Source organism: Oryzias latipes, chromosome 22 (assembly GCF_053564925.1).
Source record: "Oryzias latipes strain Hd-rR chromosome 22, Olatipes_Hd-rR_3.1".
NCBI classification, from domain to species: Eukaryota; Metazoa; Chordata; class Actinopteri; order Beloniformes; family Adrianichthyidae; genus Oryzias; species Oryzias latipes.
Genome location: NC_136258.1, coordinates 3,541,485 through 3,685,663, shown reverse-complemented (window position 1 = coordinate 3,685,663; position 144,179 = coordinate 3,541,485). Strand labels below are relative to the sequence as shown.

The window sequence follows — 144,179 nt, the reverse complement described above, 5'->3', positions numbered from 1 at the left end:
GCCACCAACTGAAAATAATTATTACCAACTGACACTAACTGCCACCAACTGACAAAAAACTATTACCAACTGACAAAAACTGCCACCATATAAAAGCTGTCACCAACTGACAATAACTGTTACCAACTGATACTAAATGCCAAAAAAGGACAAAAAACGATTACCAACTGACACTAACTGCTACCAACTGTCATTTACTGATACCAACTGACAATAACTGCCATAAGCCAACAAAATCTGCCACAAACTGACAAAATATATTACCAACTGACAATAACTGCTACCAACTGACAATAACTGCCACAAACTGACAAAAGACTGATACCAACTGACAATAACTGCCACCAACTGACATTAACTGTTCCCAACTGACAATAACTGCCACCAATTAAAAACTGTTGTCAACTAATAACTGCCACAAACTGACAATAACTGCCACAAACTGAATAAAGACTAATACCAACTGACAATAACTGCCACCAACTGACATTAACTGTTCCCAACTGACAATGACTGTCACCAACTGACAATAACAGTTACCAACTGACAATAACTGCCACCAACTGACAATAATTATTACCAACTGACAATAACTGCCACCAACTGAAAATAACTGCTACCAACTGACAATAACTGCTATCAACTGACAATAACTGTTACCAAATGATAATAACTGTTACCAACTGTCACTAACTGCTACCAACTGAAAATAACTGCGACCAACTGACAATAACTGCTACCAACTGAAAATAACTGCTACCAACTGACAAAAACTGCCACCATCTAAAAGCTGTCACCAACTGACAATAACTGTTACCAACTGATACTAAATGCCAAAAAATGACAAAAAACGATTACCAACTGACACTAACTGCAACCAACTGTCATTTACTGATACCAATTCACAATAACTGCTACCAACTGACAAAAACTGCTACCAATTAACATCAACTGTTACAAACTGACAATAACTGCCACAAACTGACAATAACTGCCACCAACTGACAATAACTGCCACCAATTGTCAATAACTGCTACCAACTGACATTAACTTTTCCCAAATGAAAATGACTGTCACCAATTGACAATAACTGTTACCAACTGACAATAACTGCTACAAACTGACAATAACTGCCACCAACTGAGAATAACTGCCACCAACTGACAATAATTATTACCAACTGACAATAACTGCCACAAACTGACAAAAGACTAATACCAACTGACAATAACTGCCACCAACTGACATTAACTGTTCCCAACTGACAATAACTGCCACCAATTAAAAACTGTCGTCAACTAATAACTGCCACACACTGTCAATAACTGCCACAAACTGACAATAACTGCCACAAACTGACAAAAGACTAATACCAACTGACAATAACTGCCACCAACTGACATTAACTGTTCCCAACTGACAATGACTGTCACCAACTGACAATAACTGTTACCAACTGACAATAACTGCCACCAACTGACAATAATTATTACCAACTGACAATAACTGCCAACAATTGAAAACAACTGTTACAAACTGACAATAACTGCTACCAACTGAAAAAAAACTATTACTAACTGACAATAACTGCTACCAACTGACAAAAAACTATAACCAACTGACAATAACTTCCACAAATGGACATTATCTGTTACCAACAGAAAATAACTGCCTCCAACTGAGAATAACTGCTACCAACTGACAGTAACTGCAACCAACTAAAAACTGTCGACAACTAACAATAACTGCCACTAACTGACAATATCTGCCAAATGCTGTCAATAACTGCTACCAACTGACAAAAAACTATTACCAACTGACAATAACTGCTACCAACTGACAATCACTGCCACCAACTGACAAAAAACTATTACCAACTGACAATAACTGCTACCAACTGTCAATAACTGCTACCAACTGACAATAACTGCTACCAACTGACAATAACTGCCACCAACTTTCATTAACTGCTACAAACTGAAAATAACTGCTACCAACTGACAATAACTGCCACCAACTGTCAATAACTGCTACCAACTGACAATAACTGCTACCAACTGAAAATAACTGCTACCAACTGACAATAACTGCCACCAACTGAAAATAATTATTACCAACTGACACTAACTGCCACCAACTGACAAAAAACTATTACCAACTGACAAAAACTGCCACAAACTAAAAGCTGTCACCAACTGACAATAACTGTTACCAACTGATACTAAATGCCAAAAAATGACAAGAAACGATTACCAACTGACACTAACTGCAACCAACTGTCATTTACTGATACCAATTCACAATAACTGCTACCAACTGACAAAAACTGCTACCAATTAACATCAACTGTTACAAACTGACAATAACTGCCACAAACTGACAATAACTGCCACCAACTGACAATAACTGCCACCAACTGTCAATAACTGCTACCAACTGACATTAACTTTTCCCAAATGAAAATGACTGTCACCAATTGACAATAACTGTTACCAACTGACAATAACTGCTACAAACTGACAATAACTGCCACCAACTGACATTAACTGTTCCCAACTGACAATGACTGTCACCAACTGACAATAACTGTTACCAACTCACAATAACTGCCACCAACTGACAATAATTATTACCAACTGACAATAACTGCCAACAATTGAAAACAACTGTTACCAACTGACAATAACTGCTACCAACTGAAAAAAAACTATTACTAACTGACAATAACTGCTACCAACTGACAAAAAACTATAACCAACTGACAATAACTTCCACAAATGGACATTATCTGTTACCAACAGAAAATAACTGCCTCCAACTGAGAATAACTGCTACCAACTGACAGTAACTGCCACCAACTAAAAACTGTCGACAACTAACAATAACTGCCACTAACTGACAATATCTGCCAAATGCTGTCAATAACTGCTACCAACTGACAAAAAACTATTACCAACTGACAATAACTGCTACCAACTGACAATCACTGCCACCAACTGACAAAAAACTATTACCAACTGACAATAACTGCTACCAACTGTCAATAACTGCTACCAACTGACAATAACTGCTACCAACTGACAATAACTGCCACCAACTTTCATTAACTGCTACAAACTGAAAATAACTGCTACCAACTGACAATAACTGCCACCAACTGTCAATAACTGCTACCAACTGACAATAACTGCTACCAACTGAAAATAACTGCTACCAACTGACAATAACTGCCACCAACTGAAAATAATTATTACCAACTGACACTAACTGCCACCAAACTGACAAAAAACTATTACCAACTGACAAAAACTGCCACAAACTAAAAGCTGTCACCAACTGACAATAACTGTTACCAACTGATACTAAATGCCAAAAAATGACAAGAAACGATTACCAACTGACACTAACTGCAACCAACTGTCATTTACTGATACCAATTCACAATAACTGCTACCAACTGACAAAAACTGCTACCAATTAACATCAACTGTTACAAACTGACAATAACTGCCACAAACTGACAATAACTGCCACCAACTGACAATAACTGCCACCAACTGTCAATAACTGCTACCAACTGACATTAACTTTTCCCAAATGAAAATGACTGTCACCAATTGACAATAACTGTTACCAACTGAAAATAACTGCCACCAACTGACAATAACTGTTAACAACTGACAATAACTGCTACAAACTGACAATAACTGCCACCAACTGTCAATTACTGTCACCAACTGACAATAACTGCCACCAACTGACAAAAGACTATTGCCAACTGACAATAACTGCCACCAACTGACATTAACTGTTCCCAACTGACAATGACTGTCACCAACCGACAATAACTGTTACCAACTGAGAATAACTGCCACAAACTGACAAAATCTGCCACAAACTGACAAAATCTATTACCAACTGACAATAACTGCCACCAACTGACAATAATTATTACCAACTGACAATAACTGCCACCAACTGAAAATAACTGCTACCAACTGACAATAACTGCTATCAACTGACAATTACTGTTACCAAATGATAATAACTGTTACCGACTGTCACTAACTGCTACCAACTGAAAATAACTGCGACCAACTGACAATAACTGTTAACAACTGACAATAACTGCTACAAACTGACAATCACTGCCACCAACTGTCAATTATTGTCACCAACTGACAATAACTGCCACCAACTGACAAAAGACTATTGCCAACTGACAATAACTGCCACCAACTGACATTAATTGTTACCAACTGACAATAACTGCCACAAGCTGACAAAATCTGCCACAAACTGACAAAATCTATTACCAACTGACAATAACTGCTACCAACTGACAATCACTGCTACCAACTGACAATAACGGCTCCCAAATTGCAATAACTGTTTCCAACTGTCACTAACTGCTACCAACTGACAATAACTGCCACCAACTGAATATAATTATTAACAACTGACAATAACTGCCACCAACTGACAAAAACAATTATTACCAACTGACAATAACTGCCACCAACTGACATTAACTGTTACAAACTGATACTAACTGCCACCAACTGCCAAAAATTATTACCAACTGACAATAACTGCCACCAACTGACAATAACTGCCACCAACTTTCATTAACTGCTACAAACTGAAAATAATTTCTACCAACTGACAATAACTGCCACCAACTGAAAATAATTATTACCAACTGACACTAACTGCCACCAACTGACAAAAAACTATTACCAACTGACAAAAACTGCCACCATATAAAAGCTGTCACCAACTGACAATAACTGTTACCAACTGATACTAAATGCCAAAAAATGACAAAAAACGATTACCAACTGACACTAACTGCTACCAACTGTCATTTACTGATACCAACTGACAATAACTGCCATAAGCCAACAAAATCTGCCACAAACTGACAAAATATATTACCAACTGACAATAACTGCTACCAACTGACAATAACTGCCACAAACTGACAAAAGACTGATACCAACTGACAATAACTGCCACCAACTGACATTAACTGTTCCCAACTGACAATAACTGCCACCAATTAAAAACTGTTGTCAACTAATAACTGCCACCAACTGTCAATAACTGCCACAAACTGACAATAACTGCCACAAACTGACAAAAGACTAATACCAACTGACAATAACTGCCACCAACTGACATTAACTGTTCCCAACTGACAATGACTGTCACCAACTGACAATAACAGTTACCAACTGACAATAACTGCCACCAACTGACAATAATTATTACCAACTGACAATAACTGCCACCAACTGAAAATAACTGCTACCAACTGACAATAACTGCTATCAACTGACAATAACTGTTACCAAATGATAATAACTGTTACCAACTGTCACTAACTGCTACCAACTGAAAATAACTGCGACCAACTGACAATAACTGTTAACAACTGACAATAACTGCTACAAACTGACAATCACTGCCACCAACTGTCAATTATTGTCACCAACTGACAATAACTGCCACCAACTGACAAAAGACTATTGCCAACTGACAATAACTGCCACCAACTGACATTAATTGTTACCAACTGACAATAACTGCCACAAGCTGACAAAATCTGCCACAAACTGACAAAATCTATTACCAACTGACAATAACTGCTACCAACTGACAATCACTGCTACCAACTGACAATAACGGCTCCCAAATTGCAATAACTGTTTCCAACTGTCACTAACTGCTACCAACTGACAATAACTGCCACCAACTGAATATAATTATTAACAACTGACAATAACTGCCACCAACTGACAAAAACAATTATTACCAACTGACAATAACTGCCACCAACTGACATTAACTGTTACCAACTGATACTAACTGCCACCAACTGCCAAAAATTATTACCAACTGACAATAACTGCCACCAACTGACAATAACTGCCACCAACTTTCATTAACTGCTACAAACTGAAAATAATTTCTACCAACTGACAATAACTGCCACCAACTGAAAATAATTATTACCAACTGACACTAACTGCCACCAACTGACAAAAAACTATTACCAACTGACAAAAACTGCCACCATATAAAAGCTGTCACCAACTGACAATAACTGTTACCAACTGATACTAAATGCCAAAAAATGACAAAAAACGATTACCAACTGACACTAACTGCTACCAACTGTCATTTACTGATACCAACTGACAATAACTGCCATAAGCCAACAAAATCTGCCACAAACTGACAAAATATATTACCAACTGACAATAACTGCTACCAACTGACAATAACTGCCACAAACTGACAAAAGACTGATACCAACTGACAATAACTGTTACCAACTGATACTAAATGCCAAAAAATGACAAGAAACGATTACCAACTGACACTAACTGCAACCAACTGTCATTTACTGATACCAATTCACAATAACTGCTACCAACTGACAAAAACTGCTACCAATTAACATCAACTGTTACAAACTGACAATAACTGCCACAAACTGACAATAACTGCCACCAACTGACAATAACTGCCACCAACTGTCAATAACTGCTACCAACTGACATTAACTGTTCCCAACTGACAATAACTGCCACCAATTAAAAACTGTTGTCAACTAATAACTGCCACCAACTGTCAATAACTGCCACAAACTGACAATAACTGCCACAAACTGAATAAAGACTAATACCAACTGACAATAACTGCCACCAACTGACATTAACTGTTCCCAACTGACAATGACTGTCACCAACTGACAATAACAGTTACCAACTGACAATAACTGCCACCAACTGACAATAATTATTACCAACTGACAATAACTGCCACCAACTGAAAATAACTGCTACCAACTGACAATAACTGCTATCAACTGACAATAACTGTTACCAAATGATAATAACTGTTACCAACTGTCACTAACTGCTACCAACTGAAAATAACTGCGACCAACTGACAATAACTGTTAACAACTGACAATAACTGCTACCAACTGAAAATAACTGCTACCAACTGACAAAAACTGCCACCATCTAAAAGCTGTCACCAACTGACAATAACTGTTACCAACTGATACTAAATGCCAAAAAATGACAAAAAACGATTACCAACTGACACTAACTGCAACCAACTGTCATTTACTGATACCAATTCACAATAACTGCTACCAACTGACAAAAACTGCTACCAATTAACATCAACTGTTACAAACTGACAATAACTGCCACAAACTGACAATAACTGCCACCAACTGACAATAACTGCCACCAATTGTCAATAACTGCTACCAACTGACATTAACTTTTCCCAAATGAAAATGACTGTCACCAATTGACAATAACTGTTACCAACTGACAATAACTGCTACAAACTGACAATAACTGCCACCAACTGAGAATAACTGCCACCAACTGACAATAATTATTACCAACTGACAATAACTGCCACAAACTGACAAAAGACTAATACCAACTGACAATAACTGCCACCAACTGACATTAACTGTTCCCAACTGACAATAACTGCCACCAATTAAAAACTGTCGTCAACTAATAACTGCCACACACTGTCAATAACTGCCACAAACTGACAATAACTGCCACAAACTGACAAAAGACTAATACCAACTGACAATAACTGCCACCAACTGACATTAACTGTTCCCAACTGACAATGACTGTCACCAACTGACAATAACTGTTACCAACTGACAATAACTGCCACCAACTGACAATAATTATTACCAACTGACAATAACTGCCAACAATTGAAAACAACTGTTACAAACTGACAATAACTGCTACCAACTGAAAAAAAACTATTACTAACTGACAATAACTGCTACCAACTGACAAAAAACTATAACCAACTGACAATAACTTCCACAAATGGACATTATCTGTTACCAACAGAAAATAACTGCCTCCAACTGAGAATAACTGCTACCAACTGACAGTAACTGCAACCAACTAAAAACTGTCGACAACTAACAATAACTGCCACTAACTGACAATATCTGCCAAATGCTGTCAATAACTGCTACCAACTGACAAAAAACTATTACCAACTGACAATAACTGCTACCAACTGACAATCACTGCCACCAACTGACAAAAAACTATTACCAACTGACAATAACTGCTACCAACTGTCAATAACTGCTACCAACTGACAATAACTGCTACCAACTGACAATAACTGCCACCAACTTTCATTAACTGCTACAAACTGAAAATAACTGCTACCAACTGACAATAACTGCCACCAACTGTCAATAACTGCTACCAACTGACAATAACTGCTACCAACTGAAAATAACTGCTACCAACTGACAATAACTGCCACCAACTGAAAATAATTATTACCAACTGACACTAACTGCCACCAACTGACAAAAAACTATTACCAACTGACAAAAACTGCCACAAACTAAAAGCTGTCACCAACTGACAATAACTGTTACCAACTGATACTAAATGCCAAAAAATGACAAGAAACGATTACCAACTGACACTAACTGCAACCAACTGTCATTTACTGATACCAATTCACAATAACTGCTACCAACTGACAAAAACTGCTACCAATTAACATCAACTGTTACAAACTGACAATAACTGCCACAAACTGACAATAACTGCCACCAACTGACAATAACTGCCACCAACTGTCAATAACTGCTACCAACTGACATTAACTTTTCCCAAATGAAAATGACTGTCACCAATTGACAATAACTGTTACCAACTGACAATAACTGCTACAAACTGACAATAACTGCCACCAACTGACATTAACTGTTCCCAACTGACAATGACTGTCACCAACTGACAATAACTGTTACCAACTCACAATAACTGCCACCAACTGACAATAATTATTACCAACTGACAATAACTGCCAACAATTGAAAACAACTGTTACCAACTGACAATAACTGCTACCAACTGAAAAAAAACTATTACTAACTGACAATAACTGCTACCAACTGACAAAAAACTATAACCAACTGACAATAACTTCCACAAATGGACATTATCTGTTACCAACAGAAAATAACTGCCTCCAACTGAGAATAACTGCTACCAACTGACAGTAACTGCCACCAACTAAAAACTGTCGACAACTAACAATAACTGCCACTAACTGACAATATCTGCCAAATGCTGTCAATAACTGCTACCAACTGACAAAAAACTATTACCAACTGACAATAACTGCTACCAACTGACAATAACTGCCACCAACTGAAAATAATTATTACCAACTGACACTAACTGCCACCAACTGACAAAAAATTATTACCAACTGACAAAAACTGCCACAAACTAAAAGCTGTCACCAACTGACAATAACTGTTACCAACTGATACTAAATGCCAAAAAATGACAAAAAACGATTACCAACTGACACTAACTGCAACCAACTGTCATTTACTGATACCAATTCACAATAACTGCTACCAACTGACAATAACTGCCACCAACTGTCAATAACTGCTACCAACTGACAATAACTGCTACCAACTGAAAATAACTGCTACCAACTGACAATAACTGCCACCAACTGAAAATAATTATTACCAACTGACACTAACTGCCACCAAACTGACAAAAAACTATTACCAACTGACAAAAACTGCCACAAACTAAAAGCTGTCACCAACTGACAATAACTGTTACCAACTGATACTAAATGCCAAAAAATGACAAGAAACGATTACCAACTGACACTAACTGCAACCAACTGTCATTTACTGATACCAATTCACAATAACTGCTACCAACTGACAAAAACTGCTACCAATTAACATCAACTGTTACAAACTGACAATAACTGCCACAAACTGACAATAACTGCCACCAACTGACAATAACTGCCACCAACTGTCAATAACTGCTACCAACTGACATTAACTTTTCCCAAATGAAAATGACTGTCACCAATTGACAATAACTGTTACCAACTGACAATAACTGCTACAAACTGACAATAACTGCCACCAACTGACATTAACTGTTCCCAACTGACAATGACTGTCACCAACTGACAATAACTGTTACCAACTCACAATAACTGCCACCAACTGACAATAATTATTACCAACTGACAATAACTGCCAACAATTGAAAACAACTGTTACCAACTGACAATAACTGCTACCAACTGAAAAAAAACTATTACTAACTGACAATAACTGCTACCAACTGACAAAAAACTATAACCAACTGACAATAACTTCCACAAATGGACATTATCTGTTACCAACAGAAAATAACTGCCTCCAACTGAGAATAACTGTTACCAACTGACAGTAACTGCCACCAACTAAAAACTGTCGACAACTAACAATAACTGCCACTAACTGACAATATCTGCCAAATGCTGTCAATAACTGCTACCAACTGACAAAAAACTATTACCAACTGACAATAACTGCTACCAACTGACAATCACTGCCACCAACTGACAAAAAACTATTACCAACTGACAATAACTGCTACCAACTGTCAATAACTGCTACCAACTGACAATAACTGCTACCAACTGACAATAACTGCCACCAACTGTCAATAACTGCTACCAACTGACAATAACTGCCAAATGCTGTCAATAACTGCTACCAACTGACAAAAAACTATTACCAACTGACAATAACTGCTACCAACTGACAATCACTGCCACCAACTGACAATAACTGCTACCAACAGTCAATTACTGTCACCAACTGACAATAACTGCCACCAACTGACATTAACTGTTCCCAACTGACAATGACTGTCACCAACCGACAATAACTGTTACCAACTGACAATAACTGCCACAAACTGACAAAATCTGCCACAAACTGACAAAATCTATTACCAACTGACAATAACTGCTACCAAGTGACAATAACGGCTCCCAAATTACAATAACTGTTTCCAACTGTCACTAACTGCTACCAACTGACAATAACTGCCACCAACTGAATATAATTATTAACAACTCACAATAACTGCCACCAACTGACAAATACAATTATTACCAACTGACAATAACTGCAACCAACTGACCATATCTGTTACCAACTGAAACTAACTGCCACCAACTGCCAAAAATTATTACCAACTGACAATAACTGCTACCAACTGACAATAACTGCCACCAACTTTCATTAACTGCTACAAACTGAAAATAACTGCTACCAACTGACAATAACTGCCACCATCTGTCAATAACTGCTACCAACTGACAATAACTGCTACCAACTGAAAATAACTGCTACCAACTGACAATAACTGCCACCAACTGAAAATAATTATTACCAACTGACACTAACTGCCACCAACTGACAAAAAATTATTACCAACTGACAAAAACTGCCACAAACTAAAAGCTGTCACCAACTGACAATAACTGTTACCAACTGATACTAAATGCCAAAAAATGACAAAAAACGATTACCAACTGACACTAGCTGCAACCAACTGTCATTTACTGATACCAATTCACAATAACTGCTACCAACTGACAAAAACTGCTACCAATTAACATCAACTGTTACAAACTGACAATATCTGCCACAAACTGACAATAACTGCCACCAACTGACAATAACTGCCACCAACTGTCAATAACTGCTACCAACTGACATTAACTTTTCCCAAATGAAAATGACTATCACCAATTGACAATAACTGTTACCAACTGACAATAACTGCTACAAACTGACAATAACTGCCACCAACTGAGAATAACTGCCACCAACTGACAATAATTATTACCAACTGACAATAACTGCCACAAACTGACAAAAGACTAATACCAACTGACAATAACTGCCACCAACTGACATTAACTGTTCCCAACTGACAATAACTGCCACCAATTAAAAACTGTCGTCAACTAATAACTGCCACACACTGTGAATAACTGCCACAAACTGACAATAACTGCCACAAACTGACAAAAGACTAATACCAACTGACAATAACTGCCACCAACTGACATTAACTGTTCCCAACTGACAATGACTGTCACCAACTGACAATAACTGTTACTAACTGACAATAACTGCCACCAACTGACAATAATTATTACCAACTGACAATAACTGCCAACAATTGAAAACAACTGTTACAAACTGACAATAACTGCTACCAACTGAAAAAAAACTATTACTAACTGACAATAACTGCTACCAACTGACAAAAAACTATAACCAACTGACAATAACTTCCACAAATGGACATTATCTGTTACCAACAGAAAATAACTGCCTCCAACTGAGAATAACTGCTACCAACTGACAGTAACTGCCACCAACTAAAAACTGTCGACAACTAACAATAACTGCCACTAACTGACAATATCTGCCAAATGCTGTCAATAACTGCTACCAACTGACAAAAAACTATTACCAACTGACAATAACTGCTACCAACTGACAATCACTGCCACCAACTGACAAAAAACTATTACCAACTGACAATAACTGTTACCAACTGACAATAACTGCCACAAACTGACAAAATCTGCCACAAACTGACAAAATCTATTACCAACTGACAATAACTGCTACCAAGTGACAATAACGGCTCCCAAATTACAATAACTGTTTCCAACTGTCACTAACTGCTACCAACTGACAATAACTGCCACCAACTGAATATAATTATTAACAACTCACAATAACTGCCACCAACTGACAAATACAATTATTACCAACTGACAATAACTGCAACCAACTGACCATATCTGTTACCAACTGAAACTAACTGCCACCAACTGCCAAAAATTATTACCAACTGACAATAACTGCTACCAACTGACAATAACTGCCACCAACTTTCATTAACTGCTACAAACTGAAAATAACTGCTACCAACTGACAATAACTGCCACCATCTGTCAATAACTGCTACCAACTGACAATAACTGCTACCAACTGAAAATAACTGCTACCAACTGACAATAACTGCCACCAACTGAAAATAATTATTACCAACTGACACTAACTGCCACCAACTGACAAAAAATTATTACCAACTGACAAAAACTGCCACAAACTAAAAGCTGTCACCAACTGACAATAACTGTTACCAACTGATACTAAATGCCAAAAAATGACAAAAAACGATTACCAACTGACACTAGCTGCAACCAACTGTCATTTACTGATACCAATTCACAATAACTGCTACCAACTGACAAAAACTGCTACCAATTAACATCAACTGTTACAAACTGACAATATCTGCCACAAACTGACAATAACTGCCACCAACTGACAATAACTGCCACCAACTGTCAATAACTGCTACCAACTGACATTAACTTTTCCCAAATGAAAATGACTATCACCAATTGACAATAACTGTTACCAACTGACAATAACTGCTACAAACTGACAATAACTGCCACCAACTGAGAATAACTGCCACCAACTGACAATAATTATTACCAACTGACAATAACTGCCACAAACTGACAAAAGACTAATACCAACTGACAATAACTGCCACCAACTGACATTAACTGTTCCCAACTGACAATAACTGCCACCAATTAAAAACTGTCGTCAACTAATAACTGCCACACACTGTCAATAACTGCCACAAACTGACAATAACTGCCACAAACTGACAAAAGACTAATACCAACTGACAATAACTGCCACCAACTGACATTAACTGTTCCCAACTGACAATGACTGTCACCAACTGACAATAACTGTTACTAACTGACAATAACTGCCACCAACTGACAATAATTATTACCAACTGACAATAACTGCCAACAATTGAAAACAACTGTTACAAACTGACAATAACTGCTACCAACTGAAAAAAAACTATTACTAACTGACAATAACTGCTACCAACTGACAAAAAACTATAACCAACTGACAATAACTTCCACAAATGGACATTATCTGTTACCAACAGAAAATAACTGCCTCCAACTGAGAATAACTGCTACCAACTGACAGTAACTGCCACCAACTAAAAACTGTCGACAACTAACAATAACTGCCACTAACTGACAATATCTGCCAAATGCTGTCAATAACTGCTACCAACTGACAAAAAACTATTACCAACTGACAATAACTGCTACCAACTGACAATCACTGCCACCAACTGACAAAAAACTATTACCAACTGACAATAACTGCTACCAACTGTCAATAACTGCTACCAACTGACAATAACTGCTACCAACTGACAATAACTGCCACCAACTGTCAATAACTGCTACCAACTGACAATAACTGCCAAATGCTGTCAATAACTGCTACCAACTGACAAAAAACTATTACCAACTGACAATAACTGCTACCAACTGACAATCACTGCGACCAACTGACAAAAAACTATAACCAACTGACAATAACTGCTACCAACTGACAAGAAACTATACACATCTGACAATAACTGCCACCAACTGAAAATAACTGCTACCAACTGACAATAACTGCTATCAACTGACAATAACTGTTACCAAATGATAATAACTGTTACCAACTGTCACTAACTGCTACCAACTGAAAATAACTGTTAACAACTGACAATAACTGCTACAAACTGACAATCACTGCCACCAACTGTCAATTATTGTCACCAACTGACAATAACTGCCACCAACTGACAAAAGACTATTGCCAACTGACAATAACTGCCACCAACTGACATTAACTGTTACCAACTGACAATAACTGCCACAAACTGACAAAATCTGCCACAAACTGACAAAATATATTACCAACTGACAATAACTGCTACCAACTGACAATAACTGCCACAAACTGACAAAAGACTGATACCAACTGACAATAACTGCCACCAACTGACAATAACTGCCACCAACTGACAAAAGACTATTGCCAACTGACAATAACTGCCACCAACTGACATTAACTGTTCCCAACTGACAATGACTGTCACCAACCGACAATAACTGTTACCAACTGAGAATAACTGCCACAAACTGACAAAATCTGCCACAAACTGACAAAATCTATTACCAACTGACAATAACTGCTACCAACTGACAATAACGGCTCCCAAATTACAATAACTGTTTCCAACTGTCACTAACTGCTACCAACTGACAATAACTGCCACCAACTGAATATAATTATTAACAACTGACAATAACTGCCACCAACTGACAAAAACAATTATTACCAACTGACAATAACTGCCACCAACTGACAATAACTGCTACCAACTGACAATAACTGCCACCAACTTTCATTAACTGCTACAAACTGAAATTAACTGCTACCAACTGAAAATAACTGCTACCAACTGACAATAACTGCCACCAACTGAAAATAATTATTACCAACTGACACTAACTGCCACTAACTGACAAAAAACTATTACCAACTGACAAAAACTGCCACCATCTAAAAGCTGTCACCAACTGACAATAACTGTTACCAACTGACACTAACTGCTACCAACTGTCATTTACTGATACCAATTCACAATAACTGCTACCAACTGACAAAAACTGCTACCAATTAACATCAACTGTTACAAACTGACAATAACTGCCACAAACTGACAATAACTGCCACCAACTGACAATAACTGCCACCAACTGTCAATAACTGCTACCAACTGACATTAACTGTTCCCAACTGACAATGACTGTCACCAACCGACAATAACTGTTACCAACTGAGAATAACTGCCACAAACTGACAAAATCTGCCACAAACTGACAAAATCTATTACCAACTGACAATAACTGCTACCAACTGACAATAACGGCTCCCAAATTACAATAACTGTTTCCAACTGTCACTAACTGCTACCAACTGACAATAACTGCCACCAACTGAATATAATTATTAACAACTGACAATAACTGCCACCAACTGACAAAAACAATTATTACCAACTGACAATAACTGCCACAAACTGACAAAAGACTAATACCAACTGACAATAACTGCCACCAACTGACATTAACTGTTCCCAACTGAAAATAACTGCCACCAATTAAAAACTGTTGTCAACTAATAACTGCCACCAACTGTCAAAAACTGCCACAAACTGACAATAACTGCCACAAACTGACAAAAGACTAATACCAACTGACAATAACTGCCACCAACTGATATTAACTGTTCCCAACTGACAATGACTGTCACCAACTGACAATAACTGTTACCAACTGACAATAACTGCCACCAACTGACAATAATTATTACCAACTGACAATAACTGCCACCAACTGAAAATAACTGCTACCAACTGACAATAACTGCTATCAACTGACAATAACTGTTACCAAATGATAATAACTGTTACCAACTGTCACTAACTGCTACCAACTGAAAATAACTGCGACCAACTGACAATAACTGTTAACAACTGACAATAACTGCTACAAACTGACAATCACTGCCACCAACTGTCAATTATTGTCACCAACTGACAATAACTGCCACCAACTGACAAAAGACTATTGCCAACTGACAATAACTGCCACCAACTGACATTAACTGTTACCAACTGACAATAACTGCCACAAACTGACAAAATCTGCCACAAACTGACAAAATATATTACCAACTGACAATAACTGCTACCAACTGACAATAACTGCCACAAACTGACAAAAGACTGATACCAACTGACAATAACTGCCACCAACTGACAATAACTGCCACCAACTGACAAAAGACTATTGCCAACTGACAATAACTGCCACCAACTGACATTAACTGTTCCCAACTGACAATGACTGTCACCAACCGACAATAACTGTTACCAACTGAGAATAACTGCCACAAACTGACAAAATCTGCCACAAACTGACAAAATCTATTACCAACTGACAATAACTGCTACCAACTGACAATAACGGCTCCCAAATTACAATAACTGTTTCCAACTGTCACTAACTGCTACCAACTGACAATAACTGCCACCAACTGAATATAATTATTAACAACTGACAATAACTGCCACCAACTGACAAAAACAATTATTACCAACTGACAATAACTGCCACCAACTGACAATAACTGCTACCAACTGACAATAACTGCCACCAACTTTCATTAACTGCTACAAACTGAAATTAACTGCTACCAACTGAAAATAACTGCTACCAACTGACAATAACTGCCACCAACTGAAAATAATTATTACCAACTGACACTAACTGCCACTAACTGACAAAAAACTATTACCAACTGACAAAAACTGCCACCATCTAAAAGCTGTCACCAACTGACAATAACTGTTACCAACTGACACTAACTGCTACCAACTGTCATTTACTGATACCAATTCACAATAACTGCTACCAACTGACAAAAACTGCTACCAATTAACATCAACTGTTACAAACTGACAATAACTGCCACAAACTGACAATAACTGCCACCAACTGACAATAACTGCCACCAACTGTCAATAACTGCTACCAACTGACATTAACTGTTCCCAACTGACAATGACTGTCACCAACCGACAATAACTGTTACCAACTGAGAATAACTGCCACAAACTGACAAAATCTGCCACAAACTGACAAAATCTATTACCAACTGACAATAACTGCTACCAACTGACAATAACGGCTCCCAAATTACAATAACTGTTTCCAACTGTCACTAACTGCTACCAACTGACAATAACTGCCACCAACTGAATATAATTATTAACAACTGACAATAACTGCCACCAACTGACAAAAACAATTATTACCAACTGACAATAACTGCCACAAACTGACAAAAGACTAATACCAACTGACAATAACTGCCACCAACTGACATTAACTGTTCCCAACTGAAAATAACTGCCACCAATTAAAAACTGTTGTCAACTAATAACTGCCACCAACTGTCAAAAACTGCCACAAACTGACAATAACTGCCACAAACTGACAAAAGACTAATACCAACTGACAATAACTGCCACCAACTGATATTAACTGTTCCCAACTGACAATGACTGTCACCAACTGACAATAACTGTTACCAACTGACAATAACTGCCACCAACTGACAATAATTATTACCAACTGACAATAACTGCCACCAACTGAAAATAACTGCTACCAACTGACAATAACTGCTATCAACTGACAATAACTGTTACCAAATGATAATAACTGTTACCAACTGTCACTAACTGCTACCAACTGAAAATAACTGCGACCAACTGACAATAACTGTTAACAACTGACAATAACTGCTACAAACTGACAATCACTGCCACCAACTGTCAATTATTGTCACCAACTGACAATAACTGCCACCAACTGACAAAAGACTATTGCCAACTGACAATAACTGCCACCAACTGACATTAACTGTTACCAACTGACAATAACTGCCACAAACTGACAAAATCTGCCACAAACTGACAAAATATATTACCAACTGACAATAACTGCTACCAACTGACAATAACTGCCACAAACTGACAAAAGACTGATACCAACTGACAATAACTGCCACCAACTGACATTAACTGTTCCCAACTGACAATAACTGCCACCAATTAAAAACTGTTGTCAACTAATAACTGCCACCAACTGTCAATAACTGCCACAAACTGACAATAACTGCCACAAACTGACAAAAGACTAATACCAACTGACAATAACTGCCACCAACTGACATTAACTGTTCCCAACTGACAATGACTGTCACCAACTGACAATAACTGTTACCAACTGACAATAACTGCCACCAACTGACAATAATTATTACCAACTGACAATAACTGCCACCAACTGAAAATAACTGCTACCAACTGACAATAACTGCTATCAACTGACAATAACTGTTACCAAATGATAATAACTGTTACCAACTGTCACTAACTGCTACCAACTGAAAATAACTGCGACCAACTGACAATAACTGTTAACAACTGACAATAACTGCTACAAACTGACAATCACTGCCACCAACTGTCAATTATTGTCACCAACTGACAATAACTGCCACCAAATGACAAAAGACTATTGCCAACTGACAATAACTGCCACCAACTGACATTAATTGTTACCAACTGACAATAACTGCCACAAGCTGACAAAATCTGCCACAAACTGACAAAATCTATTACCAACTGACAATAACTGCTACCAACTGACAATCACTGCTACCAACTGACAATAACGGCTCCCAAATTGCAATAACTGTTTCCAACTGTCACTAACTGCTACCAACTGACAATAACTGCCACCAACTGAATATAATTATTAACAACTGACAATAACTGCCACCAACTGACAAAAACAATTATTACCAACTGACAATAACTGCCACCAACTGACATTAACTGTTACCAACTGATACTAACTGCCACCAACTGCCAAAAATTATTACCAACTGACAATAACTGCCACCAACTGACAATAACTGCCACCAACTTTCATTAACTGCTACAAACTGAAAATAATTTCTACCAACTGACAATAACTGCCACCAACTGAAAATAATTATTACCAACTGACACTAACTGCCACCAACTGACAAAAAACTATTACCAACTGACAAAAACTGCCACCATATAAAAGCTGTCACCAACTGACAATAACTGTTACCAACTGATACTAAATGCCAAAAAATGACAAAAAACGATTACCAACTGACACTAACTGCTACCAACTGTCATTTACTGATACCAACTGACAATAACTGCCATAAGCCAACAAAATCTGCCACAAACTGACAAAATATATTACCAACTGACAATAACTGCTACCAACTGACAATAACTGCCACAAACTGACAAAAGACTGATACCAACTGACAATAACTGCCACCAACTGACATTAACTGTTCCCAACTGACAATAACTGCCACCAATTAAAAACTGTTGTCAACTAATAACTGCCACCAACTGTCAATAACTGCCACAAACTGACAATAACTGCCACAAACTGAATAAAGACTAATACCAACTGACAATAACTGCCACCAACTGACATTAACTGTTCCCAACTGACAATGACTGTCACCAACTGACAATAACAGTTACCAACTGACAATAACTGCCACCAACTGACAATAATTATTACCAACTGACAATAACTGCCACCAACTGAAAATAACTGCTACCAACTGACAATAACTGCTATCAACTGACAATAACTGTTACCAAATGATAATAACTGTTACCAACTGTCACTAACTGCTACCAACTGAAAATAACTGCGACCAACTGACAATAACTGTTAACAACTGACAATAACTGCTACCAACTGAAAATAACTGCTACCAACTGACAAAAACTGCCACCATCTAAAAGCTGTCACCAACTGACAATAACTGTTACCAACTGATACTAAATGCCAAAAAATGACAAAAAACGATTACCAACTGACACTAACTGCAACCAACTGTCATTTACTGATACCAATTCACAATAACTGCTACCAACTGACAAAAACTGCTACCAATTAACATCAACTGTTACAAACTGACAATAACTGCCACAAACTGACAATAACTGCCACCAACTGACAATAACTGCCACCAATTGTCAATAACTGCTACCAACTGACATTAACTTTTCCCAAATGAAAATGACTGTCACCAATTGACAATAACTGTTACCAACTGACAATAACTGCTACAAACTGACAATAACTGCCACCAACTGAGAATAACTGCCACCAACTGACAATAATTATTACCAACTGACAATAACTGCCACAAACTGACAAAAGACTAATACCAACTGACAATAACTGCCACCAACTGACATTAACTGTTCCCAACTGACAATAACTGCCACCAATTAAAAACTGTCGTCAACTAATAACTGCCACACACTGTCAATAACTGCCACAAACTGACAATAACTGCCACAAACTGACAAAAGACTAATACCAACTGACAATAACTGCCACCAACTGACATTAACTGTTCCCAACTGACAATGACTGTCACCAACTGACAATAACTGTTACCAACTGACAATAACTGCCACCAACTGACAATAATTATTACCAACTGACAATAACTGCCAACAATTGAAAACAACTGTTACAAACTGACAATAACTGCTACCAACTGAAAAAAAACTATTACTAACTGACAATAACTGCTACCAACTGACAAAAAACTATAACCAACTGACAATAACTTCCACAAATGGACATTATCTGTTACCAACAGAAAATAACTGCCTCCAACTGAGAATAACTGCTACCAACTGACAGTAACTGCAACCAACTAAAAACTGTCGACAACTAACAATAACTGCCACTAACTGACAATATCTGCCAAATGCTGTCAATAACTGCTACCAACTGACAAAAAACTATTACCAACTGACAATAACTGCTACCAACTGACAATCACTGCCACCAACTGACAAAAAACTATTACCAACTGACAATAACTGCTACCAACTGTCAATAACTGCTACCAACTGACAATAACTGCTACCAACTGACAATAACTGCCACCAACTTTCATTAACTGCTACAAACTGAAAATAACTGCTACCAACTGACAATAACTGCCACCAACTGTCAATAACTGCTACCAACTGACAATAACTGCTACCAACTGAAAATAACTGCTACCAACTGACAATAACTGCCACCAACTGAAAATAATTATTACCAACTGACACTAACTGCCACCAACTGACAAAAAACTATTACCAACTGACAAAAACTGCCACAAACTAAAAGCTGTCACCAACTGACAATAACTGTTACCAACTGATACTAAATGCCAAAAAATGACAAGAAACGATTACCAACTGACACTAACTGCAACCAACTGTCATTTACTGATACCAATTCACAATAACTGCTACCAACTGACAAAAACTGCTACCAATTAACATCAACTGTTACAAACTGACAATAACTGCCACAAACTGACAATAACTGCCACCAACTGACAATAACTGCCACCAACTGTCAATAACTGCTACCAACTGACATTAACTTTTCCCAAATGAAAATGACTGTCACCAATTGACAATAACTGTTACCAACTGACAATAACTGCTACAAACTGACAATAACTGCCACCAACTGACATTAACTGTTCCCAACTGACAATGACTGTCACCAACTGACAATAACTGTTACCAACTCACAATAACTGCCACCAACTGACAATAATTATTACCAACTGACAATAACTGCCAACAATTGAAAACAACTGTTACCAACTGACAATAACTGCTACCAACTGAAAAAAAACTATTACTAACTGACAATAACTGCTACCAACTGACAAAAAACTATAACCAACTGACAATAACTTCCACAAATGGACATTATCTGTTACCAACAGAAAATAACTGCCTCCAACTGAGAATAACTGCTACCAACTGACAGTAACTGCCACCAACTAAAAACTGTCGACAACTAACAATAACTGCCACTAACTGACAATATCTGCCAAATGCTGTCAATAACTGCTACCAACTGACAAAAAACTATTACCAACTGACAATAACTGCTACCAACTGACAATCACTGCCACCAACTGACAAAAAACTATTACCAACTGACAATAACTGCTACCAACTGTCAATAACTGCTACCAACTGACAATAACTGCTACCAACTGACAATAACTGCCACCAACTTTCATTAACTGCTACAAACTGAAAATAACTGCTACCAACTGACAATAACTGCCACCAACTGTCAATAACTGCTACCAACTGACAATAACTGCTACCAACTGAAAATAACTGCTACCAACTGACAATAACTGCCACCAACTGAAAATAATTATTACCAACTGACACTAACTGCCACCAAACTGACAAAAAACTATTACCAACTGACAAAAACTGCCACAAACTAAAAGCTGTCACCAACTGACAATAACTGTTACCAACTGATACTAAATGCCAAAAAATGACAAGAAACGATTACCAACTGACACTAACTGCAACCAACTGTCATTTACTGATACCAATTCACAATAACTGCTACCAACTGACAAAAACTGCTACCAATTAACATCAACTGTTACAAACTGACAATAACTGCCACAAACTGACAATAACTGCCACCAACTGACAATAACTGCCACCAACTGTCAATAACTGCTACCAACTGACATTAACTTTTCCCAAATGAAAATGACTGTCACCAATTGACAATAACTGTTACCAACTGAAAATAACTGCCACCAACTGACAATAACTGTTAACAACTGACAATAACTGCTACAAACTGACAATAACTGCCACCAACTGTCAATTACTGTCACCAACTGACAATAACTGCCACCAACTGACAAAAGACTATTGCCAACTGACAATAACTGCCACCAACTGACATTAACTGTTCCCAACTGACAATGACTGTCACCAACCGACAATAACTGTTACCAACTGAGAATAACTGCCACAAACTGACAAAATCTGCCACAAACTGACAAAATCTATTACCAACTGACAATAACTGCTACCAACTGACAATAACGGCTCCCAAATTACAATAACTGTTTCCAACTGTCACTAACTGCTACCAACTGACAATAACTGCCACCAACTGAATATAATTATTAACAACTGACAATAACTGCCACCAACTGACAAAAACAATTATTACCAACTGACAATAACTGCCACCAACTGACAATAACTGCTACCAACTGACAATAACTGCCACCAACTTTCATTAACTGCTACAAAATGAAATTAACTGCTACCAACTGACAATAACTGCCACCAACTGTCAATAACTGCTACCAACTGACAATAACTTCTACCAACTGAAAATAACTGCTACCAACTGACAATAACTGCCACCAACTGAAAATAATTATTACCAACTGACACTAACTTCCACTAACTGACAAAAAACTATTACCAACTGACGAAAACTGCCACCATCTAAAAGCTGTCACCAACTGACAATAACTGTTACCAACTGATACTAAATGCCAAAAAACGACAAAAAACGATTACCAACTGACACTAACTGCTACCAACTGTCATTTACTGATACCAATTCACAATAACTGCTACCAACTGACAAAAACTGCTACCAATTAACATCAACTGTTACAAACTGACAATAACTGCCACAAACTGACAATAACTGCCACCAACTGACAATAACTGCCACCAACTGTCAATAACTGCTACCAACTGACATTAACTTTTCCCAAATGAAAATGACTGTCACCAATTGACAATAACTGTTACCAACTGACAATAACTGCTACAAACTGACAATAACTGCCACCAACTGAGAATAACTGCCACCAACTGACAATAATTATTACCAACTGACAATAACTGCCACTAACTGAAAATAATTATTAACAACTGACAATAACTACCACCAATTAAAAACTGTCGTCAACTAATAACTGCCACCAACTGTCAATAACTGCCACAAACTGACAATAACTGCCACAAACTGACAAAAGACTAATACCAACTGACAATAACTGCCACCAACTGACATTAACTGTTCCCAACTGACAATAACTGCCACCAATTAAAAACTGTTGTCAACTAATAACTGCCACCAACTGTCAATAACTGCCACAAACTGACAATAACTGCCACAAACTGACAAAAGACTAATACCAACTGACAATAACTGCCACCAACTGATATTAACTGTTCCCAACTGACAATGACTGTCACCAACTGACAATAACTGTTACCAACTGACAATAACTGCCACCAACTGACAATAATTATTACCAACTGACAATAACTGCCACCAACTGAAAATAACTGCTACCAACTGACAATAACTGCTATCAACTGACAATAACTGTTACCAAATGATAATAACTGTTACCAACTGTCACTAACTGCTACCAACTGAAAATAACTGCGACCAACTGACAATAACTGTTAACAACTGACAATAACTGCTACAAACTGACAATCACTGCCACCAACTGTCAATTATTGTCACCAACTGACAATAACTGCCACCAACTGACAAAAGACTATTGCCAACTGACAATAACTGCCACCAACTGACATTAACTGTTACCAACTGACAATAACTGCCACAAGCTGACAAAATCTGCCACAAACTGACAAAATATATTACCAACTGACAATAACTGCTACCAACTGACAATAACTGCCACAAACTGACAAAAGACTGATACCAACTGACAATAACTGCCACCAACTGACATTAACTGTTCCCAACTGACAATAACTGCCACCAATTAAAAACTGTTGTCAACTAATAACTGCCACCAACTGTCAATAACTGCCACAAACTGACAATAACTGCCACAAACTGACAAAAGACTAATACCAACTGACAATAACTGCCACCAACTGACATTAACTGTTCCCAACTGACAATGACTGTCACCAACTGACAATAACTGTTACCAACTGACAATAACTGCCACCAACTGACAATAATTATTACCAACTGACAATAACTGCCACCAACTGAAAATAACTGCTACCAACTGACAATAACTGCTATCAACTGACAATAACTGTTACCAAATGATAATAACTGTTACCAACTGTCACTAACTGCTACCAACTGAAAATAACTGCGACCAACTGACAATAACTGTTAACAACTGACAATAACTGCTACAAACTGACAATCACTGCCACCAACTGTCAATTATTGTCACCAACTGACAATAACTGCCACCAACTGACAAAAGACTATTGCCAACTGACAATAACTGCCACCAACTGACATTAATTGTTACCAACTGACAATAACTGCCACAAGCTGACAAAATCTGCCACAAACTGACAAAATCTATTACCAACTGACAATAACTGCTACCAACTGACAATCACTGCTACCAACTGACAATAACGGCTCCCAAATTGCAATAACTGTTTCCAACTGTCACTAACTGCTACCAACTGACAATAACTGCCACCAACTGAATATAATTATTAACAACTGACAATAACTGCCACCAACTGACAAAAACAATTATTACCAACTGACAATAACTGCCACCAACTGACATTAACTGTTACCAACTGATACTAACTGCCACCAACTGCCAAAAATTATTACCAACTGACAATAACTGCCACCAACTGACAATAACTGCCACCAACTTTCATTAACTGCTACAAACTGAAAATAATTTCTACCAACTGACAATAACTGCCACCAACTGAAAATAATTATTACCAACTGACACTAACTGCCACCAACTGACAAAAAACTATTACCAACTGACAAAAACTGCCACCATATAAAAGCTGTCACCAACTGACAATAACTGTTACCAACTGATACTAAATGCCAAAAAATGACAAAAAACGATTACCAACTGACACTAACTGCTACCAACTGTCATTTACTGATACCAACTGACAATAACTGCCATAAGCCAACAAAATCTGCCACAAACTGACAAAATATATTACCAACTGACAATAACTGCTACCAACTGACAATAACTGCCACAAACTGACAAAAGACTGATACCAACTGACAATAACTGCCACCAACTGACATTAACTGTTCCCAACTGACAATAACTGCCACCAATTAAAAACTGTTGTCAACTAATAACTGCCACCAACTGTCAATAACTGCCACAAACTGACAATAACTGCCACAAACTGACAAAAGACTAATACCAACTGACAATAACTGCCACCAACTGACATTAACTGTTCCCAACTGACAATGACTGTCACCAACTGACAATAACAGTTACCAACTGACAATAACTGCCACCAACTGACAATAATTATTACCAACTGACAATAACTGCCACCAACTGAAAATAACTGCTACCAACTGACAATAACTGCTATCAACTGACAATAACTGTTACCAAATGATAATAACTGTTACCAACTGTCACTAACTGCTACCAACTGAAAATAACTGCGACCAACTGACAATAACTGTTAACAACTGACAATAACTGCTACAAACTGACAATCACTGCCACCAACTGTCAATTATTGTCACCAACTGACAATAACTGCCACCAACTGACAAAAGACTATTGCCAACTGACAATAACTGCCACCAACTGACATTAATTGTTACCAACTGACAATAACTGCCACAAGCTGACAAAATCTGCCACAAACTGACAAAATCTATTACCAACTGACAATAACTGCTACCAACTGACAATCACTGCTACCAACTGACAATAACGGCTCCCAAATTGCAATAACTGTTTCCAACTGTCACTAACTGCTACCAACTGACAATAACTGCCACCAACTGAATATAATTATTAACAACTGACAATAACTGCCACCAACTGACAAAAACAATTATTACCAACTGACAATAACTGCCACCAACTGACATTAACTGTTACCAACTGATACTAACTGCCACCAACTGCCAAAAATTATTACCAACTGACAATAACTGCCACCAACTGACAATAACTGCCACCAACTTTCATTAACTGCTACAAACTGAAAATAATTTCTACCAACTGACAATAACTGCCACCAACTGAAAATAATTATTACCAACTGACACTAACTGCCACCAACTGACAAAAAAACTATTACCAACTGACAAAAACTGCCACCATATAAAAGCTGTCACCAACTGACAATAACTGTTACCAACTGATACTAAATGCCAAAAAATGACAAAAAACGATTACCAACTGACACTAACTGCTACCAACTGTCATTTACTGATACCAACGGACAATAACTGCTACCAACTGACAATAACTGCTACCAATTGACATTAACTGTTACCAACTGACAATAACTGCCACCAATTGAAAACAACTGCTACCAACTGACAATAACTGCTACCAACTGACAATAACTGCCACCAACTGAAATAATTAATAACAACTGACAATAACTGCCACCAACTGACAAAAAAAACTATTACCAACTGACAAAAACTGCCACAAACTAAAAGCTGTCACCAACTGACAATAACTGTTACCAACTGACACTAAATGCCACCAAATGACAAAAAACGATTACCAACTGACACTAACTGCTACCAACTGTCATTTACTGCTACCAACTGACAATAACTGCTACCAACTGACAATAACTGCTACCAACTGACAATAACTGTTACCAACTGACAATAACTGCCACCAATTGAAAAGAACTGTTACCAACTGACAATAACTGCTACCAACTGAAAAAAAACTATAACCAACTGACAATAACTGCCACCAACTGAAAATAACTGCTACCAACTGACAATAACTGCTATCATTTGACAATAACTGTTACCAAATGATAATAACTGTTACCAACTGTCACTAACTGCTACCAACTGAAAATAACCGCCACCAACTGACAATAACTGTTAACAACTGACAATAACTGCTACAAACTGACAATAACTGCCACCAACTGTCAATTACTGTCACCAACTGACAATAACTGCCACCAACTGACAAAAGACTATTGCCAACTGACAATAACTGCCACTAACTGACATTAACTGTTCCCAACTGACAATGACTGTCACCAACCGACAATTACTGTTACCAACTGACAATAACTGTCACAAACTGACAATAACTGCCACCAACTGACAAAAACTGCCACCAACTGTCAATAACTGCTTCCAACTGAAAATAACTGCTACCAACTGACAATAACTGCCACAAACTGTCAATAACTACTACCAACTGACAAAAACTGCTACCAATTGAAAATCACTTCTCCCAACTGACAATAACTGACACCAACTGACAATAACTGACACCAACTGAAAATAATTATTACCAAGTGACAATAACTGTCACCAACAGACAAAAAACTATTACCAACTGTCAATAATTGGTACCAACTGACAATAACTGCCACCAACTGAAAATAATTATTACCAAGTGACAATAACTGTCACCAACAGACAAAAAACTATTACCAACTGTCAATAATTAGTACCAACTGAAAATAACTGTTACAAACTGACAATAACTGCCACCAACTTTCATTAACTGCTACAAACTGAAAATAATTTCTACCAACTGACAATAACTGCCACCAACTGAAAATAATTATTACCAACTGACACTAACTGCCACCAACTGACAAAAAACTATTACCAACTGACAAAAACTGCCACCATATAAAAGCTGTCACCAACTGACAATAACTGTTACCAACTGATACTAAATGCCAAAAAATGACAAAAAACGATTACCAACTGACACTAACTGCTACCAACTGTCATTTACTGATACCAACTGACAATAACTGCTACCAACTGACAATAACTGCTACCAATTGACATTAACTGTTACCAACTGACAATAACTGCCACCAATTGAAAACAACTGCTACCAACTGACAATAACTGCTACCAACTGACAATAACTGCCACCAACTGAAATAATTAATAACAACTGACAATAACTGCCACCAACTGACAAAAAAAACTATTACCAACTGACAAAAACTGCCACAAACTAAAAGCTGTCACCAACTGACAATAACTGTTACCAACTGACACTAAATGCCACCAAATGACAAAAAACGATTACCAACTGACACTAACTGCTACCAACTGTCATTTACTGCTACCAACTGACAATAACTGCTACCAACTGACAATAACTGCTACCAACTGACAATAACTGTTACCAACTGACAATAACTGCCACCAATTGAAAAGAACTGTTACCAACTGACAATAACTGCTACCAACTGAAAAAAAAACTATAACCAACTGACAATAACTGCCACCAACTGAAAATAACTGCTACCAACTGACAATAACTGCCACAAACTGACAAAAGACTAATACCAACTGACATTAAGTGTTCCCAACTGACAATAACTGCCACCAATTAAAAACTGTCGTCAACTAATAACTGCCACCAACTGTCAATAACTTCCACAAACTGACAATAACTGCCACAAACTGACAAAAGACTGATACCAACTGACAATAACTGCCACCAACTGACATTAACTGTTCCCAACTGACAATAACTGCCACCAATTAAAAACTGTTGTCAACTAATAACTGCCACCAACTGTCAATAACTGCCACAAACTGACAATAACTGCCACAAACTGACAAAAGACTAATACCAACTGACAATAACTGCCACCAACTGACATTAACTGTTCCCAACTGACAATGACTGTCACCAACTGACAATAACTGTTACCAACTGACAATAACTGCCACCAACTGACAATAATTATTACCAACTGACAATAACTGCCACCAACTGAAAATAACTGCTACCAACTGACAATAACTGCTATCAACTGACAATAACTGTTACCAAATGATAATAACTGTTACCAACTGTCACTAACTGCTACTAACTGAAAATAACTGCGACCAACTGACAATAACTGTTAACAACTGACAATAACTGCCACCAACTGTCAATTATTGTCACCAACTGACAATAACTGCCACCAACTGACAAAAGACTATTGCCAACTGACAATAACTGCCACCAACTGACATTAATTGTTACCAACTGACAATAACTGCTAAAGCTGACAAAATCTGCCACAAACTGACAAAATCTATTACCAACTGACAATAACTGCTACCAACTGACAATCACTGCTACCAACTGACAATAACGGCTCCCAAATTGCAATAACTGTTTCCAACTGTCACTAACTGCTACCAACTGACAATAACTGCCACCAACTGAATATAATTATTAACAACTGACAATAACTGCCACCAACTGACAAAAACAATTATTACCAACTGACAATAACTGCCACCAACTGACATTAACTGTTACCAACTGATACTAACTGCCACCAACTGCAAAAAATTATTACCAACTGACAATAACTGCCACCAACTGACAATAACTGCCACCAACTTTCATTAACTGCTACAAACTGAAAATAATTTCTACCAACTGACAATAACTGCCACCAACTGAAAATAATTATTACCAACTGACACTAACTGCCACCAACTGACAAAAAACTATTACCAACTGACAAAAACTGCCACCATATAAAAGCTGTCACCAACTGACAATAACTGTTACCAACTGATACTAAATGCCAAAAAATGACAAAAAACGATTACCAACTGACACTAACTGCTACCAACTGTCATTTACTGATACCAACTGACAATAACTGCTACCAACTGACAATAACTGCTACCTATTGACATTAACTGTTACCAACTGACAATAACTGCCACCAATTGAAAACAACTGCTACCAACTGACAATAACTGCTACCAACTGACAATAACTGCCACCAACTGAAATAATTAATAACAACTGACAATAACTGCCACCAACTGACAAAAAAATTATTACCAACTGACAAAAACTGCCACAAACTAAAAGCTGTCACCAACTGACAATAACTGTTACCAACTGACACTAAATGCCACCAAATGACAAAAAACGATTACCAACTGACACTAACTGCTACCAACTGTCATTTACTGCTATTAACTGACAATAACTGCTACCAACTGACAATAACTGCTACCAACTGACAATAACTGTTACCAACTGACAATAACTGCCACCAATTGAAAAGAACTGTTACCAACTGACAATAACTGCTACCAACTGAAAAAAAACTATAACCAACTGACAATAACTGCCACCAACTGAAAATAACTGCTACCAACTGACAATAACTGCTATCAACTGACAATAACTGTTACCAACTGTCACTAACTGCTACCAACTGAAAATAACTGCCACCAACTGACAATAACTGTTAACAACTGACAATAACTGCTACAAACTGACAATAACTGCCACCAACTGTCAATTACTGTCACCAACTGACAATAACTGCCACCAACTGACAAAAGACTATTGCCAACTGACAATAACTGCCACTAACTGACATTAACTGTTCCCAACTGACAATGACTGTCACCAACCGACAATAACTGTTACCAACTGACAATAACTGTCACAAACTGACAATAACTGCCACCAACTGACAAAAACTGCCACCAACTGTCAATAACTGCTTCCAACTGAAAATAACTGCTACCAACTGACAATAACTGCCACAAACTGTCAATAACTGCTACCAACTGACAAAAACTGCTACCAATTGAAAATCACTGCTCCCAACTGACAATAACTGACACCAACTGACAATAACTGACACCAACTGAAAATAATTATTACCAAGTGACAATAACTGTCACCAACAGACAAAAAACTATTACCAACTGTCAATAATTGGTACCAACTGACAATAACTGCCACCAACTGAAAATAATTATTACCAAGTGACAATAACTGTCACCAACAGACAAAAAACTATTACCAACTGTCAATAATTGGTACCAACTGACAATAACTGCCACCAACTGAAAATAATTATTACCAAGTGACAATAACTGTCACCAACAGACAAAAAACTATTACCAACTGTCAATAATTAGTACCAACTGAAAATAACTGTTACCAACTGACAATAACTGCCACCAACTGAAAATAATTATTACCAAGTGACAATAACTGTCACCAACAGACAAAAAACTATTACCAACTGTCAATAATTAGTACCAACTGACAATAACTGCTACCAACTGACAATAACTGCCACCAACTGAGAATAACTGCCACCAACTGACAATAATTATTACCAACTGACAATAACTGCCACTAACTGAAATTTAATTATTAACAACTGACAATAACTGCCACCAATTAAAAACTGTCGTCAACTAATAACTGCCACCAACTGTCAATAACTGCCACAAACTGACAATAACTGCCACAAACTGACAAAAGACTAATACCAACTGACAATAACTGCCACCAACTGACATTAACTGTTCCCAACAGACAATAACTGCCACCAACTGATAATAACTGTTACCACCTGACACTCACTGCCACCACCTGATAAAAAACTATTACCAACTGACAAAAACTGCCACCAACTGTCAATAACTGTCACCAACTGACAATAACTGCCACCAACTGACAAAAGACTTTTACCAACTGACAATAACTGCCACAAATCGACATTATCTGTTACCAACTGACAATAACTGCCACCAACTGAAAATAACTGCCACCAACTGATAGTAACTGCTACCAAAGGACTATAACTGTTACCAACTGACATTAACTGTTCCAAACTGACAATAACTGCCACCAATTGACAAAAACTTCTACCAACTGACAAAAACTGCTACCAACTGACAATAACTGCTACCAACTGACAATAACTCCCACCAACTGAAATAATTAATAACAACTGACAATAACTGCCACCAACTGACGAAAAAAACTATTACCAACTGTCAATAATTGGTACCAACTGACAATAACTGCCACCAACTGACCAAGGACTTTTACCGACTGACAATAACTGCCACAAATGGACATTATCTGTTACCAACAGACAATAACTGCCTCCAACGGAAAATAACTGCTACCAACTGACAGTAACTGCCACCAACTAAAAACTGTCGACAACTAACAATAACTTCCACCAACTGACAATAACTGCCAACTGCTGTCAATAACTGCTACCAACTGACAAAAAACTATTACCAACTGACAATAACTGCTACCAACTGTCAATAACTGCCACCAACTGACTAAAAACTATTACCAACTGACAATAACTGCTACCAACTGTCAATAACTGCCACCAACTGACAATAACTGCCACCAACTAACAATAACTGCCACCAACTGACAATGCCTGTCACCAACTGAAAAAAACTATTACCGACTGTCAAAACCTGCCACCAACTGACAATAACTGCCACCAACTGTCAATAACTGCCACCAACTGACATTAACTGCCACCAACTAACAATAACTGACACCAACTGAAAATAATCCATTTCAGAATGTCTGTAGTTAATATTATGCAGCTCTGAGTTTACAAGTTTAAATGATGAATTTTGGATTGACTATAGTTTCGAAGATGCAGTTCGGAATATTCAACTTTTAATGATGCAGTTTTGAACTTCTGATTTTCAAATAATGCATTTCGGAATGTCTGTAGTTTCAATGATGCAGCTCGGAATTTCTGTTACCGACTGAAAATAATTTCCTACAACTGACAAAAAACTATTAAAAACTGACAATAACTGCCACTAACTGACAATAACTGCCACCAACTGACAATAACTGCCACCAACGGACAAAAAACTATTACCAACCTACGATAACTGCCACCAACTAACAATTACTGCCACCAACTGAAAATAATGCATTTCGGAATGTCTGTAGTTAAAATGATGCAGCTCTGAATTTAAAAGTTTAAATTATGCATTTTGGATTGACTGTAGTTTCAAAGATGCAGTTCAAAATATTCAACTTTTAATGATGCAGTTTGGAAATTCTGAGCTTCAAATAATGCATTTCGAAATGTGTGTAGTTTAAATGGTGCAGTTCGGAATTTCAGAACTTTAATTAATGCATTTCGGATTGACTGTAGTTTCAATGCTGCAGCTCGGAATTTTTTTTACCAACTGATAATAACTTCCTACAACTGACAAAAAGCTATTAACAACTGACAATAACTGCCACCAACGGTCAGTAACTGCCACCAAATGACAATAACTGTTACCAACTGACAAATACTGCCACCAACTGACAATAACTGCCACCAACTGTCAATAACTGCCACCAACTGACAATAACTGCCACCAACTGTCAATCACTGCCACCAACTGACAATAACTGCTACCAACTGGAAATAACTTTTACCAATTGTAACCAACCACCACCTGTTGACAATAACTGTTACCAACTGACAAACAATATTTAAAGTTTCTGGACTTTAAACAATGCATTTTAAAATGTTTGTAGTTTAGATGATGCAGCTTGGATTTTCTGATTTTCAAATAATCCTTTTCTGTCACAGTTTTAGGTTCTTTGCTTTTATGTTCTAGTTGTTCTATGTTCTGGCATGCTTTGGTCCAGAGTTTGTTATTATGCAGTTAGCTGTTTTGAGTGTTTCTAGTGTTTCGATTTTCCAGTTTTGGTTTGCCTGCTTAAGCAGTATTCTTGGTTTCTAGTTTTTGTTATTAAAGTCCTTGTCCACCTGGAACCTACTGCCACCTACTCTCCGCGCCTGGGTACCCCCAAACCTCCCCCTCGTAACATTATAGATCAGCCAATACAGTACCCAGCACTAGGGATGGGAATAGAAGCCCCATGAAGCCTCATTGTGGTTCATGTTATTGTGCCGGAAAAATGAACCACCCATTCAGGGCTTCGAAACCACACAGAACAGCGGCATCTGGTGGCGGACTGGATGTACATCGACATATGTTTCAACAAAGCTCCTTGTAACACTTCAATGTGGAAATAATAATGAAAAAACATAAAACAGAAAAATTTTGTTAATGATGATAAAAAAACTGTAAAACAACACAACATGTGACGCTATCTGTGAGAAGTGCTTGACACAGCAAAATACATATCACATTAAGAAAAAAATACACGCAAAAAGAACATGTATAGCGCCAGACTCAAACCTAGAACCTCTTGATGATTATGCCATTGACTATTCCACTGAGCTATCTCTAATCACAAGAAAATGGCGTGCCATCATAGATTCATTGGAGTGTTTTCTTTTTTTTAAACACAACGTTCATGATGTAGTGTTTTATTAGGAAAAACCGAGTTGAAATGATCCTGAGCCACAGAACGTTTTTAATAGGAGCCATGGTAAAGTGCAATGAATTGACGCTGATTCCAATACAGGGGACACAATGTAACTGGTCGGTAAAAACGTCCAGGATTCATTTCGCATTTCTAGAGAATAGCGCGCCCAACTGTTCAAAACACAAGTGACATCTGAACCGTGGTTCGACCAAACGAAGCATTTGGTGCGTCATACGTCATCCGCCACATGATCTGCACTAGTTGACACACATTGTGCCGAAATTCTCTGTTTCATGAAGGTGAACCGAGCGCTGAAGCGCCGTGTCAAACGGGCCATCCCTACCCAGCAGAGAGGACCTGTTTTCGGTGGACCCCTGACTGGTTCCAGATCCCCTATTCGGACTTCAAAGGGAGTCGCCTGGCCGTAAGAGGGGGCCGTCGTCAGCACCGCCGCCCTCCACCGTAAGCCTTCCCAGTAAGCCCTCCCCATAAGCCCTCCCCTGCCACAATTTTGGTTACCCTCTGTCCTGATTGTTTCCACCTGTGTCTCGTTGTCTTGCTTGTATTAAGTCTTGTCTTTCCCTTCCTCCTGTGCTGGTCCATAGTTTGTTATTATGCAGTTTGCTGATTTGAGTGTTTCTAGTGTTTAGAGTTTCGAGTTTTGGTTTCTAGTTTTTGTTATTAAAGTCCTTGTCCACCTGGAACCTACTTACTCCTCCTGTCCGCGCCTGGGTACTCCCACAACCCCAGTTGTAACAATTTCGGAATGACTGTAGCTTAAAAGATGCAGTTCGTAATGTTCAACTTTTAATAATGCTCTGATCCAAAGTTTAAATAAATAATCTGTAGTTTAAATTATGCAACTCTGAATTTCTGATGTTTAAATAATGCATTTCGGAATGTCTGTAGTTTAAATGATGCAGCTCGGAATTTCTGAAGTTAAAATCATTCTGGAGAGCGTGAAGGAGGTGTTTACATTGGGCATGAGCGGGCACATCCCCTCCTCCTTTGTGTTAGGATTTTGGTCTTCCCCCACACCTGCCAGGGAATCCCTATCACACCTGCCCCCCATCACTTCATCAGCCTGCAGCCTTCATATGGATTCCTCACCCTTCAGTCGACGTTAGTCCGTCTGCTTGATGCGATAGAGTTCAGTTCCATCTTACACCCTATGTCTACGTTTAGTTCTATGCCAAGTACCTCATGCTGCAAGCTCATCCTCTCTATGTCCCCCTCTCCAGGAATCACCACCAGCTACGCCTCCAGTCTTTTCACTTTTCTCTTTGTCACTCTTTTGGACTCCAAGCAAGGTTCAATTCTGACATCCTGTCAAAGCCACAAAACATCCAAGCCTGAACCCTCCACCACCCCTGGGCCTCAATAAATATCACTAAGTCAGCCACCTTCTGTTTCTGTCCTGTTTCTGTGTACAGCCACACACATCATAACACTTCGTGCACGTTCTCAAACAGCCTCTAACCCAGATGGTGCTGATGTCCACCTTATGCACCAGCTCTAAGTCCTTCCTGGTGCCCGTCCTGGCCGCCACCCTCCTGCTGGTGGGGGCCCGGCTGGGTATCGTCTACATGTTCAACAGGTACATCAAGGCCAGTCCAGGGACCTTCGGGACGTGACTACCAGCTACCTGAGGAGCCTGGACTCCTGCTTCTGGGTGGCTGAAAGCGAGGGCCAGGTGGTGGCCTGTCTGCCTGCAGAGAACGCGCCCGGCTACTTGGAGCTGAAAAGCATCTTGGTGCGGCGCAGTCATCAAGGATGGGGCATCGCTAAGGCTCTGTGTAGGACGGTGGAAGACTTCACCCGGGACAGGGGTTACGCCGCCGTGGTCCTCCACACCTCCATGGTGCAGACAGAAGCCCAGAAACTGTACGAGCACATGGGCTTCAAAAGGATCAGGGAGTTTGTTCTGCCTGAAGCTGCTGCCAAAATCCTGAACTTCATGCTGTACGAGTACAGACTGGATGTGTGTGAGGAGGGGGGGCAGAGATGGCCAAACTGATGAATGAAGAGAACAATTTTACGTCAGGACTGTCGAGGACCATACATGCTGCTTCGCTTTTCTCCTATAAATGTGGAAGACGGCATTCAACACACCTCTGGGACACTATGAATATCTGGTTATGCCCTTCGAGCTGACCAATGCCCCTGCTGTCTTCCAGAGACTGGTCAATGACGTTCTCAGAGACTTTTTGAACCGATTCGTCTTCATATGACATCCTCATCTACTCCAACAATCAAACCCAGCTTGAGCAACATGTACGTCAGGCAATCACTAGACTTCTTGAAAATGTCAATTCTGAGAAATGCGAATTTCATGTGAATACGGTGCAGTTTTTGGGATACATCATTGAGGCTGGGCGTATACGACCCGACCCCTCTAAAATCGAGGCTGGGACTAATTGGGAACCCCCGGATAACCGGAAAAAACTCCAACAATCCCTGGGTTTTGCCAATTTTGTACAGGCGGTTTATACCAAATTACAGCAGTATAGCTGCGCCTCTTACTCGCCTCACATCCACCAACCAAAGTTTTCTATGGACTCATGAAGCTCAACAGGCCTTCTACCGTCTCAAATAACTTTTCGTCACTGCACCCATATTGATTCAACCCGACCCTTCTCGTCAGTTCAATGTAGAGGTGGATGCCTCGGATTCTGGGGTCGGAGCCGTCTTATCCCAAAAAGAACAAGAATCAGGTCAAACTCAAACCATGTGCCTTCTTCTCCAAAAAGTTAACTCCAGCAGAGCAGAACTACGACGTTGGGAAACGGGAACTGCTGGCGATAAAACTGGCTCTAGAAGAGTGGTGGCACTGGCTGGAGGGGGCTGAACATCCTTTCATCGTTTGGACGGACCACAAGAATCTGGCTTACCTAAGGACAGCTAAGAGACTCAATTCTCGACAGGCTCGTTGGTGTTTATTCTTTGACAGATTTCAATTCACCATCACCTACAGACCCGGAAGTCCAAACGTCAAGCCCGACGCTCTCTCCCGCAAATACTGCTCCATGGATGACATCACTTCCACCATCCTCCCTTCAACCTGCATCGTGGGCGCCCTCTCCTGGGACATCAAAAATCGCATCCTCAAAGCCCAAGGTGAGGAACCCAATCATGCCCCCTGCCCTAACAGCACCCTGTTTGTCCCCACTTCTCTCAGGTCGGAAGTCATATCCTGGGGACACACCTTCCGGGTGTCCTGTCACGGCAGCAACCAGAGAACCCTCAATCTCATCCGTAGACGATCTTTCTAGCATTCTATGGAGAAGGATGTCCGAGAGTTTGTGGCTGCCTGTACCACCTGCGCCCACTCGAAGTCATCCAATCCGGCCCCCGCTGGATTACTCCAACCATTACCTACCCCCAGGCGTCCATGGTCACACATCGCCTTGGACTTTGTCGCTGGTTTGCCTCCTTCCCAGGGTAACTCCGTCATCCTCACCGTTATTGACCAATTTTCGAAAATGGCTCACTTCATCCCTCTAGCACAGTTGCCCTCAGCCACCGAAACCGCTGGTGGATCAGGTGTTACGGCATCACGGCATTCCCTTGGACATTGTTTCTGACCATGGCCCTCAGTTCATCTCCCAGGTGTGGAAGGCCTTCTGCTCCACCTTGGGGGCCACGGTCAGCCTCACTTCCGGATATCAACCCCAGTCCAACGGCCAAGCAGAGAGGGCCAACCAGGAACTGGAGGCAGCTCTGCGTTGCCTGGCGGCACAGAACAACGACTGGACCCAGTATTTAGTTTGGATCAAGTATGCCCACAATACTCATGCTTCATCCGCCACTGGAGTGTCACCGTTCGAAGCCGCCCTCGGGTACTCACCACCTCTGTTTCTGTCTCAGGAATTCGATTTGGCGGTGCCTTCTGTCCAGCAACATCTCCAGCGTTGCTAAAGCTTCTGGCGCCAACGCGTTTGATGCGCTCCTCTGCACCAATGAGAGCAATTGCTGCATCGCCAATCGACACAGGGTGGTGGGAACCACTTACCAGCCTGGTCAGAGGGTATGGCTCTCTGCTCGCAACATACCCCTTCAAGCCACCTCCTGGAAGCTGGCTCTGCGGTTCATCGGACCCTATACTATTGAGAGGATCATCAATCCCACTTGTGTCCGCCTCCGCCTTCCAAGAGCCCTCAAGGTACACCTCTCTTTTCATATCTCCCAAATTAAAACCGTTCAGGACAGACCTCTGTGCCCGCCGTCCGCTTCCCCGCCGCCCACCTGAATCATCGACGGCGCCCCTGCCTTCATGGTTAGCAGTGTTCTGGACATCCGGCGTCTGGGTCGTGGGCACCAGTTCCTGGTTGATTGGGTGGCTTATGGTCCCGAGGAGCGATCGTGGATCTCCCGCTCTCTCATCCTGGACTCATTGAGGATTTTTTCCGGGCCCATCCTGATCTCCGTCCTGGACCGCCGGGAGGCAGTCGTTGAGGGGGGGGGGTAATATCATGGTGCCTCTGTCAGCTCTCCTCCCCCTCCCCTCTCTGCTTGGCCACTGATTCTACCCAGCTGCGTCCACTCAACTCATCACACCACCAGACCTACTTAAGGCACTTCGTTGCCCCTGATGGTGCTTAGTCTGGTCGTCTCAAGCCTCTTGTCATGTACCTCATGCTCTCGCCTTAAGAACCTTTGCCTTATCTCCAGGACCTTCATACCCACAAGTGGACACCAGAATCTGTGACTACCCAAGCTGAACCACATCTGAAGCTACCTACCTCTCAACAGAGCTTCGCCGAACCCCCAGCCACGTCACAAGCCATCGCCGAACCTCCAGCCACGTCACGAGCCATCGCCGCACCTCCAGCCATGTCACGAGCCGTCGCCGAACCTCAAGTCTCGCTCCGGACCCCACACCGACTCTCCAGCCTCGCTGCCTCCTTGCTACATCATTACATCAACTACACCGGAGAAAATAAACTCACATGTACTCACCTCCTGTCTTCCTTCCGGGTTCCAGTATCTGGGTCTGCCTAGCTTAGCTAGCCATGACAAATTAAATATTCAGACTTAAAAAGTGATAACCTAAAAACAAGAACATCCCTGTCAGATAAAATTCGTTCCCCAACTTTATTAAGAAAGGGCCTGTACACCATGATTCAATTCAGTTTTTATTTATATAGCCCAATATTACAATAGTTGTCTCAATAGACTTCAAACCATTAGTTTGTGTAATAAACATACAATCATAAAGTCATAGAATTCAATAAGTAATGGCTAAACTAAACTAAAAAGATCATCCCTTGAAGTGTCTGTGGTACAAGGGTCCAGTCGGGTCAGGTCGTAGATGGGTTGAGATGTAGGCAGGATCTGGAGCAGCCCACTAACAACTAATTGTTAGTTGTTAGTGGGCTGCTACACAGGAGTGATGTGTTCTCGTCTGCTAGTTCCTGCTAACATTTTAGCTGCTGGATTCTGAACAAGCTGGAGACTTCTTAACCCTTGTGCAATCCTATGGGGTCTAGATGACCCGATCCTTGCATTGACGTGTTTTCCCTACCATGACAAAGGTGGGTAAAGGTGAAGAGGCTTTCATATAATCTATGGACACCAGTGAAGATCACAAATCGTTGAAGAAAAAAGGTTCAGCGCACTGTCTTGTGGGGTCTAGATGACCTTACTCCCAATGTTAAAGTGCCTAGAATAGCACAAGGGTTAAGGAACTCTTAGGAAACGCTAACAAAGGGTTACAGTAATCCAGTCTGGACGTAACAAATGCTTGGTTGAGTTCAGCATCACTTTAAGATAATATATTTCTGATCTTAGCTATATTGCGCAGGTGAAAAAATGTAGTTTTACATGCCTAAGATGTATGAGCCTTAAATGATAAATCCTGGTCAAATAAAACCCAAAGGTTTCTAACTGAGGAATTGGAGGCTATACTTACGCCATCCAGGGAGATTATTTGAGCAGACAGAGCATCTCTGAGGTTTTAAGATCAAGTTTTTCTATATCACTTACTTCATAAAATAAGAGGTCTATTTTAACATTATTAATGCAAATATTTTTTATGAATCTGATTAAACTTTCAAGATAATATAAAAAACAAATCCTTTTTATGATTGTATTTTGGTAAATATTTTGTGGCAGGATTAATATGATTGCCTTTTAACAATATTTATTCAGATTAATGTGTTTGAATTGTGGGAGGAAACTGAAGTTCCCGGAGAAAACCATTGACTGTATAAGAAATTTGGACTGAGTGACCCCTCCCTCCTCACGTTCCAAACAGGAATTACCCGTTGGTTCCAAGTAGTCAAAATCCCAGACTTCTATAGAGAAATAAACTATTGTTTCTTAGTCATTCTATTGGTCACAATAACCGTTCTTACTTTGAATTTTTTGAATATATTCTTGATTATCCTAAGTAAGGCTTTTTCTATAGGTGCTGTCACATTTGCTCAGTCCAGTTCTACTATACAGTCTATGGAGAAAACCCATGCATGCATAAAGAGAACATGCAAACTCCACAGAAAAAGAACCCAGCTAGGATTTGAAGCAGAGACTTCTCTTGGTGAGATAAGAGCACTAACCACTATTCCACCATACAGATGCAATAGTGTAATTGTCTATAATGGGTTCACATTAATGTTTCTGTTTTAGTGATTCCTTGTTGTAAACAGAAAGTCACCTGTTTACTAACATGTACATGTTAGTTATTGTAACAATGATAGAACCCCAGCAGCTTTTTGCCTCTTTTTGTTACTCTACCACCTCCCGTTTTGTTATCCGTCTACCAACTCCTCAACCCCTTTTCCCCCATCTCCAACATCCCACTCTCTTCTTTCTTCTCTTTTCCGTCTGGTCCAACAAGAAATGTATGCAAACATAGTTATAAAGTCTAGCTTCAAACACAAAAGGGGTTTATGTAAATGTACACCTCATGTGTCTGAATATTCATAACCCCCCATTGTAACAGTAAAACCGGTCCAACACAAGCGCCCGCCTTCAGTTCTCGTTTGTTTTCCTGTGAGAAACCATATTCCTGTCCATCTGTGTTTATTAGATTCTGATTTGCTGAACCTGAAGAGCCACAGGCTTTCCTTTCTGTATGATGCCAGGTTGCTTCTCCCTGTTATCTACTGTAGGTTTTGGGATCCTCTGCATTTCTGAAGCCTCCCTCCCCTCAATGTTTGCTGAACACAAAGTTTGCTGCTCTTTTTTTGTATCATGGAGCAAAAAGTATCCGTGTCGCCCAAGACTGAGTGACACCCCCCCCCCCCCCCCCCCCCCGGCATGAAACAGGAACCTGTTTGTTCCAAGAAGCCAAAATCCCACAGACGTCCATAGAGAAATAAACAGCTATGGGGGCCTGCTTCACCACTTTGCTGTGGTGGGGGCGGTCCCCACCTGTGATGCTGCATTTGGCTGGTTATGCAGCTGTTCACAGAGAGGGTGTTCCAATTATTATTAGTGTTTCCAATAACAAACATTCTGTTTTCATGCTCAGCCTCTTTTCTCATTGTCTTTCCCCATCATTTAGAGGGTGGGAGGTGTGAAATGGGGGGCGGGATTGTGTGTAGGTATGGGGAAGGGGCTCTTTTAATTTTCGTGCTTGTTTTTATATCATTTTGTTTTGTTTTAATATAAAGCATTTTGTGTTATGTTTTCATAGGAAAAGGCCTTTATACATAAAGTTTGATTTAATTTGATTGTTTTAGTCAGAATAACCATTCTTTCTCTTATACCTTTTTAACATATTTTTGCTAACCCCAATTTTTTTCATGATGTGTTTTCTGTGTTAAGTTAAAATCTGGCCAATAAAGATGCCTCAATAAAACTATGTGGTCTCACGGTAAACATTTGTAATGTTTGACTGACAGATTTTGTGTAGCCCACTTTCAAGTGTTAGGGGTGTGGACTTCCAGCAAGCTCACTCTTGATTGGTGGGAGTGGTTGCCATAGAAACAATAGAAACCATGGCTCAGATCACTTGGAGCAATCACTGGCTGTGTCCGAATTACCGCCCTAACCCCTAACTACTAAAACCCTATATAGTGCGGCACTATATAGTTCTCTATATAGTTCTCTGAATTTTCAAAGCAATTCGGACACCCGTGCTCACTAGTTTTCTCTTTCGGGTGTTTTCAAATGGCGCTTGGCACGAAAACAAAGTGGCGCATTACCGCCACCACCTGGTCTGGAGGGGTACTACTTCTATTTGACGCAGAGAATGACACCCATTTGTCAAAGTAAAAATATAATAAATATGAACATTTTATGCAGACTATTTATGAATCTTCTGTGTTCTGATCATGGAAAACGTGGCAGATTTATAAATAATAAGATTACAAACACATTGGTGTAGATTTTATGTATTTGTTGATAAATAAACCCTCAAGTCATTAGTCCATGGCAATATTTATTTTTGTGCCGCTGAACGATTTACGGGCTCTTGCGAGGAGGCATTTTTTTTTCCGTAGTTTTATCTTATACCTTACTGAAAATAGCTTAATATATGAATCTGTCCGTGTTCCTGGCAATAATTCAACCGTTTTTCGTGAGATCAAACCAAAAACGAGCAGATATGCAGCATCACAGGACAGCAAGGAGGAGGAACAGACGTCTAAGAAGATTTCCTCTGCCAGACATGAACAACCTGTGAGTTAAACTTAAAGTTTTTTTATTAGTTCAACTTAAGCATTTGTTACTAATTGTGCTCAAGGTTACACAGTCTGCTGGGTAAGAGTTTAACATTCTTTTTCAACACTGGATTATGAACTGTATAGTCTAACTACATGAAACACTTGTGAGATCAAAGTTTAGTATTTTTTATTCAGAGTCACACCATATCACTTGTTTTAAACAAAAATACTTTAATTTTTAAATATTTATATAAAAATCCAAAAACCCAGCCAAAAAAAACCCTCGAGATTTTCCAGCATTTATAAATACGTCACAAACTAAAATTTAAGACATCAGAATAAAATGAAACATTAAAAAAAAATCAGATTTTATTTTCTCAATGAAATAATTATTTTTCTATTTTACAGGGTATTCCATGTCTCTACTGCTTTGCCAACATAAAGGTGTCTGTCGTGGCCCTTCACGCTGACGGTCAGTCCCACGCAAGACCAGACCGGCAGACCCGCAGATCGGTTGACCCGCAGGACCATTGAGCATCTCGTGGAGCAGCTTCGGGTTCCTCACACTCTGGGGGCACAGGAGACTGAGGTCCTGGTGTTTTTTTTCTGGCTGGCGTGTGGCACATCTTACAGTGTGGTAACCAGAGCCTTTGACATGCCACGGTCCACTGTGAGCGACGTTGTCCACAGGACGGCAGACCGCATCCTCCAGCTGATGAGCAGGGTCACCCAGCTTCCCAGTGGGAATGAACTGCCATTAGTCACCTCTGGTTTTTCAGCAGCTCGCTTGTTCTTGCACCTTCCAAAAGGCTGTGGGGAACACTGATGGCTGCCACATAAGAATAAAGGCCCTAAAAGAAAATGCAGCTTGTTATTTTAACAGGAAGCTTTTTTATTCCATTCAACTGCAGGCCGTATGTGACTCTAATGCCAAATTTATAGATATTTTTGTTGGGAATCAAGGATCAGTCCACAGTTCACAGGTTCTACGTAAAAGCCCAATTTATGCAAATAAAACATTACCCACCTGAAGGATCCTTTTGGGCGATGGTGGGTATCCCTGCATTCTTCATCCCATCACGCTGCAGACACCCTACAGGGAACCCATGAGGAATGCGGTTCAGGCCCGTTACAACCAGCACCACGCCAAGACATGCTCTGTGGTGGAGAGAGCATTTGGCATTATGAAGATGAGGAGGAGAGCAATATTTCTGGGGGCACTGGAAGTAAAACCAACCTTTGCAATGAAAATCATTGCCTGCAGTTCAGTTCTGCACAATCTGTGCATCAGCGAAGGGCCCTGCTTGGAGCCACAGATGTTGAGCCACACCAGGAACCAGTAGGACGGGTAAAGTGGCGTCCGTCTGCAAGGACAAATCTCTGCTTTCCTTTCAGCTCCAACTGTGACACACATGACTCTAGAAGACCAGGATCATTGTTAAGATGTATAAAAATAAACATTAACATATAAAACGAAAATGTAAATATGTACATTTGATATATGAAAATTCTTTTGAGATTGTTAAAAATGGCTCAGATTTAAATAATACATGTAAATAATTCATTTTTGTTACTGCATTTATTAAACAAATTGCAAAAACAACAACGACGTTACATTTTGTGAACAATATTTTAAACTCAGGTAAGCTTAACAGACTCTCCTGTCACTCTTTGTCCCTTCGTGCTCTTTCCTCCCTCCTCTTTCAACAACAACCTTTACCCCAACATGACAACGATTACAGTTTAATGATAAATAAATACAAATCTGATCAAGTGTCTCTTACTCCCATCCGGCACAAGCTTGCCTGATAACAAACAGGCTCTTTTTCCATCCATAGATGGATCAGATTTTCCTTATCCTCGTCAGTCCCTACATATATAAACACATTTAAAAAATGTGTTAATAACTTATTACTACGGTTAGAACTCACTCATTTTTTGATGTACTATCAACACCGTTTGTTTTTAGCATTCGGCGCTAATTCGCGCTAGCGTTAGCTTTAGCATTACCGAAATTGATGAGCTTCCAAACAATGTAGATAGTCGATTGAGGAATATAACATATTAAACACATCATCTAACGTATTTACAAATATATTTTACAACAGATACTTGATACTTTTAAATATACTTACATTTTTAAGTCCTCTTTCTCGCGCAACCGTCCGCCATCTTCGAATAATTCAAGCGCAGTGTATTGTGGGTCACACGCAATGCATTCTGGTATGAATGCAGTGCATTCTGGGCAATATTCGCCGATCGAGTGAGCATCGATCCACACTGGTTTTTCGTAGAGAATTCTGGGAAATTTCTAGTGCACATGATTTTTGAACTGTAGATTCGGAGAGCACTACAAAATGGCGACCGCACTATATAGTGCACTATATAGAGGTTAGAGCGGTAATTCGGACACAGCCACTGCTTACAGATGATTTCTGGTTCCAATATGGCGATGTTTCATGTGGTTTGAGCCGTAAGTAAAGCACTTTTTATGGGTAACGTCACACTCACTCCAGTTCTCATATACAGACAATAATTCATAGTGGATGGGAATGTTCTGCATTCCTTTCTTACATGTTTGGTTGAATGCCTGTTTTACAAATGACCCCTTACTCCCCAGCGCTGAAAAAAGATGACTGTGCAGAAAAGGGGATGGGGGGTTTAAAAGCTCTATCTATTCATTTTGTCAATAAAGGACTAAATCCCAGCTCTGTGCCCCCCAGCCCGGCCACTCAGAGGGGCAGAACCAGACTAAACGATTTTAAATGAGCCTCTTCTCCTGGTGGTGCTAGATGACTGTCTGTGTTAGCATTAGCACGTCAGCCAGGAAGGAAGCAAATTCAATATGTTCCTCACCCGGTTCTGAAGGGAAGAAGGATTGTGGTAAAACCTGTGTTTTGTGTTGCAGGTTTTAGGACCCAGCACCCCCCCCCCCTCCCCCAGCAAAAAGCAGGTGCAGACAGAAGTAGGAGGCAGTGCTGCTGCTAGGCTCATGCACTCACAGCACACCCAGACTGGCTTTTTTTCTCAGCTGCTGAGAGGAGGGACAGGGGCTCAGAAAAGGGATGGTGCGAGCCTGTAAGGAGACAGCACATAGGAACAGTCCTTCTCTTCTCGCCCCTCTGCTGTCTCAGTGACGTTCTCGTTAACATACTTGGGATCGGCAGCGTGGGGGGGCTCGGCCACCAGCAATCATGTCCCTGTCCCGGAGGAGCCCCCACAGTCGGGTAAGTTCGCAGACATCAGGCTGAAGGAGCAGAGTGTGGGGATGAGCTGATACTGTAGGGGATCTTTTATTTCAGCCGGTTTCACTGAGTCATCTGAGACTGTCCCTGCTTTGTTGTAAGGGAGGGGGGCTTTGTTTGCTCCAGATGCTTCTCTGAGCTACACCTTAGTGCTGAGATGTTTGTATTTTGGACCTGCAGATGAAGTGGTGTCAGGTGGTCAACTAGGTCTCCGTACTTAGTGTTATGGTCCAGCACACTGGATTGTGGGCCAGAGGAGTTTTAGTCTGTCTGATCTCTGAGACCTTCTACTTTCCTGATGAGCCTTTATTTAGAAACATTTAGGCTTCCAAGTTATTGCCTTTTTTCTCCACATCCTACATTCACTTTAAGGCCAATACAGATGTTTGGAGCTTTTTAAAGGACAAACTGGTGAAGGTTTGGTTACGAGCGACACAGCGTCTGCCACCTTTGGATTTTGTTTCAGTTATGAAGTCTGACGGTGCTTTGTAAGAGCAGGGCGGCTCTGAATAATTCAGCGACTCATCAGGTCTGGCAGCACGTGGCACACAGGGAATAACCAGGACATAGACCGTTCCCTGACCATCTCATGACTCCAATGATGACTCTGCTGGAGGGACGTTTATGTTTGCTCCCAGGCTGTGAAGAGTGTTTCCTCTTTTCCATGTTTCTTCTTTGTTTGAATTTTCAAATCAAACTAATTCAAATGTTTCACACAGAGTACACAAGTGAATAGTAAGTGCAGTTTTTACATAAAGGGTATTGTTAAAGAAAAAAAAATCATGAACCAGTGACAGGTTTCCAGAAACTTTGTCCTTTGAGGATTTTCCTAAACTCTTGAGGTTCATTCAGACATTTCCTCTTAGCTCAGCAAAGGTTTGGGTCTTGAAAATGCTGGACATTTCTGTCCAGTCTGTTTCTGATGGTGGACCATTGACTATACAGTAATCCCTCACTATAACACGGTTTACTTTTCACGGTTTCGCTACTTCACGGATTTGCATCGTGCATTGTGTTCTGCATTCTGATTGGCTAAAAAGTCACTCATCTTCTTCTCCACCTGTGCGTCAATAACGTTGCAGTTTAATATGTACACGTACGTAAAACAGCTCGCCAAATTTACATTACGTCCGTGCAAATTCTCTTGATGGTGGCAGGTCGGTGTATAAGGATCTTTTTTGCAAAGCAGAAAAAAGAGCGACAACAACTGCCTATCTCTATGTTCTTCTACCGAACAAACACAGCTGCACCGCGGGCTTCAACAGAAGAAAACACTGCAGAGCGGAGTCAGGATGCAGCGACTCAGTCTGAAGAGCAGTGAAATACACCTGAGTTACTATTTGTCCCACTGTACTTTGTACTTAATTCATAATCATTTTAAATTTTCTCCCGTTTAATCCAATTACGCGGGTCGCGGTGGGTGGGGCTAATCTCCGCAATTTGAAGCCTTCTGTTCACATTCATTAAAATTATTATTTAACAGTACAGTACAGAAGTTATTTGTTGAAAAAACGTTTCTAAAGTACTTTAATTTGTGAAACTAATGCTTGAGCCTGTAAAATGGTTTGTTCTGTCTTTTCAATGTATAATAGAGTATTTAATAGTATAATAATGGTTAAAAAATAAAGGTTTCTACTTCACGGATTTTGTCTATCACAGGCTCTTTTTGGAACGTAACCCCTGCGAAAAACAAGGGTTTACTGTATCTGAGAACTGGACTGAGTGGCCCCTCCTTTCTAGCGTTCCAAACAGGAAGTAGCCGCTGGTTCCATGATGCTAAAATCCCATGGGCTTTTATAGAAAAATAAACAGCTGTTACTTAGTCATTCTATTGGTCAGAATAACCATTCTTATCATATCAGCTTGGAAAAAATGTCAGCCCAAAGTTCAAGTAACTTTGAAAGAACTCAGTCTCTCTGGTCTCCCATAGCCAATTCCGTGATTTAGGGGGCGATGGCGGCTCTGTTGGTCGGGGGGTCGGGTCCGGTGCCTAGGTGGGGCGGGCTGGGTCTTCTGTGCTTGGGTGTGGGGGTGTGTGGTGGGGGGGGGGGGTGGAGTGGTGGTCTGGCTTGGCTTGGGGGGGTGGACCCTTTGCCTGTGCTGGGGGGGGGTTGGCGGGGGGTCCTGCTCGGCGGGGGAGGCCCAGCGGCGCTGGATGGGCTGCCCATCTACTCCTGCCCATCTACTCCTAAATATCTAAGGAGCGGTTAAAATTGGCAGGTAGGGTGCCAGGAGGACATCTGCTGCTTGCTGGCAGTGAGGTCCAAGCACCCCCCCTACCAAGGCCCTACTTGTCTAAGGTGCAAATAAAACCAATAGGGGGGGCCTATTCCATACGGCAACCATGGGAGGGGGACCACTGCCAGGTAGCCCCCCCCCCAAAAAAAAAGTGCATCGCAGGCTGACACCACCATGCACCATGATCGGATCAACACCTCTGCGTAATGCACCTATCTCAATCAGGAAGAAATTTTGACCCGAATGGTTCTGATCGGTGCAGAGTATCCCGGACGTTGTGTTTACGTAACACATTTTATTCTGATCAGGCAGTTATTCCAATTACTTTTGACCATGTTACCGCAGCTACTGAGGATTATTACTTTTTAATCCACACCCTGCAGCCAATCAGAATCAGATATTCACCCGGACCATGGTATAATTGAAGGTAATGGACAGTTAATAGCCTTTTAGGCCGCATTTACACTGCAGGTCTTGATGCCCATATCCAATTTTCTGACTATGTCCAATTTTTTTGACGACCCGCTTACATCATCTTTTAAAAGTGACCCGTATCCGATTTTTGGATTTACACTATACAATGCTGAAACTATCAAACGTAGACATTCTGAGGACTACGTAGCAGCATTTCCGCCTTCCGCGGACCTCCTTCGGACTTGTGTCTGACTGCGGTTGTCATGGAGGCAATGCAGCGACGGAAGGAGGCCTTGCCTTGGGAGCTCCAGAATGAGGCAGGTGCAGTAGTGGATGCGCGGAAGAGTAAAAAGGAGGGCTGCTCGGCTCTCTCTGAATTTTGAATGAGGAAGTGTTTGCAGATGTGCTGTACTAACAGTTTGATCCAAGTGTTGAACCTTTCCTGCGCGATGACTTCTCTTTTTCCGACCGTGGTCAGAAACGCACGGGAGATTTTCTCCAGGGCCGAAGGCGGATTCTCCTTCGGGGTTCACTTTCCCGTTCTGAACCCTCAGCCTCCAGAGTGGGTTAAGAAAGACTCCAAAACTTTTGGGGGATACACCTTATTTTTACACCTTATTATCCGCGCTCACACCCCCTCTCACTCCTTGCACACACACACTTACACACACACACACACCCGCACACACACACACACACACACACACAGCACGCGCGGTCCCCATCATACACGCCCCCACTCTGCAACACAAGCAAATAAATAAACGGCTTCTAGCCTGTTCCAGAGCTACGGTGTCCCACTTGATTAGTTACCATTTGCGTCCCGACCGGGACCGGACCGGAAATAACAGCAGTTTCTGACTACGGTCTGAAGCCTGAGGCTGAAAGGTAACACTCTGACAGCAACATCAGCGCACAAAAGCACTTTAATAAGTCATGTGATCTCAGTTGGTGGTGTCCTGAGTTGACGTCACTGACGTACGACTCGCTTTTACTGGGGAATGTCCGATTTGTCTGCTTACATGGCACACGCAAATGCACGTATCCGATTTATTTCCACATATGAATGAGGCCTGAATCCGATCTGAGAAAATCGGAATCCATGCGCTTTTTTCCTGCTTACACGTTCACCGGTCATATCCGATCTGAGCCATATGAGAGCAAAAAATCGGATTTGGGTCACTTGAACCATGCAGTGGAAATGCGGCCTAATTGTAGTAGGGACTGGTTAGGGTCAGGTCTTCGTATTTTTTTTTTTTTTAGATTTTCTTTTTAGTTAAAACAAACACTGTACCTTTCATTAACTTTTCATCTATTGTTTTCCTTTTTCTATGGTGTGTCCAAACATTTAAACCCTGTTTTGTAACTTAATTCTGGTTAACTGTGGTTTATTGGTTCATGCATGCAGGGGTTTTAGTGAATGATATTCCATTAAAACCAAAATGGTCTGAGACTCCATGGCTTTTTGTGAAGCATTGTTGCCATGGAAACATTTTCAATGTCTCATGTTGCCTGCAGATCAGTGGATTCTGACAAAGCGTTGCTTATTTAGGTTTACTCATTTTTTTATTTTAAAAGAGTGCAAGCTATTCAAGTTATAAACTGGCCAATCAGATGCTTCAATAAAAGTATGTGGTCTAACATTGAATGGTTGAATGATTTCATGTACCCAGCTTTGAAGTGGTAGGGGTGTGTTCTTTCAAAAAGGTCACCCCTCATTTGTGAGAGTGATTACCATAGAAACGATGACTAAGACCGATTCTGACCAAACACTGCTTACTGACGACGTCTGACTTCAACATGGCAACGTCAACATAGAGAAAAAATAGTGACTCAATAGACTTCATTTGCACCATGGGGGGGCATTTACCATCTATTTGGTTGGAGCCGGAAGTAAGACAATTTTTATTAGTTATGTCTCACTCGATCCAGTTCTCATTTACAGTCAAGGATAAAAACCTAAAACCACGAAACTCAAGTCTTCTCAATGGCTTATTTGAACCCCGTTTAGTGTAGTTTAGCTCAACTTTAACCAAAAAGGGCAAGCAAGCAGAGCAGTGGTTGGAACGTGCAAACGGAGGCTGCTGTAGAGGTGAGGGTTCAATTACCGTGGTGCAATCTGCTCACAATTTCAGGGTTAAACCAGCTGTAAAGTAGTAATGAAGATGAAATCTACCCACACAGGCATTTATCCATCCATCCATTTTCTTAACCTGCTTTATCCCTTTTGGGGTCACAGTGCTGCTATAGCCTATCCCGGGATCTGTTGGGCAAAGGTGGGGTACACCCTGGACAGGTCACCTGTCTGTTGCAGGCCCAGAGATGTTTAACAGTTTTAAAATCACATTTTGCGTTGGTTTTGGTTTTAAAGTCTGCTTCTTTTACATTAGAGTAAATAGAAATTGATTTGATTCTTTTATGCGCCACCTGGTGAACTAGCATGATTCTGCTTCCTTTTATTTTTTGTGCACTTTAGCCCAGAAGATTGCTTGTAGAATCCAGTGACGATAAAGGCGAGTCTGCTGTTCTTAGGTGTCTCTTTTGCAGTAATGCCACAAGCTAAAGCTACATCTCTGCCTCAGCATTGTGATAAAATTATTTTATGTAACTCCTTCACTCCAAGGCTGCTGCAATTTCATTGTATCCACATGTACAATGACAATAAACGATTCTGATTCTGATTCTGAAATAAGAAGCTGATGATCACTGGCTGGACAGAGTCTGCTCACTGGCCTAATGGGTTTGATGTGGAAACATTTGCAGTCAGCTGAGAATCTTTATGGGACCATGAGGTGACTTTACAAAAGTTTGTACTTAAAAAGCAGGAATTATTGAACAATAATGGGGACTTTGACTAGAGACTTGACTCTCATGCGGAGACTAGACTTCAAACTTGAGGGTTGGGACTTGTCAATATTCTCTATTTTCAAGTATTTTATTTATTATCCAGAGAATTGGTGTTAGGTGTAAAATATATGTGCTTCAGCTCTGGAACTGAGAAAACAGAAACAGCTGTTTTTGTGTCCCCACAGTTACTTAAATTTGTTTTTTTTTATGGTGAGAAATGTTTATTTTTTCACTATATGTTTCAGACATGAGACTTGGATTTGTCACCATAGACTTCAGATTTTACTTGAACATAAATGTAAAGGCTTCTGATTTGATGGACTTGCAAAGATGGACTTATGTGCATCTCCGCTCTTGCATCACATTAGCTGTTCTTAGCAAAGATCTACCATGTTTGAGAAGTTTGTTCCTCAGACATGTTTACATTTGTAATGTTTTTATCTTTTCCTAAAAAGAATCATATTTTAATTGTCAATGTTGATGTTTTCTGCCTCTGTGCTGCTGCGGTCTTCAGAGGTTTATCTTTGAAAGCATCAAAGATAGCCCTTAGTGATGCCACTTTTCTCAGAGTATTTCTGCTGAGTCACTTCTAGGACACCATGCTCTAAATTAGGTTAAGCAGAATATTAGGCTACTAAATGCTGCATCAAGTTCAGAATGAATGAATATTTTAAACTGCAGTTTTACCTCAAGCATCACTCTGGCACCAGGAAGCCTCGCCAGGTTTCTGATGGCACACAGAAAGAAGGAGCAGCAATGTCTGAGCTCCCACAGTCTGAACCAGCTTCTGTGTGCATCACTTGGATCTAGTGTTCTTCTGAACAAACACTTCAGAAGGAATCATGTGTCATAAAAATAGCATTTCATGGCTCTCAGGTTGTGTTGTTCACAGAGGCAGAAGCCATAGAGAGTGGAAGACCCAGAGAAGCAGGACAGATACTGACATCAGAAATACGTCATTGTCTTATACTCCAACATAGCATAAGCATGACAGCACTTAAACAAGATCAAAACATAACATGCAGGGGTGGGTTTAAAATGACTTTCTACAAAAACAGCTTAGGTGACAACAAACTGAGAGCTAAGAAACCTCACAGTGTCTGCAGGGAAGATCAACGATTTCCACATATACAATGTATTGAGGTTGGTTGTTGTCATGGTTCAACAAAGTTTTCATATATTTTCAGACCACCAGCAGTGGCAGCAGCAGGATGAGCTCGGACGGGGGCGGGCGGCCCCTCAAGGTGGGCTCTCTGGTGGAGGTGATTGGAAAAAGCCAGCACGGGACGGTGGCCTACATCGGCACCACCCTATTCGCCTCTGGAAAATGGGTGGGGATCATCCTGGACGAGCCCAAAGGAAAGAACGACGGCACGGTGCAGGGCAAGCGCTATTTCACCTGCGAGGAGAATCATGGCATCTTTGTTCGACAGTCCCAGGTGACTACAGCTCGCCACGCCCTAAGAATCTATTTACTGTATGAGGGACAGACACTTACAACATGGATGCAGAGCAGCAAAGTATTTTTTTATTGCAGAACTTTTGATGTTTTGTCTGTTAGTATTTAAACCAAATCTGGTGTGAAAACTGAAAAGGCAATCAATCAATTTTAATTTTAAAGCGCATTAAAACAAATAAAATTGAACAAAGTGCTGTACATTAATAGCTAAACATAATAAAACTTGAGTTTAAGATTACAGAGCAAAATATCACATATGTCTAAAAGCTTGGCTAAAAAAATGAGTCATAAGTCAAGTTTTAAAAATGGACAGTGAAGATGCTTGTCTACTATTTAGCAGCAAAGTGTTCCAAAGCTTCGGAGCACTGATAGAAAAGGCTTGTTCCCCTCTACACTTCATTTTAGACCTTTGTATCTCAAAGAGAAGCTGATCCGCTGAACTGAGACACTGGGCTGGAGTGTATGGTGAGAGAAGCTCAGTGAGGTAAGGTAGGGCGAGACCAATCAATGATTTAAAAACCATTATACCATGGTCCGGTTGAATACTCGATTCTGATTGGCTGCTGGGTATGCGTTAAAACCTGATAACCGCACGGTGAAAAAAGAAGTTCCGGTCGGCTAGCTTAAATGATTTGTATCACTGCGCCGGCTTCTGTAAAACAACCTTTTGCTTCATCATCTGGGCAAAAACAAGCGGTAAGCGATTAACTTTCCCTCTGAATTGATGCTTTATTCAACCCATCGGGACGATCAGCATATATATATATCGCCGAATCTTGACTGCAGCGGTGGTGCTGCGCAACGCGGACTATATGTTATATATATGTACTATATGTTACGTGATGCGGCGCAATGCGCCGCATCACGTAACATATAGTACCTTGTTTATGAGAAAAGTGATCCAAATCGAAAAAAAAACAAGAATTAAGGACTAAAACCTGGTTAATATGTATTGCTTTTGTAAGTGACCATGGTATAAGCGGGTTAATGGCCTTCGAAGTGTGCGGTTACTACTTTTTAACGCACTTCGCGGAAGCAACCGTCCTCCGCTTCGCGTCGGACGGTTCAGGCTTCCACGGCGTGCGTTAAAAAGTAGTAACCGTACACTTCGTCGGCCATTAACCCTTACATAAGAGAACCTTAAAGTGAACTCTAAAAACAAAAGGTAGCTAGTGTAGGGAATCCAGAACTGGTGTGATGTGGTCTCTCTTTCGCGCTCCGACACGAGCAGCAGCGTTTTGAACAAGCTGCAGATGTGAGGGACAACTGGGTGACCCCCAATAAGGTGAATTAAATGTGGAGCCAAGGGACATAAATTCACCTTGGAGAGGTCACAGGAGCTGCTTCTGTTTTTTGGACATTAAAACTCAGAAAGCTTCGGGCCATCGTTCTTTATTGTCATGTGGACAGGAGTGGTGTTAAAGAGGAAACTTTCTTGTTAATGGGAACATATCTGACTATCATCAGCATAACAATGAAATACTCCATGTTTTCTCATGATGGAGCCCAGTGGAAGGAGGTGTAAGGAAAAGAGAAGAGGTCCTAAAATTGAGACCTGAGGAACCCCACAAGACAGAGGTGCTGGGACAGATGTATATCCAGATAAGATCACACTCACGGTTCTGTCTTCCAGATATGATCTGAACTAGTTAAGAGCAGTACCACAGAGCCCTACCACGTCACTAAGCCTGAACAGTAAAATTTTAGAGATCACATCTCCCCTATCCTCAAAGCTCTTCATTTGCTCCCGGTTGCTTACCGTTATCAATACAAAATCTTAGTTTTGACTTTTAGGGCCCTTCATTCTCAAGCTCCTCCATATGTTTCGGATTTGATCGCCCCCCCCTCAGACCATCTCGTGCACTGAGGTCTGCGGATCAGAACCTGTTGATGGTCCCTCGCACACGGTTCCGGACTAGAGGAGACAGATCCTTCCAGGCTGTTGCTCCCAAACTCTGGACTGAACTTCCATTGTCCCTACGTTCCCTGGACTCAGTGAATTCTTTTAAAAGTAAACTAAAAACCTTTTATTTTTGCAAAGCATTTTAACTGAAACTGCTTTTATTGGGCTGGGCTTGAGATGATTGTTTTACGTGGTTTATGCTTTATATCTTTTATGTTTTTATGTTTTTTACAAGTCTATATATACATATTTTAACCTGTGAAGCACCTTGTGACTTTTGTCTGTGAAAGGTGCTGTACAAATAAAATTTCCTTACTTACTTACTTACAGTAGGACAAGGACCACATGTTCTCCTACATCAGTTGTCCCGCATGCTGTCAGAGCAGTTTCTTTACTGTGAAGGCTTTTAAAGCCTGATTGGTAAACCTCCAGGACATTGTTTCTGACCAGAAAAGATTGGAACTGTGTGTAGACGACCCTCTCCAAAACATTTGATAAAAAATGAAGCTTAGAGATAGGCCTAAAATTAGCCAACACTGCATCGTCCTGGTTTCTTAACCCTTGTGCTATCCTAGGCACTTTAACGTTGGGAGTTGGGTCATCTAGACCCACTAGACAGTGCTCTGAACCTTTTTTCTTCAATGATTTGTGATCTTCACTGGTGTCCATGGATTACATGAAATCTTTCCACCTTTATCCACCTTTGTCATGGTAGGGAGAACACGTCAATGCAAGGGTGGGTCATCTAAGATCGCACAAGGGTTACGCAGGGCTTGAACAACGGAATGTTTAAAACTCAAAGGTACCACACCAGATGACAGACTTTGGTTATTGAAAGCCAGGACTGACCAATACTGGGAAAAATGTGTTTAAAGAAATGAAAGGGCACAATGTTTAGAGGAGAGCCTTAGGGCTTGGATTGGCTGACAATTTCTGCCAAAGAGGACAGACTCACAGACTCAAACCGCTCAAGTACAGCTGAGGGTGAAACAGACTCATTGGATTTGCAAGTGGGAGTTGAGATGTTTGCTTTTATGTTATTACCTTTATCAGTAAAAAATGTAAGAAATTGTTTAAAAATTCAGATGATGGTTCCTGACCAATAGACTGTGGGGTGCTGAGAACAGAGTCAATGGTTTTAAATAACAGACTTGGATGATGGCTATTTCTATCAATGACATTAGACAAATATTCAATTTTTGAGTCTTTAACAGGAATCTGGTAATGGTGCCAGCAGTCTTTGAGAATAAAAAAAAAAGTTGATTAATTGAAATAAAAAATTGAATAAACGTAGACAGTTTAGCTTTAAATACACTTTTGTGAAGCTTAATTGTATCTCACACATTAAATTTTTATGTCTTCTTTTTAAAATGTGCTAGTAATTAAACAGGCCAAAGAGGAAAGAAATCTCAAAAATCGTAACGTCTGTCAAGACAAAATAATTACAGTGGGGCAAAACAGTATTTAGCCAGCCAGATCTCCCTCTTAAAAAGATGAGAGACGCCTGCAATTTTCATCATAGGTATACCTACACTATAAGACAAAATGTGAAGAAATCCCAAAAATCACATTGTCTGATTTGTAAAGAATTTATTTGTAAATCATGGTGGAAAATAAGTATTTCAGTCAGAAAACTCATGCAGTAAAATTTATTTTCACATTCTTTTAGTTTTGGCATTCACATTCCCTTTGATGCGCAACATGGGTCAAAAGTGACCCGGCTGAGATTTTATTTTTGATTGTTACGCCCCCTTTGTGTCTAGGGGCACCGAGCACGCATAATATAAAAAAAGTAAAGTTTTGGCTAATAATTTAACTGTAAAAAAAGACACCAAACGAATGTCTCCATAACAATATGACAAATTTATTTACAAATAAACAACCAACAAGAACTAAAAGTGAAGCTAAAAGGCTTCAGGGTGAACCAAGGCCAAAATAACAAACAAAACCCCAACTAACTGAAACATGTAATCTTACCTGCAAAAGAAAGAAAGGGAAATCAAAGACAAAACACTAACCTCCCTAACCTAACAAAAACAGGAGAAAACATGTACTAAAGAAAATGGCGGTTCACCCCTACAGCTTCACTTAACATAACTATAAACCAAAAGACTAATCAGAGATGGCACAGACAATACAAATAAGAACTAATAATACAAAATACAAAATTGCAACACACAACTAAACAAGAGGTAAAATAAAAAACAAAATGGAGAAGAGGGCCAAGCTGCAGTGGAGGCTGTTGCAGCAAGGCTCCCTTCTCACCGGCTAGATGTCCAAATATGAGGTGCCGTGTAGGACATTATTCAGAATTAGCATTCACATACACATGTGAAATCTCTCACATACACATGTGAAATCTCTCACATACACATGTGAAATGCTCTCACACACACTACTGAAAATGCTCTCACTTACACATGTGAAATGCTCTCACACACACTACTGAAAATGCTCTCACATACACTAATGAAAATGCTCTCACACACACTACTGAAAATGCTCTCACATACACATGTGAAAATGCTCTCACACACACTATCCAAAATCCTCTCACATACACATGTGAAAATTTCAATAGAAACGGAAGGCATTTCAGTAGAAACGTTTTTTTTTTTACTTTATTGTTAGAAACGAAGTTGGTCGACTGAAGGCATTTCAGTGGAAATGAACCTGTGTCCGAATTCCTGCCCTGATCCCTAACTACTAAAACCCTATATAGTGCAGAACTATATAGTTCTATATAGTTCTCTGAATTAAAAAGCAATTCAGACACCCGTGCTCAGTACTTTTTTCTTTTGGGTGTTGTTCATAACGCGCTTGACACGGAAACAAAGTGGCGCATTACCGCCACCACCTGGTCTGGAGGCGAACTACTCCTATTTAACGCGGAGAATGACACTTATTTGTTAGAGTAAAAACATAATAAATATGAACATTTTACAAAGACTATTTATGAATTTGCTGTGTTCTGATCATGGAAAACGTGACTGATTTATAAATAATTAAATTACAAACACTTTGGTGTTGATTTAATGTATTTGTTCATAAATAAACCCCCAAGTTATTTTTTCATGCCAATATTTATTTTGTTTTTGTGCCGCTGAACGATTAACGGGCTCTTGCAAGGAGGCATTTTTTTCTGTATTTTTCTTACACCTTACTGAAAATGGCTTTGAAAATGAATCTGTCCGTGTTCCTGGCAATAATTCAACCGTTTTTCGTGAGATCAAACTGAAAACGAGCAGATATGCAGCATCACAGGACGGCAAGGACAAGCAGACATCTCAGAAGATTTCCTCTGGATGCCCTGACCAGACAGAATAACTTGTGAGTTAAACTTAAAGCTTTTTTTTTAGATAAACCTAAACTTTAACTTAAACTTTGTTACTAATCATGCTCAAGGTTACACAGTCTGCTGGGTAAGAGTTTAACATTCTTTTTCAAGTGAGTTGTGTAGTCCAATTACATGAAACACTTGTGAGTTCAAAGTTTAGAATTTTTTATTCAGAGTCAAACCATATCACTTGTTTTAAACAAAAACAAAACAAAAACTTTCATTTTTAAAAGTTTAAATGAAAATCCAAAAACCCAGCCAAATAAAAACCACGAGATTTTCCAGAATTAATAAATACTTCATAATCTAAAATGTAAGACATCAAAATAAATAGAAACATTAAAAAATGTGATTTAATTTCCTCAATGAAATAATTAATGTTGCATTTTCCAGGGTCTTCCACGTCTCTACTGCTTTACCAACACAAAGGTGTCTGTCCTGGCCCTTTACGCTGACGGTCAGTCCGACACAAGACTGGATTTTCGGTTGACCCGCAGGACCATCGAGCATCTGGGTCGATGGTCCTGAAGCATCAGCTTCGGGTTCCTCACACTCTGGGGGGTCACAGGAGACTGACGTCCTGGTGTTTCTTTTCTGGCTGGCGTGTGGAACATCTTACAGTGTGGTAGCCAGAGTCTTTGACATGCCACGGTCCACCGTGAGCGATGTTGTCCACAGGACGGCAGACCGCATCCTCCAGCTGATGAGCAGGGTCACCCAGCTTCCCAGTGGGAATGAACTACCATAAGTCGCCTCTGGATTTTAGCAGCTCGCTTGGTCTTTCTCCTTCCAAAGGGTCACAAGGAGCATTGATGGCTGCCACATAAGAATAAAGGCCCTAAAAGAAAATGCAGCTTGTTATTTTAACAGGAAGCTTTTTTATTCCATTAAAATGCATGCTGTATGTGACTCTAATGCCAAATTTATAGATATTTTTGTTGAGAATCCAGGATCAATCCATGATTCACGGGTTCTACGTAAAAGCCCAATTTATGTAAATCAAACAAACCCACCTGAAGGATCCTTTTGGGTGATGGTGGGTATCCCTGCATTGCACATCCCATCATGCTGCTGACACCCTACAGGGAACCCATGAGGAATGCCATTGAGGCAGTTACAACCAGAACCACTCCAGAACACGCTCTGTTGTGAAGAGAGCATTTGGCATGATAAAGATGAGGAGGAAAGCAATATTTCTGGGGGCACTGGAAGTAAAACCAACCTTTGCAATGAAAATCATTGCCTGCAGTTCAATTCTGCACATTCTGTGCATCAGCAAAGGCGACTGCTTAGCCACAGATGTTGAGCCACAGCAGGAAAACACCAGGAACATGCAGGACGAGCAGAGTCACGTCTGTCTGCAAGGACAAATCTTTGCTTTCCTTTCAGCTCCAACTGTGACACACATGACTCTAGAAGACCAGGATTATTGTTAACATGTATAAAAATAAATATTAACATATAAAACGAAATTCTAAATATGTACATCTGATATTTATATGAAAATCCTTTTAAGATTGTTAAAAATAGCTCAGATTTAAATAATACATGTAAATTATTCATTTTTGTTCATACATTTATTAAACAAATTGGAAAAACAATGGCTGCATTACATTTTAGAACAATAATTTCAACTCAAGTAAACTTAACAGACTGTCCTGTCGCTGTTCCTCCCTTCTAGCCCTTTCCTCCTCTCTCTTCTGGGTCTTTAACATAAACCTTTAACCCAGTACGACAACGATTAACCGTTTATTAAAATGAAGTCAAATCTGATCATGTGTCTCTACCCATCTGGCACGAGCTAGCTTGAAAACAAACAGGCTATCTTTCTCCATCCGCAAATGGATCGGATTTTCCTCATCCTCGTCTGTCCCTACATATATGAACACATTTAAAACATGTGTTAATAACTTGTGACTACGGTTAGAAGTCACTGCTTTTTGATGTAATATCTAGCGTTTGTTTTTAGCCTTCGGCGCTAATTCGCGTTAGCGTTAGCTTTAGCATTACTAAAATTGATGAGCTTCAAAACAATCTAGGTTGTTGATTGAGGAATATAACATATTAAACACATCATCTTAAGTATTTACAAATATATTTTACAACAGATACTGGATATTTTTTAATATACTTACACGTTTCGTTGGTTTTCCTTGCGCAACCGGCTGCCATTTTCGAATGATTCAGATGAATGATTATCTCGCGATAATCAGCCAACTTCCGTTTCTACTGAAATGCCTTCCGTTTCTGTCGAAAATTTCAGTAGTGTGTGTGAGAGGATTTCAGTAGTGTGTGTGAGAGGATTTCAGTAGTGTGTGTGAGAGGATTTCAGTAGTGTGTGTGAGAGGATTTCAGTAGTGTGTGTGAGAGGATTTCAGTAGTGTGTGTGAGAGGATTTCAGTAGTGTGTGTGAGAGGATTTCAGTAGTGTGTGTGAGAGGATTTCAGTAGTGTGTGTGAGAGCATTTCACATGTGTATGTGAGAGCATTTTCAGTAGTGTGTGTGAGAGCATTTCACATGTGTATGTGAGAGCATTTTCAGTAGTGTGTGTGAGAGCATTTCACATGTGTATGTGAGAGATTTCACATGTGTATGTGAGAGATTTCACATGTGTATGTGAATGAATACATTTTCAGTTGTATGTATACAAGCATTTCACTAGTGTGTGTAAGAGATTTCACATGTGTATGTGAATGCTAATTCTGAATAATGTCCTACACGGCACCTCATATCCAAATGGTGCTTTTAAGGCTGCCTCCACCAGCTCTGGACCAATTGGAGGCCACACCCTTCTCAGCACCACACCTGCAAATAATCATAGACATACAAACAAAGATCCACAAAACACAGAAGTCCCACTCTGATACAAAAATACACAAAACACAGAACAAACAAACAAAACAAAATCAAATACGGCCACAGCCGTAACACCCCCCTACCCAAGATAAAACTTCTTTCAAAAAGAAGTTGTTACCCTAAGTAAAGCGCACACACACACACACAGTGGTAGCTCTCACAGCACACCACACAAACTAATTGACCACATAAGACACATCACACAAACTCAGGTCGCGTACACCTCTGGGCACGCGACCGTCCACTCGGGACGCGTACCCCTCTAGGCATGCGACCGTCAAACTCGGGGTGGGTGCCCCTCTGAACACGCACCCGTCAACTCGGGGTGCGCGCCCCGCAGAACACGCACCCGTCAACTCGGGGTGCGCGCCCCGCAGAACACGCACCCGTCAACTCGGGGTGCGCGCCCCGCAGAACACGCACCCGTCAACTCGGGGTGCGCGCCCCGCAGAACACGCACCTGGCAAACTCGGGGTGCACGCCCCACAAGACACGCACCCGTCAACTCGGGGTGCGCGCCCCGCAGAACACGCACCCGGCAAACTCGGGGTGCACGCCCCACAAGACACGCACCCGTCAACTCGAGGTGCGCATCCCGCAAAACACGCACCCGTCAACTAGGGGTGCGCGCCCCGCAAGACACGCACCCGTCAAAACTAGTCTTTAACTAGTCACACAAAACAAACTAGTCAAAATTAACTACACAACTAATGTGGTGCACCAAACAAAATTCAACACAAGTTTGGTTAACAGTTTGTGTCCTACGAAATGTTGGCAATGTGCTTAAGCACTGACTTCAAAGGTTTTGGTCAGGACACACAGGCCTTAATGCACTCAAAAAGTGCCAATACAAATTCAAAGTGACTTAATCAAGAGCGCGGTGTTTACTCACACTGGATGGGCAGTAGAGCTCCTCCGTGGCAACCCCAGTCTGGAACACAAGAGTTGGGTCTGCTCCCCCCTTAACCAGCTATGGCAGCAGGAACCACAGTACCTGCCTCCGCCCGAGAGGGGTTAGTAGCATTGGCAACAGCTGCAGCAGCCTGCACTCCCACACCATCGCCTACACCACCTCCAACTGATGCCTCCAGCCAAAGTCTGCCTGAGGGTTGGAGCACTCCTGCTCAGACAACAACTGCCCTTTAAAAATGCTCTTGTTCCCAAAGCCAACAGAACACCAACTACAAAGGCCAATGTTATGGTCCACAAAGATAAACGGCCAACCAAGTCTAAAAAGTGAAGCAAAAACTGTTAACCAATGCCTCCAAATGGAATCAAAACTGAACAAAAACCCACATCCCGGAACCCGGGAAAATCTTTGCAATAAATTAATATTGTCATTCAGCAGTCAACGTATTCCTCAATTAACTTGTTTTAGACCATCACACATGATTATCTTATATTTTTCATTTATTAATTTTTTAATTAACCATTGTGCTATCCAAGGCACTTTACCATTGGGAGTTGGGTAATCTAGACCCACAGTGCTCTGACCCTTTATTCTTCAATGATCTGTGATCTTCACTGGTGTCCATGGATTACATGAAATCTTTCCACCTTTGTCATGGTAGGGAGAACACGTCAATGTGAGGGTGGGGTCACCTAAGATAGCACAAGGGTTAAAACTGTTTTTGTATCACTACCCCTCTAATGCGCAACATGGGTACAAAATGACCCACATTCATTTTCTATGTTATTTCTCATATGGGTCAGTATTTACACAACATAACTTTGAAATAAATTACATTTAATCATTTATTCCTCCATATATGTTCAAAATGTCTTGTTTTTTTGTGCCTCTTGAGCACCATGCATTATAACAAAGCGGTGGATGACAACAGTCAGAAGAAGAAACCAGAAGTGATCCAGTACTATAACAAATCAAAATGAGGTGTGGACACAATTGATCAAATGATCAGAAACTATTCATGCCAGTGGAGAACACAGAGGTGGCCCATGGTAGAGGGCTGTATTGGGATTGGGCCAACCCAAATCTCGCGGGATTGGGCGGTTTGAATTGTGCTGCGGGCAGGAGGCAAAAAAAAACCCTGCGGGATCAGTGCTGCCATGAATACCTCATGAATATATATTAGCGTACTACATTAGGCTGTGCGGCTGTTGGATTCTTATGTACTAAAGCTCCGTGAAGGCACCAGGTAGAGACGCCCAATGGCCTCTGTCATCTAACCTGTTGTTGGGGGTGTGCAACGCCCCGCCCCGCCTCTTACTAAGAGTGTGCTTCAGGCCGTCTGTCTGCGCGCGCACACACGCACAATTTTAACCGAAAAGGATTTGTGAAATATATTTAATAATTAAGTTGCAAATTACACAAAAGAGGAATGCATGAAAAGATGAGGCTTTAGTAAAATCAATACAAATACGTGTTGTTCCTGCGGGACGGGAGACGATACAAAATCAATGCATCTCTATTACTGTGCGGGACTAAATTCTATGAGTTTTGCGGGTGCGGGCGGGAGTGGACATACATATTGCGGGTGCGGGCGGGAGTGTAACGCATACGTTGCGGGAGCGGGCGGGATTGGTCAGAAATTCAGCGGATGCGGGTGGGAGCGGGATGAAGAAAATAGTCCCTCTTCAAATGCCACATTTGAAGAGGCACATTGAGGGCACACCCCAACTCCAAAAGCATGTTTGGGCAGCAGTGGCTCAGGTGGTTGAGCAAGTCAGCCAATGATCGGAGGATCGGTGGTTTAATCCCTGCTCTCCCCCAGTCAACTGTCGTGTCCTTGGGCAAGACACTTCACCCTCCTTGCCTCCATTGTAGCTCCACTGGTGTGTGAATGAGCATGAATGATCCCGGTGATGGTCAGAGGGACCATAGGTGCCAAATGGCCGCTACACCTATGTCAGTCTGCCCCAGGGCAGCTGTGGCTACAACAGTAGCTACATGAATGAAGAGTGAATCAATAATGGACATATTGTAAGAACTTTGAGCGCGTGTAAAAGTGCAGATTAATTCAATCCATTATTATTAGTATTTTCAAGCAATGGGAAAATGTGGGTTTAAAAAACAAACAGAGCCACCATCCAGCCTGAAGAGAGCATCAGACAGGAGGGTCAAAGGAAGAGGAAGATGTGTGCGATCTGCCAAGTTTCCTAAGACAGAAAAGTCAAAAAGCTGGTGTTCTCACTGCACCAGATCTTTGTGCAGAGAACAAATATCACATTATAATTTGTGAGCATGTAAAAACGAAGGTCGCAAATAGTTAAACAGATATTTGACAGCAGTTTAAAGTTGTTAAAATACTGATACCATTCAGATTATTAGACATGTTATGTTGTCAGAAGTATGCGTTACAAAATAAAAATAACCATGTTTCAATTAAAGAAATAAATGTTTGGCCCAACTCAGTGCAAAAATATTACCGTACTTCAAATCAAATGTTATTATAATAGTATTAAGTAATTTGATTAAAATCACACTTGAATGACTGGGTCGTTTTTGATCAGTGGATGTAAATTTGTTGTAAAAACCATTATTATCCATTAAGTATGAAAGGAACAATGTAAATAGTATTCTGGGTTAATAAAAAGCAAGATATGTAATGAATACTTGGAATATTCACCAGAAATAAATATGTATATTTTAAAAGATACTACAAAATAAAAACTCAGCCATCATAAACTTACATAGAAAATGAATGCGGGTCACTTTAGACCCATGTTGCGTATTAGAGGGGGTGTGGATGTGTTGCGCATCAAAGGGTTAAGTTGGCATTCACATTCTTTTCGTTTGGCATTCACATTCTTTTCGTCTGGCATAAGGCTCCGTACAATTCCATGAGACGAGATTTCCATAAAACTTTTGGGTAATAACTACCCCCAACACCAAAGATCATCAAGGATGAAGAAAATGTAAATGTATAATCAGTGTGTAATAAGATGAAGTATGCTTCGGCGGCATTCCATATTCAGACTTACAAGTATGACTGCTATGTGTGACCCGGCACCTTTGACCGTACGGCCGCTCCTGTTCGAGTATAGGGCCACGAAGGGAACACACTATCTAGTGGAACTGCTATGTGTGACCCGGCACCTTTGACGGTTGGGCCGCTCCCATTCGAGTACAGCGCTATGAAGGGAACATACTACCTAGATAAAAGAGAAAAGAGCCAAGAAAATTTAACATAGAGCCCATGTCCGCAAAACGCTGTAGGGAAGTAATATTTGAACCACCATGGACCAACCTGTAAGATAACACTAACTTAACATCCAATCCGATGCTTCCACTTGCATACAATGACATGCTTAAGTAACATCGATTAATTCAATGCTTCCATTGAACAAATGAGCTTACCGGCAATAAACCTTTTTCCATCGGGCATAATTATACGAGCTTAGTAACATCTATTAATTCGAAGTTTCTTTCTAAGAATTAAGAACGAGCTTAACAGCCATAATTTCGATGCTTCCATCTGGCATAGAATACAAGCTTAAGAAACCTCCAAATTTGAGCTCCCTTGCATACTATAATACAAACTTAAGAACATCCTAAATTTAAGGCTTCCACCTGGCAAATATAGTTTTCAAACATCTAAATCCAAGAATTTACATTCATTCTGCCGTGAACATATTGGTTGATTCAGATCAAAAGTCTCATTGGAACGCAGAGGGGGTCCACCTCCCCATCACTTTCAGTGCAAAAATAGGTACGTGGAGTGCAGTCGTCGTTGTGGCACCAGAACAAGGAGAGCAGGGGCAATGATATCATCCGCCGGAAACAGAAGTGCTGACCGGGGAGTTGGGGGTCGCAGGCTCAGGAAGCGATGCATAGATAAAGAAAAAGCAGTATTAGTCTTGGCAATGTATATATATATATATATATATATATATATATATATATATATATACATAACTTAGAAACTGATCAGTTTTTAGAATGCATGAGACAAAGGGAATAAGAGTGCTTTTAAAAAACAAATCGGAGAAAGTGAAATCAAGTAGTGAGTTTAAGGAGAAGGTCCTATTTTTGTATTCATCGCACTATAGAAAACCACCAGAACCATGGATTCTAACAGAGAATCGACAGTGAAATATGGCACCTGCAAGTAATCTTAACACCAAAAAAAACATTATATATGCACCAATGGTAAGAGAAGTAATCTTTGTCATTTCCGGAGGGACGCACCTTCAGAAAGCCATCAAGGAGCAGGGGAATGGAAGGGTATCCAAGGAGCAAGGAGATTCGTAGATGAGGAAGGTCGACATCTCACGTAGCAATGGACAGCAGCTCGGCTGGATTTGATGCTTTGTTCTTGATATCTGTGGTTCTCAAATAGATGGACAACAAGAGCACAGATAACTTAAATATTACTTAGCAAAGGGGTGTCTGGATACTGCGAAAGAAGAACAAATGAGATCGTTGAGGGATCGTAGGTTTTGATAATATTTTAGCTGGGCTGAACTTCATGCATTTCAGAGGCAGATGACAACAAGTCTCTAAATGGATAGGGTCATCTGCTTGAAAACAGGGCAGACTGAGGACTGGTTTGCGACACAAATTTTTACTCTTGGAACTGAAGCTAGAGAGTGTCAGTGATATAGTTTCTACAGCCAGGATAAAATTAGCTCGTAATGTAAAGTTATTTAACACTAGACCATGTCAAACGATGACGCATATAACTATTTATCATCGCACTTCTTAAAACACAATCTTTGAAATAATCCACGGCTAAATTCTCTCAGAACCACATGATCCATGAATGACCATCAGAGCTGTAGATTTGGGTTAACGACCTAAATTTCCGGCGGCCGGACATTCATAAACCAGTCTTCATAAAAAATGTCCCCAAAACCAATGGAGGCGCAGTCTCAGAAAACAAGTGGAGGGAGACCGAAGACCTGAAACAGTCATCGTCATAACAAAACCACTCCCAGCATCGAGAAGTAGAGAACAGAAAGCAAGACTGAAACATCCAGAACAGGAGGAACACGGAGGTCCAGGACTGAACTACCCAGAACAAAAAAACAAGATAACGGATGACCATGGGGAATAATGCACATAGCAAAATTCAGGTGGTCCAACGGCGACAAATTCTTATTTATACAACCAAAGATCAAATAAACGATGTGCTGCAAAAACGCGAGGGATGACATAGTGGCAGAGAGGCATGCATGCATCAATAAACCAGAGATCCACGGCAGAAATTAATCCAGATGGTCGGACGACCATACGTCTTACTTAAATAAAGCGGAAACCTAGATTCGAAAACAAGTCGCGACCACGGAGTCGCAAAAGACCGGTAACAAGGAGGAAAATAGAACACCGAGAAAACATCGAGAAGATGCAAAACAAAGGGGTGCCCATAGGATTACACCAAGTCCAGCGCAGGGCTTCCGAGAAATGAAGTAAAAAACATGACTGATACGACAGCCGAAAGGTAAACTGCTACATAACACTTTGAGCGCCACCTAAGCCAGAAGACGCCACTGGGAGGGATGGAGAGGCAGAACAGTAGGAACATCAACAAATCCGCCTCCCCAGCCATGCACTGCGTCCGGTGAAATAATCATGGAGATGGCAAGGTCAGCCGAAGTGCAAAAACAAAAACCGGAAGGATCACGAGGAATTAAGGCCCGTTCTCACTGGGACGAATTTCGCCGGCAATTTTCGCCGACGTTTAACGCCTCGCGACTAAACAAAGGGCACCAATGAGAGTGTGCACACCGACGCGAAAAAACGTTAGTTTTTTTTTTTTGACGCCTCGCGTCGAAATCTATTCGACCAATGAGAATGGCGCTTTTGCACACGTGTCTGGAGCTTCTGAAGTTACAGTTAAACACGACTTGGGGGCGCTCAAACACAAAACTGCCTTGCTGAGCACACATACCAGCGAAGAAGATAGACGCCAAGTAGCGTCTACACTGCCGCGAAGAAATAATGACGGACATTCTAAAATATCCCCGAACCAAGCACCAGTTGGAGCTACTGGTGCTTGAAATATTCATGTTTTCTTTGTATGATTCTGACAAGCGCGTAAATACTTGCTCTTTTCTTCTGATTGAAAAGCAACTTTAAGAAGCGTAAAGTTGCGCAGCGCCACCTTGTGTACAGGAGTATTTCTGTTTACATTAGGCGCCATCTAATGTCAGGGAATGAAATTGCATGTTCGCTCGGCTCATCGTCAGCGAAAATCGCCTGGGTGTGAACACAAAAAACGTGGCGAAAAACGCTGGCGAATAACGCCTGGCGAATATTCGTCCTGGTGTTTACGGGCCTTTAGGCTGCTGATGCCCAAAATGGATGAACCGAGGCGCCGACAGTTGTCACATAATCGCGTCAAACATTAAAACGTCCGAGTGGCCACCTTAGGGCTGACTCAAAAAACGGGAAAAAATGGGGCCCTGGAAAGAGTCCATCATAAAGCCCCCAACAAACCAGCCATAAATAAACCAACCAGAGAGAAAATAACAAAATATCTGTGAGGTTGAGAAGACAGGGCCACGTACAAAACTGACACATTCATAAGGGGGCTGAAGTTAGTTCCCTGAAGGCAAGGGCAGGACCCATGGGGAACACAGAACAGGGTGGCTGTCCACAACCAGCCGGCCCCAAGGGAGAAACGGTGGAGCAGAACCAGACATGTGAGCATGCAGTCGTGACGACACAAGGTTTCTGTCTCCGGACCGAATTAAAATGAGAAAAGCAGCCACAGATGCTGCATAAAGAGACCAACGATAAGTAAAATGTCCACAGATGGGACAGGTCCATAGATGACCAATCCAAAATGCAGGTTAACTATTAAATGTACACGGCTTTAACAGAAAAGAAACAAAAACATAGACCCACCACAACAAGGCCAGCACAGAATGAACCAGGTTTTTAAGAAAATGCACTAGGTACTTTTAACAAAAAGAACTGCAAATCCCAGGGTCCTTAGGGGCGTGACGTCACCGATGAGCGGGTCGAGCAGGAACCAGAAAGAGCCACAACTCGGAAAAACCTCAACACAGAAGCACGAAAGATGGCAGCACGCCGCTCACCAAGAGATTCCGGTGATCACGGCACTCAAGAAGGCCAATACATCTACCGATGGAACGCCACTGACAACCCGAATACTGCAGGATGCTCCCTCTGCAGATACTCGCTGGAGAACCGCGGCAGCGAAAGATGAGCCGGGGGCCGAGACACCACCTGTTGAACAGCTGAAAAAAGGAGGGACAGACGCGGGGAGACGGACGCTCCCACACCAGAAGAAGGGGGATCATCAATCCGAAAAGAACGGGGGGAAGACATCATGACGCTGAAAATGAGAAGGGAACAGCGAGCGTGGAGAACCGGCGACAAATGCAGCGCTTGCAGTAAAGGAAGAGAGTGAAAAACTGCCCACCTGGACTTAAATAGGATGCTAAACAGGTGAGTTGATTAACTGAACTGCCCTAGGGGAGTAAACGAGTAAAACACTTCTAGAGTAATCTGCCTGAAAGGTGACCAAGGTCGCTCATTTGGTCACCTACAAACAAGCAAGATTTCTGACTAACAGAACTGTGACTTCTTCTGTAAGAGAATCCTCTGTCCTCCACTCCTTACCTGCATTAATGGCACCTGTTTGAACTGTCCACTACCTCAAACAGTCACACTCCAAACTCCACTAAAATATAACTTTTTGGTAAGAACTCTATTCGTCGTGTTTGGAGGAGAAAGAATACTGAGTTGTATCCAAAGAACACCATACCTACTGTAAAGCATGGGGGTGGATTCATCATGCTTTGCGTCTGTTTTTCATCAAAGGGATCAGGACGACTGATCCATTTAAAGGAAAGAATGAATGGGGCCATGAATCCTCAGATTTTATGTGAAAACCTCCTTCCATCAGCCAGGGCACTGAAGGTGAAACGTGGCTAAGAAGCATTTCAATGTTCTGGAGTGGCCTAGTCAGTCTCTAGAACCCAACCCCACAGAAAATCTTTGTAGGGAGGCAAAAGTTTGTGTTGCCCAGCAACAGCCCCAAAACATCACTGCTCTAAAGGAGATCAGCATGGAGGAATGGGCCAAAATTCCAACAACAGTTTGTGAAAACCTTATGAAGACTAATACTGCATTCATACTGGACGTGACCCGCGTCGAGTGGTGTATATTTTTAATGTTGAGTCAATCTACAGAAGTGATCTGAGGTCCTGTGATGCGATTTGGGCATGGGTGGAGCACGGCGAAGTATAGGCGCGTCAACCAAACAAGGACTCAGCTTTAAGCATGTGACATTTTCAGTGACTTGATCAAAGGGTAGAAAAATAAATCCAATATGGCTGCTCAATGCGAGGATTTTTGTCCTGAACTTCCATCCATTTTCTGAACCCGCTGGGGCCACGGGGTTGCCCGAGATTGCCCCAGTTGGTTTGCTACAGTTTTTCATTTTGACTTTTCCCCTCTCGGATTAATGCTCAAACTGGGGCACAGACGGAAGTAACGTTTGAAACAGCCGTGACCCAGGAGCAGCTCCCACTGCAGGAGTGAAGTGCACTGGAAGAGACTGAAGGATCTGGTGAACCCAGACACGGCAACGTGCCTACTTGCACCTCAGTAGAGCTCTGGAAAACGTATAAACCCAAGCTCCTTCCTCAACATCATCCATGTTTTCCGTGATGTGGCAATGAATGAAGCCCAGAAAAAACACTATACCCAACTATTGTAAGCCACCAACTGGTGGCTGACTAAATACATTGTTGGACCGATGTATTTCCTGCAGCAGTCATGGACAGCAAGACCACATTGTTTTTACAGTTCGTCGTTCTTACTGAGCATTACGGCTAGCACTTTTAGCAATATTAGCATTGTTAGCTTAATTAACATCTTGAGCAATGTGTTTTTCTGAGATAGTTGATGGTGCACTTAGCACTTTAAGCAACATTAACATTCTTGGCATTAAAAAAAAGGATTAGCAAGAAAATGTTTTTAAAAAAAAGGTAACAGAGCAAGAATGGTAATCCTGCCAAGTACAATGACTAAGTGTTGGCTGTTTATTTCTCCATAGAAGTCTACAGGATTTTGGCTTCTTAGAACCAATGGGTACTTCCTGTTTGGAACTCAACGAGGGAGGAGTTTCTCAGTCCAGTTCCCTCATATAGTGAATAAGCTGAACCATCACTGAGTCTGTCTGCAAGTTTCAAGTGACTTTTTATCTGTACATATCAGATCCAGCTGGTGGATGACACTGCCGACACCACATCTCCAGATACTCCTGAACCAAGTTCCAGCAGGGTCCTCAAAAAAGGTGAGAGCCCTAATGTGATAATGTGACCCGTGATTCAAATGAGCAATCTGCCAAATTTTAAAGTTTACCAAACATATTTTACAGTCTTTAAGCCAATGTGCTGAAAACATTAGTCCAGACACGAGAGCTTAGAAAAAAGTAGCATATTCTTGAATCATTACACTAGAGCAGGGGTCGGCAACCCATGGCTCCGGAGCCTCATGTGGCTCTTTCATTCTTTTGTTGTGGCTCCCTGTGACTTTGGATAAAATAATGAGTATTTTATAATCATTAAATTTTATTTTAGTTTTTTCATCTGCTGGCTCCGTACGAAGCGCGTACCACGTCAAAACCAGCTTCCTAAATGAGCTCGTATTTATCGGGCGAGAACTGCAGAGCTGATAGCAGGAGGACACACGCGGTCCGGAGTGATCTTCTGCCGGGAACTTGACGAGCTGCGGGGCAGAGAGCAACAGATGACAGAGAGTTTGCGCCAGCGTTGCCAGATAGAGTCACAGTTTTCCAGCCCAAAAGTCATCTGAAAACCGCGAGACCCAGCCAAAAACCGCCCAACATAACTTTTGTTGATGGTTTTTTTCGCACTGGACTGATTTATCAAAATAAAAGATTTTTTCTAAATAAAAGATAGTTCAGACTAATAATAAAATGTGTACACTATTGAATATTTCTTCAGCAGGCCGCCTTCTTCCATTCATTGCTTAACCCGCTCTATCCCCGCTATAACCTGCATCCGGCTCTTTCATCCTTGTGCTGCTCTGGAGCGACTATCCCGACTACCGTATTTTGCGCTCTCTGTGTAGGACACACTGAGGAGCGCGGGGGGAAACAACTCTCAGCTGCAGAGGATGTGAACAGGTGAACAGGTAGAGAGGAAAAGCAGGTAAAGAGGCGGAGGAGGGGCTTTGGCTTCAAACTCTGTCAGAGAGATGCAAACACGGGCGTCAGATTGAAACGCAGCTTTCCCTGCAGGAGTTGAAGCAGAGACTTTCTCTGGGATGATTTTATGAACTCAAAAATGGAAACATGATTACCAAGTAGAACTCTTCAAAATAATAATCCTGATCTCTCCACATTCTCAGTGTCTACCATGCATTCACAAACACATCGCTCCATGTAGCGATCAGACCAGAACTTCAGCTGGTGGCTCCTCCCAACGCGGCCGCGGTATCATCCTTTTAAGAACAAAATGTGCATTTGCAGTGATGTATGTTTAAGAGGATGTCCGATTGGCCAATCTACATGTCAATCAAGTCCCGTACTTCTCAGTGAGGATTTTGATTGGCTGGTGGATTTTTAAGAAGTACTTTTTTTTATCTTTTCTGGCCCGCGATCTACACTCATGTCCTTGAAGATCAACATAATGAGCACCCTTGATATAATATTATAATATATACATGCATAATATATATAATGATGTCAAAACGGGTTGTGGCTCCGGGTGCTTTCTTTTCATTAGGGGCGGTCCCAAATGGCTCTTTGAGTAAAAAAGGTTGCCGACCCCTGCACTAGAGGATCAATGATCATTTAAACCACAGATCCTCTCACAGATGTATGGTCATTACAGTTGACCTTATAACAATGACCCAGATCAATTGTTTCAGTGTCATAGGTGTGGATTGTGTGCTCCCTGTCCCACATGGTAGGGAAAATTCAGGAAAAACACTTCAGACACACACACAAAAAAAAACAAAGAAAAAGATCTTAGCTGTAAACTGGTTTTAAATACAAAGATTTGAAAAACCCTTATCTTAAAAACCTTTTCTATCATAATAGGAGAACACTCGAACAGCTAAAACCTGAAATAAACTAAAACTTACTGCCACCAACAGAAAATAACTGTTACCAACTGACATGACTGCCACCAAATGACAATAACTGCTACCAACTGAGACAAACTGCCACCAACTGAAAATAACTTTTACCAACTGAAACTAACGGTACCCAACTAAAACAAACTGCCACAATCTAAAACTAATTGTTACCCACTGAAACCGATTGCCTCTAACTGAAAATAACTGTTACCAACTGAAGCCACCTGCCAAAACTTAAACTAACTGTTACAAACTTAAACTCAGCTACCACAAACTGAAAATAACTGTACCCAACTTAAACTAACTGTACCCAATTGAAAATAATTTATCAACTGAAACCAACCGCCACCAACTGAATCAACTGTTCACAATTGAAAATAACTGCCACTGAAAAAACTAAAACTGCCAGCAACTGAAACCAATTGCCACAAACTAAAAATAACTGCCACCAACTAAAACTAACAGTACCCAACTGCCACCAAATGGAACTTACGGTTATTAACTGAAATAACTGTTACTAACTGAAACCAACTACCACCAACTGAAAATAACTATTACTTACACAAAAAAAAAAAACTGCCACAAACGGAACTTAACCATAACCAACACAAACTAACTGTTACCAACTTAAAATTAACTGCCACCAACTGAAACAATTTGTAACGAACTGAAACAAACTTTTACCACCTGAAAATAACTGTTACCAATTGAAACTAACTGTGAATCCCTGAAACTAACTGTAACTACCAGAAAATAAGTGTTACCAACTGAAACTAACTCTTAAATAACTTCAAGAGCTAAACAACTTTTATTAACAGTAAACATAACTACAGACACTTGTTTTCTTTTTTTCTTCTTTTTGTATTTTCAGAGATCTTGGAGACAACCAAGTCTGCCAAACTGGTGAGTATATATCAGATGCATGACTGTCTCAGAACATTCACAGCGCCAACACACTAGTGTGCAGACAATGACATGTTTAGTGCTGTCAGATTAAAATATATAGGAGGAAATGCAAATGATTTCTTATTTAAATCAGATTTTGATTTTTAATTTAAATGTCCAAATTAAATGTTGTGCAGACATCCTTTGGACATTTTTACAGATTACATCAATTAGATCAATACTTGCATTCGTATAATTTAAAGGTCAAGCTCTTAAAGCTTCTTTATTTTATTTAGATCATGGTTTATTATTAATAGCAGTTTGTGCATTGTCCAGCAGAGGACAGTGTTTACCAACAATACCTGCTGCTGTGTGACCCTTAACCCTTGTGCTATCCTAGGCACTTTAACGTTGGGAGTTGGGTCGTGTAGACCCACTAGACAGTGCTCTGAACCTTTTTTCTTCAGTGATTTGTGATCTTCACCGGTGTCCATGGATTACATGAAATCTTTCCACCTTTATCCACCTTTGTCATGGTAGGGATAACACGTCGATGGAAGGGTGGGGTATTAGGATAGCACAAGGGTTAAAATTTTATAAGGAAAATTAAGGGAAAACATGAATGCAAATTTCAGAAAAATATTTGAAAGTAATTGCTTCTGCTTTTGTTTTTCAAAGCTGCTTATTTCTGGTCCTTGAGATCTAGCACACCATCCAGTTTTCTAGTGCTTCCTTTCACCTTTCTGATGAATCGCTGATTCAGTAATTCCATGTTCTGATTGACTAAGCACACCTGATCCTGGTAATCAGCAGCAAAAAGGGTAGACACCGTAAAAACAGGCAGGGTGGTACATCTCAAGAACTACAACTGAGCAGCCCAGATTTAGCTAAAACATTCAAACCCGTGGTACTCTGTAGTACATTCTCCATCGGATAACCCGCACCACACTCTATCACCTCCGGCATGTTATTCTCTGACACACTTTCCCCCTTCCTCTTACCCTCCTATCACCCTCTTGACCACGCAGCGAGGAGTGAAGCTCAGAAAGGTGCTGCATGTTTTATCTGACCTCAGTTCTGTTTTAATGTATGGTAATCGCATTAAACTTTCAAACGTCCACTGTATTGTCACGCTCTGCATGGCAACGGGCCTGCAACTGCATTTTCCAATGATTCCTTGGCGCTCAGGCCTTTTTGTCAAAGGTGACATTAGTGCACACTGTCATCAAAGATTTTAGCTTGCCTTGCTTTCAACTTGCTAAGTTCTGTGTTCCTATAAGCTTGTTTCTGTGGTAATGTATACGCTGACTCTGCGCATATATCTGCCTTTATGCCAACGCTCGTGTCAGCCAATATGTTAGTGCTTATGTTAGCATTGAAGTCTGTTCCTATGTCAGTGCCCATGTTCATCCCCATGTCCATGTCAGCACTCCTGTTGGAATACGTGTCGGCCCTTATGACAATACTCATGTTGGCACTTTCAGTGCGGCACAAAAGTATTTGATTCTGCATGTTGTTTCAGTTAAAATGATTAGTTTGATTTGTGTTGCTGGCGATGACAGAGACAATTTATTTACCTGTAAATCTTCACCAGGTTTTGTGCACAATTTGGCTATTATTTTGGTCCTTTCCTCCATGCACATCTTCTCAATAGCAATCTTTATGGGGCGGCCGTGGTGCAGCGGCAGGGCGGTCGACCCATGATCGTAAGATTACAGGTTCGATTCCCGCCTTGCACGCCCATGTGTCGAAGTGTCCTTGGGCAAGACACTGAACCCCACCTTGCCTCTGGTGGGAGGTTGGCGCCAGTGTTTGGCAGCGGAGCCGTTACCAGTGCGTGAATGTGTGTGTGTGCATGGGTGAATGGGACTGTGACTGTAAAGCGCTTTGGGCCTTCGAAAGAAGGTAGAAAGCGCTATATAAGTATAAGTAAGTATACGCCATTTATGGGTTGTCGCTGGAAAACGCAGACTTTCAACTCCCTCTACAGATTCTCTATTGGATTTAGGTTCAGAGACTGGCTAGAACTCTCCAGAACCTTGAAATGATTTTTTTATGTAGCTGTTCCTTTTTTGCCAGAGTGATGTCTTGGCGTTCATTGTCATGCTGGAAGAACTAGCTATGTTTTATCGTCAATGCTCTTACTGATGGAAGGAGGTTTTTGTCCATAATCTCACCAAACATGACCTTATTCATCCTTCCCTTTACACCGATCAGTCATCCTGTCCCTATTTGAAGAAAAGCAGTTCCAAAAGCATGATGTTACTGTGGTTCCAGTTCTCTTAAGATCATTGACCAGTTCCCCTGTGTAGTTGTGGGCTGTTTCTTCACCATTCTCTCTAGATCATTTGACCGCACTAGGTTAGATCTTGCATGGAGCTCCAAGTGGAGAGAGTTTGTCATCTTGTTTTTCTTGCATTTTCTACTATTTGCTCCAGCAGTTGGTCTCTTCTCCCCAAGCTGGTTGCATATTGTAGATTGATTCATTCCAGTATTGTTCAGGTGAAGGATGTTGTCCTTGGTGTCCTTTGATAGCTCTATTGTCGTGGTGGAAAGATTACAGTCTTACTGTTTAAGGGTATGGACAGGTGTTTTTCATACAGATAACCATTTTTAAACAGGAACCATTAATACAGGAAACGTGGAGGACAGAAGAAATTCTTAAAGAAGAAGAAACAGGTCTGTGAGGGATAGAATTCTTGTTTGTAGGAGATAAATAAGTATTTTCATCATACAAATAAATTCTTTAAAAATCGAACAACAGTCTCTTCACAGATAAAGTGTTTTATGATGAGCGTTACAGTCCTCCTCAGCTGTTTAATTTTGACAAGTGGCAAAATCAATGACTGACAAATACTTGTTTTGCCCCACTGTCTGTCAACACTCGTGTCTGTATTCATGTCCACCTTTATGTCAGCACTCATGTCCACACACTATTTTAGTGCTCATATTTGCCTATATAAAGTGAAATGTTCATCCTCACTTTTGTTGTAAAAGTCAATTCTCTTTTCTGTTGCAAACATGCCCCCACAGCGTCACATGGTGTTTTACATGGGTTGGATCAGGTTATGCTATGTGGGTTGGGAACACAACAGTGACGTGCAGTGAGGTTGATGGCTGGTGAGGCACTGACTCCTCTGGAGTCAGATTTACAATGAAAGAACTAAATATTTCACCATTCATCCAACAGCAGCTAACAGCTTATAAAATACACACAAGAAAATATTTGTCCTGCAGAGAATATTTCTTTTATAGACATGGATAGAACACTCTTCTTGTGTATAAATTATTCATATGTACTGTAAACAAATTAAAGTATACAGATGTGTTCAGCACACATTTGACCCTCAGTAACTATTTCTGGTATTTTTCCAACTTCAAATTCTGGTGCTTTCAGTGTTATCAAATGTTGTCTGTGAAAATGATCATAAAAAATGATTTTACTTACACTACTTCTCCACAAAAATCTCTATGATCTGTAGGAAAAGTCTTCCTTATTTTCCTTTAGTTTATATGAGTTTCTCCCTCTCAATGGAGAAAGATGTCCTTAATCTACGGCACCAGTGTAGCTTCAAAGCAGCTGCCAGCTCATGTCTGCCCCCTGCTGGTGAGGCCAGCCTCACCTAAAGCCTTTTCTGCGGGCCTACAGCAGTGTTTTCAGCGCACGTCTCTGTAACATTGAGCCCTGCAGTCAGACATGAGGCACAGCGCTTCAGAGCCTCACCCGGAGTTTCTGCTCCGTCTGTGATCGTGCAACACTCAAATTCGGCGATTTTAACCTCAGAAACTGTGGAAACTGTGTTGTGTTAACTGAAAATGTATATTTAACACAGATCAGTGTAAAATAATATTTACTTAATTTACCCTTTTCTATTTTATCACGATTATGACAGGTGAGGCTGTGCCTCACTTGTCTCACCTGACCGCGCGTCACTGGAACACAAATGCTGAAACACTGAAAGTTTGTAACCGAGCATTGAAAATAAAGACATATGGAACCATCGGAACTAAAAGCAAGAAGATCTTTGAAGAAAGCCTGATATGTTAGGAAATATGAATCTAATAATAAAAGGGATCAGGAAAAATACGTAGAATTATTTGCGACAGAATTCTTGCTTGAATAATTTTGTAGAAACGTTTATTTAGTTATTTTCTTAGAGACCTGGATCTGCCAACTCTCAGCTGCAACATGTTGCATTTTACAGATAAACACGCGTTCGTGCAGGCATTTCTATCTGTTTGGTAAATGTCAGACTGAGCTGAAGTACGGCTGTACACTATCGATTTCCTGTCAGATGCTATTTGACTCCTGTCTTCTATCATGAGGGGCTTTGAACATGAAGGCGGAGGCTGCTACAACTGCATGGACGCTTTCAGAGGTCATCCAAGGAGCTTTTCAGAGGCTCAAAAGGTTTCTGCCGCATTGGCACCAAACATTATAGTATCACAATGAAATCAAGATCCAGCTGTTGAGTGCAGGTGGTGTCAAGAAGCATCCATCCATCTGGACACATACACAGCATAGGTCCGAAAATTGAAACCTGAGCTACTCCCACTGACTGTGTATGAGAACTGTGTGATCACCCATAGAAAATGATTTACTTCCATTGCCAACCAAATTAAGTTAATTCAGTCACCATTTTTTCAGGTTCTGAACACTGCCGTATTGGAGCCAGAAATTGTCAGTAAGCAGTAATTGGTTCGAGTGGTCTGAGTCAACATTTCTATAGTAACCACTCCCTCCAATCAGGATGGAACCTGTTGGAAGGCCACACCCCTACCAATTGAAAATAAGCTACACAAAATCTGTCAATCAAGCGTTTCAAATGTTCAACGTGAGTAAGTAAAGACTGAACCGGATGATCCAATGATTTCATGTTCCACTGTTTTAAAACTGTACTACTGTGGTGGATTTTATTATGTAGCATTAAAGTGGTTTAAGAAATAAATGTGATGTTTAAGACAGAGACCTTATAAATGTCTAGTAAAGACTAATCCTGAAGGAGATTGGACACTGGATTTGCTAAACTTTCAGTATGTTTTAGAATTTTTTCTTCTAAATTGCTTGAATAAATTCTCTATTTCATTTTTCATTTCTATCTAATTTTAAACGGTATAGCCGTAGATTTTAATTCTCTGAACAGGGAAGACTCCTGTTTTGATTGCAAATATTCTCCATAGATGATCACACGATGGCTGTTCTCCATTTTTAACTCTGTTTGTAGAAAGTAGAACTGCTGCTGAGAACTCTGAGTCTCTTAGTGTCGTCTAGTCTTATTTACCTCTTTTTCTACATCTCACCGCTGATCAAGAGAAAGCTCCAACATTTTCACTCTAGTTTTCTGCTCTTCCTTTTTTGTTACTCAACAGTGTTCCTGCATGAGGCTTTCCTTTGTCATACATAAATGTATGCCATCATGTTCAAAAGTTAACACGATCTAATGGGTCAGGCGGGATTGACCTCTGATTGGAAGATCACAGGTTCAGTTTCCACTCTGCACACTCATGTATTGAAGTGTCCTGTAGCAAGACAATGCTCAGCCATCAGTGTGTAAATGTCTGTGTGAATGGGAATGTGACTGTACCGCACTTTGGGCCTTCTAAGGAAGTAAAGCTCCATATTAGTGTACGCCGTTTACCATTTAATGTGAGACCCAGTAACGCGTGGCTAAGAACTGATACGGAACAAGCATGTAGCTACGTTTATGCAGTGAGAAGGCAGACAAGCTCCTTTGCTGGATTTTCAAAGCCGTGAACGCACAGACCCCTTATGCCTTAGCCACATGCGCCTGTATAAGGGGATCTGCAGGTCTTTGGGTTGTCCGGACCCATAAAGAGTCGTAGAGTGGAGCGGCTGCATCTTAGTAGGAGCGCAGGTGTGTCTCGCAGTTCCCTTGAGGGTTGTTCATCCACCTCATAAAACCAGAAACGTATCCGTTATTCATGTGCTCCCTACGACTTGTCGCCCACAGCTGCCCCTAGAAAAAGATGCCCATGAACATTTTTGCCTCACAGGCTCACCTGGTGGTTTAGGATCTTAAATTTTGTGTGAACCATCTGCATTCATTTGCCCATTTGTAATGGTTGCCACTACAGATGTGTAACAATTCACATTTTTCACCCGTAGACAGTAGGCCTGTATCCAGTTGTAAGAGCTGTTGTGACTAAGCCATCACTCAGAAGTTCCAATGCTTCCTGACCTGAAATGTTGTCATTTTTGTGCTGCTGGAGCTGCAGAAACACTGACTGCTGAGAAACCAGAAACCACATCCATCTCCACCCAGCCCTTCAATATTCACTCTTCTCTTCTCTTATCCTCACTTTCTTTTTCCTCTCTTTCTTCATTTTCCCTTTCTTCTTTCGCTCCTTCCTCTTCCTCTCTGGCTCCACCGTTCCCAGAGCATCATTTAGTCTGTGAGGTGGGGGTGGGTGGAGATATCACTCAAAAATGTGTTTAATAATTGATCAGGACAGATTTCCCAGCATTGCTCTGTAATAGATCCTCCCTCCTCTGTGACTCACAAGTTTGACTTCTTCAATCGCTTGCATTAATCTGGGGGACTGCTTTGATTTCCTCGTGTAGATTTCCCGGGGATGTAGCTACGGGGAAGGGAGGGGGGCACTGGGCTGTCATCAACTGTAAATGAAGATTTCTTTGAAGCAGATGTGTACACAGTTGACATTTTCAGGATTTCACATCTGACTGCCCCCCCCGCACACACACACTCACACACATTTAAAGGAGCCCCCACATGTCTGTCACAGACTTCCCCGACAGCTTTAATCGCATTATTCTGTGTCTGTGTAACTGCGTCACAGACATGCATGCTCTTTTTTGAGGAATCTGGCAGGGTTGCTGGGAGACCAGACCTCGCATCAGTGCTGCCGGTCACCCCCCCATCCCCACCCTGGTTCGCAGAACCAACATGCCGCCTCCCCCTCCCTATTGGTGGATGAGCCACATAGAGGCGGGGAGGGCACGTAGTGATGTAATGCAGGAGCAGGGCTTTGGCTGGGCTGACGCTCCACAATCATGAGTGGGGGGGCAGGTCAGGCAGCTGAGGCGTCTCCTGCAGCAGACCTGATGCTGGATGAACCAGACCAAGACAGAGAGACGGATTCTAAGAGGAAAAGGATGTGAAGGAAGACGATAGTGCAACGAAGAGACTGAGAGGGAGGGCTGGGCGCCCCCCCAGCTGAGGGTCTTCCTGCTCGACTCTGTGTGTGTGTCTGTCTGTGCGGACCGTTTCACCTGTTTCCTCTGTGTGTGCATTTCCTCCTACAAACATGATGAGGCAGACTCCAGCCCCCCGGAAGGTACAGAACTCCCTGTGATCCTCTTTTGCTGCTGCTTCTTCTTCTACTCCTGTCATGGCTTGCTGTTGTGTTGCAGCTGCTGTTATGCTGATGCTTAGCAGGTCTTTCTTTTTTTTGCCGGAATGGCCGTTTTTCCTCTCCTCAGTGACATTCGAGCGCTTCATTTTCTAGACGTTTTATTTCACTTCCTGATTTCTCTTTTGTCATGGCTTGCTGTAAATTGAGCTGTATTATTTTTTTGCCCTCACACCTGAACCCATCTTCAGATGTGGCAGAAAACTATCTGCTTAGGTACCACAGTATTGGCTTTATTTGGGTCTCTGCTCTTATTGGATCCATCTGCTTACTCGGATCTGGCTCTGATCCAATCAGGAACAACATCTTCTTAAAGGGACAGTAGGGGAAACATAGGAGGAAATGTTGCAAAACAATTGGTTTCGAAAAGTCTGCTTAAACACAGAACTTTATGATACCTATGTTGGGGAATATCATGATTGGTGTGATCCTCTGTAGGTGGGACAGAGGAGTTGGAGGTGGAGGTGGGACTGCATCAAAGATCAGCTTCTTGTTTCTATTGTGATGGACAGACTGACAGATGAGGTTAGACAGGAATCTCTGTGAATCAGGATGTTTGCAGATGACATTGTGATCTGTAGTGAGAGCGGGGAGCAGGAGGAGGAACAAAGAGAGGTTTGGGTCTGCTCTGGAAAACAGAAGAATGAAAGTCAGCTGCAGCAACTTTGTTAAGATGAGAAGAACTCAAGTGGAACGCTGAGGTTACAGGGAGCCGAGGTGGAAAAGGTGGAAGACTTCAAGAACAACAGTTTGGAGAAAGAGGTGGAGAGACGTGTGCAAGCAGATTGGAACAGGTGAGGTAGGGTTTCAGGTGTGGTGTGTCACAAAAGAGTGACATCAAGAATGAAAGGTGTAGAGGACTGTAGTGAGAGCAGCCATGTTGTTATTTTAGAGACTGTAAACCAGGGGCCTGGATTTGGGCACCCCCTGGTTTAGAGACTCTGATGCAGAGACAAGAGGCAGAGCTGGAAGTAATGGAGATGAAAATGTGGAAGTTTTCTTTGGGAGCGACCAGGATGGAGAGGACCAGGAATTAATCTATAAGAGGAACAGATCATGGTAGATGTTCTGAAGATAAATGCAGGGAAGCAGATTTGGACATGTTTAGAGGAGGAACAGTGGTGATGTTGGTATGAGGATACTGAGGTTGGAGCTACCAGGATAGATGTCTGGAAGAAGATCAAGGAGGAGCTTCATGGATGCAAAGAAAGAGAACATGAGGGTGGATGGAGTGAGTGTGATGCAGAGGGGATGGCTAGATGAAGGTGAATGATTAGTTTTGGTGACAACTAAATGGGAAGCAAAAAGACTAAGAAGAAGAATGTAGGCCAGAGGTGGGAAGTTTTATGCCTGTGTAGGTGTTTCTACATACTTTTCAGAAAGCTTTGCTCTTTTCAATGCTATTTAACTGAATCAGAAAATGCAAGAGTAAAGTTTGTTATAAAGGGAGCAGAATTTTGGCTTTCTGTGCAGAATCTCATTAATCTTTCTTCTATGAACATTGCTGAAATTTCCACTAACATGTTTCAACTGTGTGCATCAAAATTCACACATTACAACTAAAAAATTCCTGAATGCATCATGGGATGCTCATTACATCGAAGGACGTGTGGGTAGATCGCTGGTCATCAAAGACAAATAACCAAAAAAATAAAAACATATAAAAAAAATCTGTCAACAAACCAGCGTCCTTGCCGAGAAGTATGGGACTTGGTTGATGTGCAGAACGGCCAATCAAACATCCTCTGAGATATCCGATTCTGGGAAATCCGTTCCATGCTACACTATCCGCAAATTCTTTCTGCGATCGGAAAGCCGCTATCAGGCCTGCTGCCCGCCAAGTACCCGGCAGAGGAGCACTGCGGTCTGAAGGAGTGTTTATTGGGGGCCGGGTCGCCCTGCTTGCCTCCTTGATTGGGAAGCGAGACTGAGCCGTCCTGCCATGGCGCCAGCTGCCAGTGCTCGCCCGGGGGATCTGAGCCCACTCAGGCAGCAGTGTTTCTCTGAAGGACGTGCTGCTCGAGCACTGTCTACGAAGAAGGGGCGGATTTTCACTCAGTCGTAGTTAAGCCAGCTGCGTTTTAGAAATGTCAGGCCCCCTACCCTCCCATTCCCTCACAAAGATTTGTGTACTCTTAAGGCCCGTACACACTGGGACGAATTTCGCCCGCGATATTCGCCGACGTTTAACGCCTCCTGACTAAACAAAGGGGCACCAATGTGAGTGTGCACACCGACGCGAAAAAACGCCACGCGTCAAAGCGTAATTTTTTAAAAAACGCCTCGTGTTCGTTTTTTTGGTTTGACGCGCCGCGTCGAAAACTATACGACCAATGAGAATGCCGCTTTTGCACACGTGTCTGGAGCTTCTGAAGTTACAGTAAAACACAACTTGGGGGCGCTCAAACACAAAACTGCCTTTCTGAGCGCATATACCAGCGAAGAAGATAGACCCCAAGTAGCGTCTACACTGCCGTGAAGAAATAATGACGGATATTCTAAAATATCCCCGAACCAAGCACCAGTTGGAGCTACTGGTGCTTGAAATATTCATGTTTTCTTTGTATGATTCTGACAAGCGCGTAAATACTTGCTCTCTTCTTCTGAGTGAAAAGCGACTTTAAGAAGCGTAAAGTTGCGCAGCGCCACCTTGTGTACAGGAGTATTTCTGTTTTACATTAAGCGCCATCTAATGTCAGGGAATGAAATTGCATGTTCGCTCGGCTCATCGTCAGCGAAAATCGCCTGGGTGTGAACACAAAAAACGTGGCGAAAAACGCTGGCGAATAACGCCTGGCGAATATTCGTCCCGGTGTGTACGGGCCTTTACTGTGTAGTTTTTTAATTACAATCACATAAACCTAATATTTTAGACTCAACATACAGCTTATATATACATACAGTATCTGTATGTAGGATGTCCTCGAATTAGACTAAGGTAGCTTCTATTGCAGTTTAATGTGTTAAGTTGTTTACATTTTCAGTAAAGTAATGGCACACACCTTTTAAAATGAACATTTGTTGGTCTGATCAACACATATACAGCAATAGGGGTGTGACAATTCATCTTAGGGATTCGATTCATTCCTAATTTGTGGTTAAAGAGACCATTCATTGTCAATATTGGTTCATTTTGAACGATCCAATTGACTGACCTAAAAGCGTCCCGGGACATCTTTAGCCAAAACTTCAACCAGTGTGACTCAGAGATAAATACCTGGGTCATGAACAGTGCAGGGGAAGTTTGAGAGACAGCAAGCACTACAAACACCTCCAACCTACTTCCGGTGACTTACCCGACTTGGGTCGCGGCTCACAGCCGTGACCCTTGACCCCCAAGCCGGCTCACCAAAGCTTCATTGTCAATTTATGCCATAAATTGACACAGTGGATTTGTTTTGTCCCATAATATTATCCCGTAGCTCTCACTAGTGTGAGTTTTGTTGATAAAATGAGTGGATATGTGGCAGTAGTGGCTCTGAGCACTGACTTCTGCCTTGAGTCGGGCGTGGCTCACAGCTGATGGACTGTGGAAAAACAGCCCAAGTTCCTCCATCACAACACCTGGTAATTAGACCTGAAGCATAAATAACATCTGTGACAAAAAAGTTGGCGAGTGAGAAATGGTAGACCGGAACTCTGGATCAGAAACGATCTAAACTTTGTATTGTTTCTTTAATTAAACTCCAACCTCTTTTTTTAAATCACATTCCTAAATATAATCAAATGACGTTTAAACTTCCCGGGCTGGCCTCGCTCTTGGAAAGAAACACGCGTAGAGTGATCAGCTGTGACCCAAAGTCTGTGAGATCTGAGTTTGAAATTTCCTCAGACTTATTAATAAAAAGATATATTTAATTGACACAAGTATTTTAAAAATGTCAAGTGTTTGATGAAGCTCAAGAGCATACATTCCATAACGGAAATATTTCAACAGGAACTGCGCTTTGAGCCTCAGATTCAGTTTGAATCAGAGGATTCTGGGAAATCCAGCCTTGAACTGGACCAGTCAGGAAGCTTTAAATAAATCGGTGGGTCCTGCACATGCCCCCGTGTCTCTGCTTCTACCCCAGAGTCAGTGAGTGTCTGTCAGCTGGAATCTCCATCCTGAGTGTAGCAGAGCTGGACTGGATCCACACACAGAGAGGGGATTGAGGTCCTGGTGGTGCCAGTCGTGGTCACAGCACCAGAGGCGGTTCTGTGCTGCTGTTGTTCCACTCAGAGACTTTGGTTTTCTTGTTCTAGAAACATTTTCAGGGAGGCTCTTTCATGCTGCTTCATTCATGGTTGTTTTCTTTTCTAAGTCATCTCCCATCAACCTTTACCTTGAACCTCTAACTCCTCCTCATTTTTCTCTCTTTTCCACCTCTTCTGTGCGGGCCTTCGACTCCTCCTGCTTCCTGTGCTCCTTCATTTATCTTCCTCGCTCTTCAGACCACAGCCAGGAGGCCCAAGGTGAGCCCAGGTTTTCAGTCCACCTGGATCCTAGTGTGACCATCCGGGTGTTGGTGCAATTCTAACTCTCATGAAAATGTTTTTACAATTTCTTTGAATTTTTATTTTGCACATCTCTGTTTTCTTTGACTTCATGAGGTAGTTAAGTCATTATAAGAGTCCATTCCAGAGTCTAAACCTAGGCAATGTTAGATCATAGTCCCCACGCCATTGAATCTTTCATGAGAACTTTGGACTCAGTTGCCCCTTCCCCCTTGCGTTTTCTAACAGGAAGTCCCCACTGGCTCCAAGAAGCCAAAATCCCACAGACCTCTATTGATAAATAAAGTCCCACTACATTCATCTTTTGATTGTAAAACTGTTTCCAGTGGTCTTTTAATTATGATTCTGCCCCTTTTAGTCTAAATCAATAAACCTGAATTGTTTTCTAGGACATAGTTTCTGCAGAGGTCACTCCTGGGGTGTCTGGCTCCAAAATGGCGACTGAATTGACTTTGTTTTGTTGGAGCTGGAAGTCATTTTCTATGTGTGACCCCACACTCTGTCCAGTTCTCATGTTCAGTGAATTCGACCAGCCTGATCTCTTATGTGTCCCTTTGCTCCGACGGTTCTGGTTCTACCAGCAGCCCAGCCGGCCCACAGGAGGCACAGGGAGGGGGGCTGCATCCGGCTCAGCTTCAGCCTCCACTGGGGAGATGAGCAGCAGCGAGGCCAGCACACCCGCCCAGACCCCCCTAGTGGCTCCGCTTATCCCCACCCTGCACTCTCCAGGAAATGCAGCAGCCCCGCCCAGCAAGGTCAGCTGACCTGACAACAGCAAAACATTACAGCACTATGCAACACAGCAGACCAACATGACACCACAATACTACAACAATACAACATAAAAAGGACAATACTACAAAGCACAACAATTCTACATATTTTAGGAAATGACTAAACCAAGCAACTAAACCACACAGCACAACAATTTAACACAAAATGTCTGTCAACATTCCTGCTCATTAAAGTAAGTGGATGGGAGTGGGGGGGCCCTTACCGATGAGTGTCAACTGTATGATTTCTGATGAGCAGAGATGTCCTAATTTGGGGTGTCTAATTAGTTTGTTAATCCCGATTGATTAACTACAGACAAATTAGCACGTTATTTTTTTTATCATGTGAATCTTTTTTTTAACTTATAGCTATTGTCGTGTTCTCAAATATAAAGCAAGGGTCCAACTGTTTACTAGCGTAAATGTTTAATCAGCTAAGAACGAGTGTTTCATCGTTCTTAGTGTCAATGGTGTCCATGTACATGTGCTCGTCGTGACATCTTCAATGTGTGACCTTGCAGTTCTTAACAAAATCAATCCAAAACAATGCCTATTATCTATCTATGTAAGTGATAAAGTCAGACGAGGTGTTTACTTTCATACACTAATGGAGTACACAGAGGGCTGATCGCATCAGACGGTAAACTGTGGAATAAAGTAAATTAACATATGTATTAAGGTTAATAAGAGGTTTGAGGTAAATATTTTTTAGATTGCTGAGAAGTGACTATATTTGTTTATGGGCTAAATTAGGGAACTCTAGGCCTGATGGTTCTTTTTTTTTATATAAAGTTCGAGATTGAGTATGTAATCCCCCTTGGTGCTTTAAAAGTAAATGCTGGAAATTTTTTATAATAGGAAAATGTAATAAATCCCCTTTTTAAATTCTATTTTGATCTTTCACTGTGCCACAATGTCACAAATTTAAATGAAAGTATTTCAAAATGTGGCTTTTCACAGCAATTATTGGGTTAGATTAAAAATAGATCAATTTCATTAATCAATTGCACACAAAAATGAACTACATGACGTCACTATTCCTAACCTTTCTCATGTTCCCATCACCAAGTTTTTTTTTCTTTCTTCCTGTCCAGGAGGAAGAGACACTGCGAGCTCAGGTGAAGGACCTGGAAGAGAAGCTGGAGACGCTGAAGATGAAGCGGACTGAGGACAAGGCCAAGCTGAAGGAACTGGAGAAGCATAAGATTCAGCTGGAGCAGCTGCAGGAGTGGAAGACCAAGATGCAGGAACAGCAGGCCGAACTACAGAGGCAGCTGAAGGAGGCCAAGAGGGTAAGTAGGTGAAGGCTCTGGGGGGCTGGAAGAGGAGCGTGGATAAAGTTCAGGATAACAAGATGAAGATGAGCTCCTGTAATGCAGGAGGCTAAAGAAGCTCTCGAGGCCAAAGAACGCTACACGGAAGAGATGTCCGATACGGCGGACGCCATCGAGATGGCCACACTTGACAAGGAGATGGCAGAAGAGAGGGCGGAGTCTCTCCAGCTTGAAGTGGACTCCTTAAAGGAGCGGGTGGAAGAGCTCACAATGGACCTGGAGATCCTGAAACATGAAATTGAGGAGAAAGGTAGGAAATCTGGGGGGTTGAGAAGTGGGGGTGGGGGGTTTAGAGTGCTTCACAGATGTTTCAAACCAGCGTTCACCCTCCACCGCAGCTCACTTGTGTTTGTGTCAGGCTCGGATGGAGCAGCCTCCAGTTTCCACGTCAAGCAGCTGGAGGAGCAAAACGGCCGGCTGAAGGAAGCTCTGGTCAGGTGGGTCTCTGCTGCACTGTGGACTTCTGGAAAACTCTGGCTTTGGTGCTCAGCATGCTCTGGTTCTCTGCTGTGCGTCAGGATGCGGGACCTGTCCGCCTCAGAGAAGCAGGAACATGTCAAGCTGCAGAAACAAATGGAGAAGAAGAACATGGAGCTTGACTCTTTGAGGGGGCAGAAGGAAAAGCTGCAGGAGGAGATGAGTGCAGCTGAGAGGACCATCGATGAGCTGAAGGAGCAGGTTAGAGCTGGCGTCCATGATCCAGAACAAATGAAAGCAAAAGACTTACAGAGCTCCGGTGTTTCAGGTGGATGCAGCTTTGGGTGCCGAGGAGATGGTGGAGACTCTGACTGAGAGGAACCTGGACCTGGAGGAGAAGGTCAGGGAGCTGAGGGAGACAGTGACCGACCTGGTGAGAATTAACACACGCATGCACACTGCCATGTAGTCTGTTGGTCTCTTCTATAAACGGTCACAATACAGTTAAAGACTCCAATCCTCTGTTGATCGATTGTAAAAGCATTCTCAGGGGTCTTTTGATTATGATGATGCTGTTTTTTGGCCAAAACCAACAAACTTGTGTCCTTTTCTAGGACATAGTTTCTGCAGAAAGTGGCAGAGCAGCAGGAGTTCATTAGAAATTCACCTCTGAGTTGTAGGTGGGACCATTGGGAGATAGTGAGCCTTCTTTAATTTCCCATCATCCCTTTTTTATATTCTTTCCAGCTTACTTACAGCCCCTCACAACTTTAAAGTAGCATTACAGGTGCAACAAAAATGGCAGCTATATCAGATCTATCCAGCCGTATAGTTCTGATCCAGATTCCAGCTCTGACGAAGAAAACTAAGACGTACACGGATCTATTTGTCTGCAGGTGGATGATCAGAATGGAGCAGAGCAGGGAGCTCGTTGCCAGTGGCGCCTCCAGAAATTTTTCATGGGGGTGGCCGGTAGGGGGCCACATTAAATCTTGTGGTGGCACACAAAAACCATGAGCTAAATTTTTTTAATTCATTCTACTAAACGTAGTAAAACTCCTTCTTTCTCTTTCGGCTTTTCCCATCAGGGGTCGCCACAGCGAATCATCCTTTTCCACCTCACTCTATCATGGACATCTTCTACCCTAACATTAGCCAACTTCATGTCCTCTGTTAAGACATCCATGTATCTCCTCTTTGGCCGTCCTCTTGCCCTCCTGCCAGGCAGCTCCATCTCCAACATCCTTCTACCAATATATCCACTATCCCTCCTCTGAACATGTCCAAACCATCTCAGTCTGGCTTCTCTGACTTTGTCGCTAACACAGGCAACATGAGCCGTCCCTCTGATGTACTCGTTCCTTATCCTGTCTAACCTGGTCACTCCTAAGGAGAACCTCAACATCTTCATCTCTGCTACCTCCATCTCAGCCTCTTGTCTCTGTCTCACTGCTACCGTCTCTAACCCATAGAGCAGAGCTGGTCTCACCACTGTCTTGTACACCTTTCCTTTGAGTCTTGCTGGCACTCTTCTGTCACACAACACTCCTGACACTTTCCTCCAACCGCTCCAACCTGCCTGCACTCGCCTCTTCACCTCTTTTCCACAATACCCATCACACTGAACTGTTGACCCCAAGTACTTAAACTCCTGCACCTTCTTCACCTCAGCCCCCTGTAACCTAACGCTTCTACCTTGATCCCTCTCGTTCAGACACATGTATTCTGTCTTACTACGACTGACCTTCATGCCTCTTCTTTCCAGAGCAAACCTCCACCTCTCTAGCTGTTCCTCCACCTGCTCTCTACTCTCACTGCAAATTACAATGTCATCCGCAAACATCATTGTCCAGGGAGATTCCTGTCTTACCTCGTCTGTCAGCCTGTCCATCAGCATAGCAAACAAAAAAGGACTCAAAGCTGATCCTTGGTGTAGTCCCACCTCCACCTTGAACTCCTCTGTCTGACCTACAGCACATCTCACCACCGTCATACTTCTCTCATACATGTCCTGAACTACTCTGACATACTTCTCTGCCACTCCAGACGACCTCATACAGTACCACAGCTCCTCCCTCGGCACCCTGTCATACGCCTTCTCTAAATCTACGAACACACAATGCAGCTCCTTCTGACCTTCTCTGTACTTTTCCATCAACATTCTCAAAGCAAAAATGGCATCAGTGGTGCTCTTACGGGGCATGAAACCATACTGCTGCTCACAGATCTCCACCTTCTTCCTAAGCCTGGCTTCCACTACTCTTTCCCACAGCTTCATTGTGTGGCTCATCAACTTTATTCCTCTATAGTTGCTGCAGTTCTGCGTGTCACCCTTGTTCTTAAAGATCGGAACCAGAACGCTTCTCCTCCATTCCTCAGGCATCTTCTCACTCTCTAGAATCCTATTGAACAACCTTGTTAGAAATTCCACTGCTGTCTCTCCTAAGCACTTCCATACCTCCACAGGAACGTCATCAGGACCAACGGCCTTTCCGCTCTTCATCCTTTTCAGAGCCTTCCTAACCTCATCCTTTCCAATCTCTGCTACTTCCTGCTCCACAACAACCACATCTTCCTCCCTTCTTTCCCTGTCATTTTCCACATTCATCAGCTCCTCAAAATACTCCTTCCATCTTTTCTGTACACTCTCCTGGGTTGTTAGCACCTTTCCATCTCTGTCCTTAATCACCCTTATCTGTTGCACGTCCTTCCCATCTCTGTCTCTCTGTCTGGCTAGCCTGTACAAGTCCTTCTCTCCTTCCTTTGTGTCTAACCTGTCATAAAGCTCATCGTAAGCTTTCTGTTTGGCCTTTGCCACCTCTCTCTTCACTCTACGCTGCGCTTCCTTGTACTCCTGTCTACCTTCCTCAGTCCTTTCTACATCCCACTTCCTTTTAGCCAACCTCTTCCTCTGGACGCATTCCTGTACTTCCTCATTCCACCACCAAGTCTCTTTACCGTCTTTCCTCTTTCCAGATGACACACCTAGCACCTTCCTACCTGTTTCCCTGATAATCTCTGCTGTAGTTTCCCAGTCCTCTGGAAGCTCATCCTGACCACCCAGGACCTGCCTCAACTTCTGCCTAAATTCCTCACAAGTTTCTTCATTCTGTAGCTTCCACCACTTGGTCTTCTTTCCTGTTTTCCCTCTCTTCTTCTTCCTGACCTCCAGAGTCATCTTACACACCACCATGCGGTGCTGTCTGGCTACACTCTCTCCTACCACCACTTTGCAGTCATTAACCTCTCTCAAATGACCTCGTCTACATAGGATGTAGTCCACCTGAGTACTCCTACCTCCACTTCTGTATGTCACTCTATGTTCCTCTCTCTTCTGGAAGTAAGTGTTGACTACAGCCATTTCCATCCTCTTCGCAAAGTCCACCACCATCTGTCCCTCCAGATTCCTTTCCTTCACACCAAACCTGCCCATCACCTCCTCATCACCTCTGTTGCCCTCACCAACATGCCCATTAAAGTCTGCTCCAATAACAACTCTCTCTCCTCTGGGAAAACTCTCTATGACCTCATCCAACTCACTCCAGAATCTCTCCTTCACTTCTAACTCACAGCCAACCTGTGGCGCATACCCACTGACTACATTCACCATCACCCCTTCAATTTCTAACTTTAGGCTCATCATCCTGTCTGAGACTCTTTTCACCTCTAGAACACTGTTTACAAACTCCCCCTTCAGAATCACTCCTACCCCGTTTCTCTTCCTATCAACACCATGATAGAAAAGTTTGTATCCTCCTCCAACACTACGTGCCTTGCTGCCCTTCCACCTTGTCTCCTGCACACACAGTACATCTACCTTCCTTCTCTCCATCATGTCTGCCAGCTCTCTGCCTTTCCCTGTCATTGTGCCAACGTTAAGAGTCCCTATTCTCAAACCTATGTTCCTGCCTTTTCCCTTCTCTCTCTGGCAACGGACCCTTCTGCCTCCCCTCTTTCTTCCACCAACAGTAGTCAAATTTCCACCGACACCCTGTAGGTTAACAGCATCGGTGGCGGTCGTTGTTAACCCGGGCCTCGACCGATCCGGTATGTCTAAAGTGTTGTGGATGATTCGCATGGTTATTTTGGCAATTTTACGCCGGATGCCCTTCCTGACGCAACCCTCTCTATTTATCCGGGCTTGGGACCGGCACAGAAGTTACTGGCTTGCAACCCCTGTGGCTAGATTAAAGTTTAAAATCTTCTTCCACTTTCGGTTTCTCCCATCAGGGGTTGCCACAGCGAACGAGTCGCATGGTAGATTTGGCAATGTTTTACGCCGGATGCCCTTCCTGACGCAACCTTCTCAAACCGGGCTTGGAACCGGCAGAGGTAGAGAAGGGAACAGGGAGCAGCCCGGAGTCGAACCCTGGTTTCACGAACGGAAGGCGCCGCAAACCAGCACGAGCTAAACCGGCTCCCCACAGTACTACGTACTAAACGTAGTAAACCAACCTTTAGAAAACCAACAGAAAGTTAAATGCCTACTGATTTTTTTCTAGAACATTAACTTATAGTTGATACTACTATAGATTATGGTAGATATCATTAGGCTGGTGTTTTTCAACAATTTTTGAGACACGGCACACTTTAACCTTGACAAAAATCCCGCGGCAAACCAGCAAAAAAAATGTAAAAAATTTTTTAGAAAGAAAGGCGAAACTAAGTCTGTATTGATCTACAGTCCCTCTGCAATCTCACATGCATTTTTGTGATAATTGTGGCAGAAAAAGCTGATGTAATGAAAGTTAAGTGAAAAGATTCAAAAACTGTTTGATGTGTGTTCGTTGTTGTTACAAGACGTTAAGAGGAGAGACTCATTGTGTGTTGAGACGCTGTCACTTTAACCCAATGCATCATGGGAGATGTAAACAGCCGCCAAACGCAAAAAGACTCTCGTCTCTGAGCTTCATTGTTTTGTTCACTTGTTCCGCGGTCTGATACCGGATTCTGTGGAAAGCTACACCACTAAAGACGAGCTTTAGCTGGTATTTATGTTGGAACTGAGCGGCTTTATGAGCAGAATCAGAACAAGGAAGTGAAGACTTTAACCACTTCTGATTGGTCAGACTGATGACATGTGATTAAGCTTCCTAGAATGATTGGTGGGGACAGTAAAAGGGGCGGGACATTTCAGAAAACAGTTAAAACTGCAGCTAAATCGGGGTAACGCCATTCTTATCAAAATGTTTTTAATAGAATCAAATAAACACAAAGAGAAAAGTATTTACGATCTTTCATATTCTTAATTTCAAAGTGTTTTATCAGGGGCTGTTTGGATGAACACAGAGCTGATATCCTGGAGATGGAAAATGTTTTAGATCAGTTAATGACGGTAATTTCCCACGGCACAGTGGTGCGCTGCGGCACACTGGTTGAAAAACACTGCATTAATTCTAACTGAACCAGTTGGTCCAGGAACAGGTGGAGGACTTTTTGCTGAGTTCTGCCTTGTTTCTCTGAGCAATGATGCTGACTGTCCCTCATCAGATGCCGTCTCATCTTTGTCTTCCTCATTCTCTTCTGTCATTCATGCTGCTCTGTCTCATCTTCCTCCTCCTCTTCCTCCTCCTCTGTTGCTGCCCTACCATCTCTTTCGCTCCTTCTGCTGTACTTTTCTTCTTAAAATAAGAATATATGTTGAATTTCTCTTCATTCTCTGAAAATTGACTTTACACAAGCATCAACTATGACTATAGGTATCTATGTGGAAACAGGACAAAAACCCATCAAAATGTTGTGGTAACACAACAACCAGTGCTTAAATAGTGCCATAAAAATGAGAGGCGCGTGTGACAGGGCCATACTTTTTTACATATTAATAAAAAGTAATGGCACATCCACCACCACTGATGATGTGGCGTATTTGCACCAAGTATTTGCACAAAATACAGATCAGGTGACCTAAAGTACAGTAAAGAGATTGTTAAAAGACACCACTGAAAATATTTAACAGGCATGAAAAGAAATATAGTGTTTTGGGATGTGTGATTGTGTGCGCGTGTGAGTGCGTGCGCGCGCATGTGTGTGTGCGTGCGTGCAGAAACTGGTGCTCGCGTGATGCAGGAAGAGAGGGGGAGAGCGCGTGTGAGTGTGTGGAGCACATACACACGCGGTCAGTCGCCGTTTTGGACTTAAGGAAACAGTACTAAAGAAAGTTCACCTTTAGTAACTGATACTGGTTCTTTTGTCAAACCGGCCCGGAGGCTCTGGGGGTTCGAACGCGGAAGTGAACCCCACGTCTTATACATGTTCTGCGTCCAGCGGCTCGTCTTTAGATGTCTGCACACTCAAAGGCAGCAGGGAGGGGAGGAGGTGTAGGCCTGTTTAGGTGATCAGAGCGACTTGCCCGCTTGCTGGCTGTGCATTTGGGATGAAACGCACAACTGATGATACCACAGTGTATAGTGGCTAGTGGGGTGGGGTGGTCACTGGGGTGGCCAGGTGTCGGAGAGGGGTGGCCGTGGCCACCCCTCTCCGACACCTGGCCACCCCCTGGTGGCGCCACTGCTCGTTGCCCACCCAGAGTATTTTCTATGTCCTTTTTTAAACTGTTTTTTTCGTCTCCTACAGTCAATAGTAACAAAAGATTGTCACCAACCTTTATGTTGCAACAGTGGCATAACCGTAAACAGGAAGCAGTGTATTTTTGGGGAAAATAATACAGTGACACCATGTTTAGGGATGTGCAGGTAAAGCTAAAATAAAACAGCTTTTACCATATGTTTGCAAAAGATTTCAGGAAAAAAACTCAATGCCACAGTCGGGTGCCAGGTACATTAACTTGAATTTGGCTTACTTGTTTTGTGTTTTTGTTTCATTATTTTCCTACTACTGACCTTTTTTTGACGGACATTGGCAAGCCTGCTGTTCTTTTTTGGACTGCTGTATTTTTTGCCACTTTCTGGGTCTGAAGCCGTCTGTGGATGCATTGTTAAGCAACCAGAGATTGCTGTTATGTTACATCTTGTTGTTGATTTTTTTATTTTTTATTTTAAACAGTACTTGCGATTAAAAAAAGTGTGATTTTAAAAGTGTATTCTATTCTATTCTAGTTTGCTTAATCATTGCTGAATCTATATTTCCAGCTCGATTCCCTGTGACCCTGTGACAGTTATGACAGTAATGACAGTAAAAGGAAGTTTTGTATAATAAACAAAGAAAAGTTGTATTAAAAAAAAGACCAATTGTACTCAGAACAGAAATGTTTTGCTTAAAACACTAGTATTCATGTAAGTGTTAATTTGTGGGTAACTTTGTCTATATGTATAGGTTTTATTTTATACAGTCGTCTTCACTACCCGTTTGCAGAATAATTCTGCTGTTTTCCGAGTGTGCACACACTGCCCTCTAGTGACTAGATGACAAACTGCCTAACCATCACAAAAAGTTTTTTTTTCAACACAAAAATGTTGAAGCAGTGTAACGGTTTGTTAATGGCAGAAAAAGTGGAGGTTTTCTGAAGGAACATGATTTCTCGTTTGTAAAGTCAGATCAGAAGGGAGGAGCTGGAAAACTGTTGTTCCACCAACAATAATGTCCTTCCAGAAAAACGAAAACTGCATTTTCAGTCAATCTTGTTGTCATGTGACAGGAAGCTATAAATGAGATGAACGATGAGCTTCAGGAGAACGCCAGAGAGACGGAGCTGGAGCTCAGAGAGATGCTGGATCTTGGGGCGGCTCGGGTCCGGGAGGCGGAGAAACGGGTGGAGGCCGCGCAGGAGACCGTGGCTGATTACCAGCAGACCATCAACAAGTACCGCGAGCTCACGGCTCACCTCCAGGTGCCTGCTGGAGCCCCGCTGCACTCCTCGCCCTGCTCCAGTGCAGGGGTTGGTTCTTATGGGAAACGCTGTCTGTGCAGGAGCTGAACCGGGAGCTGACGAGCCAGCAGGAGGCCTCGGCGGAGCTGCAGCAGCAGCCGCCTGCTGACATGTTTGACTTCAAAATCAAGTTTGCAGAGACCAAGGCCTACGCTAAGGTGAGCCAGCAGCACCTGTGAGAGGTTTCTGTGATTTAAAAATGTAAGGACTGACTAAGATCCACCCAAGGTTTCATAGGCTCTGTGTGTGCACGTGTGTGTGCATGTGTGTGTGTTTTCAGGCCATTGAGATGGAGCTGAGAAAGATGGAGGTGGCTCAGGCGAGCAGGCAGGTCTCTCTTCTGACTTCCTTCATGCCCGAGTCTTTTCTGCGTCACGGAGGAGATCACGACTGCATCCTGGTTCTGCTGCTCATCCCAAGACTCATCTGCAAGGTAAGCAGAGGCAGCCCGCACCCACCAGACCAGAAGACCCTTGCCTGAGTCACAACTGCCCCTATGGGTGGATACAGGCTGAGAAATGGTCAAATCTGTACAGAGCACGCAGAATATCAAGGTCACAGCCGGCTCAATAAAACCCGTACAGCAAAACTTTTCATGCATATTTTATGGTGACGGGTCATAGTGAGCACAATACATACATAAGAGATGCAGGCACATCATTTAGTATTGTTTCATTTATCTATTGATCAAGCACCTTCCACCACCAACCAAAGTGCTGTACACAGGAAGAACAAGCACAGAACATTATACAGTCATAAAACATCAAAGACTAAACAGATCCAAACCAACATAACAACAGGCTGAGGCTAAAGCGCTGAAATGGAGGAACAATTCAAGAGCGTGACCTCTCTCATTGCCGGTGGGAACTGATTCTATAGTTAAGCAGACAACACCGCAAACACAGTCACACCGAAACCCATGTTTGGTTCTGGGAACCATTAACACAAACTGGTCAGTGGAACGTAAGGACCTTAGGGGGGAATATATTAAAGGCAGACTGGAGCGGTAAGAAGGCATGGGCAGGTGTGGACAATTCCCTTGTTGTGTCATCATGAGTGAAGCAGATAAAAGGCCTGGAGTTGATTAGAGGACTCGTGCTGCATTTGGAAGATTTTGCTGTGAACAGACAACATGCGGTCAAAGGAGCTCTCCATGCAGGTGAAAGGAGCCATCATTAAGCTGAGAAAACAGAAAAAAACATGCCAGAAATTTCTCCAGTATTAGGAGTGGCTAAATCAACAGTGTGGTCCATCCTGAGAAAGAAAGAAAGCACTGGTGAACTCATCAACGCAAAAAGACCTGGACGTCCACGGAAGACAACAGTGGTGGATGATGGCAGAATCATTTCCATGGTGAAGAGGAAGCCGCTCACAACAGCCAACCAAGTGAACAACACTCTCCAGGAGGTAGGCGGATCAATATCCAAGTCTACCATCAAAAGAAGACTGCATGAAAGTAGATCCAGAGGGAACACTGCAAGATGCAAGCCACTCAGAAGCCTCAAGAATAGGAAGGCTAGATTGGACTTTGCTAAAAAGCATCTAAAAAAGCAAGCACAGTTCTGGAAAAAACATTCTTTGGACAGATGAAACCAAAATCAACCTCTACCAGAATGATGGCAAGAGAAAAGTATGGAGAAGGCGTGGAGAAGCTCCTGATCCAAAGCACACTACATCATCAGTAAAACACGGTGGAGGCAGTGTGATGGTCTGGGGCTGGGCAGCATTTCACTTGTTGAAGACTAAACTTCAGACAGAAAGGCCCACAAACAAACAGCAACTGAAAGCGCTGCAGTAAAGGCCTGGCAGAGCATTCAGAAGGAGAAAACCCAGCATCTAGTGATGTCCATGAGTTCAAGACTTCAGGCTGTCATTGTCAACAAAGGCTTTTCAACCAAATATTAGGAATGACCATTTTGTTTACAGTTATTTCATTTGTCCAATTACTTAGGAGCCCATGAAATGAAGGGATTGTGTTTAAAAAATGCTTCAGTTTTTCCCATTTTTATGTAATCTTTTTGTTCAACCCATGGAATAAAAGCTGAAAGTCTGCACTTCAATGGCATCTGAGTTGTTTTATTTACAATTCACTGTGGGAATTTTTGGGTTAAAACAATCTGCAACATCATAACAATTGAAAAAGGAAAGAAAGACAAACAGACCACGGTACCTTTTTCGAGGAGAGCACACAGAGATTATACTCAGTAAACAATCTCTGTCCCCTCTGGCGCATATTCTGCTGCTCTCCTCTTTTATTAAGTTTTTTTGGGGTTTCCCTAAGTTACACAAGCGATGTGCTCTAAGGTGGGGAAACCAGAAAAGCACAGCTGCAGCACGATTAGAAAACATTAATTACAACATGTCTATCTGTTACTGTCTTCCCACATCATCTCTGGACCTGCAAAGCCTTTTCTCACGGATAAACTAACACAGAGCGTTATTCAATTCATTCTAGACACAACTAACACACAAGTTTGCAGGAAGAGGCTGGAAAGACTCAAAGATAATCGTTTTCTCCCAAGGGTGTCACCTCCACCTTCCTGTGAAACAGAGTTGGACACAAACACTTCTGCAAACATGATTAGATCACCTATTTACTGTATATCTAGGTGGTGCATAAAAAAGCAAATATGAGATAACTTATTTACATTTTTCCAACAGTAATGTACAGAAACTAAATTAGAAAAAATGTGTATCTGTCCAAATATGTATGTTCCTGACTCTATATGACATAAATTTGTTGTTGGCATAGAGTTGGAAGTTTAGCTTGTGCTTCCGAAACAGCATTCCCAGTGGCAGCACGTAAACAGAAAATGGCAATGGGTTCAGAGCCGCCTCCTGAGGGACCCCCCACTTCAGGGGGTAACTCTTGGATGAGTGAGGGTCCATCTTAACACAGAAACGCCCGTCTGTAAGGTAAGGCCAGATCCACTGCAAAGCTTCCCGGGAAGTCCTACAGTGCACTGGGTTTCCAAACCCAGCACAATGCACAAGGAACCCTTTAGTGCTGTTTGTGTGATAAGTGTGTGCTCCTTGCACAATCAGAGCGGAGTTTATGTAAGCATCCTATAGGCGTCCTACGTGCACTTACGTATCACATGCAAACCCTTTGCACTCAACATTTGCAAATGCTCAGTACTTGCACCGACTAGAATGTGGCATAAGGGCACGATGCAAAAGCATCACCCGTATGTCTTACAGTGTGTGTACCTTACGTTATCCATACAGATGCGTCACAATATACTGACCACACACAGGATCAATGGTATGTTCCATTTTTATGACGTCAGCATGAGTCTCATGAGTCAAGGAGCTGCAAGACACAGCTGTGCTTCCCTCTATAACCCCCTGTGGGCCCAGACGACCCAAAAGCCCACAGCACCCATATGTGACCAAGGTTTAAATTGTATTTTCTACTTGTTTTATTATCTTTTAAAACAGCTGTTTTTATGCTGTAACTCTGCCTATGACTGTGATGCTGTGAATAACTAAACAATGAAGTCCTTCAGGATTAAAATCGTGTAACAATCCATTAAAACCAGCTGACTGCGGCCAAGGCTCAGTATTTAAGAGGGCAAACCGGAAACCAACCAGGGCAATCCGCCATCGGGGTCTACGTGACTAAGGCCTTAGTGAAACACCTGTGCTTAAGCATGTCTGTGTGTGTTTTTGTTTGTGTGTAGGCAGAGCTGATCAGCAAACAGGCTGAGGAGAAGTTCGAGCTCAGTGAAGGATGTGTGGAACGGGTCGGCCTGAGAGGTTCTGTTGGGGAGCAGCTGAGTTTCGCTGCAGGTCTGGTCTATTCTCTGAGTCTGCTGCAGGCCACGCTGCACAAATACGAGCAGTAAGATCCAACACACACACACACGGACGCACACTCATAAACAGACACACCTCTTCATGAAATGAAACTCCTTCCTTGCTGCAACCTTTCCTCTAAATGTGACATGAATGTTGAGTTTGATATCAGTGTTTTGATGCCTCACTGCTCAGTTATATTGTTCCACAGCTGATCCATTTAAATTGAAACTGTAAACGGTGTGTGTGCCCGTGCACGTCAGGGCTCTGTCTCAGTGCAGCGTGAACGTCTACAAAAAGGTGGGCTCTCTGTACCCTGAGATGAGCGTGCACGAGCGCTCCCTGGACTTCCTGATCGACCTGCTGCATAGAGACCAGCTGGATGAAACGGTCCGCGTGGAGCCGCTCACCAAGGCCATCAAGTACTACCAGGTTCACAGACCGCCCCCTGCACAAAGCCAAACTTTTTGTTGACAAGAGTGTTGTTGCTGACATTTGTCCCTCTGCAGCACCTGTACAGCATCCACCTGGCGGATCAGACAGAGGACTGCACCATGCAGCTGGCTGACCACATCAGGGTAGGAGCTGCACTGCATTCTGGGAAAAGACTTGTGTGCTCTGAGGCTAACGTCTGCTGCTGCTCTGCAGTTTACCCAGAGCGCCCTGAACTGTATGGCGGTGGAGGTGGGGCGTCTGCGGGCATTCTTGCACGCCGGTCAGGAGAAGGCGGAGCTAGCTGTGCTGTTGAAGGACCTGGAGACGTCCTGCAGCGACATAAGGCAGTTCTGCAAGAAGATTCGCCGCAGGATGCCAGGAACCGACGCTCCAGGCATTCCGGCGGCGCTCAGCTTTGGGCCGCAGGTGACCATGGCGATGAGTCCCTTTCTGCCAGCAGGAAACCATGCTAAAAATGCTGATAGAGCCCCCACCTTCCACAGGTGTCGGACGCGCTCTCAGACTCCAGGAAACACCTGACCTGGGTGGTGGCCGTGCTGCAGGAAGTGGCAGCGGCAGGAGCGCAGATGATGTCACCGCTGGGGGAGCAGGAGGGGCTGTCAGCCGTCAAACTGGAGGACGTGGCCTTCCAAGCCACAGAGCAGGTACACACGTGCACGACTTTGCACATTCAAAACTCTGCAAGTGCACGACTGATGACAGCACATGCACATTTGATCATCCAGGACGAAGCAAAAAAAAAAGATCCTTCCTTCACTTTCAGGTGTACGGATCTCAGGGCGCCAACACCTATGAGTGTCTGCGGCAGTCCTGTAACATCGTCATAGCGACTATGAACAAGATGGCCACAGCCATGCAAGAGGGCGAGTATGACTCGGAGAAGCCTCAGATGAAGGTAAGGTGCAGTGCAGATCTCCCGCCCGCTCGCTTACAGTTTGGACCTTTCACGTTTAAACTGATGTGGGACGATGCTCGCCAGAACCCTCCCCCTGTGGAGCTGCAGGCCGCCGCCCTGCGAGCAGAAATCACAGATGCAGAGGGACTGGGCCTGAAGCTGGAGGACAGAGAGACGGTCATCAAGGAGCTGAAGAAATCTCTGAAGATCAAAGTGAGCACGTGCAGAAGCTTCCATTACAACAAAGGGACACACTTCACACCTACAGAGACTCTGTCTTTAGGAGCCGAGAACTTCAGCAAAGCTCTCAAAAAATTATTATAATCATTCAGGTTAATGTTTGTCATTTGTATTTATTTTAGATGTTTTAGACTCATGTGAATTGTGATCAACATCTGGGATTCTGTTTGTTTGAAAGCATTTGAAGCCTCAGTTTTGAAATTTGCGCGGCTGTTCAGGGGGAGGAGCTGAGCGAGGCGAGTGTCCGTCTCAGCCTCCTGGAAAAGAAGCTGGACAGTTCATCCAAAGATGCAGATGAGCGCGTAGAGAAAATCCAGACTCGCCTGGACGAAACCCAGGCTCTGCTGAAGAAGAAAGAAAAGTAAGACCCCCCCAACACACAGACACACGCAGACAGACCCCCCCCCCCAGCATTGCAGCTGCGTGATGCCGTCCTTATCTGCAGGGACTTCGAGGAGACCATGGATACCTTGCAGGCTGACATTGACCAGCTGGAGTCAGAGAAGGCGGAGCTAAAGCAGCGCCTCAACAGCCAGTCCAAGATGAGCACTGACTTGGGGGGAGGCGGCCCAACGGGTGCGGTTTCCATGGTAATGGGGACTGCAGGAGGTGAGATGTTCCTCATTGTTAGAGATGTACAGACCAAGTCCTCCAGTGATGTAGCCTCGTTTTTGGCATTCCACCCCCGCTGCCCTCACCTGTCCTCTGAGGGGCGGGGCCATAAACCTCTTCTGTCCTCCACAGGCAGCCCGGTATCAGCCGGCCTTCAGGTGATTGACTCACCTCTGCTGACTCAGCAGATTGAAGCTCAACGGCTCTGCATCAAACAGCTGAAGAACGACAACAACAGGCTGAAGGTGAAGACGCCGCCGCCACCCGGGACCCCACACCCCCAGGGTCACTGAGGACTGACACGCTGCTGTCATGTTTGCCTCTGCAGGCGGAAAAGATTCGCGCTCAGCTCGCCTCCCTGCCCCCCCTCCATGTCCCCAAACTGCCCTCCACAAACGGCCCTCCCCGTGTGCTCTCCGGCGCCCTCTACCGCAAGACCGAGCAGCTGCTGGAGACTCTGCTGCAGATGAGCGCCAACGTGAAGGTGGTGGACGTGACGGGAAAGTGCCCAGGTGTGCAACATCCCATAATGTTCAGTAGGAAAATGCTCTGCTGACCCTGAAGATGGGGGAGGGGGGCAGACAGCAAAGCTCCTATTTAGTGAAGGGAGGGGGATGACATTTATTATTTTATCTTTAACTACGGAAAATCAAGATGACATGAATTTGAAAATGTCAGCAAATGCAAATTATATACAGAGCCACCGCTAACACACACACACACACACACATACTAACACACACACACACACACACATACAAAACATACACAAGGATTTCACAAATGTCCAGTCTGCCCCCCCCCCCCCCCCCAAAACAGCTCTGTTTGTTCCACAGTGAGCCCTGCTGCGCAGCTGCTGGAGCAGACGGCTCGACTGCGGTCCCTCAGAGAGACGTTGGAACGGCTGAAGGTGTGAACGCCTCCCCCACCCTCCACCACGGAGGTAAACATCCTTCAAGCTTGTCCCTTCATGTAACATGCCCCCCCTCCTGCCTTATGTCAGGACGAGGTGGCGGAGCACGTGGTCAGCCAGCAGCCAGGAGCTCGAGTCCCGTCCGACTTCGCCACCTTCCCCTCGCCCCCCTTTGTGAAGGTGGGTTCACGCTGACTTTGGGTTTGAACTTCTGCTCCAGAATGTGAAACATCTAAACTCTGCCTGCAGGCCAAAGAGGAAAGGGGCGGAGACACAGTGCTGGTGGGGCGACTCATGGTGCCATGCCCCCGTGGTCAGGAGCAGGTCCACCGCCTCGTCCTGTCCCAGCGGCAGCTGCAGAGGGTTCACAGTTTGCTGCAGGCCTGAACGCACCGGACCGGGAAGGACACCAGTGCCTCGTTTCCACTGAGCGGTCCGGTCCGATCCAGACCAGTCCGGTATTTTGGGTGTAATGGACCCATTAGGCCAGATCGAACCGCACCATTTTTGGGCCCTGATGGTTGTAGGTCCACAGAAAAATGGCATGGACCGGTTAGGGTGGAGGTACTGTCGTCATACGATGAAGCCTGTTGATTGGCGGCAGGTCGTTACAACAATATTAAGCACTAAACTAACGCCAATGTCTTCGGCCGTATTCCTTCGCTGCACGCAATCTCCTCTCAAACAATATTAAATGCTTTGTATCTACAAAGAAACAAAGAGCTGCTTGATGACCTTCATTGTTGTCGTCGATAGCTTAGCTTTTGCTGTAGCACAACTATGATACAAAGCTACACAATCGGTCTACACTTGGAGTGCCCAAATCCAGGCCTTGAGGGCCGGTGGTCCTACATTTTTTCCTAACCATTCTGCAATTGAAGCTCCTCATTGGCTAAACAAACCTGATCCAGGTGTTCAGCAGCAGATGAGACAGGATTTCTGATTTGGGGCCCCTGGTCTACACCCAGCACGTGCAGTGACGGTCCACCTTTGAGTGGGAACCCTCACCTGAATTGTCTGGACCATTCTCAACCCGACCACTCAGTGGAAACGAGGCTCAGGAGTCTCCAAGCAGAAGACGCAGATTTCCTGGGGGAAAAGTTGAAGCTCCTCAAAATTCCTGAAGCAGATCGTGACGTTTAGTGTTCCTCTAAATCCAACATTACTGATGTAACGCTGCTGTGTGTGCCTGCATGCAGCACCTACGTCTGCACCCAGACTCCGGTGACTGCAGCTGGTCTGTCCACATTGATGCAGCGCCTGCATCTGCTGCGTCTGCATGGATGCATCTGCTTTGCAGAGATGTGTTGTGTTGACTCTGCTGTTTACCCTCATGTGGCTTCAATATTCAGGTGGTAACAAAGGTACACGCTCAGAAAAAACTCATCAAAACAACCATTTTAATGAGATTTTAACCCTTTAAATGCCACTTCCCTCGTGTAGTCAGACCGCTGCATCATCACAAAAGTAGAAACTGACCTGCCATCATTATTATTAGTAGGAGCTGCACTGTGGCGTCAGGGTTAGCACTCTTGCCTTACAGCAAGAAGGCCCTGGTTCGAATTCTGACCTCAGCCAACAGTAGCTGGGATAGGCTCCAGCAACTCTGCAATCCCAAGAGGGATACGGTAGGCTTATGAAATAATAAATGTGCCGTGTAAAAGATCAAAATCCCTGAAATGGATTGTTTCAGTAAAAGTTTGAACGATTTATCATTTTAGGAGGGGGGAATTAAAGGTTAAGAATGGATGAACAGTGAAGCCATTTTTCATGTTGTGTACGTTTACATGTCATTAACTTATAGTTTTTTCTATTTACACTCTAGGAAGCTCAGTGCACGAGTGTCCAAATAATTTGCAGGATGTTTATAATCTGAGTGTAATCTGCCACCTTGTCAGCTGTCACACTACCTGATCAATAAACTAATCAAACATGTTTGGTTTGCCGAAGTTTCTCCAATAACTCTTCTTTAAGTTCTTTAAGAAAACAGTAAAAACGTTTATTTAAAATTTAAAACATCTCAAGTAAAAAGCTCTAAAACATAACCAGTGAAACACTCAGGCCTCAGTCAGATTAAAACATAGCTGGTGTTGCTTTGGAGTTGGTGGTCATCTCCATGCAGATCTACGTCCCAGGACGCGCTCCGTGATCCTCTGAGAGACAGACATCATCAGGTAATCAGTGGGATTATGTGTCTCTAATATGATCATGTGACAAAGAAAGAGAAGTGACAAGACAGTCTGATGGTTTAATCTGCTAAATCTACAGTCATTTCTGCTTCTCTACATCAGAAACAGTGAGAGGAAAACCTCAGGAGTTCATCCATGACTGACATGAGTGCATTCACAGGTGAGCAACAGAGGGGGAGGGGCTAAACTGAGTTTAGAGTTTCCACAGGTAAACCTTTTCGCCAACTGGTTACCATAGCAACAAGCTCAGACTAACAGTTATGCAGCGCCAGGATTTACGACACTCAGTTAGCTTCTTTAAACTATGTCGATGATAAGGTAACAACAATCTGGTGGCGTATACCTTGTTGTAGAGCTGTGCATTCAGTCTGTAGGAGCGATATTCTGCCTTCCTCCTCTCCTCCTCCCTCCTCCTCTGCACCTCCGGTAGATTCTCATAAATCCTGAAACATCACAGTAGATAAATGAGCAGCAGATTGTAACGACAGATCAGGGATTCATCTCACAAACTTAAGGTCAGATGTTAGAAAGTCGCTAAAGATGAACCCGGAACATGAATGTCTTTTAATCCCCCTCTGGGTCAGGACCCCCGGGGACCCACCGTTTGGACCTCTGGATCATCTCCTTCCTCGGAACGGCCCTCCTTAAAAACGAACCTTCATACAGAAAATCAGAGTGTGAGACAGCAGCTCAGAAAGCAACAACAGATTCTGCCAGAAGGCATCTACCTCCAGGCATCCTCAGCCTCAGTGGAGCCCCTGTCTGGCAGCAGAATGCACCCTCCACGTTAAGGAGCCTCCTCTCCTGAGCCTGTACAGCCAGACGCCTCATCCTCTGCCTTGAATGTAAAATGAAGTCAGGGCGATGCATCTGCAGCGCCTCCTGCAGGACGGAAGGAAACTGAATGAAAACCAAGAAACATAGTATTCCTTATCAAAAAACAGAAAGAACCAAAAACGACCTGCAGAGAAATGTGCCCCCCTGTGGAGGTGACAAACTTGGTCCGGGGCTCTGGTTCAGAGTCCGTCTGATGCTCTCTCCGGTCCTGCTGGACTTGTCTTAGTCGGAGCGGCTCTCTCCACGGTTCAACCCGGGACCAATGCTGGAACCAGGCGGCAGACTCGGGCCGGTTCTCCTTCCGCTCCTCTGACCTCAAAGTGTCCGCGGAGATGAACCAGGACACCCCTGAAGGAGGAGAAGACCTGCTGGTTCTGAGGTCCACAGAAAAGCTGCTGTGAGTCAAACATCGTCTCACCTCCAGGATGCGACTGTGAGGGACCCCTTCTGCTTTTCCCCCGTTTTGGGTTAGTCTGAAACTTGGGAGGGGTCCCTCCTCCTCCAATCACTGTGGTGGACAGAGAGGATGGGGTCTGTCCAAAGCCTCTGGCGTCTCCTGGGGAAGGAAAGGTGGTTCCAACGTCTCTGGTGAGTGGCTGGCTCCTGCTGTGAACCATGTCCAGATTTCCTGTGGGAAGAAATGAAGCAACTTAAATCAGATAATCAGATTGAAAGCAGAAAGCAGCAGTACTCTAAAGCTGGGACAGAATTCCTTCACTACTCAATAGATAGTGCACTGTATAGGGCGTTCACCATTTTGTAGTGCTGTCTGAATCTACAATTCCAAAATCAAGTGCCCTAAAAATTTCCCAGAAGTCTCTGCAAAGAACTAGTGTGCATGGAAGTTCACTATGGACCACAATGCATTGTGTTTTAACAATATTTGCAAGGAAAATGCAACTAAATGTATTTTTAATAAAATATCAATGTTTTCATCTTCAGAACTCGTTGCATTAATCCAAGGTTTTTCAACCTTTTTTGAGCCACGGCACACTTTAACCTTGTAAAAAAAAAGGAGAAACTAATAGTATGAATTGATCATTGTGGTTTCAAGACGTTTAACAAGGACGACTCATTGTGCGCTGAGACGCTGTCCCTTTAAGCCAATGCATCATGGGAGATATAGTATAAAAACTGCCACAAAAGGGCAGACAGACTCTCTTCTTTGAGCTTCATTGTTTTGTTCACTTGTTCCACGATCTGATACCGGATTCTGTGGAAAGCTACACCGCTAAAGACGAGCTTTAGCTGGTATTTATGTTGGAACTGAGAGTCTTTATCAGCAGAATCAGAACAAGGAAGTGAAGACTTTAACCACTTCTGATTGGTCAGACTGATGACATGTGATTAAGACTCCAAGAATGATTGGTGGAGACAGTTAAAGGGGCGGGACTTTTCAGAAAACAGCTGAATCTGTGGCTAAATTGTGGTACCGTCATTCTTATCAAAATGTCTTTAATAGAATCAAATAAACACAAAGAAAAAAGTATTTTATGATCTTTTATATTCCTCACTACTCAGTGTTTTATCAGGGCCTGTTTGGATGCTGATGTCCTGGAGATGGGAAATGTTTTTAGATCAGTTAATGAGGACTATTTCTCATGGCACACTGGACCATCTCCCACAGCACACTAGTGTGCCGCGGCACACTGGTTGAAAAACACTGCATTAATGAATGACCGTCGCAAAACACTCGCACCAATTAGATTTTAATTTAGTGAAATTGGTGACGTCATATTCGCCGTTTAAAAGAAAAAAAAGGAAAAAAATGTATTGAGCATGGTGTCCGAATTTGCTTTTAATATCCAGGGCACTACACAGTCCCAGACTTTTAGTGCTTTTAGTTAATCTTTTAGTGAACCACCTTTAGTAGTAAACTGTAAGTAAGGGATAAGTGTGGGAATTGGGACACAGCCTGACAGACCTACAACCAAAAACACAATGCAGAAAGTTCTGAAAAAGGGCTTGTAGGTCAGTGGTCTTGATCAGAGTTTGCTCCGCCCACTTCAACAACCTTCCATAAAAGGGCGGATGGGTGGGGCAGTAAAGTTAGAGGTTTTTCGATGAAAATGGTGTTTTGGGTACTTTATTTAAATCGTGGACTGGGAGCAGATAAAACCCGCGTTGTGAAAAAGCTCAACAGCCATGGGCGGGCCAAAGTCTCCCCGCTCCTCCTCAACCCTTCGTGTGCGCTGTTGTATTCCTCGTCTGAGCTGGAATCTGGCCCGACACTGTAAAGCTGGAGGGCTCCAATATTGCTCACCATTTTTTTGCGTCACTAATGTTAGCTTGGGGTTATAAGCTAATCCGGGAGCAACCAAACAGAACTCTCAGCAACAGGGAGGTGACGGGGTTGGGGTTGCTCTGCGCCAACATTCAAAACTCAAAGGGGAATTTCTAATGATGTTCAAAAAATATGTCCTAAGAAACGGCAGATTTGTTGATTTGGGCTAAAAACTGCATAATCATAACTGAAAGACCACTGGGAATGTTTTGAAAATAGAAACAAATATAGTTGGAGTGGGCATTTAAAAGCCGCTGTAACAGACGTGAAAAATGAAAAATATGGATGTGTGTTTGAGGCTCCACTGACCCCCCAGGAGGCTTCTGCTCCTCCCCTCTGAAGCGGAGCATGCTGGGTGTGGCACGTGTGACGAGACCTGAGGACATGTAGTCAGTTAAGCTTCCATGACTCAGCACTTTTGAACAGAACCATCTGAGACCAGGTGGGGAAACTCGTACCCTGTCCTCTGTGGATCCTGGTGGAGGGGGGGCAGAGGGAGAGTCTGTGCGATGTGCCCCCCCCCCCTTAGGCCTGTGGATGGCTGTGTGCAGTTTCCCGAGCCCAGAGCAGTTTTTCAGCTTCTGGACTCGGTAGGCTCCGTAGACTTGGATCAGGCGCTGCGTGTCGATGCTGGAGTCAGACCTGGGGGAGGGGGTCTCTGACCGCTCTGTGTGAACTACTGAAGAGCTCCAGGAGGACACGGATTGGATGCTATCCTCCCCCTGTAGAGCCTCCTCAGCTTGAAGGTGGATTGGAGCTCCGTCCTCTCTGCTGCCCCCAGCTTTCCTCATTGGTTCTGCACCATGACCCCCCCTCTCTCCTCTGCTCCTCTGTGTCCCTGTGACCTTCTGAAGCCCCCCCTCCTCGTGCCCCTCCATGCTGTGAATGAGTTGGGACAGGCGCTGCAGACGCTCCACTAGGGAAGTCTCTCTGTTACAGACTGGACCTGACCCCCCCCAGGTCTCACAGAACCTCTGCCACAGCAGGTCCAGGCTGTGGACTGCATGGTCAGGCTGGAACCTGGACTGAGTCTGCTCAAGGTGGGGGGAGTGGTGCAGGCTGGTCCTCTGGTCTCTCCTGAGAACCTGCTTGTTTGTGGAGGGGGGCAGCTGAGATTTTGGAGGGCTGGAGTGAGCTGCAGAGGAGTTTATAGAGAAGAATGTTTGAAAAGAAGTCTCTAACCCCCGCCACCCCCCCCCCTTCCACTAAGACACAGGTTCATGAGGACTTGCTTGAAGGGGGGGCTCACCTGTGAGTCCTGTGGTCTGAATGTTGAAGGAGTTCACCCTCTTGCTGTAGATGCCCTCAGAATGCCTGAATGTCACCCCAGCCTCCAGCCCGGGGTCCTGTTGCCCGAGGACGTCACTGCTGAAGGGAGGGGGGACGGCGTCGTCTGAGCCTGGTTACAGTTAGACCGCCTCTAGTTAGTCAACCAGTTAAACCAAAACATCTATAGGTGACATCCAGAATTGCATCACCTATTGTTAGTAATGTGTTGCAGTTTGGACCAATAACGCTACATTGCAAATTAATAACGTGTTGCATCTTCCAACCTTACATTAGAATCAAACCTTGAGTGCTCAGAAAGACGCCTTATAAATAAAATATATTATTATTATCTTGCAGTTCAGTTTCCGCCGTTATGCAACATGTTACGTTACTAACATAATGTATTTTTCGCCTTTTTTGCATCACTTTACATTAGTAATGTGTTACAGTTTGCACTGTTATGCTACATTATACGTTAGCATCTTGCAACGTTATATTAGCAATGTGTTGGATATTAGTTTGCGCCATTATGCAACATTTTGTGTTAGTAACGAGTTGCAATTTGTGTCATCACGCAGCCCTTTACATTCCTAATGTGTTGCATTGTGTGTTGCTGATATGAAAAATTTGCTTTTCTCTGCGTCAGAAACAGATGATCGCCTAAACCGTTGCAGAATCCTGAAGGTTCAAAGAGCGTGTATTTTGTGGGTGTTGACAGTAGGGTGGTTAGAGGTTTGCATTAAAAGGCGGTCCTCTAGTGGTTACAGGATGAAGTGCATTGGCTCCAGTTTACCTGGGTGGGTGCTCTCCATGGTGCTGGCAGGCGAGCAGCTGGCTTCTCTATCGGGGATGTAGAAGAGCTCATCGCTGCCAGGAGGTTTGTAGGGACGCAGCACAGGAACTGCTGTGGGGGAGGGGCACAGACATTTACAGAGTGGCGTCCTGATGACATTTGTTCCTCTAATTATAGTCCGTCTTAGTGGAAGAGTTTGACAAATCCTTCCATTCTACCAAATTAGAGAGTCAGGCTACATTTTTACTGGTTTATTCCCCATAACACACATACATGTGTGCACGTGTACATGTGAACGTGCACAGACCCCCCCCCAACATTCATTCAAACATTATCCGTGAAACGTGAGATGTTAGAACTTTTCTGACTGTTCAGATCCTTTCACATCTCTGCCCCTCCCCCTTTGAGATGTTTGACCAGTGCGAGTCTGCTGGAAGAAGAAAAAGCCCCAAACTCACCTGGAGTCTGTTCATATAAGGGAGGAGGCGATGTTGCACCTCTGCAGTGTGTCGTGGAGGTGAACTGGGCTGTCTCCCCCCTTTCAAACCTGCAGCTGTCAGGTATCTGCTGCTCTCTGAGGGCCCACCCCCCCGCAGGACTGGAGAATCCCGCCCCTTGATCAGGACTGCTGACAGATAATCGCCTGAAGGCGCTGCCGGCTGTAGGGAGGTTGTGAGCACGGGTTTTGGGGGAGGGGACGGGCTCTGTTCCAGCAGCAGAAGACTGCCCCCCCTCATGACTGACATCTGAGGCAGAGCTGATTACGCAGGTACCCCCATCAGTCAGCGACAAGGGGGCTTCTTTTTCCTGCCCCACCACAGTTTCACTCCTCTTCTGACTCAGACGGGTCAAATTTTGGCTCCAGGGGGGGACAAAACCAGATTTATTGGTTAACTTTGCTGATGCAGCCCCTCCCTCTGCGTGTCCTGCTGATTCATGTTGCTTCACCGAGGGCCTAAGTGTTGCCTCGGAGACTTCTGCAGAGGGGGGAGAAGCAGGTGATGTGGAGTGAAAGCACTTTGGAACTGGTTTGAAGAGGTTATCTGGGGGGGGCACACTAAAGCCAAAATAGCTGTCTGCAGGATTGAAGGCCATGGCCCCCCCAGTGTCGGAGCTGCTGCCCCCGGTGTCGGAGCTGCCTTCACCCTGCAAAGACCAGAGACACATACAGTTATGGGGAGGCACAGAGGCTCCTGCACTATGGTCACCTCCTTCATTGCAGGGGGGGGGGGTCCCCACTATATAACAGTCTTCACTGGCAGACAGACCTTCAGCAGCAGCAGCCTCTTCACCTCCTCAACCCCCCTCCTATCCTCTTCATTTAGCTGCAGAGGCTGGCGGCACCAAGCCCACACCTTCTGCTGGTTCCTCTCTGAAACAAATAAACGTGTATAATCTGACCCCCCCACGATCAGAAATTCTGCTGGACACATGAAGATGTGGGACTGCATTACCTCTGCTATCCTGCTCCGCGTTGCTGGGGGGGCTGGACAGTGTGGTGGAGGAGGGGTCGTCCTGCAGTAGCTTGGCCACCCTGACAGTCAGGGAGCTGTCACTGCTCCTGTCACTCAGCATATCCACGTCTGTGGTAACGACGGAGGGGGGCTCAACTTGTCCAGGCTCTTCGTCATCCCTCGGGACCCCCCCCTGGTGTAAGAGCTGCTGTGTGTTTGCTGGTGGAGGCCCAGAGACCTGCGATGTTGAGACTTTTTTGGGTGGGGCGGCACTGCAGCCCTCCGGCTCTGTCCGCCGGGCTGCATCACAGAGGACGGGGGACCCCCCAGCAGCTTTGCCTGCGGCCTTGTGGTGTGACAGACAGGTGGGGGCAGTTGTAGATGGCGGACTGGGGTGCGGAGATGGAATAGGGGTCTTTTGTCCAGCATGACTCTGCCTCAGCACCTTTAAGCTGAGCATGGGCTCTGAGTGGGACCTGGTCCCCATCCTCCAGGGGTCTGCAGCAGTGGAGGAGGGGGGCACAGAAGAGCCTTGCAGCTTTCTGGCTTCCATCTGCACTAATGCAGATGTGTCTTCCCAGAGGAGGGGGGCTGAAGAGGCTGCAGGCAAACCTGTTGATTTTCCATTCATCCTATGGGAGAGGAGCTCCCGCAGCACCAACCCTGCTGTAGAACTGACAGCAGAATCCTCTCCACCCCCCCTGGGGGTCTGCCGGGGAACCAAGGACACACCCTGATCCACTTTCACCACGGCCTCAGTAGCCCGCTGCTCCTCTGTTTGTGGAGGGAGGGTCCTCTCTCTGAGTGTCCCCGCCTCTGACAGGGCTGGACAATGATGGCCTGCAGAAACAGGGGGGGGCCCAGCTGATCCAGAAAAGTTCCCTTTGACGGGAATTTCCCCTGAAATGAAAAAACATTCAGGCGATATGAAACAGTCCATTTCTTATGCCTAAATGTTCAAATCTAGATATTTATTACTCATTTAGTTTTTAAAACTACAAATGAAAACAACTATTACCAGACCCCGCCCCCTTTTTTTTACTGTCACTTTTTATTTTAATCAACCCAAACAAACTGTCTTTGACATAACAGTTTCAAACATTAAAACTTGGCATTGGGGGACATTTTCTAAGTGCTGTAACATAAAGCATTATCATAAGTTGGTGCACACGTCCCTCACTGTGGGTCACATTTAGCCAATCGTTTGGTTGAAGCAGCCTGGCCTGATTGGACTTTTTTGTTCGCATCACTTGACGATTTTCATAAAAAGGTCAAGACAGTGGAGACAAAACAGGAAGATAAACTGACATAGTTTGCCAGAAACTGATTATATTACCAACAAAATCTTGTTCATGTCATGTCTCATCAAGCTTCCTGTTGTCTTGTGTGGGGTTTCCTGTTTTGTTTTGAAAGTCTAACCTACCTCTCGTTCCAGACCTTCCCCTTCCTGCTGTGTCTGCTCCCCACACCTGAGTCTGCCTCATCATCCCTGATCATTCCCACCTGTGCTTCCCCTCCTCATATATTTATAGCCTGTGTTTCCCTTTGTCCTGTGCCTGTTTGTCATGTGCTTTCACCTGCCAAAGCAAGCTGTTCTCTTGTGTCCAAGAAATTAAAACCTTAAGCTCTGCATCTGAGTCCAGTCCTGTGTTCTGCCTTGTTAGTTCATGATTGGTTTTCCACTGGTACTGTCAGTACCAGATCAATTTTTCTACTCATATCTGTATCTTTTACATCCCTAATACGCAGACTTTAAACAAATGTCTATAAACAAACCAGCTTGGAGCTGCAAGCATTTGTTGATTCGACAAAGTGCCCCTATGACACAAGTGATGCAGGTGTGAAAGGGACACTCCATTTTATACAGAGAGATTTTTTAGAAGAAACTAAGGATCACTGGCCACAGTTCAGCACACAGGTGTAGGAAGGATCACCCCCCCATTCAACCCCCCTCCTCTTTGTGCGCATGCGCATCATTTAACCCTTGTGCTATCCTATGACCCCCCCCCCCCCCCCCTTACATTGATGCGTTATTCCTACCATGAGAAAGGTGGATAAAGGTGGAAAGATTTCATGTAATCCATGGACACCAGTGAAGATCACAAATCATTGAAGAAAAAAGGTTCAGAGCTCTGTCTAGTGGGTCTAGATGACCCAACTCCCAATGTTAAAGTGCCTAGGATAGCACAAGGATTAAGTCATTTGTCCGTTCACACCAAACGCAGTTTGTGTGTCTAATATGCGTACTCCGTCTTTGTTTTATCAAGCGTCAAAGTTGCTGCTTGTACTAAAGTGTGTTAACCGTTCAGAGACTCGCCCAGTGAGGAGCAGATATGTATTTATTTGATGGAATATTTTCTGTGAAGCAGATTCACTGAGTTTACCTGCAGGTGGCTGAGAGCTTTCCAAGGGGGTGCCAGTGGATCCTTTAACTGTGGGGGCACATTCAGGGCCTCTGTTTGGTCCTCTGGGTACAAATGGAGTCGGGAAAGTTGAGGGGGGGTGGTCTATGCTCAGGTTACATATCTACAAGAAAAACAGGTAAGATGGGATCTGCACCTTTTGCACCTTCATTCTCAAATGTTTCTTTACATTTTAAGTTTTGACTCACAGAACTCTTTTCATCAGGGTGGAGCTGCAGCGGCTTTGGAAAGGGTGGGGGCAATGATCCTTTTGATGTCAAATAGGAGGTGCAGTTCTCCACTTCTAGGCTGGGGACCGAAGACGCATCGACAGAAGGCCCCACTTGAAGCCCAGAGACGTTGTGAGAGTCAGCAGCAAGATGGGGGTGTTGCTGTGAACCACTAGACCTGGGGGGGGCGTTACAGGTCAGGGGATTGGGTTCTGACATTGTCTCCAAGAGCCCCCCTAACCCTAACCCTATACTCTGACCTGCCCTCCAAGCATCCACTTTCTGCACATAGCTGAGACTTGGCAGAGCTGGGACCTGTGGGGGGGGATGCACACCTACTTGGACTCTGGACCCAGGTGGGATCATGATTCCTCCTGGAGTGGACTGGGACTGTGGAACGAAACCCAGGAAAGAGATTTTTTGGTTCCCAGAGGGCCAGAGGTCAGTTGCAGAGGGCCCCCCCTCACCGGCTCTGACCTCCCCCGATTCAGCCTCTCCTCCTGAAGACGAGTTGGGGGCATGAGCCGAGCATGCTGGAGGCTGATGAAGGCTGCTGAGCACATCTGTGTTGAACCTCCCCCATGGGTCCTCAGAAACAGTGCTGTTGACATTAAAGAGAGCTCTGGATTTCTCAGCCCCGGATGCTCCAGGTCCTTTTATCTGGTCCAGGGGGAGAGCTGCTCCTCCTGCAGCAGTCTTGTCTGGGGGGGGGCTTTTCTTCACTTTGTACAGGTTGGTGGGGGAGAAACTGTGGTCTGAAAGAGTGCAGTAGCTGCTCCGACCATCTGTAGAGAGGACCGTTGTTTGGATCGCGTAGCTGGGGTACGAGGCGATCCCCCCAGCCTGATGTGTGCTGGCGTCCTGTGATGTCATTGAAAAGTCTGGACACGCCCTTTAGAGGAGACAAAGCATCAAAGGCAGACTCAGTTGTATTTCACTTAATCCCTAATCATCTTTGAGGAAATCAGGGTGGTGGGGTTTCCGGCTTTACTGCAAGCCTGCCCACATTCTTTAGTGTGATCATGGACTGTATATGAGAACTGGACTGAGGCTGAATGCCCTTTCCCTCTTCGTGTTCAAAACAGGAAGTATCCCCTGGTTCCAAGAAGCCAAAATCCCATAGACTTCTATAGAAAACTAAGCAGCAGTTACTCAGTCATTCTATTGGTCAGAATGACTATTCTTATGCTGATGCATTTTTAACATGTTTTTTATTATTAAAATTTGTTATCATTTTTCTCTTGATTTTTCTTTTTCTTTATTCCAAGTTATTCTTGTTATAAACTGACCAATCAGATGCCTCAAAAAAGGATGTGGTGTCCGCTGGCCCACATGTCCAACCATTGACTGTGTCAGAGAACTGAGTGAGGCTCCAATCAAATGAAGTCAATTCAGTCGCTGGACGGCCGACGCCATGTTGGAACCAGACGATGTCAGTAAGCAGCAAGTGGCCCGAGTCGGTCAGAGTCAACGTTTCTATGGCAACCAACCACTCTCACCAATAAGTAGTGAGGCTGCTGGAAGGCCACACCCCTACCTCTTGAAAGCTAGCTCGGAAACATCTTGCTGTCCAAATCCCTTCACTAGTCATTGTATAGTGTACTATATAGTTCCTTCGCCATTTTGTAGTGCTGTCCGAACAATTCCAAAATCGAGTGCCCTAGACATTTCCTAGAAGTCATGCTGGGTGATCTCTGACCCCCATTCCTCCATGACTGATGGGAGAGCCCAATCCTTGTTTGGTGTCAAAATAAAAAAAAAGCCTTTAAATGTTTTCTCTGAGCAGGCTTTATTCCACTTTTTGCTCTGCTGACAATGCCTCTGAGAAATCACAATGTGTTCATGCTTTTGTGAAAATCTTTGTCCTCACCTCAAAGGAGCAAACTCTGCATATGTCTGCTGGAGCAGAGAGAGATCTGTGAGGCTGGGCTCCATCCCAGAGGCTGCCGGCTGAAGGTGGAGCGCCGGTGAGAGGCTACTGTCCTGAAGATCTAAGCACAACACACATTTAAGAACACTGCTTTACCTCCCTGAGATACAACTACCTGATTTTTTATTCTTGTTAGAGATGAGTTTCTCACATTTAAAGCATTGTAGTCAAAGCAATAAAGAATTTACACAGATTTATCAAACTCATTACAGAAATGATACAATGCATACCGATACATTAAAAAAAAACTGAAAATAAAACAAAAAAAGTCACTTAAATCACATTTGCTTAATTAAATACAGTGACCATTAACTAAAGTCATGCAGAGCTTGATATTTTGTTTGAAAAGGAGTGGGAAGAAGTGACCTTATATAATCCCACCCCTATTAAGTTCATTCATTTGATAGTTTAACAGTTTTTAAATCCAGTTCTGATCAGATAGATTCTCTTCAAGTTACAAAATCCAGTGCCTAGAAATGATTGATGATCTTCTTCAAATGCGAAATAGCAGTGATTAGAAGCAGCATGAAAACTTCTTAACTAGTGTTACCTACTACACTGCAGTTCTCTCTTCAAAAATCTGAAACAGACTGTAGATTTAGGTTTGATATGGTCAATTTTCAGTAATTGAAAAGTGTATAAATAAGTGCCAAATGTCACCAGAATGCACCAAATTAAAATTTTCCGGGGGGGGGGGGGGGGGGGGGGGCATACCCTAAAGTTGCGGCGTCCATCGCTTGGGTGTCGCCTGTGGCGGCGGGTCGCGGTGTCGGGCCAGTAACTTTCAAAAACTACTGGCCCTGTGGGCCACTGCAAAGTTCTGGGCTATGTCAACCCCTGACACCTGTTGATTCTTAACTCCTCCTATCTTCATATCCTGAAATTAGAGTTTCTTTATCCATTTTCTTGAATATTTGGATATTTAAACATTGTTTGAGCTCATTACTGAACCCGTTCCAAAGTTTAGTGCCACACAGCGACACACAGAAACTTTTCTTTGTGGTTCTTATCAGTTTGATCTTGAAGTTCCTACATCCCCTCAGTTTGTTCCTCCTTCATTTTCTAAGAACTGTTTTTGGATCTTGAATGGTAACGATTTCCCACAGATTCTGTATAAAAGTTGTTGGTGTAAAAATCCACAATGTTATACGGTTTATAAGTCTGGATTGATAAAATAAATTGTATGATCAAAATAGCCGGCTTTATGTACAATTCTGACAGCTCGTTTTTTTAGTAAGACGAGAGAGTGCAGTGAACTCTCATAATTATTCATTTTAAAGGTTTTCTCTAATATATGTTCCCAAATCACCCGTGGCTTATTTCAGGGGGGAAGGCTTCTTTTAACTCAAAACGAGGCATACATTTTCAGACTTTTAGCAGTGAAAGCAAGACTGTGATATACGGTCAGGACCATAAATATTTGGACAGAGACACATTCTTTCTAATTTAGTTTCTGTACATCACCACATTGAATTTTAAATAAAACAACTCATATGCCATAGAAGTGCAGACTTTCAGCTTTTATTCCATGGGTTGAACAAAAAGATTGCATAAAAATGTGAAAAACTGAAGCATTTTTTAAACACAATCCCTTCATTTCATGGGCTTGTAAGTAATTGGACAAATGAAATAACTGTAAACCAAATGGTCATTCCTAATATTTGGTTGAAAAGCCTTTGTTGGCAATGACAGCCTGAAGTCTTGAACTCATGGACATCACCAGATGCTGGTTTTCTCCTTCTGAATGCTCTGCCAGGCCTTTACTGCAGCGCTTTCAGTTGCTGTTTGTTTGTGGGCCTTTCTGTCTGAAGTTTAGTCTTCAACAAGTGAAATGCTGCTCAATTGGGTTAAGATCAGGTGACTGACTTGGTCATTCAAGAATATTCCACTTCTTTGCTTTAATAAACTCCTGAGTAGCTTTGGCTGTATGTTTTGGGTCGTTGTCCATCTGTATTATGAAACGCCGTTCAATCAGTTTGGCTGCATTCACCTGGATCTGCGCAGACAGGGCTGCATTCACCTGGATCTGCGCAGACAGGGCTGCATTCACCTGGATCTGTGCATACAGTCTGTCTCTGAACACCTCAGAATTCATTGGGCTGCTTCTGTCCTGTGTCACGTCATCAATAAACAGTAGTTTAGTGTCCCAGTGCCACTAGCAGCCATGCACGCCCAGACCATCACACTGCCTCCACCGTGTTTTACTGATGATGTAGTGTGCTTTGGATCAGTAGCTTCTCCACGCTTTCTCCATACTTTTCTCTTGCCATCATTCTGGTAGAGGATGATTTTGGTTTCATCTGTCTAAAGAATGTTTTTCCAAAACTGTGCTGGCTTTTTAGCTGCTTTTTAGTCTAATCTAGCTTTCCTATTCTTGAGGCTTATGAGTGGCTTGCATCTTGCAGTGTACCCTCTGGATCTACTTTCATGCAGTCTTCTTTTGATGGTAGACTTGGATATTGATCCTCCTACCTCCTGGAGAGTGTTGTTCACTTGGTTGGCTGTTGTAAACGGGTTCCTCTTCACCATGGAAATGATTCTGTCATCATCCACCACTGTTGTCTTCCGTGGACGTCCAGGTCTTTTTGCGTTGCTGAGTTCACCAGTGCTTTCTTTCTTTCTCAGGATGGACCACACTGTTGATTTAGCCTCTCCTAATATGGTAGCAATTGCTGGCATGTTTTTTTTGGTTTTCTCATCTTATTGATGGCTCCTTTCACCTGCATGGAGAGCTCCTTTGACCGCATGTTGTCTGTTCACAGCAAAATCTTCAAAATGCAAGCATGAGTCCTCTAGTCAACTCCAGGCCTTTTATCCGCTTCACTCATAATGACATAACAAGGGAATTGCCCCCACCTGCCCATGCAATAGCATGGAAGTCAATTGTCCAATTACTTATGAGCCCATGAAATGAAGGGACTGTGTTTAAAAAATGCTTTAGTTTTTCTCATTTTTATGCAATCTTTTTGTTCAACCAATGGAATAAAAACTGAAAGTCTGCACTTCAATGGCATATGAGTTGTTTTATTTACAATTCACTGTGGTAATGTACAGAAACTAAATTAGAAAGAATGTTTCTCTGTCCAAATATTTATGGTCCTGACTGTAAAGTAAGTTTTTATATTGCAGACAAGGAAAACTCCTTTTTCTGTTCTGTTAAAAAACAAGCAGCTTTTTCATGAACATACCTAACAGTGGATCAAGCCGTCCTGGGCGCTGAGAGTCTTCTATTCCCGGAGGAGGCTGGTTCTGATCCTGGTTGCTGCTGCTGTGACTGGGACTTCCTGGGCGGCTTAACACCTGACGTCCGTCTCCTGCTGCTGCCTTAGGAACCAGAGCCACATTGTCAATTCCCCCGTGCATGCTTTAAGTCAACTGTGGTCCAGAAATTCTGTCCCAAACCCATAAGAACCCAGAGCCATTTTTACTGAAAAATGGAATAATGAATACACCACAAACCAAGTGGACAACAACTAAGGTTCTTATGAGTTAAAAACCATAAACATGCATTAAGCCGATGGACAACCTGGTTACATTTAAGAAAGCAACAAACTGATTTCAATAAGTAGGCAAATTTCTTACACCCCAAACAACACAGCTGTATAATTGGAATCAAGGAAAGGCTCTGAAAGAAATTTTTAAAATATATTGAAAGGTGAGGTTTTTGCACCTATCTCTCCCCATCTCTGTGACTTAATCCACATACAAAACACTAAAAAAATCATTTCATGATTTATTTGGCACAATCAGAAACCAAGGGTCCGTTTTACAATACTGAAGACCAACAAAGACAAAGGAAAGGGTCAAGCCATGTGATTTAAAACTTTATTACTGGGCATCACATTTACGTATCATCTCAGATTTGGGTCACTAAGGATCAGAAAACTCAATGGTTATCAGTTGAACAGAATTCCCTTTCTGGAGTACTGCTGAATACTCCTTCATGAGCCAGCATGCCATGAAAAAGATCCAGAACCCATGAATCCTACAAACACTTTAGACATGGAACTCAATCCAGAAATGTCTTGGAGGTACTGGGGGGGCTATCTCATGTTGGTGACATTGAATTTCTACTATTTCCAATGGGCTGATAGCAGCTTGATTGTTATACATAATCTGGTTTGTGGACAGACACTTGTATAATTTCCAAAACTGCAAGAACATTTATTACAAAAGACATGTTTAGATATCTACAGGTTACAAACTAGGTAAAAAAAACCTCCAGGGTGGAAGATGATCTGGAGGGAACCTATTAACATTGAATTTTCCTTTTTAAACTAGAAAATCAAGCACAGCAAAGAAATTATCTGTAATGTATAAAACTAAAACTGTCTGCACATTTAGTAGTTGAAATTGATCCCAAATTGATCCCTGAATATTTAATGTTATATTGCTGCAAGTTATATTTCTCTCTTTCTTACTTATTAGGATGTGCCCAATCTAAACTTGTGTTTTATATTTGTCATTGTTATGTTATTGCCTGTAATATTGCATCCTAAGGCAATAAAATTCTATAAAAAACATGAACAGAAATTTTGACAAACGACATCCATGCCAAAGTCTAACATGCACTGCAAACCAGTTCCACTTAGAACTTGTAGTAAGTCTAAACCATTAACAGTATATAACTGGACAAGGCGAGTGTGACATCACCCTTAGAAAGTTACTTTCTTCTGGTTACAACCTAATGAAGTCAACAATACAAATGTTGCCATGTTGGGACCAGAAATTGCCAGTAAGCAGTGATTATTCCTAGTCGGCCTGATTCAATGTTTCTATGGCAACCACTCTCAGGAATCAGGAATAAGCTTGTCCACACTCCTATTACTAGAAAGGCATGAGAGAATCTGTCTGACGTGATACCAGACTTTTTTACTGAGGCATCTGATTGGCCAGTTTACATCTTGAATAATTTCCATTACAGAACAATATCCCTAGAAAGGTAGCAGAGCAAGAATGATTATTCTGACAAACAAAATGATTTCTCTATAGAAGTCAATGGGAATTTGGCTTCTTGTAACCAGCAGGTACTTCCTGTTTTTGAACGCCAGGGAGGAGGAGTCATTCAGTCCAGTTCTCATTTACAGTAAATGGTCTAAAAAGATGTGATTTCAAATTTGGTAAGAAATGAGCTGCAATATAATGGAGGTACATAGTATAATTAGAACTACATCACACGAATAATGATCATGTTTAAAATAAATACATTCAAATTCTGTTTGATAAAAGTAATCAGTTTCTTTTCCTTTCATTCAGCACCATGGACAGCAGTATGACCTGCCAGCAGAGATGGAAAATATTCATCTCCTGTTTTTTACTCTCTCTCTGTAAGACTTGTTTCCAACAGAATTCAGCTGCAGAAATAAAGATTTTTACAAGCAACTTTGTTTATCTATTATGTAATGTCTAGTATGCAGCAATAACATTTTAAATCTAGACTAAACTGATTCATTTTTTTCATCCATTGATCTGTGTGCAATTTTTCTCCTTTTTTTAGCAAGTGTCTGTGTACGCTTGGAAATGTTTTTGTTGCTACACTGGGAGCAGAAAAAAAGTTTTTATAATGACTTGTGTGTTTATGAAGTGAACAAACTTTGAAAAACCAGAAGCCACAGTACTGAGCGCTTTTCAAGGCTTTATAGAAATATAATTGTTAAATAAAATAGAGTGTGAGGTCTACCGCCAGTCATTCGTGCGCTCGGAATCGCAAAGGTGCTTTGTTTAGCACGCTGTCACTTGCCAGACTCCACAGAGAGAGAGAGGCGCTAAGCTAACGGTTAGCTGACAGGCTAGCTTAGCGGTTTGCTAATTAGTTGGACACGCGCCAGAAAGTCGTAACAACTGACTACAAAAATTATTATCGATCAATTCTCTGTCGTTAACGAAAACTTTATTTTTTTAAAAAGTTTCATAAAATACCTCTTGGAGGTCCATTTTGTTTTGAGTCGGCGCGCGCCTCCTCCCCCCGTTTCCAGGGACTGTTTCCAGGAAGTGCGAGTAAACAAACCGGAAACAGAAAAGAGAAGAAAATTTTAAATGCAGCAGGCAGCGAAGCTGATTGGCCGATTGATATTAACAACTGTTTAAAGAAGAAAAAAAGTTAAATTTCATCATTACACTATTTCTTATCATGTTTGTTATTCTGTTTGGTAGAATCTGTACTAAAGTGAGACTTTTCAATTACTGCTCCAACATGTTTTTTTCATCTTTTTCACGATGGTGGACATAATTAACCCTTGTGCTATCTTAGATGACCCCACCCTTACATTGACGTGTTCTGCCTACCATGACAAAGGTGGATAAAGGTGGGGAGGATTTCATGTAATCCATGGACACCAGTGAAGATCACAAATCATTGAAGAAAAAGGGTTCAGTGTCTTGTGGGGTCTAGATGACAACTCCCAATGTTAAAGTGCCTAGGATAGCACAAGGGTTAGAGAAAAGTAAGCTTAAAATTATGTTTCTGAATGTTTCTATATTGAAATTTTGGTGAATCGAGAGCAGACAAAAAATACTGTTTCTGAAAAGCAAGTACCAATTACGTACAAACTACAACTGGCAGGTCACAAGCTCACTTAACTTTATTTAAAAAAAAAACATAGTTTTAAATGACTTTATTTTCAAAAAATTGTGACTTATTCCTCATAATGTTAGGACTTTATTTTCACACATTTGTTTAATTGTTTTCTGTCAAGGTGTCTCTAACACTCATAGATCGTACCATCACTTGTTTTACCTAAATTAATAGTAAAAAGTCATGTGAAAATCTGGTTTTAGTCAGAAAACGTCGTTTTCTGCAGCTTTTCTACTGTCTAAAGTTGTTGCTGAATCCCCCCACTAGGTGGCGGTAAACAAACTTCATTCCAACCGGAACACAACCTCGAAGAAGAACTTTTGTGTTAGCAATTATTATTAGCATTGTGTCTGTGTCGCTTGGCAACGCCTTAAAATTACAATTTAGACACCAATTTAAGGACAAAATGGTAAGAATTTGCTGTTTCTTTTGATACCTTTACGACTATTTTCATCTTGAATTTAGTTTCCATCTGTGATCTTAGGATGGGTTCAGTTGAACTGCGGCTAGCTTAGCTAGCTGTGTTGTTTATCATCGGGCGTTGTCACTAAAGGAAGACCCAAACTGGTGTGAGACTTCGAAGCCGCTGTTTGCTGGATGTTGTAATCTCCTTCTGTTTGTCAGGCTGATGTGGAGGAAACTCTGAAGAGGATTCAGAGCCAGAAAGGCGTTCAGGGAGTCATCATTGTGAACTCTGAAGGTAAAACCACTGCTGCTGTTTTTTGACACGATTAGGCTATATTAGGTATTCAGGACTTTAACTAACCACCAATCAACCCAAACCACCGGTTTCTCTTTAAAAATGCTATAGCTAGTTATGCATACAACCCTATGGTCACTAAATAAGGTCTTCATTAACCTAAATCCAGAAATCCTTCTGGATTTAATGGATGTTGTTGGGTGTTTCCTCCAACGATAGCAAAAAATACGTATTTAGTCTACAGTACAACTAAGGGAGGCAGTATGCTTGAAGTTTCCTTTTACATATTACCTATATACTGTAAAATGTTATAATTTAGTCTGAAGAAGTATCTTTTTTACTTCCCACACATGCATGATCTTTCAAGTATACTTGATCAAATAAACTTGAGGTGTACTACTTTTTGCTGAGGGCAGCCAGCAGGTCACATGAACTCCTAAAGAGGCCTCGCCTCTGTGCATGAAACTGCAGGGCGTCTTAGTTGTGTAGAAAGCCGAGTGCTACTGGGTTTAGTGAGGCTGATGGCGGTACAGTCACAAGGAGCAGCATCACATGCTTCACGTTTCTTCTCAACACATCCAGCAGTGGAACCGGAGGTCCGGTATAAAGGAGTCATATCAAATCAATAATGACGGGGTGGGATTATATAAGTTCGCTTCCTTCCACTCCCTTTCAAGCAATATTTATTAATATGTCTAATTATCCTAAGTTTGATTAGTTACTGTATGAATGTATAACTGATGATTAAATTGCTTTTGTGTATTATTTCTACTTAATTGCTTGAAATAAACCATTTCAAAATCAAAAATAATAAATGGACACATTTAGGATTTGCTATAAGTCAAGCCACGTTTTGTCCCTCAGGCTGTTTTATGATCTGTCATTATATGCGGGGCGACAGTGGCTCAGGTGGTAGAGCGGGTCGTCCAATGACCGAAGGGTTGGCGGTTCGATCCCCGCTCCCACCAGCCAAAAATGTCGTTGTGTCCTTGGGCAAGACACTTCATCCTCCTTGCCTCCAGTGTGGCTCCACTGGTGTGTGAAAGTGCATGAATGGTGATGGTCAGAGAGGCCGAAGGCGTGAAATGGCAGCCACACCTCTGTCAGTCTGCCCCAGGGCAGCTGTGGCTACAACCATAGCTTACCATCACCAAGTATGAATAAGGAGTGAATGAATAATGGACACACTGTAAGCACTTTGAGTGTCTTGAAAAGCGCAGATAAATCCAATCTATTATTATTATATGCGGTTCGTCTAAGCCCCTGCTGTCTCACGCCTCCTTCCCCTAACCACCTCCTCTATCTCTCACCGGGAGGAATATCAGGTCCTCTCCAGCTTGTGTCAGGTCTGCTAAGCTGTTTCTCCTTGATGTAAAGGAATCCTGCCCTCCTCAGGCGCTCCTCCCTCTGATGGCCTCTATTCAGCACCTTGTATCCGGGATGGAAGAGGAGTCCTACTTGATTTTGTTAACAATAATCTACAAAGCAAGCTAGCCATGCATTATTTATGGGAAAAGGTCAGGAGGGGAAAATATTCAAAACTTAAAAATCATGTTAAGAAGAATCTAATAAAAGAAAAAACCCTTAAAGACCAACTCAAATGAAAATTGTGTTTTTCTTGGCTTATTTCTGATGGTGGAGAACACAGAAAAATTGAGCTTTCTGAGTCTTTCTTCATTCAGTTGCTGTGAATTGAGGAGAAAGCTTTATTGTATTTTATTTTTTAGAATTGTTGCCTCCTGAAGGATTTTTTTCTCCTCAGCCTGTAAACAAAGCAGCGTTTTCTTCTGCAGGAATCCCAATTAAGACGACTCTGGACAACACGAGCACAGTTCAGTATGCCGGCCTCATCCAGCAGCTGGTGCTGATGGCCAGGAGCACGGTGCGAGAGCTCGACCCCCAGAACGACCTGACCTTCCTTCGGGTCCGCTCCAAAAAGAACGAGATCATGATTGCTCCAGGTGAGGGACGACCGGGGACAAAAGTCAGGGCAAGCCCACAGAAATGTTGAAGTTTCCAAAGTTGAACTAAAGCTCTATTTTAAGGCTTTGTCGTGTCTTTTTCATTTCATTTTCTTTCTATTCAGTCATTTTGCTGAGCGGCAATCTCATTTACATAAAGCTGTTTGTTTGTGGTTCTCCTCTCTGGTTCCATGACCCAACCCTCTTGTCTTTTTACCTCCACAGATAAGGACTACTTCCTGATCGTCATCCAGAACCCGTCGGCCTGAAACCCCGTCAGCTCTTTCCTCCCCCCATGTGTCCCAGTCAGACTTCTAAGTTAACTCTTTTTCATTTTGCACAAGAACTGAAGGACGATTCAACGACAGAAAGTAAAACTGATAAGAGCAGCAGATTTCTACAGATTTTTTTTTGTTTTTTTGCATTAGCATCTGCCTTCTCTTTGTGTCTCAGACCTGCAGTGTTTACTTTAGGCTTCACGTCGTCTTTTATTCTCACAAAAATGTTCTAAATATTGTCTGTAAAAAGACAAAAACGTGAATAAAATGTTTCAACGTTCAAAATATCAGAAAATGGTATTGAAGAGGTTCGTGGAACAGTAGCTCATCCAGCAGGCTTCACTTTTTGCTAAATGTGGTATTTCTCTGTTTCTAGCTAGCCTGGCAACAAGCCTGTCCAAAGAGGAATGTTTTAATTTGACTGTAGAAACTGTGTCGGCCTCTTACATTTGGTGGGAGCTTAGGTCAATGAGAACAGCAGAGTTGAAGGTCATTACAAATGAAAAGATAAAAAAAATGTGTATTTATAACTATTTAATTATTCTGATAGTTTTTATTTCATTTAAAAATATAGCTTTTATTATTTTTGCAATGCTTGAAAAGCTCAAAATGGTGATTTCTTAATTTGTCATTAATCAAACTAATATTGACTCAAAAATTGAGGGGTGCAAGTAGGGGGCAAAGCTTTTTGCTGGGTGGGCACCTGCCCCCCATAGCTCCGTCCCTGTGTGAGGGACAGGTGGACCTGGATGCTCTTCCTTCTGCTTCATCTCAAAGTGGGGTTGATGTCATCACCTGCAGTAACCTGCTGTTCCAGGTGAAGACTGCTGACAGGTGAGGCAGCAGCGAGGAACAACAGAAGTCAGACATTTGGGAGCTGCAGCCTCAAAGAACTCTGGGAAATCGTCAACAACAACAGCCCCTGCCAGACGCACTCGGCAGGTCCTATTCTGGTTTTGAAAACCGGGACCCTGACAAAACTGTAGAGCTCGACAACATCCTAGACTAGAGCACAGCAGCTGGCCCAGGACGGACCTGGGATCTCAAGGCCTCTGAAAGGTCAAATGAGGAAAGAATGTTTTGCCAAAGGGAACATATAGAATCTGTGTCCTTAAGAGGGCAACAGAAACTAAAGTCAGCCAAATAACCAATCTTTAAGCCGCTGAACGGGGCAAAGAAACAAAACAGACCAGTAAACTGAAAACACTGAGGAACCTATGCAGACCCTTTCCAAAAGAGGATTCATTTGAACTAATTCCATTCATAAATGCAAAGTTTTATAAAACACAGATTTAGGGCCACAGTTTAAATTATTTTAAAGTATTTTTTTTTACATAAATTGGGGTTATAGCTCATAAAACCCACAACAACAGGATTTCAGAAAATTAGACATTTCTGGAGAAATCACCATTACAGTTTTTTGCAAAAAAAGATGAAGACAGATGATGATCACATCAAATGAATAAAAATGAAGTATTTTCAAAATGATCTGTCCATCTTCAACACTTCAACAGAGTGGTGACAGATGATATCTGCATCGCAGCAGAAGGAATCATGAAGTCCTCTAAAACGGGTCAACAACCGTTATGTTCAAATTCCCTCCTTAACAACTGTGCCATCACCAACCATAATGCAAACTCTAATACAAAGACATTTCTAATATATCTGAAATTTAGTTTAACTCACAATCAGCAGGAAAATAGCTTTTTTAAATATTAACTCAAAAAATTGCTTTCATGACAATATTGCACAAGGAAAACAGGCCAAAGTTGAAATAGTATTGTAACTCTGAAAACAAAACGTACTGCATTTATCTATCCACGCTCCCATTTGCCTGAATCCAGCTTTTCAACCAGGTCTGTCAGGGATAAAAAAAGGGCCTCTCATCCATTAAGGATCTCTACATCAACAATCATTTTACATCAACAATCATTTTACATCCATTACCCAACTGCAGAAAAAGTTTTCTCTCCCACCGGATCATTTTTTCAGGTGTTTGCAAATCACACATTTTGGTAAACAGTCTATAACTCAGTTTCAACAACAGCCAACACAACCGGAATTTGACAAAGTTTTGATTAAAGCGTCGACATCTAAAAATTTGATTTCAAATTTTGTCAGATGTTTTTATAGGCCACCAACAACTGCTCACATTAAGGTTACATGGGCAGCTGACATTGGAATAGAAATCCCTGCTAGTTTGTGGATAAGCGCTTTGAAAGGGATCAAGTCTTGTTCTATAAGTGCACATCTTCAACTCATACAGTAATCCACCATTTGCATTAGTCCGAAACAAGATTGCATAAAATGTTTCCTTCTGTTCCACCAACCTGTAACCGTGGTCAAACTGGGATAGGTTCTTTATCTCATTTATTTTACTCATGCCCCATGCTAACACATTTTTGGTCTGATATTTTTAAGTTGTTTAGTTCAGTTTACAACAATTAACTCCCAATGTTCTGATAGCAACATTTGGTTGATCAGAGCAAACTCAGAAGCTGTCACACTCAACTCAACAAGCAGTCATGTTTGGAATGTTTATAGCTAAGTGGATTATTCTGAAGGTTTCTACTTCTCCTAGTTTCTGTAAATGGCTGAACGACATGGCGAGCTGTTTATACCTTGAGGAAATCTGATGCAAACTGACTGGTTGGCAGGACAAATTCACAAAGACTTGGGGACCTTTTATGGATCAGCCTCTCACCAGATGACTATTGTTTCCTTGCATTCTTGGGACGAATACCTCTGTGTTGTTGTTGCTGTGTGTGTATTTTTGCTGTGTTCTCAATTGTACACTGGCAGTGTTTGTGTTGTGTGTGTTTAAAAAGCAATAAAATAAAAAGTACTGCATTTGTGGTATGTCATACCTACGGCAAAAGGATTGGATACGTCAGAAATATTTCAAAGAACTTCAGAACTTTGAAAAATATGCTTTTGGCTTATTTATCTTTTGATACATTATGTTCCTCTATTGTTCCACATACATGTAAACAAAATACAACAAAAGTAACTGATTTCACCTGGTGGTCGGAGGAGAGCAAACACCATATGTACCATTACTAAAGTAACTATTATAACTACTGCCTTTGTAGTTCTTTTCACCTAGTCAACACTCTGAAACACTATTGACAGCAGCGCTGCTTCTAATATTATATTACAAAAAAACATAAAGCTTTTACAAACGTTTGCCAATTCATCTTAAAACTATGGAAAAGTGTAAATTGCAACTCAACAGTAATGAACTATATTAGCTAATATTAAAAAACTGCAGACTTTTACTAAAAGTAACATTTTGGTGGTCTGATCAGTCTTCCAAATGCATGAAGCTTATTGCGGTCCCTGCACAAAGTCTGGTTTCCGGGACTATTGGGTCTGGTCTGTAGTATTTGTTATTGAAGAACATAAAACTCACAGAACTGTTTTAGAATCACTGTTTGTAGTAATGCATGCCATAAAACCCCCACTTAAAGCTCCTAGGAGCAAATGTCAGGATGTGGAGCAGGGTGTCAGGCACCCATGGTGGGGGTGTGGATCCTTTGTAGTTTGTGTTCTTCTCTTATCTATACAGATGGCTGCGGGACAGCCAACATTCCTTGAAGCCGGGAGACCACTGACCAGGCTGATTCTACACCCTCCTCTTTGCATTTATGTATTCATCCAGAGATTGTATAAAACCCAGGCAGGGAGAGAAGACAGTGTTTTTTCTTTGTGTTCCTGCTGTGAGCCCTGTTTTAGTAAAAGGCATTCAGGGAAATTGATTGAGCCCGGATATCTGTATTAGAAATATTGTTAGGGTAATATATCTTTGGCTTGAATTGGAACCCCCCCCCCCCCCCCCCCCGTCTGTGCGCTTTCATTCCAACAGAATCTCCACGCTTCATTATATAAGTTTTTGAATTCTCATGAAGGCAAAGTGGTCTGATCAGCCACTTTACCCACTCTTTCAAAGAAATAGAATATCAAGGAAAAGTGTATTTATTTTCGGAACCGTACAAAGGTTAAACTTTAAGAGAATATACATTCAGGGATCATTGTTCAATTGATTTCAAGTATTTATTTGTTTGATTTTTGAAAATTAGAGCTCATTAAACTCTTATAAACAATGTTCTTTTAAATCAAATACTGTGGAGAAACCTGCCCAAATTAATCGATTTTACAAAGTTAAAATCTAATTGATATGAGCGTTTTGTGATGATTATTTATGAGTCCACCATCTTCTGAAGATAAAAACGTTGAAGGTTTATCGAAAAAAATTCATTTACATTTTTTTGAAAAAGAATTATCAGACGCAACACATTGTGATCTATATTTGACGATCTAGTGAGCATCGATGCACATTTCGCAGAGACTGATGGGAAATTTCTAGGGCACTCGATATTGGAATTGTAGATTTGGACAGCACTACAGAATGGGGAACGCACTATATAGTGCACTATACAGGGGTTAGGGTGGGAATTTGGACACAACCTGTGATTGATTGAGTGAATAAAAGTCAAGTGTGCGGCATCCAGGAAGTGCACGCTGGGGTTGCTGAGATATGAAGTGCATCAGTACTCTGGAGATGGTTCCCGCTCGTGACCAGAGGGGGAGACAGAGCTCTTACTTCTGACACAACAATACCGTCAGAAATGGTCTTTTTGAATTCTTTTTCCAACATTATTTTTGCAACAAGACCTCACTTCCTGCCATTTTATGCAGAGGACTTAACATGGCAACATCCAGAAAAGAAGAGGATTGAGGTTGCAGAAAATTAACTGCTTTCATGAGGTTGAGATTGCTTTTGGAAATTCTCTACAATGGCTATGTCCAAAATGTTGAGAAGAACTCTCTCCAGAGCCTTCTCAAAGAAGTTAAGGAGTCTTCTGCACAGCCCACAGTTGACGTAACAGCACTACTTGTCAGCACTGAGCTCATTGCTCTCTTTCTTTTAGCAGCTGGTGCAGGCATGCTGGCTAATGTCTCACTCTCCTCATCCCTCATCTCCTTCAGAGCCTGCAGAGATGCACTGACTACGTCTGAAGCACAGCACAGGTCAACAGAATGAGGGATCCTGACAGATCAAAAAGGGTTTTTACGCATCAAATCAAACTTTATTTTCTGTTTATAGCACTTTTCCTATGAAGGCATAACACAAAGTGCTTTACATTACAACAAACCAACATAAATAATGTAAAAACACCCCTATAACACCTACCCACCCCCTAACTGATGGGGAAAGACAATGAAAAATAAGAAATAAGCTGAGCATGTAAGCAAAATGTTTGTTATTGGAAACACTAATAATAATTGGAACCTCCCTCTCTGCCAATAGCTGCATAAGCAGCCAAATGCAGCGTCACAGGCTGGATGATTAGTTGATGAAATTCAGTTTAAAACATTCACGTCTTGCAAATTTGGGCAGATTTCTCCAAAGTTTTTGATTTAAAAGAACTTTGTTTACATGGTTTTTATCAGCTCTAATCTTCAATTTATATAAAAATCAAACAAATAAATACTTGAAATCAATTAAACATTGAGCCCTGAATCTATATTCAATTAAAGTTTAATTTCATGAATGTAATTCTGAAAACTTTCCTTGATATTCTAATTTCTTTGAAAGAGTGGGTATAGTAGCTGAGAATTCATTATGAGAATTCAAAAATTTATATAACAAGGACTACAGATCAGACCCATTAGTCCCGTAAACCAGAGTTTGTGCAGGGGGGAAATAAGCTTCATGCAGTGTGAGTCCTTGGGCAAGACCCTCCATGCTACTACCTACCTATGTATTGACAAGGGGGTTGGGTCATAAAACATGGACTGGATAAACCAACCCCTCTCCCCTCATGTTCTAAACAGGAAGTACCAGCTGGTCCCAACAAGCCCAAATCCCATAGACTTCTATAGAGAAACAAACAGCTATTAGTCATTCTCCTCTTCAGAATAACCATTCTTGATCTGACACCTTTTACCAGCATTTTCTCGCTAATTCAAATTTTTTCACAAGGTTTTTGCTAAAGCACAAGTTATTCAAGCTACAAACTGACCAATCAGATGCCTCAATAAAAGTCGATGGCCTCACGTCGAATGTTCAAAGCATTTGATTGACAGATTCTCCCTGACCTGCTTTCATTGGTAGGGCTGTGGCCTTCTAACATGCTTACTCCTGATTGGAGAGAGTGGTTGCCAGAGAAATTTAGACGGGCCAATCACAGCTTACTGAGGACGTCTGGTTCCAACATGGCGAAGGACATATTGCTGAAAAATGGCGACTGAATTGACTTCAATTGGTTGGAGCTGGAAGCAAGGAATTTTCTATGGGTGACGTCATACGCGATTCATCCAGTTATATATTATTCAGTCAAGTACCAGTCCCCAGGGTTGTGTCGGGAAGGGCATCCAGTGTAAAACTCTGTGCCAAACCGGCTGTGGGAATCAGTGAAAGCTGATTTGCTGTGGCAACCCCTGAGGGGATATGTCTAAAGGTGAACAACAGATGAGACCCAGCTAGGCCTGCACAATTAATCGCAAATGTTTCGTTATCGCGATTTCAAGTGGTGCAATAATCCATATCGCAAAAGTCGGCGAAAATCGCAATACATGGTAAACCTTAAATGCGCTAAAACAATCTTATGGCAACTTGAACTATTTAATGAATTGAATAAATCCCTTAATGCATTTGACCAATCAGATGGAGCCCTTCACATTGTTGACCAATCGGATGGAGCTTTATGTTTGATGTTGCCCTCCTAATTAGACGAGGGTCATTTGGAGAATAATTTAAGGTATTTTTACTCTTATTTAAATTAAACTTTTGCAGTGAAATGGAAATATTTTTGTTATTATTGCTATTTGTTCATTTATCATAAGTTATATTGTCATTGCAATATTGATCACTAATATCACAGGGTGGCCATGTTTAAGCGGTAGGGAGCGGTCGACCCATGACCGTAATATTGCAGGTTCGATTCCCGCCTTGCATGCCCATGAGTCGAAGTGTCCTTGGGCAAGACACTGAACCCCACCTTGCCTCTGGTGGTAGGCGGGCACCTCTGTTTGGCAGCGGAGCCGCCACCTGTGTGTGAATGTGTGTGTGTGACTGTGAAGTGCTTTGTCCTTGTAGGTAGAAAAGCGCTATACAAGTATACGCCATTTACCATTTGCATGTTTTCCTCATATAGTGCAGCCCTAGACCCAACACAAGATTTTGTCTGTAAGTGAATAAAAAAGTAAAAATAAAAATGAACACAAACACTTCACAGCACAACAGAACCATAACAAAAACACATTTGAACAAAAAGTCAGTTGTTCTTCCTCCAGAAATGTTGGCTAAAGACCATTTATCAGGGATTGTTTGTATTTGCCAGACCACACAGTGCAGCTCCAGGAGCAGATCCTCAACCAAACCTGCAGCCACCTCCTCAGCAAGCTCCTCAGCCCCGGTAACCCAAGACAAACTAATAACAAATGTTGGGAGGAAATTCCCCCTAGCCTACATCGTCTCTCCCGGGTTAGTTATTATGAGGAAGAAAGCAAGAGAGTCAATGATCAGATGAAGTGGTTCATTAACATGGATAATGTCAAAACCAGAGCTCTGACAGACATACCGCCAATAACGGAATTAGGTCTATCTGTGCTTATGTAAACACAAGCTTATAAGCACCAGGGGCCCGTTGCACAAAAGTAGGATAAAGGATTAAGCCAGGATATCTTGGTGATCCTGGCTCAATTGATCCCCAATCAGGAGGACAGTTGTTAAAATGACAGATGTGGGGCATTTCGTGAAATTGTACTTCAGTATGGTTTCATAAACGAAGACATGCTGATGTGCCAGAATACGAAGTATCACATTTTCATAACTATCAAAAATGTAAAAAGAATATTTTGCTTTTCTGCAGAAAGAACCAGCCTCATAAATTTATGACTTTATCCTTTTTTCCTTAGTGGGCCCTAGTACTCTGTCATATAAAATAATACACATTCCATATGAATATCAAAACACAATATGTAACATTATGTTCCTTTATTGAATAAGGACAAAACAAAACAGGTAAACTATTATCACTGTGGTGGTGTTGCCTTTCTTCTTAATTATATCTTTTACCTCCTCGTATGCTTCCATGAGGATTTGTGCTTCCGAAGGGGAAAAGTATGCGGCTCTAGTTGCCATGGTAAATCAGTTAATCTGTGATCTGTGGCGGGGTCTATTTGAGTGAGCCGTGAGCGCGCACCTATCCAGGATTGGTTTCACCTGGCTTGATGAATCCGTGTCTGCTCATCCTGGCTTGGTCTTTGTGCCACCAGTTAAGCCTGGACGCACATGTTTTGGATTCATTGAGCTCAGCTCAGTCATTTATCCCGGATGTCTTAATTCTACTTTTGTGCAACAGGCCCCAGGTCTGTTCCCTGAATACTCAAACTCCATTGGTTAACACAAAAAAATACAACTTTCCCATGGCTTTGGTTAGTGAAAAATATTTTTTTCAGCAAAATTCCCACTTTCTGTTCTAACTGCTGTTGCTAAACAACCTCTCCCTTGCATAGTTCCCACAGTCTCGTTTCAAACACTATGAAATGACAATATCTTTTTCCTTGTTTGAGCTGGTATCTTACTCAAAACTGTACAGCTGGATAGCTTAAATATTGCTCACTATTCTTGCTGCACTTCCCTCTAGCTTAGCTAACATTAACGGTGCAAAAAATTTGGCGAGCAATTCTGGTGCTATGCAGCCGTCCAGTTTTGTGGCCGATGTCAGCTCGGACGAGGAAAACAAAGACGACCATGGATCCATTTGTCTGCAAGTGGATGCATCAGAATGGAGCAGAGCAGGGAGCTTGTGGCCTTGCCGATTGGAATGAGTCACAGCTTCAAGCTTTCTCCAATGTCAATTTTTCCTCTGCTCCTGATTCACAACAATTTGTACAAAGAAATGCTCAGAAATGCAATTTAAAGCTTAATTTTCTTTATACCTGCCTATCATAATCATAAATATGCTGAAAGAACATGTTAAAAACACAGTTTTCATTGGAGTGACTTTTGAAAGGAAAGTTTAACATTCAATGGAAAAAATATTTTTTAATGCTGTTACAAGCTAACATTGATTATGTTTATAATATTACATTCCTCAAAATCTTATTTATTTTCTTGGATTATATTAAAGTTGTTAGAGTTACTATCGTTAGAATATCAGAATAGCATATTTTTATAGTTGTTGTCTAATTTCAGTTGAGTTTTTTTGGGGATCCAGCAGGGGGCAGTGTTGCAACAACAAGACAACAAACCGCTGCTGAGAGTCAGCGAAGAAGAGCAGCGACACAGGAGGAAGCTTTCCAGCTGTCTCCCCTCGACTTTTCCTCAAGAAAACAGTAAAGTTTAGTTTTTATAAAGGCGTGAAGACACCGATGAGCGCCATGTCCCAGAAGAGAGACCTTAGAGGTGGGATTCACGCGCTGTTTTCAGCCTTTTCGCGTCAGTTTCGTTTCCCCAGAAGTGAAGCTGGAGCTGAAGTGTCTAGTTATTCTGTCGTGGCCTTCTTCACCGCAGTCGCTCGTGTGTTAACTTCTTCTTCCTCTGTCCCCACAGTCTCCCCTTCGGTTCCCAGAATCCGTGACGACTCCAGACTGATGCGCATGCACGTAAGAGACTTCCTACGCCGCGTGACACGTCTTTCCAGTTCTCGCCTGTAGCTAACCTGTCCAGCTGTGCTTAACTTCACCCTGGTCACTGCAGACTCTGTGGTTGTCAGAATGCATTATGGGTAATAGGGTTTGTGCTGTCCAGTTGTTGCAGCATAAGTTAGTGGGGTCACTTGTGCGGATGACTCTGCAGTTGGTTCATGTTTTGTTAGCGTATAAATCATTGATGATCGTCTACGTGCACTTCTACTGTGAGTTATGGATATTGTGAAATATGTCGTCACTTCTCGGATTGTCAGGATAAGGTGGCCGCAGTATTGGACTGACACATCATTATGTGCCTCAGTGTTCAATTTCTTAGGTAATGGGGCTCAAACAAATAAATAAAAGAAAAGAAAAGCTATCAATTTTAACAATTTTTGAGGATAAAATCTATTTTTTACCAGTCAGTCAATCCAAGTTCAGCATTCAAACAGTTCTGAACACATGGCGTCGCAGCGCCCCCTGACCATAGCGCCTTGGGGTTGGTAGTAGGCAGTCAGATGATGCAGGTGAACTTGGTGAGTCTCAAAGTGTCATCAGCAGACTTTCATCACAAAACTACCAGCAGAGTTTGTGACAGACCCAGGAGTGGACCCCCACCAGTGACAGACCATGACCAGTACCTAAGGACCTCTGACCTCAGACATGGTTTAGCAAACGCCACACAGCTGCAGGCCCGTTTACCAGATGTGAGGGGTACCAGGGTTTCCAGACAAACCATCCACAACCGACTCCACCGCTTTGACCTGAACGCCTGATGACAGGTGGCTCCACTGACACCAAGACACCTCAGTCAATGACTGAAGTGGACACAAGACCATGTGACCTGGACAATGCAACAATAGTCTACTGTCATGTTCACTGATGGGCGTTTGGTCATCTTGCACTGAAATGATGGTCATATGCTGAGGTCACCAAGGTCCCCAGGGTTGGCTTTGGTGGGGTAGGGGCAACAGTCTGGACAGGCATCACCAGTCAGCAAAACGGATTTGGTTATTGTAAATGATCCTGTCACTGCACATAGTTACCCCAAAGACATCATCACCCCCCAATTCCACCAGAACACCCCCAACTTTCTGTTCATGGAAGATAATGCTCCACCACATCACACCAGAATGATCACAGCCGGACTCCAGTAAGTGGGTGTGTCTTAGATGCTCCGGTCAGCAATGACCTCTGACCTCAACCCCATAGAGCATGTCTGGGACCAGCTGAAGTAGAGACTTGATGATTAGACCCCAAGTTACCTGGGAGAACTACATGTAGCACCTGTGGAAGGCATTGCCTCAGAACATCATGAGGTCAGTGAGGAGCAGGAGACGCTGCTGTCAGGCAAATGGTGAAAATACTCGCTATTAACACGGTCAGTGTTTTGTTATGGGGGGCTATCTTTAGTATTGTCTTAATATTTGGGGTAACAAATACTCAACTAATAAAAATAGTCTTTCTTCTCACTCATTGTTAGTAACATCAAAGGGAACTTTTATGTGTTTAATTAAAATTCAGACCAAGTAGGAGAAGCACCCATTTAAACAACAACAACCCTGACTTACCGTATCCTGAGTAGTGCAGTTTCTCTAAAGCCATTGGACTCTAGAAAGATCTTTATTAGCGATGGGATTTGCAGCTCTTTTTAGGGAGCAGAATCTTTTGGATCAGTTCATTTCAAAGACTGGCTCATTTTGCTCTTTTTATACGTTTTCCTTTTTAAGAAGCCAGTCTGGAGATAATCACAGGGAGGATTAATGAGCTTAAAATCCTAAATGAACCGAGGATTATGACCTGATGCAGGACCATCGATCCAGTATTCGTCCTGGATGAGCTCAGCTTGTTTTGCAGCTGTTGGTTTCTCCTGTCTTCTAGGAGTCCATGGTGGATTACCTGACCGGCCGCTCCACCTGCGGTACCTTCATGCACATGCTCGCTCCCTCTTTTTTCGGTAAGACACTGTCAACTCAAACTATTCTGCAGACTTCTTCCATCTTCTTCTTCCTCACTTTGTGTTTTAAAATCTCACAGGTTTAAATGTTTTTGAGACGTTTGGGGACGACCTGGTCTATTCAGAGGAGGAGGACGAGGGTCTGCACTCCCATCTCTTTAACTCTTTAGAGCCACACCCACAAATCCGGCAGCTGAATGACGAGGTAAGATGCTCGGTTCCTATCGTGGGAAAGAGGGACCGGAATGTCTCTCCAGGCAGAGCTGGGTGGTTCCATTCGCTTCATCTTTCCTTAAACACCTCCTCGTTTTCTAAGAATGTAACCCTGCATGCTGTTGTAGGAGCAGAAGACTTGCACTTTCAGACTGAAATGAGAATTATACATGACATTTGAAGGACAAGATTATTTATAAGGCACAGCAGTCCGAACAGTTTTTACAAATCTACTTTTTTTTCACATGTTCAAAAACTCACTAAGATGTAAATGCCCCGAGTACTCAGTGAAAATTGATTTTTGACAAAGGGAACAACCCCTCCAAAAAAAAAGGTGACCTCACAGCAGACGCACCTGTCAAAAACTTGAATTGGACTAAAATCTCTTACGAGCCTCAAAAAGAATGTTTCAAAATCCACTAACGAAAACAAAATGGACTAGTCGACGCTATCTTACGGAACCCGTGTCCTGACATTAAGATATAAAAATATATCTTGTTCCCACAGATTAATATCTTGTTCCCACAGGTTATTATGTCGTTCGCACGAAATACTATTCCGTTCCCACAAGATAATGATTAACTCGTGCGAACGCAATAATTATGTCGTTCGAACGCAATAATTAATCCGTTCGAACACAATAATTATTCACGTCATAAGTCATTCAGGCAGATATGCTCTCTGTACGCCGGCAAAACTAAGCCGCTTTCAGCGGTAACTTCCGTGTCTCTGTGACCCATATTCGTTCATAAAAGGAACATGAAAAACAAAAATGATCACTTTATTACTGTCTCAATGAATATAAGAAAAATATCAAAAGATTTATGATAACTAGGCTGCTTTGTCATTGATAGCTCCTGCTAGGCTACTACTAGCTCCGCCGCAGAGCTCTCTGATGTATGCCGGCATTTGGGCAACTGGCTGGTCTATTGACAGACAGCTGATATTGTAGTTTAGGGTCGAACAGGAATAATAATATTCAGGACTTGTCTTTTATTAACTTTAGCAGTCAGTTGCTTTACATTCGAAGGCTATAAGGATACATGCTAACTGACTAGCCGATCATTTATCCTGTTATTAATTTACGTCATAGATTTACAGCAGATACCTTCACATTTCTGTCTGTGTGTGTCTCATTACATTGCATTGAAGACACGGAGGATGTTTAGAGAACAGATTTATTTATTTCAAAAAGCACAATTTTTCCACAATTTGGGAAACCAAAACTTTTGTTGAAGTGATCTTGGGAAATTTGGCCACACACTCCACAAGGTTAAGTCTACAATCACTGAAATACTGTTGACCTTTGGCCTCGGAATGAGCCTGTCATCTTGAATAAAAATAAAAAACTCATTAAATACCATCTACACATTTAGGGTCCTTGTCTGGATAGTTTACTTATTCAAACTTCATATTTCGTGGACACTTTTTACTTTGGTCCGGTGGAGGCATCCTGCAAGGCAGTGACTGAGAAGACGGCTAAGAAGGCACGCTAAGTGTTTATGACGTATAGATTGGCGGGGAAATAAACTCTGGCTCACAAATGTGTTCAGTCTGAATACACCCTTAAACTCCTCAGAGGGATTTCGATGGTTTGCCTCCTCATTTATGCCTCCTAACTTGGGGAAACAATGTTACGTTTTAAAGTTTGTAGATTTTTAAAGACATTAGCGTGGTTAGCTCACAAGGGTGGCGTTTCCTTGTGTTTCGCACCAATTGTACCAGAATACTGTGAAAATGAATCATGAATCCCTGGCTCAAGCTGTACAAAAAAATATAACGTACAATGTGAACACATTAGGGATGTGGGTGTGGTTAACAAAACCTTTCCATGCTAAGGAAATCCAAAAATTTACTTTTGCCGATTTAAAAAATCAAATCGACCTGTTCGTTACGTCCAGGCCAGTGACGTGCGGTGAGGTTAATGGCTGGTGAGGCACTGACGTCATCAGTCAGATTTACAAACATATGAACCATGAGTATAAATAACTGAGTAGCTTATTCACCATTTGATTGACAACAGTTAAAGTTTTGTTTAAAATATAATTTCAACATGTTTTTTTTCATATACAAACTGCAGCATAGAAAAAAGCACAAACGTTATTATCGTCTTACCTTTAGTTGTAAATAAAGTCCATACGCCGCTCCTTCTGAAGAAAATGAGTTGCCGCTTCCTATCACTTCTTCTAGTATTTTTTAGCGTCATAATCTCAGGGCTCACCGGCGCCCCCTAACATGAGGCACGAGAACTGCAACATGAGGCACGAGAACTGCTGGCCTCACCCAGCGGCTTTTTCGCCGTCGTTTAGCGCTCAGCACAAGAAACACGTCCCTCACATACAGTTATTTATAAAAACAAGCACTGTGCATCATATACATCTGCTAAATTATTTAAACTCAGCTCATATAGTACAAGTGATTGAACCGACATACAGAGAGACAGCAGTACCGTCTGACTGCATAGGTATTGCGCAATCCAAGGTGAGGCTCAGCGGGCTGGTGCCTCATCGCACGTCACTTAGTATCTGAACGGCAAATGCGGAAATTCAGCGATTTTGAAAAGAAAAAACACCCAAAAATGGTACATTTAAATGGAAAATGACCGCAAAGCACAACTTACTGATTAAATATAATAATTGAATTTATTTGTTCTCTTTTCTTCCCATAATGACAGGTGAGGCTGTGCCTCACCTGCCTCTCCTGACTGCACGTCACTGGTCCAGGCGACAAAAACATACATTAGTTGCTATAGGTATAAAAACAACAGAAGAGAGCATTTTGATGATTATTTTTTAATTTGTCACATACATCCATCACCAGGGTGGCATGGGCAGACGAGGAGGGTGAGGGGCGTGTAGCAGCGCTCAGACCGAGGGCGATGGAGGGTAGCGGGCCACACAACGCCACTCGCTGCTTGGTGTTCATCATTTCACGTTGTTTTTGCTCCAAACTCTTCTGTGCAGGAGGAGGCTGCATTTACCAAAGAGGAGAGGGAGGAGGACGCTCGCCGCAGGGACCGAGCTGAGAAGAATAAGCGGAAAAAAATGGTGGGCATCTCCACGGCAGCTTTGAAAATGGCTGCATCGACGGATGCCCGTGACATGAGTGTTTTCATTTGTTGCAGCGGAAAAAAGCAAAGAAACGTCTGGAAAAAGAAAACGCACTCAGAGACACTTCACTTGTGAGTTGATGTGAATTATTTGAGCTAGTTTCAAAAGCATTTCAGCCGTCGTGACGCTCACTATCCATTTTTGCCCTTTCAGGTGGAAAATCATGACAATGACGAAGACTCAGAAAGTCCAGAGTCACCTTTTAACCTTGATGAAAACTCTCAGAGGACTGCTGAGGCAGCAGGAAGTGATGAAGCTGGCAAAGAAGATGATGTGAGAGCGAAGAAGAACGGAAACCATCTGTTGAAGGTCTGTCCGTTCTGCAGTGTGCAAAATGTTTATTTCATTTCAACTTGAAGAAACTCTTAGTTTGATCGTTCTGATGACGCTCCGCTAGAGATGATGTCTGCGACGCCTAAATAACAGACGCTCTTTGACCTACGGTGTCGCTTGGATCGCTTTTCTCTGCATTAAATCCGCTGATTAATGTTGATTGCATAATCACTGTTGTGCAGCGTTGCATATCGGTGCAAAGCTGCTTTTCTCTGTCTCAGAATCTGCTTGAATTACGTTAAATGTGGAAACGGTTAAAGAGTTATGGTAGTCAAGAGAACTACTCCGATGGTAAAGGTTCAGGGACCTGCCTTGGTAACGGGGTGCTGCGGATTTTTGGTTGTCTGGGTCTGTAGAGGAGTGGCTGCATCTTAAGAGGAGAGCAGGTGTATCTTTCAGGGTCCTTACGGCTCCTGCGTCCACCTCATGAAAGTGGAATATACCATTGTGGTGCATGTATCGTCAAACACTCGTGAGGATAATGGAGGCTGCACACTTGTGATGCTGTGGCACGGTGCCCTTTACGGCAGCACTCCAGTCATTAGGAAGGTGTGTGCACTGGCTCCCACTGAGCATGTGCAAGGATGCACGCACGGGATGAACATCAGTCCACTGCCATCTTTCTGTCTAAAAACAGCTGTGGTCTGCTGAAAAGCTGAAGGGCCTACAGGAAAATGTTCATAAACCTACTGAGATTAAGGAAGTTCTTCAAGTCTTCAGGCTGCATCAGTTTTTGATTATTTCAGGAGTTCCTCCCTCCATGTCCATGCCTGTGGCCCTTTCAGCAAACCTTTCTCACGCTGTGACCAGCTTCCTGCAGCCTCCCGGTGCTGCTCTAACCCTTGTGCTGTCCTAGACACTCTAACATTAGGAGTTGGGTCATCTAGATCAGTGTTTTTCAACCAGTGTGCTGCGGCACACTAGTGTGCCGTGGGAGATGGTCCAGTGTGCCGTGAGAAATAGTCCTCACTAACTGATCTAAAAACATTTCCCATCTCCAGGATATCAGCTCTGTGTTCATCCAAACAGGCCCTGATAAAACAATGAGTAGTTTGGAATATGAAAGATCAGAAAATACTTTTTTCTTTGTGTTTATTTGATTCTATTAAAGACATTTTGATAAGAATGACGGTACCCCGATTTAGCTGTAGCGTCGGCTGTATAAGGAAAAGTCCCGCCACTTTAACTGTCTCCACCAATCATTCTTGAAGGCTTAATCACATGTCATCAGTCTGACCAATCAGAAGTGGTTAACGTCTTCACTTCCTTGTTCTGATTCTGCTGATAAAGTCTCTCAGTTCCAACAAAAATACCAGCTAAAGCTCGTCTTTAGCGGTGTAGCTTTCCACAGAATCCGGTGTCAGACCGTGGAACAAGTGAACAAAACAATGAAGCTCAGAGAAACGAGTCTTTCTGCGTTCTGCGGCTGTTTGCACTACATCTCCCATGATGCATTGGATTAAAGTGACAGCGTCTCAGCGCACAATGAGTTTTTCCTCTTAACGTCTTGAAACCACAACGA

At 42.3% G+C, this 144,179-nt stretch overlaps 4 protein-coding genes, 1 long non-coding RNA gene and 1 pseudogene across 29 annotated transcripts in view; 4 read left to right on the top strand and 2 right to left on the bottom strand.

The window, feature by feature from the left end:
- Positions 1 to 36,433: 36,433 nt before the first annotated feature.
- Positions 36,434 to 37,533, top strand: LOC101173914 (N-acetyltransferase 8F1-like; annotated as a pseudogene).
- Positions 37,534 to 47,066: 9,533 nt separating this feature from the next.
- Positions 47,067 to 106,439, top strand: dctn1b (dynactin 1b). Of its 22 annotated transcripts, none has more exons than XM_023951324.2 (30): positions 47,067 to 47,352; positions 54,057 to 54,308; positions 72,578 to 72,656; positions 75,339 to 75,370; positions 76,381 to 76,401; positions 82,652 to 82,669; positions 87,179 to 87,199; positions 87,826 to 87,996; positions 89,109 to 89,306; positions 89,394 to 89,598; positions 89,707 to 89,785; positions 89,867 to 90,026; positions 90,094 to 90,198; positions 97,360 to 97,551; positions 97,632 to 97,748; positions 97,871 to 98,023; positions 101,274 to 101,434; positions 101,652 to 101,820; positions 101,898 to 101,966; positions 102,037 to 102,249; positions 102,327 to 102,488; positions 102,608 to 102,739; positions 102,824 to 102,952; positions 103,198 to 103,340; positions 103,425 to 103,588; positions 103,724 to 103,836; positions 103,920 to 104,103; positions 104,428 to 104,501; positions 104,595 to 104,684; positions 104,754 to 106,439. In XM_023951324.2, exons 1-30 carry the CDS (start codon positions 47,320 to 47,322, stop codon positions 104,889 to 104,891), a joined length of 3,777 nt encoding a protein of 1,258 aa, XP_023807092.1. In that variant the 5' UTR covers positions 47,067 to 47,319; the 3' UTR covers positions 104,892 to 106,439. The 22 variants fall into 22 exon arrangements, with proteins under 22 accessions (XP_023807092.1, XP_023807091.1, XP_023807096.1 ...); XM_023951323.2 differs by having other exon boundaries at positions 87,823 to 87,996; XM_023951328.2 differs by lacking the exon at positions 76,381 to 76,401.
- On the bottom strand, positions 60,215 to 60,972 carry LOC105357000 (uncharacterized). Its single transcript, XR_013653117.1, has 3 exons — positions 60,791 to 60,972; positions 60,582 to 60,711; positions 60,215 to 60,406 (listed from the first exon to the last, which is right to left on the bottom strand). It is a non-coding gene; the product is annotated as an uncharacterized LOC105357000 (long non-coding RNA).
- Positions 106,440 to 106,469: 30 nt separating the features above from the next.
- On the bottom strand, positions 106,470 to 123,965 carry alms1 (ALMS1 centrosome and basal body associated protein). Of its 3 annotated transcripts, none has more exons than XM_023951318.2 (18): positions 123,812 to 123,965; positions 121,081 to 121,216; positions 117,833 to 117,953; positions 115,942 to 116,854; positions 115,715 to 115,856; positions 113,331 to 114,230; positions 113,145 to 113,248; positions 112,335 to 113,022; positions 111,877 to 111,987; positions 111,064 to 111,213; positions 110,273 to 110,949; positions 110,124 to 110,190; positions 107,949 to 108,158; positions 107,655 to 107,878; positions 107,422 to 107,575; positions 107,295 to 107,349; positions 107,037 to 107,136; positions 106,470 to 106,657 (listed from the first exon to the last, which is right to left on the bottom strand). In XM_023951318.2, the coding sequence occupies exons 1-18, from the start codon at positions 123,824 to 123,826 to the stop codon at positions 106,613 to 106,615; spliced, it is 4,812 nt and encodes a 1,603-aa protein (XP_023807086.1). In that variant the 5' UTR covers positions 123,827 to 123,965; the 3' UTR covers positions 106,470 to 106,612. The 3 variants fall into 3 exon arrangements, with proteins under 3 accessions (XP_023807086.1, XP_023807087.1, XP_023807090.1); XM_023951319.2 differs by having other exon boundaries at positions 111,877 to 111,984; XM_023951322.2 differs by lacking the exons at positions 110,124 to 110,190; positions 110,273 to 110,949.
- A 767-nt stretch (positions 123,966 to 124,732) lies between these two features.
- On the top strand, positions 124,733 to 127,700 carry dynlrb1 (dynein, light chain, roadblock-type 1). Its single transcript, XM_004082788.5, has 4 exons — positions 124,733 to 124,875; positions 125,091 to 125,166; positions 126,960 to 127,127; positions 127,353 to 127,700. Exons 1-4 carry the CDS (start codon positions 124,873 to 124,875, stop codon positions 127,394 to 127,396), a joined length of 291 nt encoding a protein of 96 aa, XP_004082836.3. The 5' UTR covers positions 124,733 to 124,872; the 3' UTR covers positions 127,397 to 127,700.
- An 8,912-nt stretch (positions 127,701 to 136,612) lies between these two features.
- si:dkey-33c12.4 (uncharacterized) overlaps positions 136,613 to 144,179 on the top strand; it is an 18,334-nt gene continuing 10,767 nt past the window's right edge. The window contains exons 1-7 of one of the 2 annotated variants that reach the window (XM_023951797.2): positions 136,613 to 136,820; positions 136,968 to 137,020; positions 138,926 to 139,001; positions 139,082 to 139,206; positions 142,178 to 142,261; positions 142,339 to 142,395; positions 142,478 to 142,633. In XM_023951797.2, coding sequence (XP_023807565.1) covers positions 136,787 to 136,820; positions 136,968 to 137,020; positions 138,926 to 139,001; positions 139,082 to 139,206; positions 142,178 to 142,261; positions 142,339 to 142,395; positions 142,478 to 142,633 — 585 coding nt within the window. In that variant the 5' untranslated portion in view covers positions 136,613 to 136,786. The remainder of the gene's footprint in view (positions 136,821 to 136,967; positions 137,021 to 138,925; positions 139,002 to 139,081; positions 139,207 to 142,177; positions 142,262 to 142,338; positions 142,396 to 142,477; positions 142,634 to 144,179) is intronic. The other variant, XM_078940552.1, reaches the window with a different exon arrangement.

Bases quoted from the DNA above. Each gene is read 5' to 3' on its own strand.
- dctn1b (XM_023951323.2), top strand. From the start codon at position 47,320: ATGTCCCTGTCCCGGAGGAGCCCCCACAGTCGG. The intron at 90,027-90,093 runs GTTAGAGCTGGC...CCGGTGTTTCAG, and splicing joins TCGATGAGCTGAAGGAGCAG to GTGGATGCAGCTTTGGGTGC. The intron at 97,552-97,631 runs GTGCCTGCTGGA...CTGTCTGTGCAG, and splicing joins AGCTCACGGCTCACCTCCAG to GAGCTGAACCGGGAGCTGAC.
- alms1 (XM_023951318.2), bottom strand. The intron at 110,950-111,063 runs GTGAGCCCCCCC...ACTCCTCTGCAG, and splicing joins TCAGACCACAGGACTCACAG to CTCACTCCAGCCCTCCAAAA. The intron at 107,879-107,948 runs GTGAGACGATGT...CTCCTCCTTCAG, and splicing joins CTCACAGTCGCATCCTGGAG to GGGTGTCCTGGTTCATCTCC.
- dynlrb1 (XM_004082788.5), top strand. The intron at 125,167-126,959 runs GTAAAACCACTG...TTTCTTCTGCAG, and splicing joins CATCATTGTGAACTCTGAAG to GAATCCCAATTAAGACGACT. The intron at 127,128-127,352 runs GTGAGGGACGAC...TTACCTCCACAG, and splicing joins CGAGATCATGATTGCTCCAG to ATAAGGACTACTTCCTGATC.